We start from the raw sequence: 120,522 nt of genomic DNA, 5'->3' as shown, positions 1-120,522 counted from the left end.
ATTATCTATTAAAACTCATATTAAAATTTTAACTCAGTGCCCTATAATAGTCAAAGCCTGATTTGAGTGTATGGATATTTTTTTAATCACAATTTTGGGTCCACCAACACTAACTCAAAACAAATCAATCATGATCTTTGAAACTAAGTACAGAATGATGGTACATAATTATACCCAAGAACTCAGTCTAGTAGTATGGAACCGATGAAGGACCCCAATTTTAATCAAATAATTATTGCAGATTTCGAAAGCTACTCGCTTTTTGTTTTATTATTTATAATCAATCCAATGTCGGAGTCACTCGTAATAATTGAAATAAATTATTGAGAAATTGAAAACAATACTGCTGTTTGCCACATTACATTATTAATGTATTTATATAAATTGACAGGGCTATATATATATATATATATATATATATGTTTGGATGGCATCATTATTTATTTTTTATTTCCGTTAAAAATTATTCAACCATATATTAATTTATTATATTTTTATGTAAAATATTATTTTATATATTATTATTGCTTATGTATTAGGTATAAATAAAATTATATATATATCCAGTTTTAATAAATTAAATGTTATTTTTATTTTTAAATCATTGAGCCGCATAAGAATATATTATTTGGATATCAAATTTAATATTTAAAACTGGAACATATAATTTTATTAATTCAAATATTTTTTTGTCAGAAATTAACATATACATAATTATCTTAAATTATTCATTAACTAGAAATTCATAATTTTGAACTTTACATAAAAGAGATTATGGTGATAACGATTAAAATTATAGCATAATTTTGTTACTTATTATATTAGTTGTTAGTGGTAAAGGGTTAAAGGGACGTTGAAACCACATTCCACGTTATGCAATACAAAATTTCATTAATCAAATAATTAATAACGTATGTCAATAATGACGAGAAGAATAACAAGTGAGGAAGCCTCTAACTCCATTGGCACATTTGTGCGATAAAATTTAATTCGAAAAGATTTACAAATTAAACCAACATATTATGTACAAGATTTGAGATAAATATCCAATCATTTTTGCCCCTTATCATGAACTTGTCATCCCATATTTGGTAGACGAGTGGACATAATTGAATAACTTTCTTACTCAGGTGTGACTGAGTTGAGTTAAATAGTATTTGATTCAAATTTGTTTTAATTGTCTTAAATTTAAGTTCCAGTTTTTCAAAATAGTAATATCTCAATGAAAAATAATATACTGGAACCTATTAATTTTAAAATATTATTATAAACGTTATAATTTGTATATTTATTAATTATTTCTTATATTCAAAATTTAAAAACTAAATTTTAGTAATATAAATTCAAAATTTTGAAGCTATTGAGGGTATATTGATAGTTTACTTGAATTAGATTGTGAGTTTTAAAACCCAGCGAACCAATTAATGTTGATTTCAAACTCGAGCTTGAGCTAAATACAAACTCAACTTGTTTACACTAATGGAGTTATATACGTTTGAGTAATGTGAGTTATTCATACGTCTTTAATATGAGTTGTCTACTCACTTGTTGTCGCATGACAAGTCATCCGATATTAAATTAATTTATCTTCAAAATCATCTAGAGAAATAACACTTGTATCATTTGTATGGTTTGTTCATAATTTAATATTTGAAATAGGGTCATATTTTTGTATTATTAAATAATTTTTAAGAATAAATTAGAAGGACATTTATAAAAACTAGTGGTCTATATTGAGTGACAAATTAATTACTTGAAAATGACAATTCTGAAAGCTTCTTTTGAAGCAAAATTTTTACGGACGTGTGGCATATGAGAATATGACTCCTCAAGAAATCTTGGCTCATTATTCTCAAAATTCTAATCAGCACCTTAATCTATTGGATAATTGACCAATTATATATACTGACTTTAATTTAGAATTTTGATTTGATTCATCCGTACTCGAATTTGAATTGAATCAGTCAAATTCAATTCAATGATAAGATTAATTTTCATAAAATGAGTCAAATTTGAATTTAAAATTAAATTATTTTTAAACTAAATTTAAACTCAATTCGTTAATCTTAAACTGACATCCAATCCTATCCAACTCAAACAAAAGCCCAACCAATCCAACTCAAATGTCTAAATTTTTTTCTAAATTTAAATAAATTCTATTATTTTCCCAATATCTAAATCCTAATCCTCCAATCGGATGTCGAGAAAGTGCCGGAAAAGTTATGTTGGTAAAGAAAAAATAGTTAAGAAAAAAAAGTAAAGGACCTTTTAGCTTTTCCTACTATTGAAGAGAGTGTGAGACAAATGGAACTAGTGAGGGGTTTACTAGGCATGAGAATAATTTGTAAAATTGAGACATAATATAAGCTTACCTCATCTTCACTTTAGAAAAGTTTTTATCATTATCTTTGCTTATTTCAGAAAATTCCCTCTCCATTCAAAGTGAGATAGGGACCCAATGGTCCCATATCATAAGTGAATACTAACCTTTTATCTTCTTGCCCAAAATAAGCTATCAATCAATTGGTTACCATTCAATTAATCTCTACACTAACGATGCCCAATAATGCATATTTTTGCAACTTCCCATACGACAAAAATTAAAAATTGCTTCTACAAAAAAACAGCTTTTGATAAAAATTAGTCATAAATCTACTGACTCTAATCACGAGAGAAGGAGAATTATTGATATAAAGCACTTTGTTTAGACTTTAACAATGAGTGTTTTTAAATAATGATTAATCAGATTAATTAGGTAAAGTTTGGAATTAAATATCCTAGCTACAAACCTGGTGGTTAGTCCGGTCTAAATTAATCTTTAAATTTTTTCTAATTTTTGGATTGAATTGACTTGAGATTAAATCAGAATAATCTTGTTAGATCAATCCATCTTGTTGACATCCGCACGTTGGAAAGTAAAAAATTTTGTAATTTTTAAGACTTTAATTGATTATTCTGTTTGGCAATAAATATGCATCTTATACCACCATGCTAAAATTATGTTTAGTTGAATATTGTTAAGCAAATTAATTAGTCTGATTGAAACTCTGACTTACTCTTTCACTAGGTCAATGCCCTATTTGAGCGTGATAACATTGTTTTTTATGAGAGTTAGCATGAGTTAGAATTATTTGCAAGCTTCTAACCTAGTATTAAGGACTAGTTGAATATTTTCTGAAGTAAAAGCAGGCACCTTATAACTCGTATATAGGGCTAGAATCTATCCAAGCTGAGTTTGAACTAAAAATCACACTCGTTTTCATAAAACAAATCAAATTCAAATTGGTTTGAATTGATTCTGCAGTAAATTTGTTTTTAAATTGAATTTGAGTTTTAACTAATCAATTTCAAACTAATTATTTTAACTTCAAATTAATCTTAAACTAAGTCCTACTTGGATTCAATCTAGATTGAATCCAAGCCTAATCATTAAGCTATTTTCCCATATTGTAAAAATTCTATTAAAAACCACAGCCACAACTTGAGAAAGAAGTTGTTCAACATAAGCAAACATTCTCTATGGTTTGCAGAATATTGAATTGGTCTCAACTACCAGCCTTTCTTGTACATATAATTGAACAATGCAAGCGCCACATATTTGCTCTTATCCATTTCTTGTTTTCCATGAACGACAAAGCTTTGATCTCTATTAGTAAGTACATACTAATTCTATAACTATTATATTAGATAAATTAAAAGTATAATTTTAATATGTTATTATCAATTTTTGAACTTATTCTCTCTTTGTTATCTAAGAGTTATTATTTTTATCACTCAAATTATCTTTAGAGTAATATTTGGTATTTTGAGTTCTTGTTTCTAGTGGGATTGAAATGATCTCTTGAATGATCAATTAGCTAAAATAAGTTATTTGAATGAAATTATATCTTCTCAGTTTCACAAAATCCAAAGCAATGTTTTAGGTTTTGAACCATGCATTGCCCCAACTAAAGGGTTGCTCTGCAGGTTAATCAATTCACTTGACCAAGTAGACTAATACTATCAATACGACATAATTAAAAATTTAATATAGGGTTTACTCATGTTGACATCAACATGATAATTGAATCAATTTAACCCGATATTTGAATCGTGATTTGACATAATTTACTTTATTTAATCTCAACTCAATTCGTTCTTATAATTAAAATGAGTTTTAGTTGGTCGATAGTTAAAACATCGAAATATAATCGTCTCTTCTTTTTTTTGGGATAAAAATTTCATTTAGTGGATAAACCTTGGGAGACTAATCCAATAACCTAACATCATCTTCCACTTCAATATGAAAGTATTAAAAGGCACTAACATGTACACTAAAATCTATTTGTAAGAGTGTAAACTCAAACTCAGTCCTCTAACTTCCTTCTTTTAGATTGAGTGTGACAAACAATATCAAGATTAGGCTTTACTCTTAGCCACTGGAACTACTGCCAGTCTTGAGGACTGTTAGTTGAGCTATAATGAAGCAAGACCAGGACTTGTCAAATTTTGAACCAAGCCTTGTGGCAAAACCTCATTCGAAAACTAACAATTATTTGGAACCATCAATCAAGCGTTGAGGCTAGCCACCAAAACATCAATTTCCAAGTCAAAATCTTATGAAGCACCATATGCTTAGCCATCAAGAATTGAATTCCATGTGTTTGAATTGGTATTTGATTTGTATTCCCACTCATTTACTACATGTGTCATTAATGAGAGTTACGGACTAATATGTTATTGTATAATTAATAATATATTAGAGTTTGTTTTATTACGATTTTTTTTTCTTTTTTAATAATTTTTTGTCTACTTTGATATCATTATCCTTAAGTTTAAACAAAACATTATTCAAACTCAGCTCAAATTTATTCTTATTCACAAAACTATATCCAACCTAAGGCGGTTTAAAATTAGCGTGGTGCTTGATTTGAAATTTATGTCTTGTCAACGTTATTACACTAGTGTTGGTCTGGTTATCAATTGTTTATAGGCCAAAGGACTATTTCCCACCCAAGGTATACTGCATTCTCAAGTTTCCCTTCTTTAACTATGAAAATACCAAATACCCATCTATGAGCAGTTAAATTTAACGGAACTCTAACGCCTTAAAATTTTATCTCTTTTTACCCCTCTAACCCCTAAAAACTAACCATTTCCCCCTAGGCCAAGTTTTAAAAAATAGCATTCCTCCCCTAGGGTTTAGTTTTCAATCCCCGATGGCAAATCCAAAGCCATCGCCGATGATGAAGCCTTCCCAACGCACTACCATGCTCTGACGACCTCTCTTCTCTCTTCTAGAACGTCAATCGACCTAAATCTAGCGAAGGTGATGACCTGAAATATGAAGAGCTTCGTCGGGAGACAAAACTCTTCGTCTTCTCAGATGAAGATGATGACCTCGTCTCCGTTTAGGAAGACCTAAAATTTCAGGTCGTCGTCTTCGCCAGATCTAGGTTGATCGGCATTCTAGAGGAGAGAAGAGAGGTCGTCGGATCATGGTGGTGCATCGAGAAGGCTTCGACGTCGGTGATGGCTCCGGATTTGACGTCAAGGATTGAAAACTAAACCCTAGAGGGGGGGAATACTATTTTTCAAAACTTGGCCTAAGGGGAAATGGTTCGTTTTTAGGGGTTAGGGGGGAAACGAGGATTAAATTTAATTTATTTTTAATATTACAGATAAAATGATGATTTTGCCTTTGAATTTATTTTTTTTAACAGCCCATGGGTAGGTAAATGGGCTTTTCAAAGTTAACGGGTGGTAATGTACACAAAAAGTAAACCTTGGGTGGGAACTAGTCCTTTGGCCTTGTTTATGTAAAAGAAAGCTTCTCTCTGTGTCAGCCTCTTGTTCTTTTTCAATAATTGCAGGTGATTCATCAATTCACTACAATTTAACGCTTTGAACGTAACCAGCCATAGCTATTTGGATAAATAGACCAACCTTGTTACATTTATACCAACAATCAATCTGAACAAATATACATCTGAATTTTTTCCTCACTTCCTGACGTTTGTTGTCAGTTTTTATTCCTCAATTAAAATTAGTTGTTTTGATAATATCAATCGATGTTTTTAGACTCGAATCTAATATTGATCTCGTTAAGAGATCAGTCTAAATCTTGATTGGTCTGACTGATAATAAATTAAATAAATATTATAATAATATTAATTAAATAAATTTAAGTCTTTTAGTATGGTACATATTCCTTGTCATAGAGTTGGTTCGAGTTATAATAATTATAAAATTTTTCACTCTCTAATAGTTAACATAATGGTTTCATCGAATTAACTTAATGTGATTCGTCTTATTTAACTACAAATCTATCTAATTCAATAATTAAAACGATTTTAAAAATAAACTCAAATTGAATTTGAATAAGTTAAGTTCTTGATATAAACAAAACTATAAAACTATGGCAAGATGTATTTTATTAATACATAGTATAATCGCAGATTAATTTACTATTTTCTTAGATATTTTTTATATAAAATTAGTAAATTATGTTATTTGAATATTTCTTTGTCGGTAATTTTTTATGCAAGTTCATTGAGATTTTGATAATGAAATTGAAAATTAATTTACTATTTTCTTAAACAAGGAAATAGAAAACAACACAATTTGATTTTAAAAATTAATAATAATGAATCAAGACTTAAGGAAATATTTTACACTGAGATGGGCCACCGAGGGAAGTGGAAAAGATCTTGGCATTATTGGAGCCTCACATTTGTGATATAAATCCATGAAGTAAAATAAAATATAAACCCAAATGGCAGATCTAAAAGGAAAAAACAAACAACAAAATCCATACAAAATACTCCGAAATAAAAATATTTATAATTGGTGAGGATGGTGGCAACACCGATTGTCAGCCGAAATGAAAATGATCAGTGGATAATGAGAAAAAAAAACCTAGTGGAGCAAAGGTAAGTTTTTAAATTTTAAATGAAGAAAATTATTAATTTTTTAAATTAAGAGGAAATATAATAAAATTTTAGTTTTTTTAACTTTTTTTTACGAAATAGTGTTTTTAGTATTTTTATATCTAACAACAAATTTTAAATTAAAAGATGGATAATTATTTCGGCTTTCAAAAATTAATAAAAGTTACTCTAACAATATACACAACTTTGAGCGGGAATAAGTGTTTTAACTATCATATTAATATCAACATAATTAAAACTTATATTAAAATTTTAATTGGAAACTTTTTAATCAAGTCAAAACCCAAGTTGAATCTAAATATATTATAGGTAGGAAAAGGACTATTTCCCACCAAAGTTTTAGCTAAAATTCAAAATTACACCTACGACAGTTGAAAAACTCAAACTTCCACCTATAACCCAACTTTTGTTAACTTTTTCTATTAGAAGTAAAGATAAAATGTTCATTTTACTGTTTAAATTAAAAATATTTAAAATTTATTACTCTCCCAGGTTTTAAAAACTAACGTTTCACCCTTATCTAAAGTTTTCAAATCTTGAAAAATAACATTTTTATCGCCAAACCTAGGATTTTCATATTTTTGAAACTCAACCACCCCCCATAACTTTCAAAAATAGCAGTTTCACCTACACTCTTCAACTCTAGCTTTTAGCATCCCTTCCGACATCCTCTTTAGCCTCCTCTTTCTCCTAGTGCGACAGTAAATGGTGTGATGAAGAGACAAAAATCTCTTTGTTGCAACAAAAGAAGGAGGGGGTCAGAGACGATGTTGAAAAGTGTGTCAAAAGCTGAAGTTAAAGAATATGGGTGAAACTGCTATTTTTTAAATTGGGTTTATATATAGCTTGTTTTTTATTGGCTTCTACCAACAAATTTAGCACAAATTCAAAATATATTCTAACATACGAAAATATAGATTTGAAATATATTATAATATCTTGTAACAATTCTTCTATCCACATAATATATCCCCAAAAAACATCTCTTCGAAGAAATTTGTTTGAACAACTATGACTAGCAACTAGCTGCATGATCAACAACCAAGGAACAACTCTGATCGATCAAACAAGGGGGATGTTCCAATTCGAGGTAGTGAGAAAACCTTAGTTTAACAGTATACCAATTTTGAATCTTTTACTATGATTTTCCTATTCTATTCCTTGCCAACCAAGAAAAGCTTTTCAACATTCCAATCGGGATATTTTCAATATTGTAAATATTCTATTAGAGTACAAATCAATCCATTGAATCATGTTTGAATTGGGGTCCTTTGCTCATCCTTACTTTGTTGTAACTTTTTTCTCATCAATCCTATTAATATAAATTACTATTGTGACAAAATCAATTACATATACATCTACACATATCAAACTGTCAAGGCCTCCTATTTTTTTTATTAAATATTAAAATTCAAATCCTCTAATTCTATATTTAAGATTTCACATCTTAATCAATTGTTTTTCGTAGTGAGTTATTTAAAGTATATTCTTAGATGATATATCGCAAAATGATGTAGAGTGTGAAAGGTTTCTTACATTTTTCAACTAATCTTGCATAAGATGCCCAGGAATTTTTGTCAATTTAGTCACTGAAAGGCCAAAAAGAAAGCTCAGCTTTCGCTTATTTTCGTGCATGAATGAGCTTTGGATTCTGAATCTTGATAATTATGTATAAATATACGACGAGAGAGATGACTGACAGTTTACCAGAAATTATGTTCTCCAGCATTGGAAATCATAAGCTACCATGTGATCAAAGTTCCAGAGGATCTAAACCATGATTTCAATCCCAACGGGTGGACCCAAAATCACAATTTTTTGGTGCAATTCTCACAGTTAGATATAGATTCTATCTTAATCAGGTTAAGCTCAGACTCAGTTTAGTCTAAATTCAATTATTGTTACAATCATCTTAAAATTGACACATCGTTTGTATCATTATGTTAAAGTTCATTTTATTATGAGTTTTTTATTTTTCTTTAATGATTTTTTGTCTCTTCCATGTCATTATTCTTAAATTCAAATATATCTTTACTTAAACTCAACTCAAATTTATACTTATTCACAAAACTATATCCAACAAGAAGCAATGTAAAATTAGCGTGCTACTGGATTTGAGTTTTCTGTCTTGTCAACGTCATTACACTAGAGCTGGTCTTGTTCCCCGATTGTTTATATAAAAGAAAGCTTCTCTCTATTTCATCCGCTTGCTCTTTTTCAATAATTGCAAGTGATTCATCAATTCATTACAATTTAATGCTTTGAATGTAACCAGTCATAGCTATTTAGATAAATGGACCAACTTTGTTACATTTATACCAGTTATATTTCTTATCAGATGGATTTGGTTCTAGATATAATAATTACAAAATTTTTCACTCTTTAATTGTCAAAATGATAGTTTCATCGAATTGACTTAACGTGATATGTCTTATTTAACCATAAATCTATCTAATCTAATAACTCAAACTGAGTTTAAGAATTGACTCAAATTGAATTTGGAAAAGTTGAATTGTTGATATAAACAAAACTATTAAACTAAGGCAAGTTGTATTTTTATTAATGCATAGTATATTCGCAAATTAATTTACTATTTTCTTAGATATTTTTGATATAAAATTAGTAAATTATGTTATCTGAATATTTCTTCCTTGTCAGTAATTGGTGATGGAAGCGCCAATTGTCGATCAAAACAAAGATAGTTGTCAAATAAGAAAAAAAAATGCTAGTGAAGCAAAAGTAACATTTCATATTTTAAATGAATAAAATTATTAATTTTTTAAATTAAAGAAAAATATGAAAAAAATTAATTTTTTAATATTTTTTACGAAATAATATTTTTACCTTTCAACTAATAATAAATTTTAACAGAAATTGAATGATACGTGATTATTTAAGTTTTCAAAAATTAATAAATATCACTCTAATAATATACCAAACTTGGAGTGAGACCAAATCTTTTAACTATTATATTATAATAAAATTATATATATTTATTTTAAATATACAAATAAATATATATTTTATATATATTATTATATGATTAATTAATTTTAAATTAAAAATAAAATAATATTTAATTATATAATAATATATATAAATATATATTTATATATCTAAAATAAAAATGTATAATGTTTTTTTTTAATTTATATTAAAATTTTAACTGGAAACCGATTTGAATCTTTGGATATTGTTTTTAATCTCAATTTTGGGTCCACCAACCTGACTCAAAACAAATCAATCATGATATTTGACACTAAGTACAGAATGATGGTACATAATTATACCCGAGAACTCAGTCTAGTAGTATGGTACTAATCAAGGACCCCAATTTTAATCAACAATTATTGCAGATTTCGAAAGCTACATGCTTTTTGTTTTTATTATTTATCATCAATCCAATGTAGGAGTCACTCATAATAATTGAAATAAATTATTGAGAAATTGAAAACAATAGTGCTATATATATATATATATATATATATATATATATATATGTATGTTTGGATGACATCATTATATGTTTTTTATTTCTGTGAAAAGTTATTCAATTACATAATAATTTATTATATTTTTATATAAAATATTATTTTATATATTATTATTGCTTATGTATTATGTATAAATAATGTTATGTGTATTCAATTTTAATAAATTAAATATTATTTAAATTTTAAAATCATTGAGTCACACAATAATATATTATTTGAATATCAAATTTAATATTTAAATTCGAGTATTTTTTGTCAAAAATTAACATATATATGATTATCTTAAATTATTCAGTAACTAAAAATATGTAATTTTGAACCTTATATAAAAGAGATTATGATAATAACAATTAAAATTATAGCATAATTTTGTTATTTATTATAATATTACTTGTTAGTGGTAAAGGGTTAAAGGGGACATTGTAACCACATTCCGCATTATGTAATACAAAATTCCATTAATCAAATAATTAATAATTTATGCCAATAATGACAGGAGAAGAATAACAAGTGAGGAATCCTCTAACTCCATTGGCACATTTGTGCGATAAAATTTAATTCGAAAATATCTACAAATTAAAACGACCCCTTATCATGAACTTGTCGTCCCATATTTGGTAGACGAGTGGACATAATTGAATAACTTTCTTACACGGGTGTGGTTGAGTTGAGTTAAATAGTATTTGGTTCGAACTTGTTTTGATTATCTTAAGTTTAAGTTTCAGTTTTTCAAAATAGTAATATCTCAGTGAAAAATAATATACTAGAACCTATTAATTTTAAAATATTATTATAAACGTTATAATTTATATATTTATTAATTATTTTTTATATCCAAAATTTAAAAACAAGATTTTAATGGTATGAATTCAAAATTTTGAAGCTACTAAGGGTATATTGATATTTTACTTGAATCAAATTATGAGCTTTAAAACCCACTGAACCAATTAATATTGATTTCAAACTCAAGCTTAAGCTAAATACAAACAACTCAATTTGTTTACACTAATGGAGTTATATACGTTTGAGCTATGTGAGTTATCCACATGTCTTTAATATGAGTTGTCTACTTACTTGTTGTCGCATGACAAGTCATCCGATGCTAAATTAATTTATCTTCGAAAGCATCTAGAGAAATAACACTTGTATCATTTGTATGGTTTGTTCATAATTTAATATTTGAAATCGGACCATATTTTTGTATTATTAAATAGTTTTTAAGAATAAATTAGAAGGACATCTATGAAAACTAGTGGTCTATATTGAGTGACAAATTAATTACTTGAAAATGACAATTCTGAAAGCTTCTTTTGAAGCAAAATTTTTACGGACGTGTGGCATATGAGAATATGACCCCTCAAGAAATCTTGGGTCATTATTCTCAAAATTCTTATCAGCACCTTAATCTATTCGATAATTTGCCAATTATATATAATGACTTTAATCTAGAGTTTCGATTTGATTCGTTTGTATTCGAATTTGAATTGAACTAGCCAAATTCAATTCAATCAGCAGATTAATTTTTATAAAATGAGTCGAGTTTAAATTTAAAATTAAATTATTTTTAAACCAAATTTAAACTTAATTTGTTAATCTTAAATTGACACTTTTGTTTGAACGGTCCAAATAAATCCAATCCTATTCTAATTATAAGGTGATGTTATCTATTAATCTTTATAATAAAAAAACTGAACTCATATATATCTGAAATTGTAATTAATTTGACAAATTATTTTGAAAATGTTAGCATGGTAGTAAAATGATCAAATTGTTTCAAATAAATAATTATTTTGGCTGTTGACATGCTATTTAGAGATGGCAATAGGATGGGGTCAAATATCTCATTCCATATCCTTGTTCTTGTATTGTCTTCAATACAGAGATGTTAAAGAATCCATATTCCCTACCCCTACCAATTCTCAATAAGGCAATTATCACATAATCACTATTCACCATCTCTTTTTTGCTTTTGACATATGAATCGTCACTCTAGTACTGTTACAACCACTTTTAATATTTTTTTTGTCGATCAAACAACACTTAAAATAGGATTGATGTCGAATGGATGAGGCTCAAACGAAAACCCAACCAATCCAACTCAAATGTCAAAATTTTTTTTCCAAATTTAAATAAATTCTATTATTTTCCCACTATCTAAACCCTAATCCTCCAATTGGATGTCAAGAAAGTGCGGGAAAAGTTATGTTGGTAAAGAAAAAATAGCTAAGAAAAAAAAGTAAAGGACCTTTTAGCTTTTCCTACTATTGAAGAGAGTGTGAGACAAATGGAAACAGTGAGGGGTTTACCAGGCATGAGAATAATTTGTAAAATTGAGACATAATATAAGCTTACCTCATCTTCACTTTAGAAAAGTTTTTATCATTATCTTTGCTTATCCCTCTCCATTAAAAGTGAGATAGGGACCCAATTGTCGCATATCATAAGTGAATAGTAACCTTTTATCTTCTTGCCTAAGATAAGTTATCAATCAATTGGTTACCATTCAATTAATCTCTACACTAACGATGCCTAATAATGCATATTTTTGCAACTTGCCATACGACAAAAATTAAAAAGTGCTTCTACATAAAAGCAGCTTTTGATAAAATAAGTCATAAATCTACTGACCCTAATCACGAGAGAAGGAGAATTATTGATATAAAACACTTTTGTTTAGACTTTAATAATGAGTGTTTTTAAAGACTGATTAATCAGGGTAATTAGGTAAAGTTTGGAATTAAATATCCTAATTACAGACCCAGTGGTTAGTCCTGTCTAAATTAATCTTTAAATCTCTTCAAATCTTTAAATTAAATTGACTCAAGATTGAATTAGAATAATCTTGTTAAATCAATCCATCTTGTTGACATCCGCATGTTGGGGGGTAAAAAATTTTATAATTTTTAAGACTTTAATTGATTAGTCTATTTGGCAATAAATATGCATCTGGTACCACCATGCTAAAATTATGTTTGGTTGAATATTGTTAAGCAAATTAATTAGTTTGATTAAAACTCTGGCTTACTCCTTCAATAGGTCAATGCCCTATTTGAGCATGATAACATTGTTTTTTATATGAGTTAGCATGAGTTAGAATGATTTGCAAGCTTCTAACCTAGTATTAAGGACTAGTTGAATATTTTCTGAAGTAAAAGCAGGCACCTCATAACTCATTTATAGGGCTAGAATCTATCCAAGCCGAGTTTGAATTAAAAATTACACTCGTTTTCATAAAACAAATCAAATTTAAATTGGTTTGAATTGATTCTACAGTAAATTTGTTTTTAAATTGAATTTGAGTCTTAACTAATCAATTTCAAACTAATTATTTTAACTTCAAATTAATCTTAAACTAAGTCCTACTTGGATTCAGTCTAGATTGAATCCAAGCCTAATCATTAAGCTATTTTCCCATATTGTAAAAATTCTATTAAAAACCACAGCCACAACTTGAGAAAGAAGTTGTTCAACATAAGCAAACATTCTCTATGGTTTGCAGAATATTGAATTGGTCTCAACTACCAGCCTTTCTTGTACATATAATTGAACAATGCAAGCCCCACATATTTGCTCTTATCCATTTCTTGTTTTCCATGAATGACAAAGCTTTGATCTCTATTAGTAAGTATATACTAGTTTCATAACTATTGTATTAGGTAAATTAAAAGTTTAATTTTAATATGTTATTATCAAATCTTAAACTTATTCCCTCTTTATTATCTGAGAGTTATTATTTTTGTCACTCAAGCTATCTTTAGAGTAATATTTGGTATTTTGAGTTCTTGTTTCTAGTGAGATTGAAATGATCTCTTGAATGATCAATTAGCTAAAATAAGTTATTCGAATGAAATTATATCTTCTCAGTTCTACAAAATCCAAAGCAATGTTTTAAGTTTTGAACCCTGCATTGCCCCAACTAAAGGGTTGCTCTACAGGGTAATCAATTCACTTGACCAAGTAGACAAATACTATCAATATGACATAATTAAAAATTTAATATAGGGTTTAGTCATGTTGACATTAACATGATAGTTGAATCAATTTGACCCAACATTTGAATTGTGACTTGACACAATTTACCTAATTTAACCTCAGGTCAATTCGATTTTATAACTAAAATAAGTTTTAATTGGTCGATAGTTAAAATATCGAAATACAATCATCTGTTTTATTTTTTTGGGATAAAAAATCTCATTTAGTGGATAAACCTTGGGAGACTAATCCAATAACCTAACATCATCTTCCACTTCAATATGAAAGTATTAAAAGACACTAACATGTACACTAAAATCTATTTGTAAGGGTGTAAAGTCAAACTCAGTCCTCTAACTTCCTTCTTTTAGATTGAGTGAGACAAAAAATACCAAGATTAGGCTTTGTTCTTAGCCACTGGAACTACTGCCAGTCTTGAGGACTGTTAGTTGAGCTATAATGAAGCAAGACCAGGACTTGTCAAATTTTGAACCAAGCTTTGTGGCAAAATCTCATTCGAAAACTAACAATTATTTGGAACCATCAATCAAGCGTTGAGGCTAGCCAACAAAACATCAATTTCCAAGTCAAAATCTTATGAAGCACCATATGCTTAGCCATCAAGAATTCAATTCCATGTGTTTGAATTGGCATTTGATTTGTATTCCCACTCATTTACTACATGTGTCATTAATGAAAGTTACCGACTAATATGTCATTGTATAATTAAATGATCTAATTATTTATAACTTAGTCTGACTTATGTTCAAATTGAATTCAATTATAACAGTTCAACTTAAATTTCTTTCCGATGATATTGTTTATCCAATTAGTAACACTATCCATTCCCATCAATGACACCTAACAACCTTGCAAAGACATCTCTAACTAAACAATTGAACTCGAGTTGACATTTATAAATTTGCACTGAGTTTAAACCAACCCATGTTTGGACTTGTTTGACTCAAATCTAATCCTATCACTCACTAATATAAAATCAATTGGTCATATGATGACACATTAACCTGTTAATACTTATCTGTGAGTAAATGAATTGTTTCTCTGACTCCCAAAACCGAGTGTATCTCTTGAAAGAAATTTTTCGCTTCCCTATCCAAATGGTCTATCATTGTTCTAGGTCTTTCTCGGGAAAACATTTCCTCAACTTACAACCAATCAATTATGAAGATTTCTCAATCATTTAAAACAAATTCGGTTATGAAGATTTCTCAATCATTTAAAACAAATTCGGTATTTTATTACAAAAAAAAATTGCTTGATGATTAAATACTACATGAAAATCTAAAGAAAAAACCAACATTTTTTGGAGTCAGAAATTAGATATGAACAATAGAAAACCCAAAAAGGGCATCTTCAGGTAGACTTCTCACCTGAGTTTAAACATCAAAAAATTCAAATGAACTGCCGAATTCGAATCCTTGACTCTTGGTCTATTTGTTGTATCAATAGCTATTGAATTTGTGAGACTGTGAAAGAACATTGTCAAAATGAACTACAAGCTAAACAGATATATTTTTCACTCACCTTTTGGCAATTTAACAGGGAAGTTCTCTTCGGGTTGTTTTTGCCACAAAAAGTTGGCAGCCTCTATCCACTGTGGATGGACTAAAAACTTGTTCTCCTTCACTGCCCATCGAGACTTTTCGGTTCCAACATCTGTTGAGACCACATGTGTGACTGATGAATCATGTTCTGTCAGGCACTTGGCTCCTAACTGTTCTGCCATCTTCCAAAGATGGTGGCTTTCAGCTGGGAATTTGGTGGGGAACACGCGGCTGAAGACAATTTTACAATCCTTCAATATTTGCTTTCTTACCGTTTTTAAAGCCTGCAACAGTGATGAATGTCAATGGTCTTCCTGAATGCAACGATTTTCATATTAGGATTAGAGTAGAAAAGAGTAATCACTATGATTGAAGAAGTCAGCCTATATCACCAGAACTTTGCACAATAATAAAAGCATATATTTTGGAACTATATAAAGTATGAAGACAGAAAATTATAAACCGCATTCAATAATTTACCATTCTTACCTGCCTCACATCTTTGCCAGCTGCATCATCCCCAGGTTCCTACAAAAAGTTTTCAATCAATAAAGTCAAGCACACAAAGCAGAAGATGCGAATTTAATCAACAAAAAAAAGGAGGAAAAGAGACATACATCAAAGAATATATTGTGGACTCTCTTGAGAACTTTAAGAACTGCTGCAAGTGCCCCATCAGGCTCACTCTCATCACTCTTCAATTGGGAAAGAGATTTGCAGTTGTAGCCAAATTGGTAACAACTCGAAGCAAAGAAATGATATCTTTCCATCAGTATCAAGTTATCCTTATGCTTCACCCATGCCTAAAAAAATGGTTCCAGCACAAAAAGAGTATAAATGTTAAATAAATTACTTCAGAAAAAATTGCATTTTACCAGATGGAATTGAAGTAAAATATCCTCAAGCACATGTTTTCGCCTTTCATATTTATATTAAATGATTAGTTCTCAATTATCCCTGCAAAACCCATAAAAGAGGAAAAACAGGAACCCAGTTTTGCAAGGAAAGAAAAAATAATTGCAATGCCAGTAAATTCCCTATGAAAAAATTGAATGCTTGCTGCAAGCAGCCATAGGCAAGGGAAGGGCCCTTCCCCTTCTCATTCAGAGTTAAGTAGTGAATTTGCACACATGTTTTAAGGTAATGTACTCCCAGCAATTCCCATAGTCCTTAGAAGGCAGAGGAATGCCATTACTTAGGTTTCTGCCAATTATTATATCTGAAAACTGATTTGCACAAACACAATTCCATTTGCATTATTATGATGATTATCTTGATGGAAAAAAAATTTAGCCGATAGAAAATGCACTTACGTTTTCAGTGTCATCAAGGATCAGTACAGCACTCTCTTGCCCTAAAACCACATCAAGACCCTTTTGATGTCTTTGAGTGCCATCATCTCGAGAAATCACCTTGGCACTGAAGTACTCCCCAGTAGGATCAAGTAGCTTAGCCATTTCTAATGCATATGGCCTGTCACCCATTGTGTATATGTACATCTCAAACATTTGACTTGCTTCTTTCAAAAATGTGCGAACAAAGGGTCTCAATTTGGTCATCATATGCATAAAGGTTAACATGAAAAGGCTGCCTTTTGAAACATCTACACATTTCATGATTTTTAAAAACCAAGGAAATAGTGAGAAATGTCAGCAAACTCCCACATTTGGAACAAGATTGTACAGAAGAACATAAATTGAAACAATAATACATGACCAAGCACATTACACATATATCCATAGCAAACAACACACCAAGATGAAATCAAAAGCAAATTTAATAGATAAAAAATCAATGAGAGCCTCTGCTATGGATTCTACTGACATATAGATGATAACAGAGTCTCTTGCTAGCGGAATAAACTTCCAGTCATACTCTTCAAATCATCTTAAGTTTAAAAAAAGTGCCATAATCTTACATTTGCCCACTCTTCTGAGCAACTAATACCAGTCCTAGATTTTCCTCCCACAGTTTTTTACAAGCAATAATAACTGCATTAGTCATCAATAGTAGGAACAGCAGACAATTTAAAATCCGAGGTTTAAACAACTCTTCATCAAATTTCAACAATACACACCAAATGATGTTCCATTAATTGAGTAATCAAATATTATTATACTATTGTTCTATTTTCATTGAGTTTCTTTTGTTGCTGAATCATGCATACTTGGATTATCTTCCAAATTTGTTGCACCCAGACTATACTCATGGCCAATGGGTTTATTCTTTCAGAAAAAAGGTTTAATTCCTATGCAATCATTTTACTTGTGGCCTTCATTTTTTTCTCTAGAACAAAAGTAAGATTATAGTTTATGAAACATGAAAGTAAAATTACAAAATAGCGATACTAAACCAGCATAATTAGAAAAAAAAAGGGGAACCATCAAAAACAAATAGAAAAACATTATAATAATAACCACCAAAGCCAAAACACGTCAAGAGGATAGTAGCACCAACCTTGCAGAGAGTCAGCCTGGCTTTTCAAATAATCCTCATCTGGGGTCAAGTGCGCAAGAAGAATTGAATTAAGTAGTGTGTGATCAAGATCAAGGACTAAGTAAAGCCTTCTATGACGTAACAAATTTTTCACGTCTGCGTTGCGCAGACGAACAATCTCATCATTTCCCAGCCTTAGACCCTGCAAGTACAGTTGTTCTGCACACCTTATCAATCCCCTCAAAAGTGACACAGAACATCTTACATAACTAGCAAAAGTCACGTTCTTATGTCTGGATGAAAGCCCTGAAATTTTAAAAAGAATTTTTTCACATAATATAAGAGAGATTTTGTTAATGTAAAGCTAGTCTTAAACTCTTTGACTCATCACAGGCACATAAAGAATAAAAAATTGAAAAATATAAACACCAAACAGAATTAAGAATTCAAAACTAGTTGATTGTTTCAAAAAACATATACCTTATGTATGTACCCAAATGTTACTCCAGATGCCTCATCCGACCTTTGCCCGCAATAAATACACATTTCTTCAAAAAATCCTGGATGTGTGCATCTGTCCAATTTTGTACTTTCTTCTGCACATCATCATATATTCAAAAAATTTTAATCCAGCCAAAATAGTGTAAGTCTAGATGAATGGAAAATGCAATTTATGCCTGACGTAAGCTCAAGCTAGATCATTCTTTTTCCAAATAAAATTTTCCAGCAGTTCATCAAGTGAGAGTAGTGAAGTGTTAGGTCCAACAACACTGAAAGACATACCAAATTCTTACCTGTTTGCTGCTCTAGAGTTGCATAAGAAGTTGAACCCTGTTCATGTATGCTTTCCAACTTTTCCACCTTGTACCTTTTTATCCTGCAAATCATAAAATGATTTTATGAGAGAAGAATTCATTAAAAAAAAGTACCTGTAATTTTTTGACCAATGAAGCTTATAACTTAAAATGACCTAAAGTATGTAGTATAGCTATCCACATAAAGTCCAATCAAAGGCAAAAAAATGACATGCAGAGATGATTTGACACCAAGTACATCCTCACTTCAATAACATTCCCCAAAACTATAGACTCGGCCATTAAAAATATTCTCTCAACTCTATATCATTAAAGTCAACTTCCAAATGTCCCCCAATGCCAAATGAATTAAGTGTGATATAAATTAAACCAAAAGTAGACAGACATATCACATGTCACAAAACTTTTGGACGCTTGGCAAGAAACAAAAAATATACATGATGAAAATAAAACTCTACTTTCTCAGACAATCAAACAATCAATGTTCAGTGAAGTTAATACTAAACAATAAAATAAAGCATCAAAATTCTGCCATGAAAAGTGAAACAGTGCTTCTCTCACAGTAGTTGGACAGTAATTCTATGCACACAGATAATAAGGATACAATATAAAATTCAAACCAGCAAGTATATCATCTTAAATAAATTTACATAAACAACTCTCATACCAGGCCTATATCATGTTGACCAAAAATTGCAACAATATGAAAACAAGAGAAGGCACTATTATTAATAAACTAAAATCTAAATGTCAAGTGGACCTACTAAAAGCATGAAAACTTTTACTCATGAAGAGCAGGTTACATGATACAAACACCTAAATCTTGTATCTATCTAATATTCAAAACAGTGAAATTCAAAAAGATCAGAGCAATTCCTAACATGCCTCATTCACAGTCCAAAAAGAACAAAACACACACACACACATATATATATACATATATTTATAAATACCTCTTGCCATTGAGGTCATTATCACCCACAGCCTCCTCATTCTCAGCTTCTTCATCTCTGGCTTCCTCATCCTCAGGTTCTGCATCCCCTGCTTCCTCATCTTTATAGTTGTCATCTTCAGCTTCTTCATTTAGTGATGATTCAGCTGAATTAGCTTCCAGCTCTGCATCAAGAAATGCAGCAAAGTCGTCGCTGCTGGATGAATTTACCGGAGAATCAGTCACAAGACTCATCTGATAAGCATTGAAATTAAAACCTTCAATTTAAATGTCCAGATATAAGTTGAACACAAACTGAAGTACAAAGTACAGAACATGAACAAGCAGCTTGATTGACCTTGCAAAAAATAGTAAAAAGAGAAATGTGATCAAATTACTATCAAAAAATAAAACAAATTATAAGCACTACGATTGACATCGATGAAACTTGAAGATGAAGTCATCACAATACCATAGCACAGGGTAGCAATTTCAGAATTCCATTCTAGTAGTTTTGCAATTAAAAGTGTAAGCAATAAGGTCCAAGGTAACAACTGTGAAATCAAATACATTAAAACATGAAACTAAAAAGCACTTTCAAGATGCTCGTTCAAACATAAGCCAAAGAATCCACAATTGCATTTTCACTCTTATAAAAGATATTCATAAAATACAAAACTTGGATACAAATGATTCCTTTCGCTTATCAAAGACAAAAACAATCAGCAAAAATCATACTTGAGAAAACAAAAACTTGTCTAGTATTTCAACTTCAATTGTTTACTTTCCAAGCAACTAAAAATATAATGCCCTAACAGTTATACACTTTTGACACTTTAGCAAAACCAATCCAAATATTCATGTTACAAACACAACACACATTACTCCACCATTCCAACTTCTTAACTCAAAAACTAAAGAACAAGATCAACAGCATTCCATAATAACAACCCACAAATACACTAACCAAAAAATCTCACATAATTATACAGTAACCACTTAGATGTAGATGTTGCTGTAATACGACGGATACTTAGAAAATGGACACCATTCATCCATCATGAATTTCATCCTTACATCTCAATCAATCTTAATCATCAACCAAGCTTACATCTAAATTTCAAATAACGAATCATCTTTTACAAGAAACTTTCCTCGTTTTCAAAAACTCAAACGCCATTCATCATAAACAAAATCAACTAAATCAACAAATCCAGCAACAAGAAAAGCAATTTCAGTTTTAAAAAAAAAAAAAAACCTCAATTTCACCTCCTATTATTGCTAGTTTCCACGCCAATCTCTTTACTAACACAACTATTAAGCAACTTTAACAACAGTCCTTCAATATCTTAGAAAACCTGTTCATTTTCAAAATTTTTGTATACTTTCATGTACTACAAGATTGAACATAACGTATCAAGAAAACTGTAAAAAATGCAGAGTCCAATTCTTCTTTGAAAACGAAAACAAAAAAACAGTTAAACCAAAACTAAACGATAACACAATTACGAGGGCCAGGGCGAAGATGAAAATTTTGAAAGTTAAGAGCCAACGAAAAAAGACTTACCTTGACGGTTTGAATCAAGGAATTCAAAGAGCTAACGTGCGTTAGGGTTTTGAGAAATGAAGTATGGAGATTGAAAAAGAAACGGAGATTGAAAAAGAAACGATGATACACGTACACTTTTTAGCACATAATTCGGTTATACGATGGGGATTCTAATATTTTATTTTTAATTTAAAATTATTAAATTATATATTATTTATATATTTAAATTATATATATAATTATTAAATATATTTAAATTTAAAATAAAATAATATTAAATTATATAATACTTTAATTATATACCAATAAGAATAATTAGCATTTTTTTACACAAGATTTGGTCTAAAAACACTGTTACCTCTGGTTTACATAGATAATATTTTTCTATCCAAATTCAAATTTTGTTAAAAAACCAACATTATAAAAATAAAATAGTTTTACTATTTAATAATTTTGAAAATAAAAAACAATAAATTTTTATTAAATTCAAACATTTTAAATATGATAATTTGATTCTTAAAAAATACAATTGCATTTTATTCAATTCTTTGAAGTCATTTTTTAAACTATTAAGAAGTAATTTGATGTTTTAAAACTTTTCAAAAAGCCTTCAAACTTTTTTGAATTTCAATAACCCCCTCAAAAATTTTATAAAAACCTTTAATATTTTTAAAAATCATAATTTATTTCTCATTATAAGTTATATGACCAAAAAAATACTCTCATTTATAAAAAGAAAGGGAAAATAAATGAGAATAAAATGAAATGAAATGAAGTGAATTTCAATATGATTTAGATATTTAAAATTTTTTAATTTTTATTAATTTAAAATTATATAGTTATTTTAAAAAATAAATTAATAAAAATAAAATAATAATTTCACTTTGTATTATTATTATTTCATTAATTAGGTTTAATTTTGGATCGGAAATTGTTATTTATGTGAACTAGGGGTGAAAAATTTTAAAGCAAAACCTTGAGTGGGAAAATGTAATTCACTCTACTTAAAAAATGTGAACCCGGCCTTTGATAATTATCAAAAGCATTTGTATAGTCGCCCGACAATCATCGTTGTAAAAATTAAGAGAAGAACAAAATGAAACCAAATGGATGTTAGCCGTTGATTCAATATATCAAGGCAAAAAGACTTATTCCCATCTAGGGTGAAAATTCAAATTCATATTTGTTAATTTTTAAAAATTTAAATACCTATAATTCTATTAAAATTTACTATTAAGGTTAAAAGTAAAAATATTATTTAGCTAAAATTATTTTAAAAAAACTAAAAATTTATCATATTTCTTTGCATAAATTTAAAAATTTAGCAATTTTCTCTTACTCAAAATTTAAAAAATAACTATTTCCCCTCTAGGGTTTCATTATTTTCCTTTCATTTTTTGGCAAATATTCTCTGGCCAACCTCTGATACTAGCACACGTTTTAGTCTCACGAAAGAAGATGAATCGTCAACCAACCTGAGGGTGGCAAACAATTTATTGGACGATGTCTATGCAATACACAAATTTATGTGTTGCACAGATTTATGAGTCGAGAGATTTGTGTGGATCAACGGATACATAGATTGACTAGACACAAAGATAGGCACACCAATATCGAAGGTTGGTTGGAGAATGAGTGTCAAAGAAGGTAAAAATTAAATCATATAGGGGAAATGATCACTTTTTAAACTTTGGATATGAAAAAATTATTAGTTTTTAAAACTAAGAGAAAAATGTGATAAATTTATATTTTTTAATAATTTTAGCTAAATAACATTTTTACATTTAATATTAATAAAAAAAATTTATTAGAAATATGAGATTTAAATTTTTGAAAATTAATAAATATAAATTTGAGTTTTCACCAAACCTTGAGTGGGAAAAAGTCTCTAGTCTTTATATCAATCACCAAATTGTAGACAACATATCATTATATTCAGTTTTGTTGGTTGACAAAAATATATATTAAAGAACATATTTCATTGGTTTTGATTTTTCAGTGTCCCTTCCGTTCCAAATTCATTCTTTTAAGTTAAAAATTACTTCTAAGATTAGATTCGATTCAAATTATTTGAGTTTAAATTTATCTTCAAATCGAACAAATAGCATTTTAATCAAATATCTATATAAATTTAAATTGATTTGAATACTTAAGTTTAAATTAAATCCAAAATTAAATTATTTTTAATCAAGTTTGAATCTCAGTTAGTCGTTTTCAAGTCGAGTCTTATCCAAGTTTTACCTAGATGATGAGCCTTAATTATGAGAAGCTAAATAGCAAAACAAAATATATGAATATAATACAACAATATCAATTATATTTCAATTAAGCTTGTTACTGAAAATAATGTCTACAAAGTATATTTACAACAAGAGAAAAATTAAATATGTAAAATAAAAAAATAATTTTCATGTCATATCATATCACACCACGTATGATAAAATACAAGGGCTGGAATTGCTTTCTTATGATCCTTTCTTTGCTTTGTTTGCTTGCCTTATTGTGGGTCTGCACCGTTCTCTAAGGGCTTGATTCCCTTCATTATTTGGCTTATCTCTTTCATTAATGGGCCTAAACCCTTCATTATTGGGCTTCTGCCCCTCTTTGTTGGGCCTTTGTGCCTCTATTTGTCAATCAGTTTGTGGCCCATTCTTGTTTCTTCTCTTATCTGTGTATCATCCTCCACCCAATTATCTCTTGCCATCGATTGTTGATAATTTCAAAAGGCCACAAAGAGCACGAACACTATTTGATCGATGAATGTTAGTGATTATAATAAAATTTCCCAACAATGATTTTATTTTTAAGTTAAAAGAAAATATATTATATTATAGAGGTACCACACAAGTGGTGAAAAAATTACTAACTCGTGCTAGTATTGAGAATTACTAAAGTATTCTCACTTGTCTAAATGTGAGCAACTATCGAGGATAGATTCCGAACAAGGGCACCAGTAGCTACCTTTCTGTGAGAGCAGGAATCCTATACATCACGAAAGGATCGAATCCAAAATTTGCCTTCATGTAGAGATTATTTTAACATTAGCATATACATGTAGTGGTGTACACCAACAAGAGTTCAAAAGGAAATTCCCAAATGCCTCCACTCAAAAAATTTATCTATATATTTTAATTACAATTTTATGCTTTTTTTGTGGGCCATAAACAAAGTTGATTGGCCTAACAACTAAAGACTACAAATGGGCCGTAATATAGGCCCAATAAGAGAGACGAGACATCAACTAAATGGTGTGTGCTTTGTTTTAAAAGTGATTTTAAAGATGATTGGAACTTCTCCTTCATTGTTATCGACGCTCTCTCTGTCTCTCAATACAATCTCTTTTGAATCTATCATTAATTATCTTTTGGCATCTTTATCTTTGTTATTAACAAAGATGTTTTGTCTTTGTTTGTATTTTCGTTGATGACGAAAACACTAAAGAAAAGGGAGTTCAATCATTGGAGGAAGAGAGCGTCAGAGAAATAGAAACATATCTATGAAAAATTGTTAGTTTTCTAAACAAACGAGATAAATGAAATAAAATTTTATTATTTTTAATATATTATTATTTAAATGATACTTTTATCTCTAAAATTAATTGATTCTATTAATTTTAATAGTCAACATGTAAGAGTTCGAAATTTCAATACTTAGTCAATACCAATTTAAGAATTCAACAAACGTTAGGTGGGAATAAATCCTTTGGCCTATTTCAAAATAAATAAATTCATATAACATGAAAATATATTCCTCATGTTGCTCAATTAAGCTTGTTACGGGAAAATATAATGTCTACAAACAAAGTATATTTACAAGAAGAAAAAAATTATATATGTAAAATAAAAAAAATAATTTTCATATTATATCATATCACACAGCATATGATAAAATCCAAGGGCTGGAATTGCTTTCTTATGATGCTTTCTTTGCTTTATTTGCTTGCCTTGTTGTGGGTCTGCGCCATGCTCTAAGGGTTTGATTCCCTTCATTATTGGGCTTTTGCCCTTGTTTGTCGGGCCTTTGAGCTTCTTTTTGTTGACCAATTTGTGGACCGTTACTTGGTTCTTCCCCTAACTTTGCATCGTCCTCCACCCAATCATCCTTCATCATCGACTGTTGGTAATATCGGAAAGCCACAAATAGCACGAACACTGAATGATGGATGCATGTTAGCACATGATTAAAAACAAAGCCACTACTGTTTTAGTTTTTAGCTAAAAGAAAATATATGATCTTATAGAGGTACTACAATGACGACATAAAAAAATAAAATTATTAACTCATAATAAAATGAGAATGACTAAAGTGTCCTCACCTGCCCAAATGCGAGCAACTGTTGAGGATAAGTTCCAAACAAGGGTAAAAACAGCACCGACAGTTGCCTTTTTATGAGAGCATGAATCCCATGCATCACGAAAGCGTCGAATCCAAAATTTACCTTCATATAGAGATTATTTTAATGTTAGCATATAAATGTAATTGTGTGCACCCATAAGAGTTCAAAAGGAAATTCCCAAATACCCCCACTCATAAAATTTATCTATACATTAATTAAAAGTTTACACTTTGTTTGTGGGCCATAAACAATGTTGATTGGCCCAACAACTAAAGGCTATAAATGGGCCCTATTATAGGCCCAATAAGACAAACAAGATATCAACTAAGCGGTATGTTGATCCTTCAAAAAGCGCTTTTATATTATGCAAGTATGCTTGTTTTAAAAAGTGCTTTTTAAAATAATTAAAATATTTTCAATCAAAAAAAATTTAAAAGTTTTTTAGAGTATTTTCTAGAAGTTTCTTTATAAAAATATAAATAAATTTTATCAACCACTTTAAACCATTCTTGTTAAAAAAAATTATGTATTCTTAAAAAAAAAACACATTTAGGGATACAACGGTAAAATAACATCTTTTTTAAAATAATTTAAAAAAAAAAAGAAGGGGACAAGTCCCATCATAAATTGGGACCAAATACAAGAATCCTATATGATTTGATAATAATGCAATAATTATGGGCCCAAAACTTTACAGTTGGGCCCATAATACCAAAGAGCCGTTAGAAGATCGGATGAGTGAGAGACTTGACACGTGCAGATGGACAAAAATGGATGGTGGTGATTGGAGCAGTTATAAGTAGGGATGAAAAAAAGGCACTTACCGAAAGCAGTTATGTGCGTAGAGTAGGAAGAGCAGACTTTCGGGAAAATGAAAACTCCAAAAAAGCCTGTCACATTGAGCACAACCAAATTGTCAAAGGCAAATCATAAGGTTGAAAAGCTCTTTCAGAGAATTTAACGGTGCTTCTGCCTTCTGTCTACTCTGTTTTTTTCCCCTAACAGGCGATCAGTTTTAAATTAAATCGAGTTAATTTAAATTTAAATTTATTTGAATGGATAAAAAAGTGAACTTGATTGATATATTAAAACATTAAGATTCCATACCCGAGAAAGAGATACCCTAAAAGTAAAATTAAACTTACCCAATTTGGCCATTTTCCAGATGGTAATGGAGTTGCCACACCTGGCCAAAACGAAGAGGAGCACTGCCAACTGCCATACTTTCTCTCACAATTTAATTATCCAACATTTGGTGGTTTCTTCATTGTAGTACATAAAGTATTTCTAAAAGAAAAGGGCACAAATGGGAAATTGCATATACCTTCATTGTAGTAGCAGGATCACCAGAAAAAAGTGCTTTGAGCTTAAGAAGAAACTCATTTAAATATGGCAGAAACAGCTCTAATAACCAAATTGCTTCTTCTTCTCCAAGCACATAACTTGAATCATCTTCCATATCTATATACCCTCTACAAAAATTAACCGAAAATTACTAATTAATAAAGTAGTAATTATATGATTAATGACAATTTAATTTTTTATAATTTTTTAAAATTTTACCTGCAAATAATTGATCTGTAGAGGAATATTACAGCAAGATAAACCAAACCCAGATAGGAAATCACAGAAATAAAGCTGAAAAACAAATAAAAATCAGATCTGTTTGGAAACAGAGGTAAGTAAATCCCAGATTGTATAATCATAAACAATAAATATTATAATTTACCTGATATTGAGATCAGTTGTATAGGAAGATGAGACCATTATAAATGTGCCAATCCCAAAAATTAATGCTGATTTTGATACATCTCTCCACATTACTAAATCCACTGAAAATTAATTAAAAAAATAAATATATAAATAAAAAAAAAATATATATATATATAACAACGACAACGACGGTAAAAGATAACGAATGTAATGAACTCCAACGGTGACAAAAAAACAAATAAAAACTTCGGAAAAATCATGCTCTAAGGTTTTAAGGGTGAATGTGATTGGTTTCTGGCCGGATTTTTGGCGAAGACTCTGTTTATACAGATACATTCAGTTTAATTTAATCCTTAAAGAATTGATAATTTACTGGAGCCCCTCAAACTATACTTTACTAATAACCCTATACTTCTAGAGTGAAAGTGAAAAGCCCACCTAAATTCTGCAGTTCGTTATGAGTTTGTGGGAAGTTGTGGCACTCTTCTGCAACTGAACCTGAAGAAGAAGAAACCCGGATGAATACGAATCATACTAGATTTCAGAGAAAATGAGTTGAATTATTGACAAAAATGGCAGAAATTTTACTTGGACTTGGCTTTATGAAATCTGTGTATACTGGAATGGGAGTTGATATGTTGTTGAATTGATTGACCTGAACAACTCTTTCAGGCTTCAATTCTTCAACATTAGTCTCTTTAATGTCTACACTCTCCTTCTCAATCTCAATCTCTTCGTCTTCATCATCAATATTTTCTTCTTCTTCATCTTCTTCAACAGAGTCTTCAATTTCAACATCTGGGAAAGTTTGAGGTGGAGATTTGGAAGTACTCACATTTTTCACCTCACCTGAAATGGCCTTATCTTGACACACTTCCACAACTTGTTCTTCTTCTTCTTCTCCTTTTTCTTCTTTTTCTTCTTTTTCTTCTTCAGATTTCTCAATTGGGAATTTCTCATTTTTGTTTGGCTCGGTTGAGACTTGACCTTTCTCAATTGAAGTGGTGATGATAATGGTGAAGAACCCTTTTGATGGTCAACTCCATTGATGGGTTCAGATTTTGACTTTACAAGCTCAGATCTTGTCTTCTTATTATGAATTGGGGGGCTCCTTTTCTTAACCAAAACAGGACTTTTGCATTCTCCATCATCAACACTGCTCTTCCCTTTGGCAACCTGAATTGGACCCTCAAAGCTTTCAGATTTCCATGTCTTTCTCTTTGTTTGCCCTCTCTTCAGGATGGCCTTTTTACTATCAGCATTTTCATGATCATCAAGATTGTTATTGTTGTTGTTGCTTTCTTCTCCATTGAAGACTTTGATTCCTCCTTTAACTTCATCACTCTTCATTCTGGTTTCCCAAACAGAGCCTGCAGCTACAAATCCTGCTCCACTCTTTGTTCCTGCTAGTCTACTGTTGACATCCATGGCTGTTTCTTTATATGAAAATCTTTGACTTGGATTACAATTCTTCTCTGTTCACTTTGTTGCTTTAGTTAGTGATGAAGAATAATAATGAGTACAAATGGGGACATGGATGATGATGATAATTTGGATAAGAGGCTTTAGGTTGAAGCAATGGAAGTTGGGGAGATGGTGGAAGACATTGGGATCTCTTTCTCTTTGCAAAGAGACTGAGAGGAGAGAGAGAAAAGATTGTTCCTTGTAAGAGAATTCGTGTCTTTGTTGTGTTCTAAAGTATTTTATACCGTATAAATACCACTTCAATATTATATCAAATCAATATATAGACAACCTTCGTATTTTAGAATTAATATTAATGTTCGTACATTTAGATCGGATCTTGACTTGAATTGATTGGTTAAATGGACAATTATATTAGTATGAGATAATTAAAATTTTATAATGAATTGATAAATAAATTAATTAGATAATGTTGAACAATAAATAATTTCAATCTAATAGTGCATGTACCTCTATATCAAATCGATGAAATTATACGATAAAATAATATATATTTATAACGACTATTAATAATAATATATCATTTTATAATTGAGTGATTTTAAATGAAAAATAAAATAGTACACTGTCAATTGTGACACATTATCATTAATATATAAATTAATACTTATTAAAATGCACATAATATGAGTCAAAATTATGTAATATTGCGCGATTATTCTCATCCTTAGAGAAAACGCATACAAACTACATAAAAAATGATTAGTTATACAAACATGTAGCAATTAGGCACATAGTATATTTGTAATACACTAGACATGTTACCTATTCAAAAGACAAACTAGAGCATGCGAAGAGACAAATATTGATAATTCCAAGCATTGTTCAAACATTTTATCTATATCTCTCACTATCATATAATAACATCATTATCTCTGTTATAATAGGATAATGTAATGAACAAAAGTCAATATAAGTTTAGATTCGATGTATTAATATTTATGTTGACACTTGTCATATGACGTCTCTCTTTGTGTACTCAAACTTTATTGGGTTTTGGGTAGAACACCTAATATCATAATAATAACTACAACTTTTGAGTGACACACCAAAATACTTTATCACAAGATTCATCCTATTTATCATTATTTCTTGTATTGAATTACATCTTGCAATCTGTACAGAGTTTTCATATCAACATATACATATTACGTTGTTGCGGTGGATTTACTTTATATAAGAAAAGTGCAAAAGATATAGACAGGAGGTGGTGGGGTTAAATGATTTGGGTATGTTAAGGATGAATGAATTATCTCTTTTCTTTTTATTTATTTATTGTTCTTTTGGTATATGTTCCTTCTCTTTCTCACTTTCTTTTATAATAAAAGTAAAAAAAAAAAAAAAAGAAAGAAAGAAAAATCCTGAAACTGAGAGTGAGATTGGCACTATTTTAAAGGCACCACATGATGCGGCTGGAGATTTGCATTGAAAATTGATTGTTAAAAAAGTCAGCAAACGGGTGTAATTAAAAACTGAAAATTTTCTGAGAGATGTTGGTTGATCCTCCATATAATTTTTTAGCTAAAGATCCTCCTCTAAAACATAAATAGGTTGAATTAGTTTGAGCAGAATGATTCAATCGATTCAATTCTAGATCATTTGTTAAACCATGTGTTGAATTCAACGTATCATTTTACAAAATTTTACAATTATTTGAATCATATCAATTGTAAAGGTTGTTATTAACAAGATCATTCTAATTTTAATCTACTTGTAAACATCTTTATTTTAAAACTTGAACCAGATTAGACTCTCTAATTGAATCGTTTCAATTGGGATAATTCATCTGATTCGACTGTCGGTCAATTTGGTCACACCTCATTTCTAAAATTAACATATTATTTTACAAAAACTTTACAATTATTGAAGTCCCAACAATTGTAAGGGTTGTCGTTGTTGGACCACATACTTGTTTTTACAAGTCATCTAATTAATTAAAATACTTGTTTTTATTTATTGTCTAACAACTATATTTTAACTAGGATTCCCTTCTCTTCTATTCTATTCAATTCAATTCAATTGTTATAGTTGTCTCAATTATTTTACCAATACATTAATTAATTCAGCCACCCAACTTTTGTTATCTATTAATTAATTATTGGGAGAGGCTCCCGACCCGCACGCCTCTCAGTTCAATCTAATGATGCATTCATATGTGGGCTAAGTCTTGACCCAATCAAAAGTTTGATTCATAGGATGATAAATTCAATTGATTGAATATATCAGAGATATTACCGTTACATAATTAAAATTATAAATAAATTTATTTGATAAATATTTCAAACCTAACCATGTTTGTCACTCTACACTTTAGCCCTATGTTCAAGTTTGTTCATCTTTAATTTTGAATAAATGATGTTAATATAAGCTTGATTGTCTAACAAGATTGACTTATCTAATTTAACCTTTGGTTATATGATAGTTATTAATTTATCTATAGAAACTCATATAATTATTTATTTTATCATTAATTTCAATTATATTAAAATAGTTCAGATTTTTTAATTGCAATATTTTAAGATATCAATAAAAACTCTTAAAATTTTATATTGTCATCTTTATATGTCGTAGTTTGATTTTTCTATATTCTATTATTATTTAAATCTTGATTTCTAAATTTTATTTTGGTTCTGCCATCCTAGTGCAATACAAGTTGCAACATGATGTACAAAAATCTCTCTTCTGAAATGCAAATGTATGAGAAAGGTGAGGGGAAATGGGGAGTGTTTGGCTTTGAAGACTTGGTTAAAGAAAAATCCAAATGCAGTACAATCTTTGGGGCAAATGACCCTACAACTTTTTTTCTTTCTTTATTGCCTTTTAAAAATGTGAGTGGATACCAAATCACATGCTGGGCGGGCCCCACTTGGTGACGAATTTGAGTTAATTTTTTTTACCCTTTACAGTCATTCGCCTATACTGATATCTTACAGCTGTTTTACTTCTCACTCATATATATATATATATATATATATATATATATATATATATATATATATACACATATTTTTATTAATTTATTTATATAAATTAATATAATAATATATAATTTAATGATATGATTATTTATTTTTTATTTTAAAACCAGTCACATTTATATGATTTAATGATACTCGCCTAAGAGTGTTACATAAACACCACTTAATTATAGGTTAACGTTGGATCCAACCAAAAACAAGTGGTTAGGTACTTAAGTTGAAATTAAGATATAAAGAGAAACAATCAAGCTAAACCCACTATGACATCTTTTACAAAAACTGTTCAAGGGCTAATACTTAACTATTCATCATTGATTGGAGTAACTTTATATAATCATCATCTTGTTCACTTTCTCCAATACTGACAAAGAACTAGTTGCCTAAACACACATCACAGCAACTAACAAACATTATTTTTTACTTCTGGGTTAGATGGAAATTGGTAGACAACACAAAAAATATGTTAGGCCTATGACCCAAGCCAATGAGGTGAAAAAGGCATCAAAATAGGAGAAATCTAGGACTGTATCTAACATCGCGTAGTGATGTTTTGAATATGCAACAGATATATTAGTGTCGATTCTCCAAAAAAAAAAAAAAAAGAGAGAGGACAGATTTCGATTAAATAAAGAATGGTGTGAAAATCAATTCAAAGTGAAAGCCAAAACATGAGGGGGAAAAAGACTATCTATCTGCCAAAATCTTTCTTTGAAGGTACTTACAATAATGAATCTCTTGATCGGATAATTTACAAGTTGCCTTCCAAATAACAGGATTCCACCGTTTCCGTCTCTGCACGATGAAAAAAGAAAATCATTGAACTATTAAGAGAATTGTGTCTTCAATCAAAGAAGACACGGTTGAGTAAATGGAAAAGGCAACAGGTTAGAGAAAGTCACCTCACAGGAAAACATAGCTCAACCTAAATGTCTGCACCAAATTTTGACATTTTGTATTTACATTTCAAATCTAATCTACTACTGGCTGAATATACATTTCCTCTCCAACATCAATATGTTGGACGATTCTTCATGCTGGAGCATCCATTATTTTCTTTCTCGAGAAGAAAAGGATTGTTTACAATGATGAGAAAATCGGATGAGGTTCGTGTTCTAGGTTGGGTTATGTAACATGCGTTCAGACCCATCATGTGCAACATTCATTTACGACTTCTGACTTTCTGCCGCCAATTTCTTCATTTCCTGCTCAGTTTGCTCACAGTTTTCCTGATGAGCTTTGTTAAACATTCTCACGAAGTTTTGCAGAGTTGAAAGTACTGCAGCAATGTTTGTAAAGGGTGTTATAAAGTTAGATATTCCTAATTTTGGCACAAAAGTTAAAATTCTGTCATTCCGGAAGTTGAAGCATTTCAAGTTATACTGTAAAATATAATATATCAGTAAATGTAAAGTTAAACTCATTCACAAACGAGTGTTATGTGCTACCATCTATATTCTATGCATTTTAATGAAGTCATCAAGCAAAATATCTGAGCATTGAAACTTGGTTAGTTGTATCAATTGTAATTTTCCAAGGGCAAAAATATACACGCAATAAGGTTGAGTTTTGCATATAACCAGCATACCTTGCTCGAAGGGGCAGCGAGATGGATCTTCTCCAAAGTAAATAATCAAAGCATCCACATTTCGACCCTGTAAAACATTGAGCTCACGGTAAAGAGTTGGCGCATGCAGAAAACACTATAAAAACATGAATGCTATTCTTCACAGTAAAAGCTTGCAGCTTACCACTGCAGAATATAGAGAAGCCAAAGTCCTTAATTCAGCCTCAGAGGATTGAAGAAACTCCCTTAATTTCTGAACAACAAGAATGAGCTATAAGTTTTATTAAAATTACAACCAAGAAAGAAAAAAGGGAATACAAATTATTCATATCAAAGCATGTTAAAATTGTCAGATTGCTATTGGCAGAAACTTCATAAAGACATAGCAGAGCCGAGGCAACTATTTTCTGGTACCTTCAAAAGATATTAGCACAGGCATTGCTAAAATGGGTAAGCACTAGATTATCATAGTCTCAAACAATTCACAATATGGAGCACCAGTATGATTTTAAAAGAGCTTAATGAGTAATATATGATATTTTCACTGTTTTATGTCTGCAGTAGCATGTCAGTGAGTTTAATACAAGGACAGGAGCCTTAACCACAACTAATAATAGACAATTCCAATAATTTATTCCAACAATATGAAACACACAAATCTTAAGTGCAGTAATTCTCTGACAAACTAATCAAGCATTGTCTGAACTGGAAACCAAAAAACAGAAAAAGAAAAAAAGACAATGTTGGTTAACATCCTTAAATTACCTTATGAAAATTTATTGATATAGGACCATCATTTTCAGATAATGTCAGTTCCCGAATGACTTTCTCCAATCCTTTGCTTAAGGCTTGCATTTCCTCCGCCAAAAATTTTAATTGTATCTAGATGGAAATGACAAATCAATTAGAAACGACGGCTCTTGTAAATTTGATTTTAGTAAGAACATTATGATTTCAGTTGTGTCCTAACAAAAACAAACAATACAAAATTAAGAAGGATTACCCTTGCTGCAGATTCCAAACTGGGAAGATCTCCTGAGAAATCTAGAAGTTCTGGTAATTTATTAGCAAGCACCTACAAGTTATTAACCAGAATTAAACTTAAAAAAACTGATAATGCTGTAGACAAATCCCGAGGGTGGCACCCAAAAAATTCTTGCATTTATATCCAAAAAGTTGACACATTATAAATTCAGCCTAACAAATAAAGAGTGTTTGAGAGATTACTACTAGAGTTTGGCTACTGATAGTGGTTTCTTAACATGATATCTATAGGAACTGCAAGCCTTGTTTAGTAATGTTCCTAAGGATTGGTTGCTTTCGCACCTTACAAAGATAATGCATGAGAGTTATCTTGTTGTTTCGTGCACGGGTATCAGTGAGTTTAAGAAGGCTATCCAACCGAAATCCAACTGCAGAGCCTGAAGCCAAAAAGAGAAACATATGGTTAGAAAAGATATGCATATTGTGCATATTTTCGGTAGGAAAAAAAAAAACTGCAGATAGTGAAATGAATAAAAATAAAGGCAGGAATGTTGATAAAAAGCTCAAAAGTTAAAATTATAGTGAATTAAATCTCAAGATAACAGCAATCAAAAGCTTTAACTCACCCCTAGCAGTTCCCTGGTTTAAAGCATTTCCTAACGAAAGAATTGTCTGCATGATTCTTCTTAATTTAGCTGAGTTCCTGATCTGATAGGAACATCAAAATTGTAATTAATGATATGTCAACCTAAATCTTTTGACCAGTTCCAGAAATAAGAATCAGAGTGAAATAATAATCTTACCTGTTCTGATGCAGAGTTAACAACATTCAGGCTACTACGAAGGTCAGAAACCTATATAGTAATTTAAAAAAAAAATTTAGTAACAAGCAGAAAACCAGGATACCTAGCAAACAGGTAGATTAACACTTTATCTAACCTGGGTACTAAACTCTATCGTAAATGAGAAAACTCTGAGCTTGGATTCTACTCGTGGAACTTTCATCAACTCTAAGAAGAACTGTCATTAAGATTCAGAAAGCTGATTAAGTCAACCAAGCAGGTTTCAAATAGTTTTCAGAGAACACTGAGCACAGCAGCTGAACTTTTGTATCTGTCAAAAATTAGAAATCAATCTTTGTGCTGGGTATACAGCAGATAACTATAACTAAAAACAAAGGAGCTGACATAATTCAGCCAATCATTCACAGGTTTCTGTAAGGGCAAGAATACATTAGGAGTATACAAATTCAAAAACTATCAAAGTGTAATCATGCTAATTAAACTGATGAATGCGTTTTAAAGGGCATTGTATTAACAAAGACACAAGTTAACAACTTAGAAAAACACTTGCTAAAAGAACACCATAAAAAAGACACTTTTAAAAAAATAACATACAGGAAAAAGTGCAAAATCATGACATAGTGATCTGTTTTGCTTCTTTTTGGGCTTCCATGTCTAAGGTTCCAAGATTGATCTTTCTTCTTTGTTCATATTACTTAGGAAGCGCTTTTGAAGGGGCAAGTGTAAAAGCTTGAGTTGTGGTTGTAAGAGAAAGGGGCTTTGTGCTTGTAAGCAGATATGTGGATGCTAAGGGCTGTTATGTAGCTATTACTGCCCGTTATTTTTTTGCACTCTGTATGGACCTTTGGCCCACTTTACACATGTAAAACTGACTACAAATTATTTGGAAATTGTGTCTCATGTTCTGGGATAGTTGAGATCTTTTTTCCTTCTATATTGACTTTCTTCATTACTTTAAAACTTAGAATTAGTTATTAGTTCTAGTTACAACTTTATATCCTTTTGGGTATTGATTGCCATGTATCCTTATCTCCTAAGAGGGTTTGGGTTCAAGATACAGGATTTGACTGTATTTGATATCTGATGCATCTCCGTCCGTCAATGCCTAAGGGGATCAATGCTATTACATAATAACTGTCAGGACTAAGCATGGTGGCACAACAAAAAGTGAGATAGGAAAATAGGACACGGAGGCACAACACAAAAGCTAGGCAGGAACACAAATCAGGACCACTTTGAAAAAGGCAGACACGTGGCAAATGCAATTGTGGGTAGTTAGAGGAGATAGAATTAAAAAGGAAACCTTAGGCTAAGATGAGGGGGAGAATATTTTCTGAAAAAGGTTTTGAGCACCTTCGGTTGAGTTAGGGAGAGTGCCTGACCTCTCCAAAACCAAGAAATTCATAGAGCGATTTCAGTTTCTTGAATAGTTGGAAGTGTGAATATTATCGTTTTCTTGTTTGTGTATAAGAAAGAGAATTATTATTCTTGTGAACACAACTAACATTCAACATTTATTGCGACTCTTGAAGAAAATCCAAATAATAAGAATTCAAATTTAAATTAAATATAGAATTCTATATATAAGTAGCTTAGCATGAATGTTCCAACAAAAAATTTGGATGCATAAAATGTTGGGCGGGGTAAATGCAGTAAGTTCCAATTTAAATCCCTATCTAACATAACTCCAATCAAGGGCACACAAAAAAAGGGGGGAGGGGGGGGGGGGGGGGGGGGGGGGGGGGGGGGGTGGGGGTGTGGGGGTTGTGTTGTTGGGGAGAGTGAGTGGAAGGGAAAGAGGATATACAAGTAGTAGTTAAATACCAATCAATACCAGATTGCCATTTTGACAAAAGAATAAAGACAACAAATAACAAAGCAAAGATAAATTACAGACCTGCTCACATTTGCCCAACTTCTCCTTTTCTCCAGTGTAGCCCTAAACAGAACACAAAAGCCATTGTAAGTCAAAACTAAGAGAAGATAGACAACAATATTACAATAGTATCTTAAGGTAACTGATTTTAGGCATTATGCTTACTGGATGAAACATAAACAAACAAGTATATAATATAAAAATAATCTGATAATGACTCATTCTACCTTAAGTAGGTCCATCTCATCCTTTGTTGGACAAAACTTTATAAGGTTTTCAACCTGGTCAACATCTAATGCTGATTCTTCTAGATCAAGAACTGAACTCTGCAAATGCTCAAGAAGGTCACATAAAATAACAGATGAGAAAAATATTTTCTATTATATCATGCCTCTCTATATGAGGAAATTTACGAGAATAAGTTGTAAAGTAAAATGCACTGAGATTATGTTTTATATTGAGAAGATGACATGCTTGAAAGATTATAGCCACCAAACAACCATATTTACAAGACCTGGTTTTCCAATTTTTCTGAACCAGAGCAATTTGGTTTGCAAGGAACTTAAATTAATTGTCTAATCCATTTGGATCTATAATTACCCCTAAATAGAACAACTCTACTTGAAATAGCTAAAAAGGAAAGGGTGAAAAACATGTTTTTACCAGAAGGACATGAAGAAATAGATATTCCATGAAATTAAAGTAAGGAAACATTTTCCTATAAAATTTAAGTTGATAAGTAAAATGTCTAACGTATGACCAGATTGAAGATGTAGTGGAAATTTATTATAATATTTTCAGTGAACCACATTTTAACAGGTGATAAGCACTATGAATCATCTTACCATCAAGTCATTCAATGGCACTTTGACCTTTGAGAGCATGATTTCACAATTATTTGCTCGTCTAAGATCAATCTGCAATAAATGACAACATCATACAAGAAGAGGAAAATTAACCACAAATTCAAGTTCATTTAGAATCAAGTTTTCAGAGAACAGGATATAAAAGAGAAGCCAATAAAATAGCAATTCATGTCCTAGGATATAAGAGATGACTTCCTTTCCTTAATAGTTGCATGATCACCCAAATAATGAAATCTATAACATTATGATTTTTTTTTTTTAATTAGAAAAGTTAGGCAATCTAATTTTATGAAAAATCATTATTCTCGGGCTGAAATCGCTCAACACGATGTATAAAAGAGAATCCATACACCAAGATGCCTTGAACCTGATGTTCAAAAAAGTTTGCTTTAGATGATCTCTAAGAAAATATCCTGACAACAAATAGTTCAAGGCAAAAAGCTGAATATTAAAGCAAACAATTTTCGAAAAAAGGAACAAACATAATTATGCATCATATATAAGCTGAGGTTTAATAATATATTACCAGTTGCACTTTATCTGATTTAGGACCTTGTGCACTACGGGTACTTGGTTTTCCATGATTTGGATTTGCAACTGTAGCTGAGAAAAGATTCTCAAGTTCTGACATGTCAATCTCTGGAGCCCTATATCAAGAGGTAAGCAAATATTAATTCATAAGATTTTAGGTATACTAATAGTTTAGTTCATCAAATAAGAAAAGTTTTCTTCAACAAATAGAACACACTTGGAAGCTTCGCCAGACTTTATTGCTTCAGCCCATATACTTCCAGAAACAGCTCTTGTTAACTTCAACCAATGCAAAGGCTTCAATTTCTTTGTTTGTCGATTCCTTAAATCAACAGTACTTGACAATCGACCCTTTGAACTAGCAGGAGAAATTAGCGGTGGTGGAGGAACTGGAGTGTGGGAAGCAGCATGAGTATTTGATGCCCCCTTACCAAAAGGAACGGGTGGAGGAGGAGCAGAGGGGACTAGAGGAGAATTTGAGGACAAAATGGGAGCAGGTGGGGGTGGTGGAGAAACTAGATTTGAAACTATGGAATTAGCAGGCTGTCCAAAGCATGAAAGAGGAGGTGGGGGTGGGGGTAGAGGAGGTCCTACTCCAATGGCAGAGTTCTCCTTTAAAGGTGGCACATGAGGAGGAGGAGGAGGGGATGGGGTTCCAGCTTTAGTGTCTGAAATCTCTTTCAATGGTTGCATGTGAGGAGGTGGTGTGGGTGTAGGTGGGGGTGGGGGTGGGGGTGGGGGTGTGGGTGTGGGTGGAGAAGTTCCAACACCAATGTCTAAATTTTCCTTCAATGGTGTCACAGGAGGAGGTGATGGGGCTAGGGTTGGAGGTGTTACAATTCCAATGTCTGATTTCTCGTTCAAAGGTGGCATGGGAGGAGGAGGTGGGGGTGGAGCAGTTCCAGTTCTAATGTCAGATTTCTCCCTCACAAGTGGCATAGGAGGAGGGGGTGGGGGTGAAAGAGGTCTAGCTCCAATTTCTGATTTTTGCTTCAAAGCTGGTGTGGAAGGAGGTACAGCTGAGGTAGTCAATGATGAAGCAACTGCAAGGGCTAGAGGGGAAGAAGTAGAAATTAAAGTTTTTGGAGTTTTACTAGAGAGTGCAGTTTTAAAAGGTATTGTGAGGGGAAGAGGTGGGGATGAAGGTTTGGAAAGGGTTGATGAAGCACTCGTAACAAGTGAAGGGGAAGTAGTAGTAGACAATGAAGGTGGTGGTGGTGGTGGTCGAGGAAGAGCTTTCAAGGCACTAGAAGTTAAAGAAAGTTGAATTGGAATAGGAGGTGGAGGAGTTGGTGGTGAAGAAGCACTATTGACATCCACAGTTTGAGGTCTAAATGGGACAGCTGTTTCTTGAGCTGGTGTAGTTTCTGGGACACTAATAGATGTTATCATCTCATGAGTGATCTTTACTTCGTCATCATGCTTCAAAGGTTTACTTTTAGAAACCTGGGATTCATCGTGATTTCCTGACACCATTGTTGATGAATCTTGTAATAAAGATTCCGGTGTCTGTTGGGAGAAGACATCATATTGACTAGGTGGTTGAATGGAATTCCCAGAATCTTGGGGTTCTTCCTCCTTATTCTCAATTGTATCTGGAGATATTAGTGGTGAAGACACAGAATGAGACATTGGATCCAAGGATACTGAGCTCTCACTACTATCCTGCGCAATTGTGAGCTTCTTTTTATCTTGAAGTATAGGGCTATCTCCCAAAACTGTGCTTGAATTAGTGTCTGACTTTTCTTGGAGACTATTTGATGTAGTTAAGCGTTGGAGCACATTATATGCAAAATCTTTCGTGTGATCTAACCAATCTACATGGCTAAAGATTTCATGAACTTTGGAAAATGCTTCAACTGGAAGGCCCTCCTCTTCAAAGCAAGAAATATCAAGATTGACAACTGAAGCAGCATTATCCATGTCTGAGAAAAGAATCTTCATACAAAAAGTACAGTTACATTAGAACAAAAGCACCAGCCAATAGTCGTGCCAAACAATTGTGGCTAAGATATGTACCTCTACTCTGAATCCCTTTGGGAATGATTCTTTAGCATCCCATAATATGTCAACTTCATCAAGGTTTAACATCAATATATTTGATCTGATAAATGCTGTGTTAAAAACAACTCGGAACATCAATTGTTCTCGTTCCATGTCATCATTCAAGTTGATACACTCAAGCACAACATCACCTTGTATTGGACAATTAATGCCAAATTTAACCAGTTCACATTCTCCCTGCAACAAATATTAAGGGGTTCCCACAAATCATATATTCTAGTTTTGGGTCAAATAGTAGGAGCAATTTAAAAAAATAAATAATGATAATAATGACGAAAAAATAATAAAGAGATAAAAAAAAGTTTATCCTTAACCAATAAAATATATTATTGCAAAAAAAATCATAAAAAGTAAAATGTCCCAACAAATTTTAGAGACCAAACCTTGTGCACAACTGATCTTGATAAATCTAAGTACCTCTTAGGTCACCAGGCGGCAAGCATAAACAAAAGCAGGCTTAGGTAAACCATAACATGAAAATCAAGACCAGAACGGAAGAGATTTCCAAAACTAAACGAACCCACATGATAATCCTATTTCACAGTTGAATAGAAAAGGTAAGGCTGGATGCTTTCAGTGGCCATTTTAGGAGAATTGTTCCATCGATATAGCCTGTAGAAACATTTGCTTGATGGTAGGCAGTTTTGACTTCAATGAATAACTATGCCATATCAAGTATCCGCACCTTCTCGTACATTAATACTAATAACTTGGTCCTCGTTAAATTTAAAAACAAATCTGAAGGCTTATTATGTTGGAAAAAATGCACAAAAAGACGAGAACAAAAAGTTGAAAGAATAATAAATAAATGATTATGGATTTTTCAAAGGCTGGTATTTAAGATTTATGAGAAGTATACCCAGCAATAAAAAGCATATATGCGGTATGTTCCTATCCAAACATGAAAGTCTTTCCATCGGTATCAAGCATTGAAACTCCACCTCATTTATTCTAGTAATGCATACAAATCAAACTTTAAAGGACAATCATTACATGCGATCTTGCAAATTGTTCATGAGAAGTCCTATCTGAATAAGAATAACTAGAAATGACTATGGATTTATGCCCCTAAAAGACATCCTATAACTGGCTCAATGCATATATCTTTTGATTCTTTAGAATCCTCATATTTTAAACTCAGCTCCCTGAGGCAATTTAAACATTTGGTGCTTTGAGGGTCATTTAATGTCCAAATTCTAATTATTCATCTATATCTTTTCCTATCTATGCGTGTTTATAATGCTCTTTACACACATGACCTTAAACAAAGAATGAGTACTATGGGTGAAGACAAAATCTTCTTCATAGTCAAATGAGATGAGAACTGTTCAAGGAAACAAAACTTGAATTTATGAAAAAAAGGCGTATAGTGTTACCTGCTTATAAGCACGGGGAGTCTTGCTTCTTTTCATTGTTGCATATAAGACTTTGGTACTTCGATCATCAACAAGAAGAGGATCCTGTCCATATACTCGAAATACTGGACAGCAACCACCCTCTCCATCGAAATTGGGAATAAATCTGAGAATGACGCAATCCAGGGTGAGAGCTCTATCCAAAGGAGGCCATTCTGAGTCTATACTCCTCCATGAGATGTACTGCAGATACCTTAGTTGAGAAGGAATTGGATTCACTACTGAGAGCATACGCAAAAGCTCACGAGGAGCCTGTTTATAAATCATGTCTAAAGTCTTCTGTTCTCCACGGTATTGCTTCCTATATATCAAGAGTGCAGCCAACATGAAAGCCAAAACTGGCCAACCACCGCGCTCACAATGCATTATCAGCACATTTTGTTGCCCAAGCGAGAGCCAACTTTCGGTAGATCTCAGAAAATGGTGGATGACCTCCAGTGTGAGCAATGGACAACCCTCATAATGCTGAGGATAGTCCATTATGGTTATATCACACTCAGCAAAGACCTCGGCTATAGGACTTTTGGTCTTTACCTCACGGAAATTGAACATTAAGAACTGGGCATCTGGAAAGTGTTCTCGTAGTTGATCAACAATTCCTGCTACATACCCTTTGTAATTTTCTTCTTCCCAGGCATCATCAGTAAAGCAGCTGTTGAAAACTAAATTTGCACAAAATGATAACTCATTAATCACCGATGTATGTTTCATTTTCAAGTTTCAAATGAAAGAAATCATGTTGGCAATTACCTCTTAATTTAGTTTTTTTTAAAAGTACACAAAAGTTATTTTTATTCTTTCATTATAACATACTATTATACAATATTAAAGAAAATTAATTAGCAAGATATGTAAGTTGACTAGAAATTCAAGAAGGAATGAAATTGCTGGGAATATATTAGGTCTATAAGTATAAAAATTAAAGTTTATATTACATAAAACCAATTGACTTATGTTAAAGTTTAACTTACTACACTTATACACCACTCATTTATATTATTTTTATAAGACGTGAGATTTTAGTCTCTAGCACTCTTCCTCAAGTATAATCACTATAGGTTGCTAGGTTCGTTATTTGATTGGGTGCGTTGTCACTTGGTATTATCCTAGGTTGTTGACCCCGATTACTTTAGGCTGCTAAACCAATCCATTTGGTTTTTGGCTCTAATACTATATTGAAAAATATATTGGACCTATAAGTGTAGAGATTAAAACTTATATTATATAAAATCAATTAGCTTGTGTTAAGGTCTAATTTACCATACTTATACACCATTCATTTATATTATTTTATTAGATACGATACTTTAGTCTTAAAAAAAAAACAGATAAAAAGGATGACAAAAACTAATTTGACCGGCATCAAATAAAATCACAACTTCTACTGACAATGTAAATACTTTTTTCTCTCTCTTAAAACTGAAAGTTCATAAAATACATTCCCTTCAGTTTGCATGTACAAGGAACACAACATTTCAATCACCTTGTGATTTCCTTTTAGCAATAACCAACTGATATTCACTACTAAAAAGAAAAAACTAGCATTAGTGAGAGAAGAAATAATGATAAGGTAACATCTTGTTGTTATAAGTATTTTTTTATGATTTTAATAACTAACTGTTTATAATCTTGTTAAAACCAAATAAATTTATTAATTTAACAAGATAAAAATGCTTATTAAAAATATATTTTCTATCATTAAAAAATTTTAATAATGAAAAAAATTCTTTCATTGAACATCCTTATAGTAGTATTAATAGAAGAAATTTTCTCCTTGTTAATACTTTTTTATTTTTGTAGTGATTGACTAACATGTCTTTTAAGTCCTGCAAGTTTTAATTGTATTAATCTAATCACTTAAAATCTCATTCTAGGTGTATCAATATCACAGCAATACATGCTGAAATTCGACAAAGTTACATTTCCATGCATTCACTAACTTTGGTCACTCTCAGTATCTTGTTGCATGATCAGAAAACTGTTCTCTGTTCCAGCCACATTTTACACTTTTTTTTCAATTAACTATTCAAAATTCTGTTTCTTAAAATAGTCCCAAAAGAACATGCCTTTTTTCATGATTTCTACGAAATTAAATAGAATTCACAAATCCAATCACTTCAAGTAATTTCAACTAATTGGAGTTCTTTAATCTCCCTTCTCCACCAATTTCAAAAACCGAAATTCGAAAATCGAAATTAGAGTATGTTCAACCAATTTGCAAATAAAAGACAAAAAACCTTTTATCCATTACAAATCACCGCAAAGTCTTCATTTGCCAGCACAGAATACTCAACATCCAATTCAACAACTCTAACATCAGATTAATTTCTTTTTTATAAAACAATAATGCCAGTTCAAACAAAGCGTAATGCCATAAAATTAATATTGAATGATATTCAAATGAAAACCGAACACTGTTTCGTTAATTTCACAAAGTCAATAAAGCCGCATTCACCAAACGCAGCACAAATAATCAAATAAAAATTCAAAAAAAAAAAAAATGAAGAAAAAGAACAAACCGTAAATTCGCTCGGAGATCTCTAGCAGTCCATCAGGTGGTTTCCGATAGAAGAGCCGTCGAAGCAACGCCATTTCACGGCTTGTAACTTCTCAAAGCTTCATAAATTGTTCAAACAAGGCACCTGGCGAGGAAGCGCTTTTAGTTTCGAGACGCTGAAGCAGAAGCAAATTTAGAAAGAGGAAAAAAATGAAATTCTGGTGAGTTTGTTGAGTAAGGGCGTGTTTGTTGGTTGTGAAAGAAACAGATTATTTTTTTGAAAGCTGCTCTGATTCATCAGAAATCTGTTGAAGGAGCTGAGAGAAATTATTAGCTGCTAGTGTACCGACTTTCAGTGGCGATGTTGCTGACGTGGATACCTTAGTGGATGACACGTAGTGCTGAACTTGATTCAGGTTAGTTAAAGTTGAGGAAATATAGACCACCTCTCTAATCTTTTCGAAAGGGGAAGATACCCATTCCCACCCAAGGTTATATGTACTATTTCTTCCTCCAGCCAAGTTTGAAAAACCTAAAATTCCACCTATAAACCATTATCGTTAGTACAATCTGTTAGTATAAAGGGCATTTAAGTAAATTTAGTTGTCGTGATTTAAGCGTTATTTGCGTTGAAAATATTCATTTACCGCAAAATAATAAATGCTGTCGGGTGAAAATTGGGAAGATCTAAAACATATATTTTTATTATACTTTTTATGGGGAAATTAATAAAAATAGGTTTGAAATTACGTGCATAAATTTTTTCAGCAAAATTTTAATAATTTTATCTTTTTAAGTAAATTATAATTTTTATTTTAACAACACCTTTCACCTTATCTCTTCATATTCGATGTAGGTTTTTATTAGAAAATCTTCTTTTTGAATATACAGATTAATTTTAGATTAATTTTTATGTAATTATTGATATTTACAGATCGAAAACAGATTAATAATTTCTGATGTAAAAATTGATATTTACGTATCTTTACGAAATAATGAATATAACTATACAGAGTACGTGTGAAAGAGAAAAGGTAAACACGAATGTGAAAGGATGCATGTTTTTTTGAAAGAGTGCGAAAATTTGCCAAAGAATGCATGTTTTTCAAAAGGATGCAAAAGGGTATGTGCGGATGTGAAATGGTGTGAAAGGGTATGCACAGGTGAGAAGGGTGCATAAAAATACAAATAGATATATAAAAATACATATAAGTGCGTATAATATATATGATTACATGATATAATATATTATATATATAAAAATATATTATAGTATATATATATATATATATATATATATATATATATATATATATATATATATATATAAAGAGGGGCATATAAGAATGCAAAAGGGTGCGTGTGCACCCGTATACATTCTCATGCACCCGCTCACATTCACACTCATCCGTATGTATTTTTATGCATTTTTTCACACCCACATGTATCCTTTCACATCTGCACATGCCCATATACACTCTATGTAATTATATTCATCATTTTGTTATAATTTATAAATACCAATTTTTACATAAAAAATTAATCTGTTTTCAATCCATAAATATTAATAATTACACAAAAATTAATCTGTGTACTCATTCATAGTTTGCCAAAAAAAAGTCTATACGGAAAATTTCGTGTCTACTTTAATTAATTTCTCATTTTTCTGCATCTTTATCAGTCCTTCCAGCTTTCACTCCCCATTTCTCAACCACCACTCACTCACTTTCTCTCGCTCCATTGAACCTTGCCCATCCATCACCACCCTTTTTTTCATCTTCTTCAATGCCCAGATTTTTTTCCTTCACTCTAAAAACAACCTAGCCAGAAACTTTCATTTTCATTTTCGTCTTCGTTTTATTTTCCATCATGAAGAGGGAACACAACCAGCTTGACCCATCTACCAATTCGGCTCCGGACTCAGAGAAAGCGAAGATGTAGGAGGATGACGTGGAGGCGGCGGCTGCGGATGGAGGGATGGATGAGTTGTTGGCGGTTTTGGTTACAACGTTAAGACTTCAGACATGGCGGAAGTTGCTCAGAGACTTGAACAACTTGAAGGATTTGTGCAGTGGTGTTCACGTTTTAATGGCGCACGCTTAAGCCGTTCAGCGAAACAACCTTGCCATCGCTGAAGCCTTCGTCAAGAATATTCGGTTGCTTTATTCTGGTTTGAAGTTTTTGGAATTTGGTTTACTTGAATGGTGGGGTTTACTGGGAGTATAGTTTTGGATTTCTGGAATTCATATACTGGATTTTTGGAATTTTGTTTTAGCACGAATGGTTGGAATTTGAGGATTTCTGGATTTCTGTCCACTGGAATGAATTTCTGTATTAACCATAGCATTAAGTCTGCATAATTTTATGTTGGCCTGCTTGAGATTTTACTGGAATTCATTTCATCTCCAGGTCTGGTTCTGCAATTTGATAGATTTCCAGATCTGAAGGAATTCTGAGATTTCACGTTGGAATTTGTTTGATTAACAGATTTGATTCTGTCCAACTTTTGTTATATAGTATTATATGAATCCATCAAACAGGTTACATAGCTGCAAAATTAACAGATTCATCAAAACTGGAATCCATCAAAATTAGTAGATTCATCAAGCCTAAAATTCAATTCAGTTAGATGAACAGATCACATTAATGTCTTATGATTTGAGCAGTTATTTGGTATAATATGGAGTAAATTGATAATTTAAATTTAATTACATATTTAACACATAATTTATAATTTAGATTGAAGGGTATTGTTGTCAATATACTTGAAAAGGGTATAACCGTCATTTCAGTCTTAGATTGACGGAAGTTATTAACAGAATTGCATGATGGGTGGGACTTTAGGTTTTTCAAACTTAACAGGTGAGAAATATTACGTCAAAGCTTGGGTGGGAAATGTTTTTTGGCCTTCTCAAAATAATTACCTAGACCGTAGCTATTGTTTTTTTTTTCAAAATTATCCCATAATTATTCAAAAATTATTTGTAGTCCTCACTACCCCAACAGTCACTCTATTAATATTCCGGTAAGGGCAATATTATTTGTATTCAATTTTGAGTATTTAATTGAGATCTAAATAATCTATTATTCTATAATTAGATGTTACTTCATTTTTAATTTAAAATTACTTAATTATATGATGATATGTTTTGAGAACTCAAAATTAGATACACATAGTTTATTGTTTTGTTATTTTATAAGGTTTGATTCAATTTAAGCTATATGAACTTAAATTTAAATTCAGATTGAATGAATTGAATTTGAAGTAAGAATTATATTCATTTTTGTAAATAAATCGAGATTTGAATATCAAATTCAAATCAAATTTAAAATTAAATTGTTTTTAGTCAATTTTGAACATTAGTTTGAACACCGAAAAATTGTGGATTCAAATGTAGATATGTACTTATAATGTTCATAAGGAATCATACTTTGTCCACTTTCGCCTATGTAATGAAGGCTTGATTTTTCTTTGCCTCACTTTTCCCTTCTATGGGATATAGAAGACATCAGGGCCATTTGTACTGATCAAGTCCAACCTCTAGCAATATAAAAGACAACCACCCATTGAAGAACATATTAACGCATGTCCAATTAGTAGTAGGGCAACATGACTAGGTAGCTATTGATTTGCCAAAAAAAAAAACATAAAAATACGATTAGGTAGCAGTCGAAGCGCTTTAATGAATAACTACTCAATTTAAACATAAAGGACACTATGTGTTGACAACTCTCTACCTCATCCGTGAGCCATCTATTCTCCTTGCACAACTTATTCCACCTGCCAATTTTTCGATAAGACCCGTACAAATAAGTTGATGCCTAATTCTTATCATTCTTTTCCTCAAACCATTTTAAAAATGTGACCATGTCATATAGTTCGTCTCTCTTTATTGATGGTTGATTGACTTCCATGGCCACCTCTACCTCAAAGGGTTGATATATGAACTGAGGAGTGACGAACCCTTCTTAACCATCCTTCCCTGGGATGAAGGTGTCGCAAGTTATGTTTTTGTTTGTTCCAAGAGTTATTTGCTCTAATCTAGAGTCATATTTATGTTAATTTGATGCATGCAAAAAATCATACTCTTAACTCTAGAGCCGAATGCAAGTGGCTAAAAATCAACTTCTTGGCTAGCATATTTAAACATTTATATAATAACATTGTTTAACATCTAAACACTTAAACATAGTTGCTTTCTATCGAGCAACAATTTGTGAGGTCATCTCTTCTCTAATAATTTGTGTAAGTCATAATATTGCATTCAAGCAAAAATAATTAAATATCAAACTATTATTCATTTAAATCATAATTACATTCAATGAGAAACAATTCAATATTGAATTATTATACCTATAATGTAAGTTATTATCACATTTATAGAGAAACAATTAATGTAAGTTAATTATGCCCATAATGTAAGTCATAATAATTGCATTCAAAGAGAAACAATTAAACATTAAACTATTGTGCACATAAATCTTAAACTTCATATTTTTTTATATAAACTGAAAATAGAAAAACATACATTGATCCATCGTATTTTGAAATACACTGAACATAAAGAGAATTCATGAAGAATTTAGAGGATGTTCTTTTACTTGAACATTTAACTTAATAATGAATAAAGAGAACTTAAATTTTTTATTTTATTTGTAAGTTGCTACTATTAGTATGTTGTGTGTAGTAGTGTGTCATTTTGTAAGTGCAGGGATTAGAGAGAGGATTAACTCCTATTTATAGAGTTAATTGTAATTTTTTATAAAAAGTCACATCTTTTCATTATAAACAATCACTTTTTTTTTTTTAATAATAAAGAATCATTTCTTTTTATTATAAAGGGTATATCTTTTCATCATAAAAAAGTTACATATTTATTTTAGCTAATAAAATTTTGGTATTCAAAATCTTAGTAAACATTAATTATTTTATCAAATAAGTACTAAAAAACTTCAAAATTTTCACAAGATAAAACCACATGTGTTGCCATGATGGAGTCACATACAAATTTTCTAGTGAATGCTATAAGCATAACCATATAGGTCACTACAAAACTTATATAGAAATGTCCATATCAACAAAATCACTATTATCTCCCTTATTAATAGACGAAGCTTTTGGGGCCAATGATGATGATTCCAATGGGCTACAACTTCTATTCAATAGCAACGCAAAAATAAATCCATAAAAATAAAAACATGTCTTTTAATTATTTGATGCAAGCTTAGGAGAGGGTTATTGATGAATTTCTAATTATGTGAAATCATGTTATTATTAAAATTATAGAAGTTATTGAAACTTATTTGATTGAAAAAAATTGAAATAAAGTTGATGGGAGGAAGACAAGGTTGAAGTAGCAAGTGGTTTTGGAGCTTCGAATAAATGTGAATCCACCAGTCTTCTTATTTTCTATTCTATCATTTTAATCTTCACTAAATCTAGAATTATTACCCTCACATTTGAACTTAGAGGTTGTTTGGTTGAGCGTATACAAAGATTACTCCAGTACATTATATTGTTTGATTTGTTAAGTAATAAAAGATTTCAGTAATTTTTAATAATTAATAGTGATTTGACAGTTAATATATAAGAAGTTATTTGTTTATCATCTCTACCTTAAATATTAAAAAAATTACTAAAGTAATCTTGATTTTGTTATAATTTTATCTTTATTAATTAATTTATTAAGATAAAAGCACCATCGATTTTAATTAATATAACAAATAACATGAAAAATAGTTTAAAATAATTATACTCAATGATATTTTAGTAAAATAATATCTTAGTATTTTTTTATTACATCCAATCAAACAACTTATTTTTATTAAATATAGTAATAATTCATATTCGACAATCTTTTAGATAATCTATCTTTATGATAATATTTTATTTTTCGTAATAAAAGAAAACCAGAACCAAATGCACCCTTAATTTCTTAATTTCCGCTCTTATAAGCATTACTACACTATGAAATTTATATAGAAATGTACATACCAACAAAATCACTATCATCTCCCTTATTATCTGATGAAGCTTTTGGTGCCAATTATGGTGATTCCAACGCGCTGCAACTTCTATTTAATGACAATCCACAAAGAAGCTTATTTCCCTGGTAACTACTCTCTTTAAAAGTTGCAAATTATAAAATCCTTTTAGGTTGCATATTTATTTATTCTATTTTGCAATAACACATTGTGAATAATTGAGGAGACATTAACCCGACTAAGAAATTAGTGGTTTTCTTCAAGGTCAGAAAATTATAATTTCTTTTGTAAATGACCTGTTCTGCCATAAGTTTTATCCAAGTAGCTTGCTAGACATAGAAAAATTAGGTCATGTTCATATCACTGTAGGAAATAGTTGATTTCTCTCCAAGTCAATAGTTACTAGAATTGGACCTTACATAAATTCTTAAGTAGCTAGCTTGACTTGGAAAATTAGGTTATGTTCCGTTTTGGGAATGTGTTCAAATTGTTGAAGTAGACAACTAGATATAATCATCGTTGACCATATACTTCTATTTCTTGACAGTTCGGTATTTTTATATCTTAAATGATAATGCTATAAGAACTAAAAATCTAAAATTTGCTATTCATGAATCTGTTTGTATAGATTTAATAAACTTTTGAATTTTGTATAGGTTTTTGGACTGCATTTGAATGGTCCAATAAATTTATTTTATCACTTGACTTTACAATGATGTATTCAAATATGAAAAGTTGACATAAATACATATAACATTACAATACAATTTAACGATAAAATAATATGAGATGATCAATAATAAAGTAGTAGCAAGAGAGCATCCATATCTTCACAAGATAAAACCATGTCTGTCGCCAATATGGATTCACATACAAAATTCCAGCAAATGCTATAAGCATAACTACGTAGGTCACCACGAAACTTATATAGAAAATGCTCATATCAACAAAATCACTATCATCTCCCTTATTAATTGATGAAGCTTTTGGTGTCAATGATGGTGATTCCAATGGGTTGCAACTTTTATTCAATGGTAATCCACAAAGAAATTTATTTCCTTCATAGCTACTCTCTTCAAAGGTTGCAAATTGTCCAATCCTTTCTAGTGTTTTGCCTAATAAATTATTGTATGCCACACTAAATACAAACAGAGTGTTTATCTCTACTAATTCGAAAGGGAAATTCCCATTCAAATTGTTGTAAGAAAGATCTAAACTCTCAATCTGTTTGAGGTTTGATAATGTTTTTGGGATTGATCCTGTCAAATTATTATGAGAAAAATTAAGAGTATAAATCCTTGAAAGGTTTCCAATTTGACGAGAAATTTCACCGAATAATTTATTACATGAAAGATCAATTCCAGACATAAATGTGAGCATTTTTGCTTTGTAATTGTAGGATTTATTTTTTGTAGTGAACTGTATCGACTCTTCAGTTCCCATTATCATATCTACAAACATAAGATTCAATTCATAAATTAAACTTTCATCATTCTCATTTTCTTCATAGAGGGCAACAAAATTTAGGCAAGAAGGGATTTACCAAAGAGATTGTTTTGAGAAAAATCTAGCAAGCGTATTTCTCTCAAATTGCATAACTGAGTAGGTAATTTACCTTTAAGATTGTTATTACTTAAGATCAAGTAACGTAAGGACAAAAGTTTCCCAATCCAACTTGGAATGTTCCCTTCAATGTAGTTATAACTTAGATCTATAAGACCTCCAAGGAAGAACTATTAATGTAGAGAGCATCTTTTAATTGTCCCCTTAATCTATTTCTTGACAAATGAACTTGTCTAATATTAGAACGGTTAAGACAAGGCGGTAAACTTCCAGATATATTGTTCTTTGAAAGATCCAAAATTTTTATGTTTTGACACTGACAAAGTTCCTTTGGAAGTGAACCTTCAAGTTGATTATTATACATCACTATATCAACTAAATATGATAGATTTCCAAACCATCTTGGGATCTTACCTGAGAGATTGTTATCATTAAGATACAACATTTCTAAAAAAAGCCATTTAACAAACTTTTTGGAATCTTTTTGCCATTTTGACAAAAGAATAAAGACAACAAGAAACAAAGTAAAGATAAATTGATAGACCTGCTCACATTTTCCCAACTTTTCCTTTTCTCCAATGTAGCCGTAAACAAAACACAAACCCATTGTTAAGTCAAAACTAAAAGAAGATAGACAACAATATTACAATAATATCGTGAGGTAACTAGTTTTAGGCATTAAGTTTACTAGATGAAATATAAACAAACAACAAGTATATAATATAAAAATAACCTGATAACAACTCATTCTACCTTAAGTAGGTCCATATCATCATTTGTTGGACAAAACTTTATAAGGTTTTCAACCTGGTCAACATCTAATGCTGATTCTTCTAGATCAAAAATTGAACTCTATAAATGTTGAAGAAGGTCACATAAATTAATAGATGAAAAAATATTTTCTATTATATCATGTCTCAATATGAGAAAATTTACGAGAATAAGTTGTAAAGTAAAATGCACTGAGATTATGTTTTATATTGAGAAGATGACATGCTAGAATGATTTTTTTTTATTTCCTTTGTCTTTTGTGGGTCAAGGATGATGACACAGGGATATGTGGTTAAGATTATAACCATCAGACAACCATATCAACTAGAACTTGGTTTCCAATTTTTCTAAACCAAAGCAATTTGGTTTGCAGGGAACTTAATTTAACCATCCAATCCATCTGGATCTAGCATTACCCCTAAATAGAATAACACTATTTGAAATAGCTAAAAAGCAAAGGATGAAAAACATGTTTTTACTAGAAGGACTTAAAGAAATAGATATTCCATAATTAAAGTAAGGAAACATTTACCTAAAATGCTTAAGTTGATAAGTAAAATGTCTAACAGAAGTATGTAAGCTTTGACATGCCTCTTCCTGTGTGCCACACTTGGTTAACTTGGCTCAAATACAATGCAAATAACAGCTTTGGTTAAACTTATAGGTAAAAGCCCAATGGTAGTGTTTAAACTCTGACAAGATATTCATGCACAAGTATAGCCTATTGAAAACATGGTTGTTCATAGTTAAGTGTCATGGTCTTAGAATAAGACTGGTTAAATTGGGCTATGACTATATTGAAGTTGCAGTGTAGTGGAAATTTATTACAATATTTTCAATGAACCACATGGTAACAGGTGATAAGCACTATGAATGATCTTACCATCAAGTCATTCAATGGCACTCTGACTTTTGAGAGCATGATTTCACAATTATTTGCTCGCCGAAGATCAACTACAAGAAATGACAACATTATGCAAGAAGAGGAAAATTAACCACAAATTCAAGTTCATTTAGAATCAAGTTTTTAGAGAACAACATATAAAAGAGAAGCCAATAAAATAGCAATTCTTGTCCTAGGATATAAGAGATGACTTGCTTTCCTTAGTAGTTGCATGATCACCCAAATAATGAAATCTATAATATTATGACTTTTTTTGTAATTAGAAAATTTTGGCAACCTAATTTTATGAAAAATCAATTTTCTTAAGCTGAAACTGCTCAACATAATGTATAAAAGAGAATCCATACACTAAGATGCCTTGAACATGATGTTCAAAAAAGTTTGCTTTAGATGATCTCTAGGAAAATATCCTGACAACAAATATTTCAAGGCAAAAAGTTGAATATTAAAGCAGACAATTTCCAAAAAAAGAAACAAACTTAATTATGCATCATATATAAGTTGAGGTTTAAAAATAATTACTAGTTGCACTTTATCTGATTTAGGACCTTGTGCACTATAGGTACTTGGTTTCCCATGATTTGAATTTGCAACTGCAGCTGAGAAAAGATTCTCGAGTTCTGACATGTCAATCTTTGGAGCCTTAGATCAAGAGGTAAGCAAATGTTAATTCATAAGATTTTAGGTATAGTAATAGTTTAGTTCATCAAATAAGAAAAGTTTTCTTTAGCAAATAGCACACACTTGGAAGTTTCAGCAGACTTTATTGCTTCAGCCCATATACTTCCAAAAACAACTCATGTTAACTTCAACCAGTGCAAAAGTTTCAATCTCTTCATTTGTTGTGCGTGACAATCGACCCTTTGAACTAGCAAGAGAAATTGAAGGTGGTGGAGAAACTGAAGTGTAGGATGTAAGATGAGCCTTTGATGCCCCCTTACCAAAAGGAATGGGTGGAGGAACAGGAGCAGAAGGGACTGGAGGAGAATTTGAGGACAAAATAGGAGCAGATGGGGGTGGTCGAGGAACTGGATTTGAAACTGTGGAATTAGCAGGCTGTCTGGAGCATTAAAGAGGAGGTGGGGGTTGGGGTGGAGGATGTCCAACTCTAATGGCAGAGTTCTCCTTTAAAGGCAGTACAAGAAGAGGAGGAGGAGGGGGGTTCCAACTTCAGTGTTTGATTTATCCTTCATTGGTAGCATAGAAGGAGGTGGTGTGGGTAAGGGTGAGGGTAGAGCAGTTCTAGCACCAATGTTTAAATTTTCCTTCAATGGCAGCATAGGAGGAGTTGATGGGGCTGGGGTTGGAGGTGTTACTATTCTAATGTTTGATTTTTCATTCAAAGGTGGCATGGGAGGAAGAGGTAAGGGTGAAGCAGTTCCAATTCCGATGTCAAATTTCTCCCTCACAAGTGGCACAAGAGAGGGGGTGGGGGTGAAGGAGGTCAAGTTCCAATTTATGATTTCTCCTTTAAAGCTACGGTGGGAGGAGGTGTAGATGAGGTAGTCAATGATGAAGCAACTGCAGGGGCTAGAGGGGAAGAAGTAGAAATTAAAGTTTTTGGAGTTCTACTAGAGAATATAGTTTTTAGAGGTGTGTTAGAGGAGGAGGAGGTGGTGGGGATGAAGGTTTTTGAAGGATTGATTAAACACTCACAACAGGTGAAGGGGAAGTAGTAGTATACAATGAAAGTGGCTGTGGTGGTGATAGAGGAAAAGCTTGGCACTAGAAGTTGAAGAAGGTTGAATTGGAATAAGAGGTGGAGGAGTTTGTGGTGAAGAAACACTGTTGACATCCACAGTTTGAGGTTTAAATGGGACAATCAGCTCTTGAGCTGGTGTTGTGCCTAGGACACTAACAGATGTTATCATCTCATGAGTGACCTTTACTTCATCATCATGCTTCAAAGGTTTACTTTTAGAAACCTGGGATCCATCATGATGTCTTAACACCATTGTTGATGAATCTTGCAAAAAAGATTCTGGTGTCTATTGGAAGAAATCATATTGACCAGGTGGTTGAATGGAATTCCCAAAATCTTGGGGTTCTTCCTCTTTATTCTCATTTGTAAATTGAAGATATTAGTAGTGAGGACACAAAATGGGACATTGAATCCAAGAATACTGAGCTCTCAGTGTTATACTCTGCAATTGTGTGCTTCTTTTAATCTTCAAGTACAGAGCTATCTCCCAAAACTGTGCTTGAATCAGTTTCTGACTTTTCTTGGAGACTATTTGATGCAGTTAAGCGCTGAAGCACATTCTATGCAAAATCTTTCGTGTGATCTAACCAATCTACATGGCTAAAGATTTCATGAACTCTAGAAAATGCTTCAACTGGAAGGCCCTTCTCTTCAAAGCAAGAAATATCTAGATTGACAATTGAAGCAGCATCATCCATGTCTAAGAAAAGAATCTTCATAAAAAAAGTACACTTACAATAGAACAAAAGCACCAATCAATAGTTATGCCAAACAAATGTGGCTAAGATATGAACCTCTGCTCTGAATCCCTTTAGGAATAATTCTTTAGCATCCCACAATATTCATGATTGGGTCAAATATTAGGAGCAATTTAAATAATAATAATAATAATAATAATAATAATGATGATGAGGATGATGAAAATATAATATAGAGAGAGAAAAAAAAGTTTGTCCTTAACCAAAAAAATATATTATTGCAAAAAAAATCATAAAAAGTAAAATGTCCCAGCAAATTTTAGAGACCTAACCTTTGCACAACTGGTCTTGATAAACCTATCTAGTACCTCTTAGGTCACCAAGCAGCACGCATAAACAAAAGCAGGCTTAGGTAAACCATCAACATGAAATCAAGACTAATACAGAAGAGATTTCCAAAACTAAACTAACCCACAAGACAATCCTATTTCACAGTCGAACAGAAAAGGTAAGGCTGGATCCTTTCAGTGGCCATTTTAGGAGAATAGTTCCATCAATATAGCCTGTAGAAACATTTGCTTGATGGTAGACAGTTTTGACTTCAATGAATAAGTATGCCATATCAAGTACCCACACCTTCTCTTACATTAATACTAACAACTTGGTCCTCGTTAAATTTAACAACAAATCTGAAGTATTATTTTGTTGGAGAAAATGTACAAAAAGACAAGAATAAAAAGTTGAAAGAAAAATAAATAAATGATTATGGATTTTTTTAAGGCAGGTATGTAAGATTTATGAGGAGTATACCCAATAACAAAAAGCATACGGGGTATGTGTTAGGGCTCGAGTATACATGAAGAAGAAAAGAAGAGGCAGGAAGGCAAAACTGAAGATACAAGCTGAGGAACTAACAGACAGTAACGTTAATAATGGCACTGGAGAGCTCAATGTGGGAGCAAAAGGCTGTAATTCTAAATCTGATGCTAGCAGTGCCGATGATAACTCTGGTGGGCAGTCCACAGGAGCTCCAGATGGCAGCATTCCAGTAGCAGTTAAAGCAGCAGACATGCAGCAAAAGTATGGGGATGTGCTGGGAAAAGAAGGCGCTCTGGAGATGTTAGAAGCTGAGCTGGCACGCGAGGATTGGTGGAGCTACAGCAAGGAGTCAAATATTAAGGACCTGGTGAGAGAGGAAGGGGGTTAAGGAAAAAGAGAGGAAAGAATAGGGGAGAGAACCAGCCTCTCGAAAGCTGGAGTGTATTTGGTCTGTTGCCCGATTACTTGCTTTCATTAAATCTTTTGTGTTGTTTTGCTTTGTTTGCCATTGAGTTATGTTATTGTAAGAGTGTTAACTGAAATCTGAACCTCATAGTTGGCATTTATCTGTAATGTGATACAATGGGAATGCAGTACTTGTTTGATTACGTGCGTAACAAATTCATTGCGATAGAAATAATCTTTACTTTCATGCCTCTGTTTCTCATTACACTATTACATTGAGGAAGAAATCAACAGAACTCTCAGGACACTTGCCTAACTTACAAGAAACCAGGCCTGCAAGGCCACCTCAGAGGGAGAAGTTCACTGGATCGCCCTGTTCGTTCCTCAGGTACCTAACAGTATGTTCCTATCTAGTAATGCATACATATCATTTATTCTAGTAATGCATACAAATCAAAATCTAAAGGACAAACATTGAAACATGAAAGTCTTTCCATCGGTATCAAACATTGAAACTCCACCTCATTTATTCTAGTAATGCATACAAATCAAACTCTAAAGGGCAATCATTACATGCACTCCTGCAAATTGTTCATGAGAAGTCCAATCTGAATAAGAATAACTAGAAATGACTATGCATTTATGCCCTTTAAAGACATCCTACAACTGGCTCAATGCTTATACGTTTAGATTCTTTAGAATCCTCATATTTTAAACTCACCTCCCTGAGGCAATTTAAACGTTCGGTGCTTTGAGGGTCATTTAATGTCCAGATTCTAATTATTCATCTATATCTTTTCCTATCCATGCGTGTTTATAATGCTCTTTACACACAGGACCTTAAACTAGGAATGAGTAATATTAGTCAAGACAAAATCGTTTTCATAGTCTAATGAGATGAGAACTCTTCAAGGAAACGAAACTTGAATTTATAAAAAGAAGGGTGTATAGAGTTACCTGCTTATAAGCCCAGGGAGTTTCGCTTCCTTTCATTGTTGCATATAAGACTTTGGTACTTCGATCATCAACATGAAAAGGATCCTGCCCATATATTTGAAATATTGGACTGCAACCACCCTCTCCATCAAAATTAGGAATAAATCTAAGAGTGACCCAATCCAAGGTGAGAGCTCTATCCAAAGGAGGCCATTCTGAGTTTATACTCCTCCATGAGATGTACTGCAAATACCACAGTTAAGAAGGAATTGGATTCACTGCTGAGAGCATATGCAAAAGCTCACGATTCTAAAGTCTTCGTTCTCCACAGTACTGCTTCCTATAAATCAAGAGTGCAGCCATCATGAAAGCCAAAACTGGCCAACTACCGTGCTCACAATGCATTATCAACACATTTTGCCGCACAAGTGAGAGCAAACTTTAGGTAGATCTCAGAAAATGGTGGATGATCTCCAGTGTGAGCAATGGCCAACCCTCATAATGCTGGGAGTAGTCCATTATGGTTATATCACAGTCAGCAAAGACCTCAGTGATAAGACTTTTGGTCTTTTCTTCACGGAAATTGAACATTAAGAACTGAGCATCTGGAAAGTGTTCTCATAGTTGATAAACTATTCCTGCTACATACCCTTTGTAATTTTCTTCTTCCTGGGCATTATCAGTAAAGCAGCTGTTGATAACTAAATTTGCACAAAATGATAACTCATTAATCACCAATGTACATTTCATTTTCAAGTTTCAAATGAAAGAAATCATGTTGGCAATTATCTCTTAATTTAGGTTTTTTTTTTTTTTAAGTACACATAAAAGTTATTATTATTCTTTCATTATAACAGACTATTATACAATATCAAAGAAGATTAATCAGCAAGATACGTAAGTAGACTAGAAATTCTTGAATGAATTAAGAAAAATCAGATAAAAAGGATGACAAAGCCTAATCTGACCAGCTCCAAATAAAATCACAACTTCTACTAACATTATAAATACATTTTTCTCTCTCTCAAAACTGAAATTTCATAAACTACATTCCCTTCATTTTGCATGTACAAGAACACAACATTTTGACCACCCATGTGATTTCTTTTTAACAATAACCAACTGATATTGACTATTATGTCTTTTAAGTTCTGGAAGTTTTAATTGTATTAATCTAATCGCTTGAAATCTCTTTCTAGGTGTATCAATATCACAGCAACACATACTGAAATTCGACAAAGTTACATTTCCATGCATTCAACAACTTTTGTCATTCTCAGTATCTTATTGTATGATCAGAAAACTGTTCTCTGTTCCAGCCACATTTTACACTTTTTTTTTTTTCAATTAACTATTCAAAATTCTGTTTCTTAAAATAATCCCAAAAGAACATGCTTTGTCTCTTTATTTCTACGAAATTAAATAGAATTCACAAATCCAATCACTTCAAGTAAATTCAACTAATTGGACTTCTTTAATCTCCCTTCTCCACTAATTTCAAAAACCGAAATTCAAAAATCGAAATTAGACTATGATCAACCAATTGCAAATAAAAGACCAAAAACTTTTTATCCATTACAAATCACCGCAAAGTCTTCATTTGCCAGCACATGATACTCAACATCCAATTCAACAACTCTAACATCAGATTAATTTCTTCTTTATAAAACAATAATGCCAATTCATACAGAACGTAATGCGATGAAATTAATATTGAACGATATTCAGATGAAAACCAAACACTGTTTCCTTAGTTTCACAAAGTCAATAAAGCCGCATTTTGCGCCAAAAAAAATCAGCTCAAAAGATTTCACACACGCATACAGGGAAAAAAAAAAAAAACTATAATCTAACATCTTCAACCCATTTCGATTTCAATAATAATTTAGATAAACAATCACAATTCACCAAACGCAGCACAAATAATCAAATAAAAATTTTAAAAAAATGAAATGAACAAAAAGAACAAACCGTAAATTCGCTCAGAGATCTCTAGTAGACCATCAGGAGGTTTCCGGTAGAAGAGCCGTCGAAGCAACGCCATCTCACGGCTCGTAACCTCTCAAAGCTCCATAAATTGTTCAAACAAGGCACCTGGCGAGGAAGCGCCTTTAGTTTCGAGACGCTGAAGCAAAAGCAAAATTAGAAAGAAGAGAAAAAATGAAATTCTGGTGAGTTTGTTATGTAAGGGCGTGTTTGTTTGTTGAGAGAGAAACAAATTAGTTTTTGGAAAACCGATGATTCATCAGAGATCTGTTGGAGGAGCTGAGAGAAATTATTAGCTGCTAGTGTCCAATTTGGGATGTTCCCTTTTATGTGACCATATCTAAGACCGAGGTACAAATTAGAAAACATATTTTAAATGACCTTACGATAAATAAAGTTGTTCGATATCTGAAGGGCAAACTCAAAGATAGTAAGCTTTCGAAGATATTGTACTCTTAATCTTAAAGGTCCAAAATTTCAACATTTCATATTGGGAATTGATTCTCATAAATTATTATATGAAGTCCAAACCATCTTCGGAACTGGTGGACTCGAAAATTATTGAGAACATCTCTCAATCAAGTAGTCCAAAACAAGACAAAACTTACAGGTTACCCCCCACAGTTACAGAGTAGGGTTTAATACTCCTACTTCCACATAGTCACATAAAATCCCCACAGAAAATGGGGATTTTAACTTGGAGACGCTGAATCCAAGTGGGTCGGAGCAAAAGAAAGCTGGGACGGGTCAAGGAAGGGTCCGAGTGGTGATGGTTCGGAGTTTTGGGATTGTGGGTTGGATCCTGAGCTGAGTTTTAGGATGACTTTTCGGAGAATTGTGAGTGCGCTTACTTTGTTAAGATTTTTCTTTTTTTTTTTGGCTTTTTATGGGTTTTTATGAGTTTTATTGAAGATCAATTTTGCATGTTACTAAGAGTGAAGTCCCCGTATGATAACAGTAAATAACATTATGGTTTGAGTCCTCCATGAACATAACATTGGTTTTTATTTATTATTAATTTATTTTTGAATGAGCCTTTTGTATCTGTTCATGTGTATTTGTTAGTTTCACGGCTTCAATTGAGGGGAATTGCTATGTTGCCGGGAGTAAAATTGCAGTATAGTTACTGGAAGTAATGATTTTGGTAGTCCATAATGTCTTTACGAATGTGCAATTAAAGTGATAATGAAATTCAGATCATAGATGATATCTGTTATTAGTTGGTGATTTCAGCTCAAAGACTGGCGTCAAATTTTCAATGGCAAATGCATGGCTTGTTTTAGGTTATAGCTGTGGTTAGCTTGGTTTTGTGTTGAACTTTGAAACTTACATATAATAATATGTATGGCTTACAGGGTGCTGGTCTTGAAAATCTTGGTAATACTTGTTTTCTCAATTCAATGTTTCAGTGTCTGACATATGCAGAGCGTTTAGCGGCATAATTGCAGAGTGGCAAGCATCAAAATTCTTGGGAGTGGATTTCTCATCTGCTCAGTTCTTTCCTGCTTTTTACTTCCATGAACACAATAAAAAACTATGTAAGCATGCATATTTCTACATCAATTCTGTGTCTAGGTAAACTTTTATTTGATATGATTGGGTTATAGTTGTTTCAATCTGTTCTACTCACTATAAATTTGGATCATTGCCGTGTCGTATATTTGATTGGTATTAAGTTATGGAAGTAGCCTAAGAAAATCTAAGGTTTATAGAGCTCGTGTTAAAATATATAAGCATGGAGATGAAACCTTTTCTTAATCCCTTGTTATGTTTTTGAAATTTTCATGTGAGCTATTGTGTTAAAATATATAAGCATGTGAACTATTGAATTTAAAATGACTTAGGCATGTGTCCTTTCTAGCACACGAGTATTTGAAAACGAAGAGATGATGATGGAAGCCTAATTACTAAAGCTTATGTTTGCAGGCCCAAAAAGAAGATAACGGAAGACAGCCCGAGGGAGATTGCAGCCGAAGAAAATAGGGGCAGAGAGCTTGAGGGCAGTTTGGGAAACTCATCCTAGTCATTCAGAGTTGTATGAGGCAGGCAGTAAAATAATGCTACAAGGGAATCGTTCAATCAAGGAATAAATTCAGCATAATGGGAAGGAAGCAGGGAGAATATTCTTGAATCTATCGGTATAGATTTAATAAACTATAGAATTTTGTATATGTTTCTAAACTGCATTTATATGGTTCAACAAATTTATTATATAACTTGACTTTAAAACCTTATATTGAAATATAAAAAGTTGACATACGTACATATTACAATACAATTCAACGACAAAAAAATGTGAGATGATCAATAACAAAGTAGTAGCAAGAGAGCGTCCACATCTCCACAAGATAAAACCATGTCTGTCGCCAATATGGATTCACATACAAAATTGTCGCGAATGCTATAAGCACAACTATATAGGTCACCACGAAACTTATATAGAAAATGTCTATATCAACAAAATCACTATCATCTCCCTTAATAATTGATGAAGCTTTTGGTGCCAACGATGGTGATTCCAATGGGTAGCAACTTTTATTCAATGGCAATCCACAAAGAAATTTATTTCCTTCATAGCTACTCTCTTCAAAGGTTGCAAATTGTCCAATCCTTGCAGGTGTTTGGCCTGATAAATTATTGTATGCCACACTAAATACAGACAAAGTGTTTATCTCTACTAGTTCAGAAGGGATATTCCCATTCAAATTGTTGTAAGAAAGATCTAAACTCTCAATCTGTTTGAGGTTTGAAAATGTTTTTGGAATTGATCCTGTCAAATTATTATGAGAAAGATTAAGAGTATGAATCCTTGTAAGGTTTCCAATTTGATGAGGAATTTCACCAAATAATTTATTGCATGAAAAATTAATTCCAGACATAAATGTGAGCATTTTTGCTTTGTAAGAATAGGATCTACTTTTAGTAGTGAACTGTATCGACTCTTTAGTTCCCCTTATCATAACATTTAAGAACTCACCCACATGGGTTTTTGGATATTCATAAATTAAACTTTCATCATTCTCATTTCCTTCATAGAGGACATTAAAATTTAGGCAAGAAGGAATTTTACTATAAAAATTGTTCTGAGAAAGATCCATCAAGCGTAATTTTCCCAAATTGCATAATTGAGTAGGTAATTCACCTTCAAGATTATTGTTACTTAAGATAAAGTAACTTAAGGACGAAAGTTTCCCAATCCAACTAGGAATTTTCCCTTGTAAGTGGTTATGGCTAAGATCTAAGACCTCCAAGGTTGAACTATTAATGTAGAGAGCATCTTTTAATTGTCCCCTTAATCTATTTCTCGACAGATGAACTTGTCTGATATTTGAAAAGCTAAGACAGGGCAGTAAACTTCCAAATATATTATTCTCTGAAAGATCCAAAATTTCAAGATATTGACATTGACAAAGTTCCTTTGGAAGTAGACCTTTAAGTTGATTATTAAACATCACTATATCAATTAAATATAATAGATTTCCAAACCATCTTGGAATCTTACCTGAAAGATTGTTATCATTGAGATGTAACACTCGTAAAGTAGAGCAATTTAACAAACTTTCTGGAATCTTTCCTCTAAAATGGTTGCCATCCAATTGTAAACATTGTAAGTCTGTCAAGCCAAAATTATTAGAGAAGATTTGGCCTTGCAAATTGTTGTTTGAAAGAATAAGTTCTCTTAGTAAGGAGCAACTTATGACTAACTGTTCAGGTATTCCACCAGACAAGTTATTGTTTGATATGTCTAAACTTAGCAAGGAGCTCATATTACCAAGAGAAGATGGAATGTTACCATTGAAATCATTTCCAGACATGTTTAACAACATTAGCCCTGGTAGTTTTGCACCAATATTCATCGGAATTTGACCATGGAAGAAATTTAAGGAGATATCTAGTATTGATAAATTCATATGAGATTGAAATGATAGCCGGAAACTCCCTGAAAGAGAATTATTAACTAGTCTAAGTGATTTCAATTGGGTATTGTTGTACAATAGCCAATACGGAAATTCTCCAGTCAAGTTAATGTGAGAGAGATCAACATATTGTAAGTTATGTTGATGGTAAAGAAATTTTGGAAAAGGGCCAACACTTCCATAACCAAATAAATTGATGGAATTTAATTGGAATTTTGGGGTCATGGAATATGACATGGTTTCAGTATAAACTTGGTTATTTTCACTCTTGAAATCTTTGAGGTTTGAAAGGTTAAAAAATGAATTGAGTGAAATTGAGATTTGAAAGAGATTATCCGAAATGTGGAGGACTTCAATGGATTCTAGGTTATCAAGAGGAGATGAGGAGACGTTTCCAATAATTTGATTGGAAGATATATCTAATTGTCGAAGTGATGTCAAATTTGCAAGACATGGAGGTAAGACACCCCTTAAATCATTATAGCCAATATCCAACTCTTCCAAATCCATCAGCTCACACAAGCCTGTAATGAAACATGTCTTTTATTTATGAAGAATCTAATGTGAATAGAATGTAGGGTAACAGTCTCCAAGCTTAAAATTAAAAACCATTTTATGTATATTAACACTTGTAATTTCTTTATATTCTCATAGGTCATTGTAGTTATAATTAATTTTGACTTGGGGAGGAGAAAGAATATGAGCAAAATACTAAGCTTGGTCGGCCAACGTGCCACTAAGTCCACAGTTAGACAATGATAATGTTTGAAGAGAAGTTCCCAGTCTAAAGATTTTAGAAAGGCTTGTATTGAGAGTAGTATATTCCATGTCCAAACTTTTCAAATTTTTTAGATTAAGGGGACCTACAATATTGACAGGAATTTTCGTGAACTTCATTACACATATAATTAGGTTGAATATAGAGCACATTGTAATTAATATTTTATTTACCTTGAACTTGTGGGATGCCATTAAACTCACACTGTTTCAATGACAAAACTTTCAGTGAAGTGAAAGGTGCAACAAATCGTAGAAAGCTTCTGGGGAGCTTAGAATAATCCAAGTACAATTCTTCCAGGCTGGTCAAATTCTGCAACTCTGTTGTAACAGAGCAACATATTTAAAATGACTCTAGGTTATATATATATGGAAATTGATCTAAATAGCACGTCACACAATCATTTATATACCTTCAATTTCTGAGAAGCCGTTAAACTCACAATAGCTCATTGACAAATATTTTAGTGAAGGACAAATTTTAACAATATTTGGAAAATTGATATGGAGCTTATTATTATCCAAGTTCAATACTTCCAAGCTGTCAGTCACATTGTGCAACTCTGTTAAAATAACACTAGGTAAGTAATTGAAAAATTGTCAGAAATTTTGTTTTAGCATCAGAACTTTAACTTATTTCTTACCTCGAGTAATCTTTATTTGAGTAGCATTATTATATGAAAGGTTAAGCGTCTTTAAGGAGGAGAATGACATCAATGTTGATAGGAAAAGGGCAGTTGCATTAATGGTTTCCATGCCATATAGATAAAGGATACTCAAGTTCTTCAAGCCTCCATAATCTAAGCGTTAAAAAACTAAATTTATAATCAACAATCTTCAATGCGATATATACCAAGAAATGAAACAAAAATCATTATTTACCTTTGAAGTTTACAAATTGGTCAATCTTATTCCCACTCATGTCCAATTCCTCTAAGTTTTTCAAGGAATATAATCCTAGTGATAAATGAAACAGAATTGATTAAAATTGAATCATATGAATATGAGGAATTCTATCATACTTACCTTCAACATCAACAGTTCCATTCAATCCAATTTCATTCAGATGCAAAGATTTTAATGAAAAGAGATCACTCGAAGATGATAATATTCTACTTTTGAAGTTGTTACGACTTAAATCCAGAATCTCCAAATTACTCAAACCTAAAAATAGTCAAACAATTTCACAAGATTAAGCTTGTTTCATATATTTAATTTAAAATGTCTAATTATATCATAAATTCAACAAAACAAAAAAGAAAAAAAATAGTTGAAATTATGGATTACCTTGAATATTAATGCTCCCATTCAAATGATTCTTATCTAGATACAATTTTTTCAACGAGGAGAGACCGACTAGAGATGATAAAATGCTATTATTGAATTTGTTTCCAGTTAAATATAGTTCCTCCAAGTTTCTCAGCTTTGATAGCCTCTCAAAACCTGCAACTACTCAAACATTTTCAAGCCAATAAATTGCTTCATGTATATAATCATCTAATGTATCACAAAATTATTCACAGAATATATGTGAGGACCTTTCTCAATATTTTTATTAAATGCTTACAAATAATATAAATCTACGAAGGAGAAATTTTTGAGGAATTAGTAGATTTTGTTAAAATCATATGATACTAGGTAGATGCAAAGAAATTAATAGAAAAATAAATGTGATGCTAAATAAAAAAATATTAAAGTTCAAAGGAGGAAGACAATTGACCTTCGTTCTCAATACAACCGTTTATATTGTTGTTATCTAAATACAGTATTTGTAGTTGTTGGAAAAGAGAAAACAAAGATGCATTTAGATATCGGGGCTCTTCCAGATCCGAATAACTTTCTCCAGAAAGAGTGAGTTTGGTGACTCTGCCAGTGATGTTGCACTCAACCGCTTCCCATTTACAACAGTTTGAATTCTCCACCCAGTTGTAAAGCTTGTGATATTTGTAGTCAGAATTATAATAGTTGAAAAAAGGTTTAAGTTGAAGAAGGGCAGTTCTCTCTTCATCCCAACACCCCTCAACCAAACAAACCAATTTCATCACTAACAACACCAAAAACCACTTACAACCCATGTCTGATCAGAATAATAAACTATATGATGAAGTTGTGACTCACAACACACTACCTTCACTCTATTTATAATACAATGAGGCCCCCACTTCTCTTGCAATTCTAGGTCTTTTACCTTAATATAATTTTTTTTAATTGAATATCAGCAATTTTTCAGTAACCCAATTGAAATTTGTACTTTGCTCAACTCAGTCTACAAGCAATGAAATATGCATTTAATATCATCTGGTAAAATAAAACAATTAAAATGAAGGAAATTTATAAATGAATAATATTTATATAGACCCAAAAAAACTGTTGAATTTTCACATAAATTTGTGAAAATTTGTTTGTATAATTAATTTGTATACGTAATATTACTTTTTAATATATTCTTAATAATTATAATTTATAATTACTTTGTTGTTTAATCTAAAAATACCTAACATGTTGTGGACGTCAAGTTTAAATTTACTGAATATTGTGAATATAACCATATTTTTCAAGTTAATGTAATTGATTGGCAACCACAAAGATTTATTTACAATTAAATTAATTTTTTTTAATTGAAACAGCCAACCCTAGCGAATTTATAGAAACATGTAATGATGATATAAATCTTCATTTGGAGTTCTTTCACCATACAGATTAATTAGCAACAATTTTCTAGATGTGACACTGTAAATTTAGAAATATTAATCTTATTTGTACGAAGTACTTTCTGTGAAAGTATTTTTACTAATATAATCTTTTCTCACCAATTATTAAAAAATAATAATTAAAAAAAATCTACAGAACAGCTTAATTACTAATTAGTAACTTAGATGGAAAATCATGAACTCATCAATTTGATAACATTGAACAATGTAATTACTAAGACTGAAGAAGTCATCCAATGCAAGTATATCTTGAACGTTTTTCTTTATGAATCTTTCATCCTAAAATAAAATCTGCTCAAGGTTTTTTGGGGTTTTATTAAAACTTTAATTTTTCTTCTGCTGTTTATATTATTTTTTAACATTTCTATAATTTATTTCTAACAATTTTCATTAAAATAACATTTTTCTAAAATATTCAAATCGATTTAGATTATATCGGATTTATTTCGTGTAAACTCTAATACTATCCAATTTAATTTTGAGTCATATTAGGTTGATCCAAAATAAATTTTGTATAGGAAAAACTTAATCTGAACCTTATTTTTGTTATGTTGGGTTAATAGATCTGATTAAAAATTGTCAGCTCTATCACTTAGGTAAATGTGAACTCTTTTATTTTTCAAGTTAATGTAAATTGGTTACTTGTATTGATTAAAGGTATTTTATGAATGTTTTCAATAGTAAATCATGAAAACAAATTGAACTTTTTTTATTTATTGGAAGTTTGAACATTTTCAATGCACGTTTTGTCTTTGTTTTTTTTTTAAAGACTTTTGAGCCAATGTGAATGCACCAATTGTCTCTTTTTCTCATTCAAATTATGTACTCCAATTACATTGACTATTGACTTAAAAGTTAGAACACTATCAACTTTTTTTAACAGTGTTGTGAACATAACTTAATTTTCCAAGTCAAGTCACTTACTTGAGAATTCATGGAAGCTAGGCATTACAGTTACATTGGTTATTGATATAAAGGATTACCAAATTTTTCTTAGGGGGCGTTTGGTTTGGGTAATATTTGATTACTAAAATAGAAAGATTACTTTGAAAATAGATTACTTAGAAGATTACTGGGTATAAATGATTACTATGTTTGATAAAATTTGATAGGTATAAATAATTATTGTGTTTGGTTAAAGGTAATAAAAGATTACTAGTAAATTATTTTATTTAAATGCCCTTGAATATAATTATTTTAAAATATTTTTTATATTATTTTTCATATTAATTAAAAATAAATTTATTTTTATCTCAAAAAATTAATAAATAATAATTTTTCTATAATAAACTCAAGATTACCCCAGTAATCTTTAAATACCTAAGGTAAAGGTGGTAATCAGATTACCACCTATATTACCTGTCACGTCAGCATTGATAATAGAAGATTACTGTAATCTTTTATTACTGACAAACCAAACAAGGGAATAAAAGATAGATTACCAAGGGAATAAAAGATAGATTACCAAGGTAATCTATCTTACCGCCAACCAAACGCACCCTTAACGTGTTCTTAAATTACTGGCAAAAACATGACCTATAATGAACCTGATTTCTTCACGTTGATGGAATTAATCATGAATATTTGAAATTTAAACTTTTTTATTTCTAAAAATTAAGTGAAATACTCATTATTTCACTTAATATTTAACATCCAACCCTAACTAATTTGTAGAAACATGTAATGATTTCATATGATCTTAGTTATATTGATTAAAGTTATATATTTTTTTAATTTCTTCAATTAATTTAGAGTCTAAATTAATATCTCATTTTCATAAAATAAATTGAACTTTTATGTTTATTAGAAATTTGTATATTTTCTATGCATATTTTGTCGTTGTTTTTTATTAGACTTTGAGTCAATGTGAATGCAAAAATTGCCCCTTTTTCTCGTCCTTGTTGCTTTAAATTGGAGTTGGCACATTTTCTAGGCGTGATATTCTTTCCAAGCCCATTTTCTCTTTTCATTATCTTGTGAAAAAATTATTATATAAATCTTACATTTGGAGTTTGTTCACCATACAGATTAATAAGCCACAGTGATTCTAGATGTGACACTGTAAATTTAAAAATATTAATCTTATTAAACAAAAATCAATTACAATATATTATTCAATTGAAGAAATTACATATTTTGTTCAAAGTATTTTCTAAGAGTTGCAAATTTATCATTTCGTGTTGATTGTATTATCTGTTAAAATCCAGAATTTCAAAAGGCTCCAGCGTATTAATAATCATTGACCAAGACTTGTATGTTTGGAAGAATGTTAAGGATGCCTATCACTTTAATATAATCAATATAATGTTTTTTCACCAACTATTTAAAAAATAAAAATATTTTTATTAGTAATAATAATAATAATAAAAGAAACTATGGGGACAATGTGGAAGTTTGTAAAAAAAAAAAAAAAAAACCATATTGCATCTTATATATATAGAATTTCAAAATTAGTGTTCTTCCACCATCTTATTTTCCAAGTAAAAAGATTATTTAATTTAATAAACTATATAAGTAAGACATATTTCATTGATAATCAAGTATCATCTCTTCAAAGCAAGTAACATATAAATTATAGAATCTTTTTTCATCCATTTTATTTTGTATTATCAATTTTATTTTAAAAAATCATTTGAAAAAACTTTACAGAATGCTTTCTTTTTTATGTTATATAAATTATATGATGCAATTACTAATTAAAAACTTATTGTTGATTTGAATAATTAGATATGAATATCATTTCAAATAAATATTTATAAATAATGTTATGTATACACATGTTTGTCATATAATTTGAGTATATAAATGATGTGTCATCATATGGTTAGGTGTTATTTTATCTATAATTAAAAATCATTTAATCATATGATGATATATCATCAATGTACCCAAATTATATACCAAAAATATATATATTAATTTTATTAAATATTTAATAAGCTTATAAGATTTATAAAACTTATATATATATATATATATATATATATATATATATATATATATATATATATATATATATATATATAAATAAAAGCTCAAAAAAACCAAAATGATTTACAGCAAAGCAATATTTTTTTATTACTAACAGGTGAAAAATAAAAAAACTGAAATGATGGAAATTTATAAAGGAGTCATACTATGCGTGTAAATGAAAAAAATAGTCAATTCCTAAGAAATTGTTTTCATAATTAATTTGTATATTCACAATTACTTTTTTATAAATATAAGTCAATTTCTTTACTAATGAATCAAGAATTTAAATCCTACTTATTGATTATCATTTATAATTAATTTGATGTCTAATTTAGAAATATCAAACACAATTTTGGATGTAGCTACCCACCTTTTTCATATATGTTGACTTAGGCAACCATCAACTTTTTTTAATCTAGAGTGTTGTATGTGGTATCCTTATTTTCCAAATTAATGTAATTGGTTGTCAACTACATAGGTTATAATTTTCCAAGTCACCCAATTGAAAAGTATTGATATTTGGCTAATCTCTCAGTCTCCATGCATTAAAGGGAAATTAATTAAAATAACTTTATTTTATTGGAGTTAAACGATATTAATAAATACTTTATAGATTATACAGATACAATAAAAAAAATACGCTTTGTTGAAAATTGTGATCACACCTATTGGATTTTTTTGGCCTAATGACGAGAAAATCTTCTCATTTTATGACCAAAATCATCATTACACTTAACTAATTAATCAATAAATTAAAAAAAAAAATCATCATCTAACAACCAACTTTACTAAGAAAAAATCTTTTGATATTCTAATTAAAGGGAATACCCATGAAAAATCTATCATTTTTGGGTAGAATAAACAATTTCTACACATAAATTATATCTTAGTATAATTAATAAGCAATTTTAATCAATTAACAACCACCTTTCTTGTTAATTTATATCCCATTTTAATTGAATTTCAAATTAAAAAAATGTTTGAGAGGCTAGATTTCTTAAGGTCAGAGATGAGGGTAAAATAGGTATTAAATTGGGATCTTGGCTATATTTGTATTAACCATAAAATGTTGGCTAATATAATTTAGCCCAATGAAATTAGATTATTTTAATCAATTTTCATACATTTAATATCATTTGGTAAAAAATAAAACAACTAATAAATGAATAATGTTCTTCATGCAAACAAAAAAAAAAAATGTGTAGAAAATTTCAAATCAATTTATAAGAAATTGTTTGTATAATCAATTTGTATATATAATATCACTTTTTAATAAATATGACTTAATTTCATTACTAATGAATAAGCAATTTAAAACTTACTACTTAATTATCTAATTTATAATTAATTTTTTTTATCTAATTTAAGAAAACCAAATACATTTTGGATGTCAAGTTCAATATGACTCAAGCCATCTTGTCCATCTATGTTGACTTAGGCAACTATCATTTTTTTTTTATAGAGTGTTATAAACGTTACTTTATTTTCCAAATTGATATAATTGATTGACAACTATGCATATTATTTAAGATTAATTTATTTTATATATATTTATTATGAAAACATCTCTTAGGTACTTCACAATAATATTTAAGACCCAACTCTGGTTAATTTATAAAGGCATATAATGATTTTATAAGATCAGTTGTAATATTTATATTAATTTCTTCGTATAATAATTTTGTAGGATCTTAGTTGCAATATTTTATATTAATCTATTCAATTAATTTAGAGTCTAAATTAGTGTATTATTTTCATAAAAACAACTTGAACACTTTATTATTTATTGGAAGTTTGTATATTTTTTATACATGATATTTATAAATATCTAAAATTTAAACAATTAACGATTGCATTATGAGTTCAAATTTGGAATTCCAAAAGGCTCCACCGTCTTAACAACCATTGACCAAAACTTATGTATTTGGAAGAACCTTGTAAGGATGTCCATCTCTTTAATTTACTCAATATAATCTTTTTTTTAGCAATTATTGAAAATAATAATAATAATAATTTCCTTCATGATAAAAATAATAGTAATTAAAGAAACTATAGGAACATTGTGTAAATTTGTGAAAAAAGAAATAGCATATTGCATCTTCTAAATATAATTTGAAATTAATGTTCCACCATCTTATTTTCCAAGTATCATCTCTTCAAAAGCAAATAATCCACCCATATAAATTACATAATCATTTTCAGCCATTTATTTTTTATTATCAATTAAAAAAAATGTTTTGAAAATTGATACAAGATGCTTCCCTAATTTTATTAGATATTTAAAATTATATTATTTTTGGAATCAAAGTTTGAATTAGTGCTATATTTTATGAGCATGTTTGTAATTAGCAACTGTGTTATAAAAACTTTCAATCAATTAGCCTAAAATTGTAATTAATAATTAATAACTTATTATTGATTTAAATAATTAGACGAAGAATTATAAGCTCATCAGTTTGATAAAATTAAACAACACGGTTATACCTCCTTCAATAATTTGTATTTGTCAATTTCAATGTGAGTAAATTTTCAAACCTTTACATGAGTTAAACTTTAAAGTTTAAACTTTGAATTATTATTTTAGCCAAAAGACATATTCCCATCCAAAGTTTATTGTAAACCTAAATTGACACTCACTAAATATTGAAAACTCAAACGCTCATATATTAAATATTGAAAGTAACTAAATTTCTAAACCTTTAAACATTGAATTATTATTTCCAATAGTTATTTTCTAAACTTTTTCTTATCTCATGGCTCAAAATTTCAAGTTTATTGAATTCAACTGTTTTATTTATGAATTGCCAAAAAATAGAAAAGCAAGATAAAAACTGAAAGTTGATTGTAAAATGCTTTTACGATCATTCTATAGTTGAATCAATAATATTCGCATTAATTCCTGAGAAATTGTTTACGTAATTGATTTGTATATGTAAAGTTACTTTTTAATAAATATGTCTCAATTTCTTTATTATTGAATAAACAATTTAAATCTTACTACTTAAATATTATAATTTATAATTAATTTGCTTTCTAATTTAAAAATGTTAAATATATTTTGGATGTAGCTGTCCACTTTTTCATATATGTTGACTTAGGCAACTACAACTATTTTTTTTTAGAGTGTCGTAAACTGTGATCTTACTTTCTAAGTTAATCTAATTGGCTGACAAGTATATATGATATAATTTTCCAAGTCACCCAATTGGAAAGTATTAATACTTCTCTCAATCTCCATACATTTAAGCTAAATTAATTAAAATAATTTAATTTTACTAGTATTAAACGATATTAGTCAACATTTTATAAAATTTACGGATATAATAAAAAAATACATTTTTTTAAAAATGCGCAACTCTAAAATAAGTGATAATCTATAACTAATTGTTATAAACAATGACTAGACATGATCACACCTATCAGAATAAATAATATTAGTTAACATTCTATGGATTATACAAATATAGTAAAAAAAAATATGTTTTGTTTAAAATGTGCAACTCTAAGCATGACAAACAATGACTAGACACGAACACATCTACTAGATTATTTAGGCCCAATAGTGAGAAAATCGTCTCATTTTTATGACCAAAATCATCATTTCACTCAACCAATTAATTACTAAAATAACAAAAAAATTCATCTAACAACCAATTTTTATTAGAAAAAATCTTTCAATATACTAATAAAAGGAAATACCGGCATGAAATCTATCATTTTTCAACAAAATAAATAGTATCTAGACACAAATTATATCCTAGTACAACTAATAAGCACCTCTCTTGTTAATTGAAATCATGTTTTAATTGAATTTTAAATGAAAAAATGTTTGAGAGACTAGTATTTTTAAAGTTAGAGATAAGAATAAAATAAGTATTAACTTGAGATTTGGACTATATCTATGTAATTCATAGAGTGTCGATTAATATCGTTTCACCCCAATAAAATTATGTTATTAAAATTAATTTCTCTACATTTAATATTATTTGGAAAAAAATAAAAGTATTATGCATGCAAACAAAAAATATGTAGAAATTTTCACATCAATTTATAAGAAATTGTTTGTATAATTAATTTATATATGTAATATCAATTTTTAATAAATGTGATTCAATTTCATTACTAAAGAATAAACAATTTAAAACTTACTACTTAATTATTATAATTTACAATTAATTTGTTGCATAATTTAAGAATATCAAACACAGTTTGGATTTTAAATTCCAATTTACTCGAGCTGTTAATCTATTAATATATGTTGACTTAGACTACTATCAACTTTTTCTTTTTCTAAAAGTGTTATTAACGTTACTTTATTTTTCAAGTTGATATAATTGATTGATAACTAGATATGTTATTTAAAATTAATTTATTTTATATTGTTTTATAGAAACATCTCTTAGGTATGTTTTGTCTATGTTTTAAAGACTTTTGAGTCAATCTAAATATTTAAAGTTTCTAAATATGCATGATATTTATAAATATCTAAAATTAAACTATTTTCTTTATAAAATTATGTGAAATGTATACTCTTAATCAACAATCATCACCTAGACTTGTGAGAGACTGATGCATTGTGTTAAAATTTGAAATTCCAAAACGCTCCACCATTTTAACAACCATTGACTAGGATTTGTGTGTTTGAAAGAATCTTATAAGGGGGACACAACTTTAAAAAATAAAAATATTTTCCTTTAATATAATGATAATAAAAGAAAATAAAGGGACAATATGTAAGCTTGTTTGAAAAAAAAAATCTGTATTGCATCTTGAAAATGGAATTTGAAAATTAATGTTCGGCCACCTTATTTTCCAAATAAAAAGATTACCTTAATATAATAAACTATATTTAAGACATATTTCATTGACAATAAAAAATCATCTCTTCGATAGCAAGTAACATATCCACCCATATAAATTATAGAACATTTTTTCATCCATTTTAGTTTGTATTATCAATTTTATTTAAAAAGAAAAATTATTTGAAGAAACAAGATAGGATGCTTCCTTATGTTATATGATATTTAAAATTATATTACGTATGTAACTCATTATTAGTTTGAATATTTAGATGGAAAATTATGAGCTCATCAATTTGATAATATAAACAACACGGCTAGCTTGACTTCCTTAAGTAACCTGTCATTCTCAAATTTCTAAACTGTTATAGAAGTTAGATGTTAAACTTTGAATTATTATTTAGAAAAAAGAAGAAGAAGAAGTTGATTGTACAATGTTTTTTGGTTCGCTTTATTGGAGAATCAATAACAAACACATTTGACACGACAATGCAATACTGAACATTATCTACTTGGGAATTTATGTAATTTGGGCATTCCAATTATATTGACTATTGACTTAGAAGGCAATCAACTTTTTCTTCTAGTGTTATTAACATAAGCTATATTTCCAAATCAAGCCTGCTTTCTCGGAACAAACTGATGAAAAAGAAAATGACTAAAAATTCAGAAATATTTCCGGTTGATGATGCGACAAATTCTGGAGTGGTAGCCATTTGATTATTCAAAGAAAATGTCATTTGATGAAGTTTACAATATTCATTGTTTCAATTCCTAAAGGAAGCTCACATTTTAAAAATAAAATATGTTGTCGAACTCATGCTATTTTCATTCATTGTTCCTTTGCAAGGAGAAGGATTACTATGTGTAGGAAGTCTCTTACGATGATGATTGGGTGCTGTCTAAGGTTGCGGGTAAGCTATGATATTTCAATACTCATTTCTGGCAAATCCAACATAAACTTACTGTAAAATCACTCATTTTTAATGGCTTTTATTTATTTCCGATAACAAATAAATTGACTACCATAGTTGTTGTTCTGGATGAGATTAAAACATTTTTAATCTTATTTAAAAATATTAATCTTATTAAAAATAAATCAATAACAGTATATTGTTAAATTGAAGACAAAGTATTTTCTAATTTATCAATAACTGTATATTGTTACAAATTTATCATTTCGTGGATAAATCAGAGTCTCTCTACAGTAGCTGCAAATCAGAGTCTCTCCCGTCATCAGAGGGTCAAGATAAGTTGCTCCCTTTTCTTCTGTGATGTGATTAGATGTGGGGATGAGATTGATTTTTAATAAATGTCGCCACGTCCTTGGTTCTTGGTTCTTGGTTTTGAGTCTCAACGATTTTCAAAAATCCATGTTACATCTTCTAAACAGAATATTTCCTTAATGATGTTATAAAAAATTTAAAATTATATTATATTATGATGTAATTACTAATTAGAAACTTATTATTGATTTGAATAAATAGATAGAGATTTATGAGCTCATCAATTTGATAAAACTGAACAACACGGCTAGCTTGATTTTCAGCAGTAATCTGTCAATATCAAAGTTACTAAAATTCTAAACCTTTGTGGGAGTTAGACTTTAAACTTTGAATTATTACTTTCGATGGGTATTTTCTAACCTTTTCTTTTTCTCATTACACAAAATTATAAGTATATTCACTTGATATTGATTACAACAGACTTATTTATGAATTGCCACATAAGCTAAATTTTAAAAGGTTATTTTTTGCTATTATATAAACAAATAAATTATGTGTATTTTTTTCTTAATACATAAATTGGTACATATTTGTTATGTGTCATAAATGTTGATCACTCTTAGTTGCATTAAATGTGTAGTCTAATTAATATTTATTCATAAAATTTCAGTTTAAAAATATATTTGAGGGAGAATAGAAATATTGAAGCTAAAAGACGAGCGAGAAGAAGGTTACTTTGATAACACAGTCGGGTCCTCTTGGTGCTGACACATGTTTCAATAAAAGATTGAATGCCTAATTGTCCTATTTGTAACGGAAAAAATTGCACAAAATGGCAGTTGTATGAGAACAGAGCACTTGTTGGTGGTTTGCCAAACAAAACATTAATGATAAGTTTCATTATCATACTCTAGCTCGTACTGATTCAGAAGAGAAAACGTTAACCTGACTTATCCTTCATCGTGGATGTATCTCAGACATAGTTAAATTATTTATTGTACAGTTCATTCCACTCGAATTGTCTACAGCATTCATCCGTTCAATGGAAAATGCAGGCTGTTCTGGCATCGACAATTTCACATCTCCACTCGTTAACATAGAAATACCAACCGGCATGGTAGGTTTGTCCATTGGATTGTGTTCAACACAAAGCAAAGCCAAGTTAATGTATTTCAAAACTTGGTCTTGACAATATGAAACAGATAGTTTTAAGGCTGCATCTTCGTTCCACAATTGTCATGGCTGTGTCACTCAAAACCATTAAAGTCTATCTATTGAGATGCATAAATGATAAATGTGAACCAGTTAATAGTATGAACTTACATATCCAACGAGGTTGAGGGGTTGATTGTTATAAAAAAATATTGTTGTTGCTCTTGTGACCACTTATAATCTCTAAAACTAGAACACCCGAATTGAATACATCAGATTTCTCTAAGAAAATGCCATTTATGGCACACTCCGAAGCCATATAACCGCTAGGTAGATTTCATTCACATGAGTATAAGCAATTAATATGTAATTGAATAAATTATCAAGCTTTTACTAGGGTGGATTTGAAGTTGAGCTCGAGTTTGACCCAACTCGAGCTCAACTTAGCTTGAAAGAGTTTAGCTTGACTAGCTTTGCTTGAACCGGTTCAAACTCAAGCTTGGCTGCGATACCAAGTTAAGCTCGGTTCGCTAGTATAGCAAAGTCAAAATTTAGCTTCTCCAGGCTTGTGAGTTTGGTCAAATATATCCAAAGCTTAAGCTTGACAATACAAAATCCTTTAAGCTCTAGCTTTTATTTTGATCTCAATCTAATCGAGTTGGCAATTGAACTCAAGCCAGTTCGGTTCGAATCTACTTCTAGACTCTGTTCTTATTAATTTAGTTTATATGATAATCATAATTACTCACCATGTACCAATAATTCTATTCGTATTTGCATCTAATCTTGTCGTGGCAAAAATCTTTATCATACTGAAATCAGAAATTTGAGGATTCATATTTTTGTCAATTAATATATTGTTTGCTTTCAAGTATCATGAATTATTTCTAGTCTTGAGTACTTATGCAAATAAAGCAGTCCATGAACTATTTCTTTAATGATGTTAAAACATTTGTTCCAATCTAACAACATCCTTTTCGATTCATCTGTTAGAAAAAAAAGACAGGTTTCAAAACGTGTTAACTTAATAATAAGCAAAGAAGTTTAAATATGAAGAAACCTAGCATATATATACACGTGTATATATATGTAGTCAGAGACATCAGCAAATATACCAAAAAAATATATGTCCAAGCTTTTATTTGGTAGGTTTTCGTGGATCAAAATTTTCTCTTTCCCTTGGATGCAGAGACCCAATAGCCGCACTAGATTGGTGTGTTATAATTTAGCTACTATTATAAGTTCATTCTTGAATTCTACTACTCCTTGTTTGGATCTTCCAGACAGCCTCTTTACTGTTACCTCTTATCCATCAGACATGTCGAAAATATATTAGATCTATAAGTGTGAAGATTAAAATCAATATTACATAAAATAAATTGACTAAAAATCAGTTAGCTTGTATTAAAGTTCAGTTCTTCGCACTTACTATTACCTATTGTCAATTAGGCAACATACCCTAAAGTAATGATTAATGAGACTTAATTTATTAATATTTTAGAAAAAAAATCTGAGATTGAACTATCAAATTATCCTATTAAAAGAACCAAACTTTTTGATCTTTTTATAGAAGAGATAAACTTTTCAATATTTTCTTTTGAAGGTGTCAAACAAACACAATTAAGATTTATTTTGTTTTGAAAACAAGTTAATTAGTTTGGTACTTTCAATTGAAAATAATGAATATTTAGTCATTTCAATCAGAAAATCTAAATGTTTAGTCTTTTTCAATAAAAAATTTTGGAAATTCGATCATTTCAATTAACAAAAATAAACAAAGTCATATACCATTAATAAAAAAAATTATGATAGTTTGATCGTTATAAAGTTGTTATCCTGATAATATTATATTGGAAACAGTTATTGTAATTTTTGTTTTACAAATTTACCTTGTAAACATGTTCAAAAGCACCCTCTCCAAGTTTATTTTGAGATAAAAAGTTACTTGTAGCAAACTTGCTATTGTTAAAAGCACAATTATATAGGTCACCCCAAAACTTATATAGAAAATGTTCATGTAAACAAAATACTATCATCTTCTTTATTACCTGACAAAACTTTGATGCCAATGATGGTGGTTCCAACATGTTGAAACTTCTGTTCAATGGTAATCCACAAAGAACAGGATTTCCTTTATAACTACTCTCTTCAAATATTGCAAATTGTGTAATCATTTTAGGTGTTTTACTAGATAAATTATTATATGTCACACTGAAGAAAGCCAAATTAGTATATACCTCTACTAGCTTAGGAGGAATTTTTCCACTTAGATTGTTATGGGAAAGATCCAAGGACTCAATTTCTTTGAGATTTAAAATTGTCATTAGGATTGATTCTATCAAATTATTATAAGAAAGTTAAGAATATGAATCTCAGAAAGATTTCCTATTGTATTAATAATCTCCTTCAAATTATTGTACTGTGTATACAACTATCTTAATGAGGGAAGTCTAGCTAGAGCTGATAAGATGATATTATTGAATTTGTTCCCATTTAAGTCTAGTATCACCAAGTTTCTCAACTTTGATAGCCTTTCAAAACTTGCAAATACTCAAAACACTTTCATTATCATATTATTTATTTTCTCTTGTACCCCATCATTATCATAAATATCAAAAGTTTAAGCTATTTTGTTTCTAAAATTTTGTGAAATACTCTTAATCAACAACCATTACCTAACTTACCAAAATAATAATAATAATAATAATAATAATAATAACCATTACCTAGATTTGTGAGAGACTATTTGCATTATAATGGAAATTTATCTCTTATTATCACAAAAAAAAAAAAAAAGGTTTTCAACGAGAAAACATTAAGGAGGGGATAAATATCTTGTCCTTATAAATTCTCTTTTTATTATTTTAATGAATAATTATTTATACTCTTATTAAAACTAAATAAATACAAACTTTTAATGATGAATTTTTAAATTTCTTACTAAAAAAATTAAAAGCTCGTTTTATTGTTAAGACTAAGAGTATGTATAATTCAATTTAAATTATAAAACGAGATTGAACTGTTCGAAATGTATAGTTTGAGTTTGATTGGAGTTATAAAACGGTTCAGTTTAAATTGAAAAATTTTGAAAGAACTTTATAAAAAAATGAAATTGAATTTGTGAGAAAAACATAAAAATCTTAAAATAGTTTATAAATATAAAAATAGAACACTTGATTCTTAACACGATTACCCTTTACAGGCCACACCCAGGGCCATTAAGTTTCTAGTTAGGGTCTATGTCCACGGGCTCAAGTATTTGAAAGCGACAAAGTTTATAATAAATGGATCCAACGAAGACAAAATAGGCCAATAAAACGCTAGAAATCTTTAAAATATAATAGTGGCTCCTTAAAAAGTTTTAGGGAGTTACCTCAAAATTCTGGAAACGATATGCATCTCATTTAGTAATTAAACCGAAAAGGAAAAAAATAGAGTCAAAAAGCAAATATTACTATCTCTCCTTCTCCACATCACTGCGTAGCCATAGCCTACCGTCGACCTTTTCATCTTGAACTCTCCGACGACACTGTTGTTGTTTCTTGCCAGAAAAGGAACATAGCTCTATTACCGCCATTCTAGTTTCAGTCATCATCTCAGGGGGAGTAGCTCTGTCTCCAACATCTCAGGCGTCATTCTTGTTTATCAGTAGTTCTTCTTCCTGATTTGTTCTTCTTTCTCATAGTTGTGCCCTCAAAAAATTTGGCTGCATTGTTATTTTTTCCGGATGGAAAGTGGACTCAAACATTGAATTTATTTTCAATGTTGTGAATTCCTCATTTCTATTCAACTAAAGTAGTAAGCATCTTTCTCATAGTTGTGAATTCCGCATGGCAAAATTTTTCCTGTTCATTACGTTTTGATAACTAAAAATTCTTTAATCTATTTTTTAGCCCATATTATGGATGGTTGAATCACCATAGACATGCCTCAAGTTTTCACTCTACCTGGTCCTTTGTATTGAGCTAACATTATCTTCTGTTCGTTTTTAGAATTATGGTTGAATGTGATATTTTAACTATAATGTATGACTTGCACACTTTCATCTGATCCCTACATCATTGGATTAGGATAATGAATGTGTGAAAATTTAAATGAACTTTTCAATCCGGAAAATAAGTAAAAGATACCAACCCTCATAGTTCTGCACAATATCTTTATTATCCGGTAATATAACTTTAGCATAGTGAGCTTGCTATATGGTGGTGGATGAGCATGCATAATTTATAACAGGATTTTGTATAGTTTTTAGGTTTGTGATCAATCTTTTGTTTGTATGTTAAAATCATTGTTTAGTCCGTTTCTTTGTAATATACTTGTGAATATGAACACATATACCCCTTGCATGTTAAAATATATTTTGATCTCAATCAACCATCTCATGTTTGTCATCTTATTAAGGCACCTTGAGAGTGGTATCATTGGTTATATTCCTTTTTACTCTACTTTGGGTTTGTCAACAATTGGTCTAACCCTTCACTGTTCATTTGTTGTACCTCCACATCAATTGTGATTTTATTTGTTTATGTGGATGATTTGATTGTTATTGGCTCTAATGCATCGATTGTTACAAATTGTGTCTCTACCTTATGTTTTGTCTTTGCTTGTTGAGATTTGGGTACCCTTGGTTTCTTCCTTGGTATGGAGGTTGTTTGCCAGTCCACCACTATGCATCTATCTCAATGATGATAAATGGTGGATTTGCTTTGTCGATTCTAGCTTGACTCTTGTGCTCTTTGTGCCGCCCTTTTTGTTAATTTTAAGGCATCATCGTCTACTAGTGATGATTTATTCCCATACACTACACATGGTTGGTGTCCTACAGTATCTTACTCTTACTCAGCCTGATATTACCCTCGCTATCAATCAAGTAGCTTAGAGACTATTTGCAGCTATTCACAAAGACATGTGTATTCAAGCATATTTTCTGGTATATTAAAGGCTTTCTGTTTTATAGCCTTATCTTTCATCATGACTCTAGTCCTCACGTCATGGCCTACTCTGATGCTCATTGGGCTGCTGATGTTTCCACATGCTACTCCATCACTAGTGGTTGTGTTTTTCTTGGATGCAACCTTGTTTGTTGAAATACTAAGAAACAGACTGTTGTGTCTCGTTCTAGTGCCAAGTCTAAGTATCATGACCTTGCATATGTGATTGTTGATGTTTAGTGGTTTTGTTATCTTTTACAAAAGCTTGGTATTCCACTGCATTCATCGCCACTTCTATTGTGTGACAGTCAGTCTGCTCTGCACATGGCTACCAATCTCATGTGTCATGCGCGCACTAGGTATATTGATATTGATCTGCATTTCATTCATGAGTTGGTTGCTCATGGGGTTATTCAACTCCGACATATTCCTACCATATCTTAGCTTGCCAATATATTTACCAAGGATTGTCTCGTGAACACTTTATCTCCTTGTGTCATCAATTGCAGCTCCGTGAGCTGCTGCTGTAATTATAGGAGAGTGTTAAATAAAATATTTATTTTATTATTTTTATGTGTATGTTAGTCTTACTAATTTACTAGGTTTAGGAATCCTCATATGTTCAGATTCCTGTTCATACTAGGATTCAAATTCATATTCATATTCAAACTGTCTTATAATATTATTATTTGTATTTCATTTAATCAATAATATTTATTTAGTTTTACAACCCCAATTCGAAAATTTTCAAGATGCACCAACATGGCTGGTGTTCCATAAGATTCAGAAGGTTTCTTTCTACTAACATTATTCGAATTGGGGTTGTACTAACATTATAAATACATTTTTCTCTCTCTCAAAACTGAAATTTCATAAACTACATTCCCTTCATTTTGCATGTACAAGAACACAACATTTTGACCACCCATGTGATTTCTTTTTAACAATAACCAACTGATATTGACTATTATGTCTTTTAAGTTCTGGAAGTTTTAATTGTATTAATCTAATCGCTTGAAATCTCTTTCTAGGTGTATCAATATCACAGCAACACATACTGAAATTCGACAAAGTTACATTTCCATGCATTCAACAACTTTTGTCATTCTCAGTATCTTATTGTATGATCAGAAAACTGTTCTCTGTTCCAGCCACATTTTACACTTTTTTTTTTTTCAATTAACTATTCAAAATTCTGTTTCTTAAAATAATCCCAAAAGAACATGCTTTGTCTCTTTATTTCTACGAAATTAAATAGAATTCACAAATCCAATCACTTCAAGTAAATTCAACTAATTGGACTTCTTTAATCTCCCTTCTCCACTAATTTCAAAAACCGAAATTCAAAAATCGAAATTAGACTATGATCAACCAATTGCAAATAAAAGACCAAAAACTTTTTATCCATTACAAATCACCGCAAAGTCTTCATTTGCCAGCACATGATACTCAACATCCAATTCAACAACTCTAACATCAGATTAATTTCTTCTTTATAAAACAATAATGCCAATTCATACAGAACGTAATGCGATGAAATTAATATTGAACGATATTCAGATGAAAACCAAACACTGTTTCCTTAGTTTCACAAAGTCAATAAAGCCGCATTTTGCGCCAAAAAAAATCAGCTCAAAAGATTTCACACACGCATACAGGGAAAAAAAAAAAAACTATAATCTAACATCTTCAACCCATTTCGATTTCAATAATAATTTAGATAAACAATCACAATTCACCAAACGCAGCACAAATAATCAAATAAAAATTTTAAAAAAATGAAATGAACAAAAAGAACAAACCGTAAATTCGCTCAGAGATCTCTAGTAGACCATCAGGAGGTTTCCGGTAGAAGAGCCGTCGAAGCAACGCCATCTCACGGCTCGTAACCTCTCAAAGCTCCATAAATTGTTCAAACAAGGCACCTGGCGAGGAAGCGCCTTTAGTTTCGAGACGCTGAAGCAAAAGCAAAATTAGAAAGAAGAGAAAAAATGAAATTCTGGTGAGTTTGTTATGTAAGGGCGTGTTTGTTTGTTGAGAGAGAAACAAATTAGTTTTTGGAAAACCGATGATTCATCAGAGATCTGTTGGAGGAGCTGAGAGAAATTATTAGCTGCTAGTGTCCAATTTGGGATGTTCCCTTTTATGTGACCATATCTAAGACCGAGGTACAAATTAGAAAACATATTTTAAATGACCTTACGATAAATAAAGTTGTTCGATATCTGAAGGGCAAACTCAAAGATAGTAAGCTTTCGAAGATATTGTACTCTTAATCTTAAAGGTCCAAAATTTCAACATTTCATATTGGGAATTGATTCTCATAAATTATTATATGAAGTCCAAACCATCTTCGGAACTGGTGGACTCGAAAATTATTGAGAACATCTCTCAATCAAGTAGTCCAAAACAAGACAAAACTTACAGGTTACCCCCCACAGTTACAGAGTAGGGTTTAATACTCCTACTTCCACATAGTCACATAAAATCCCCACAGAAAATGGGGATTTTAACTTGGAGACGCTGAATCCAAGTGGGTCGGAGCAAAAGAAAGCTGGGACGGGTCAAGGAAGGGTCCGAGTGGTGATGGTTCGGAGTTTTGGGATTGTGGGTTGGATCCTGAGCTGAGTTTTAGGATGACTTTTCGGAGAATTGTGAGTGCGCTTACTTTGTTAAGATTTTTCTTTTTTTTTTTGGCTTTTTATGGGTTTTTATGAGTTTTATTGAAGATCAATTTTGCATGTTACTAAGAGTGAAGTCCCCGTATGATAACAGTAAATAACATTATGGTTTGAGTCCTCCATGAACATAACATTGGTTTTTATTTATTATTAATTTATTTTTGAATGAGCCTTTTGTATCTGTTCATGTGTATTTGTTAGTTTCACGGCTTCAATTGAGGGGAATTGCTATGTTGCCGGGAGTAAAATTGCAGTATAGTTACTGGAAGTAATGATTTTGGTAGTCCATAATGTCTTTACGAATGTGCAATTAAAGTGATAATGAAATTCAGATCATAGATGATATCTGTTATTAGTTGGTGATTTCAGCTCAAAGACTGGCGTCAAATTTTCAATGGCAAATGCATGGCTTGTTTTAGGTTATAGCTGTGGTTAGCTTGGTTTTGTGTTGAACTTTGAAACTTACATATAATAATATGTATGGCTTACAGGGTGCTGGTCTTGAAAATCTTGGTAATACTTGTTTTCTCAATTCAATGTTTCAGTGTCTGACATATGCAGAGCGTTTAGCGGCATAATTGCAGAGTGGCAAGCATCAAAATTCTTGGGAGTGGATTTCTCATCTGCTCAGTTCTTTCCTGCTTTTTACTTCCATGAACACAATAAAAAACTATGTAAGCATGCATATTTCTACATCAATTCTGTGTCTAGGTAAACTTTTATTTGATATGATTGGGTTATAGTTGTTTCAATCTGTTCTACTCACTATAAATTTGGATCATTGCCGTGTCGTATATTTGATTGGTATTAAGTTATGGAAGTAGCCTAAGAAAATCTAAGGTTTATAGAGCTCGTGTTAAAATATATAAGCATGGAGATGAAACCTTTTCTTAATCCCTTGTTATGTTTTTGAAATTTTCATGTGAGCTATTGTGTTAAAATATATAAGCATGTGAACTATTGAATTTAAAATGACTTAGGCATGTGTCCTTTCTAGCACACGAGTATTTGAAAACGAAGAGATGATGATGGAAGCCTAATTACTAAAGCTTATGTTTGCAGGCCCAAAAAGAAGATAACGGAAGACAGCCCGAGGGAGATTGCAGCCGAAGAAAATAGGGGCAGAGAGCTTGAGGGCAGTTTGGGAAACTCATCCTAGTCATTCAGAGTTGTATGAGGCAGGCAGTAAAATAATGCTACAAGGGAATCGTTCAATCAAGGAATAAATTCAGCATAATGGGAAGGAAGCAGGGAGAATATTCTTGAATCTATCGGTATAGATTTAATAAACTATAGAATTTTGTATATGTTTCTAAACTGCATTTATATGGTTCAACAAATTTATTATATAACTTGACTTTAAAACCTTATATTGAAATATAAAAAGTTGACATACGTACATATTACAATACAATTCAACGACAAAAAAATGTGAGATGATCAATAACAAAGTAGTAGCAAGAGAGCGTCCACATCTCCACAAGATAAAACCATGTCTGTCGCCAATATGGATTCACATACAAAATTGTCGCGAATGCTATAAGCACAACTATATAGGTCACCACGAAACTTATATAGAAAATGTCTATATCAACAAAATCACTATCATCTCCCTTAATAATTGATGAAGCTTTTGGTGCCAACGATGGTGATTCCAATGGGTAGCAACTTTTATTCAATGGCAATCCACAAAGAAATTTATTTCCTTCATAGCTACTCTCTTCAAAGGTTGCAAATTGTCCAATCCTTGCAGGTGTTTGGCCTGATAAATTATTGTATGCCACACTAAATACAGACAAAGTGTTTATCTCTACTAGTTCAGAAGGGATATTCCCATTCAAATTGTTGTAAGAAAGATCTAAACTCTCAATCTGTTTGAGGTTTGAAAATGTTTTTGGAATTGATCCTGTCAAATTATTATGAGAAAGATTAAGAGTATGAATCCTTGTAAGGTTTCCAATTTGATGAGGAATTTCACCAAATAATTTATTGCATGAAAAATTAATTCCAGACATAAATGTGAGCATTTTTGCTTTGTAAGAATAGGATCTACTTTTAGTAGTGAACTGTATCGACTCTTTAGTTCCCCTTATCATAACATTTAAGAACTCACCCACATGGGTTTTTGGATATTCATAAATTAAACTTTCATCATTCTCATTTCCTTCATAGAGGACATTAAAATTTAGGCAAGAAGGAATTTTACTATAAAAATTGTTCTGAGAAAGATCCATCAAGCGTAATTTTCCCAAATTGCATAATTGAGTAGGTAATTCACCTTCAAGATTATTGTTACTTAAGATAAAGTAACTTAAGGACGAAAGTTTCCCAATCCAACTAGGAATTTTCCCTTGTAAGTGGTTATGGCTAAGATCTAAGACCTCCAAGGTTGAACTATTAATGTAGAGAGCATCTTTTAATTGTCCCCTTAATCTATTTCTCGACAGATGAACTTGTCTGATATTTGAAAAGCTAAGACAGGGCAGTAAACTTCCAAATATATTATTCTCTGAAAGATCCAAAATTTCAAGATATTGACATTGACAAAGTTCCTTTGGAAGTAGACCTTTAAGTTGATTATTAAACATCACTATATCAATTAAATATAATAGATTTCCAAACCATCTTGGAATCTTACCTGAAAGATTGTTATCATTGAGATGTAACACTCGTAAAGTAGAGCAATTTAACAAACTTTCTGGAATCTTTCCTCTAAAATGGTTGCCATCCAATTGTAAACATTGTAAGTCTGTCAAGCCAAAATTATTAGAGAAGATTTGGCCTTGCAAATTGTTGTTTGAAAGAATAAGTTCTCTTAGTAAGGAGCAACTTATGACTAACTGTTCAGGTATTCCACCAGACAAGTTATTGTTTGATATGTCTAAACTTAGCAAGGAGCTCATATTACCAAGAGAAGATGGAATGTTACCATTGAAATCATTTCCAGACATGTTTAACAACATTAGCCCTGGTAGTTTTGCACCAATATTCATCGGAATTTGACCATGGAAGAAATTTAAGGAGATATCTAGTATTGATAAATTCATATGAGATTGAAATGATAGCCGGAAACTCCCTGAAAGAGAATTATTAACTAGTCTAAGTGATTTCAATTGGGTATTGTTGTACAATAGCCAATACGGAAATTCTCCAGTCAAGTTAATGTGAGAGAGATCAACATATTGTAAGTTATGTTGATGGTAAAGAAATTTTGGAAAAGGGCCAACACTTCCATAACCAAATAAATTGATGGAATTTAATTGGAATTTTGGGGTCATGGAATATGACATGGTTTCAGTATAAACTTGGTTATTTTCACTCTTGAAATCTTTGAGGTTTGAAAGGTTAAAAAATGAATTGAGTGAAATTGAGATTTGAAAGAGATTATCCGAAATGTGGAGGACTTCAATGGATTCTAGGTTATCAAGAGGAGATGAGGAGACGTTTCCAATAATTTGATTGGAAGATATATCTAATTGTCGAAGTGATGTCAAATTTGCAAGACATGGAGGTAAGACACCCCTTAAATCATTATAGCCAATATCCAACTCTTCCAAATCCATCAGCTCACACAAGCCTGTAATGAAACATGTCTTTTATTTATGAAGAATCTAATGTGAATAGAATGTAGGGTAACAGTCTCCAAGCTTAAAATTAAAAACCATTTTATGTATATTAACACTTGTAATTTCTTTATATTCTCATAGGTCATTGTAGTTATAATTAATTTTGACTTGGGGAGGAGAAAGAATATGAGCAAAATACTAAGCTTGGTCGGCCAACGTGCCACTAAGTCCACAGTTAGACAATGATAATGTTTGAAGAGAAGTTCCCAGTCTAAAGATTTTAGAAAGGCTTGTATTGAGAGTAGTATATTCCATGTCCAAACTTTTCAAATTTTTTAGATTAAGGGGACCTACAATATTGACAGGAATTTTCGTGAACTTCATTACACATATAATTAGGTTGAATATAGAGCACATTGTAATTAATATTTTATTTACCTTGAACTTGTGGGATGCCATTAAACTCACACTGTTTCAATGACAAAACTTTCAGTGAAGTGAAAGGTGCAACAAATCGTAGAAAGCTTCTGGGGAGCTTAGAATAATCCAAGTACAATTCTTCCAGGCTGGTCAAATTCTGCAACTCTGTTGTAACAGAGCAACATATTTAAAATGACTCTAGGTTATATATATATGGAAATTGATCTAAATAGCACGTCACACAATCATTTATATACCTTCAATTTCTGAGAAGCCGTTAAACTCACAATAGCTCATTGACAAATATTTTAGTGAAGGACAAATTTTAACAATATTTGGAAAATTGATATGGAGCTTATTATTATCCAAGTTCAATACTTCCAAGCTGTCAGTCACATTGTGCAACTCTGTTAAAATAACACTAGGTAAGTAATTGAAAAATTGTCAGAAATTTTGTTTTAGCATCAGAACTTTAACTTATTTCTTACCTCGAGTAATCTTTATTTGAGTAGCATTATTATATGAAAGGTTAAGCGTCTTTAAGGAGGAGAATGACATCAATGTTGATAGGAAAAGGGCAGTTGCATTAATGGTTTCCATGCCATATAGATAAAGGATACTCAAGTTCTTCAAGCCTCCATAATCTAAGCGTTAAAAAACTAAATTTATAATCAACAATCTTCAATGCGATATATACCAAGAAATGAAACAAAAATCATTATTTACCTTTGAAGTTTACAAATTGGTCAATCTTATTCCCACTCATGTCCAATTCCTCTAAGTTTTTCAAGGAATATAATCCTAGTGATAAATGAAACAGAATTGATTAAAATTGAATCATATGAATATGAGGAATTCTATCATACTTACCTTCAACATCAACAGTTCCATTCAATCCAATTTCATTCAGATGCAAAGATTTTAATGAAAAGAGATCACTCGAAGATGATAATATTCTACTTTTGAAGTTGTTACGACTTAAATCCAGAATCTCCAAATTACTCAAACCTAAAAATAGTCAAACAATTTCACAAGATTAAGCTTGTTTCATATATTTAATTTAAAATGTCTAATTATATCATAAATTCAACAAAACAAAAAAGAAAAAAAATAGTTGAAATTATGGATTACCTTGAATATTAATGCTCCCATTCAAATGATTCTTATCTAGATACAATTTTTTCAACGAGGAGAGACCGACTAGAGATGATAAAATGCTATTATTGAATTTGTTTCCAGTTAAATATAGTTCCTCCAAGTTTCTCAGCTTTGATAGCCTCTCAAAACCTGCAACTACTCAAACATTTTCAAGCCAATAAATTGCTTCATGTATATAATCATCTAATGTATCACAAAATTATTCACAGAATATATGTGAGGACCTTTCTCAATATTTTTATTAAATGCTTACAAATAATATAAATCTACGAAGGAGAAATTTTTGAGGAATTAGTAGATTTTGTTAAAATCATATGATACTAGGTAGATGCAAAGAAATTAATAGAAAAATAAATGTGATGCTAAATAAAAAAATATTAAAGTTCAAAGGAGGAAGACAATTGACCTTCGTTCTCAATACAACCGTTTATATTGTTGTTATCTAAATACAGTATTTGTAGTTGTTGGAAAAGAGAAAACAAAGATGCATTTAGATATCGGGGCTCTTCCAGATCCGAATAACTTTCTCCAGAAAGAGTGAGTTTGGTGACTCTGCCAGTGATGTTGCACTCAACCGCTTCCCATTTACAACAGTTTGAATTCTCCACCCAGTTGTAAAGCTTGTGATATTTGTAGTCAGAATTATAATAGTTGAAAAAAGGTTTAAGTTGAAGAAGGGCAGTTCTCTCTTCATCCCAACACCCCTCAACCAAACAAACCAATTTCATCACTAACAACACCAAAAACCACTTACAACCCATGTCTGATCAGAATAATAAACTATATGATGAAGTTGTGACTCACAACACACTACCTTCACTCTATTTATAATACAATGAGGCCCCCACTTCTCTTGCAATTCTAGGTCTTTTACCTTAATATAATTTTTTTTAATTGAATATCAGCAATTTTTCAGTAACCCAATTGAAATTTGTACTTTGCTCAACTCAGTCTACAAGCAATGAAATATGCATTTAATATCATCTGGTAAAATAAAACAATTAAAATGAAGGAAATTTATAAATGAATAATATTTATATAGACCCAAAAAAACTGTTGAATTTTCACATAAATTTGTGAAAATTTGTTTGTATAATTAATTTGTATACGTAATATTACTTTTTAATATATTCTTAATAATTATAATTTATAATTACTTTGTTGTTTAATCTAAAAATACCTAACATGTTGTGGACGTCAAGTTTAAATTTACTGAATATTGTGAATATAACCATATTTTTCAAGTTAATGTAATTGATTGGCAACCACAAAGATTTATTTACAATTAAATTAATTTTTTTTAATTGAAACAGCCAACCCTAGCGAATTTATAGAAACATGTAATGATGATATAAATCTTCATTTGGAGTTCTTTCACCATACAGATTAATTAGCAACAATTTTCTAGATGTGACACTGTAAATTTAGAAATATTAATCTTATTTGTACGAAGTACTTTCTGTGAAAGTATTTTTACTAATATAATCTTTTCTCACCAATTATTAAAAAATAATAATTAAAAAAAATCTACAGAACAGCTTAATTACTAATTAGTAACTTAGATGGAAAATCATGAACTCATCAATTTGATAACATTGAACAATGTAATTACTAAGACTGAAGAAGTCATCCAATGCAAGTATATCTTGAACGTTTTTCTTTATGAATCTTTCATCCTAAAATAAAATCTGCTCAAGGTTTTTTGGGGTTTTATTAAAACTTTAATTTTTCTTCTGCTGTTTATATTATTTTTTAACATTTCTATAATTTATTTCTAACAATTTTCATTAAAATAACATTTTTCTAAAATATTCAAATCGATTTAGATTATATCGGATTTATTTCGTGTAAACTCTAATACTATCCAATTTAATTTTGAGTCATATTAGGTTGATCCAAAATAAATTTTGTATAGGAAAAACTTAATCTGAACCTTATTTTTGTTATGTTGGGTTAATAGATCTGATTAAAAATTGTCAGCTCTATCACTTAGGTAAATGTGAACTCTTTTATTTTTCAAGTTAATGTAAATTGGTTACTTGTATTGATTAAAGGTATTTTATGAATGTTTTCAATAGTAAATCATGAAAACAAATTGAACTTTTTTTATTTATTGGAAGTTTGAACATTTTCAATGCACGTTTTGTCTTTGTTTTTTTTTTAAAGACTTTTGAGCCAATGTGAATGCACCAATTGTCTCTTTTTCTCATTCAAATTATGTACTCCAATTACATTGACTATTGACTTAAAAGTTAGAACACTATCAACTTTTTTTAACAGTGTTGTGAACATAACTTAATTTTCCAAGTCAAGTCACTTACTTGAGAATTCATGGAAGCTAGGCATTACAGTTACATTGGTTATTGATATAAAGGATTACCAAATTTTTCTTAGGGGGCGTTTGGTTTGGGTAATATTTGATTACTAAAATAGAAAGATTACTTTGAAAATAGATTACTTAGAAGATTACTGGGTATAAATGATTACTATGTTTGATAAAATTTGATAGGTATAAATAATTATTGTGTTTGGTTAAAGGTAATAAAAGATTACTAGTAAATTATTTTATTTAAATGCCCTTGAATATAATTATTTTAAAATATTTTTTATATTATTTTTCATATTAATTAAAAATAAATTTATTTTTATCTCAAAAAATTAATAAATAATAATTTTTCTATAATAAACTCAAGATTACCCCAGTAATCTTTAAATACCTAAGGTAAAGGTGGTAATCAGATTACCACCTATATTACCTGTCACGTCAGCATTGATAATAGAAGATTACTGTAATCTTTTATTACTGACAAACCAAACAAGGGAATAAAAGATAGATTACCAAGGGAATAAAAGATAGATTACCAAGGTAATCTATCTTACCGCCAACCAAACGCACCCTTAACGTGTTCTTAAATTACTGGCAAAAACATGACCTATAATGAACCTGATTTCTTCACGTTGATGGAATTAATCATGAATATTTGAAATTTAAACTTTTTTATTTCTAAAAATTAAGTGAAATACTCATTATTTCACTTAATATTTAACATCCAACCCTAACTAATTTGTAGAAACATGTAATGATTTCATATGATCTTAGTTATATTGATTAAAGTTATATATTTTTTTAATTTCTTCAATTAATTTAGAGTCTAAATTAATATCTCATTTTCATAAAATAAATTGAACTTTTATGTTTATTAGAAATTTGTATATTTTCTATGCATATTTTGTCGTTGTTTTTTATTAGACTTTGAGTCAATGTGAATGCAAAAATTGCCCCTTTTTCTCGTCCTTGTTGCTTTAAATTGGAGTTGGCACATTTTCTAGGCGTGATATTCTTTCCAAGCCCATTTTCTCTTTTCATTATCTTGTGAAAAAATTATTATATAAATCTTACATTTGGAGTTTGTTCACCATACAGATTAATAAGCCACAGTGATTCTAGATGTGACACTGTAAATTTAAAAATATTAATCTTATTAAACAAAAATCAATTACAATATATTATTCAATTGAAGAAATTACATATTTTGTTCAAAGTATTTTCTAAGAGTTGCAAATTTATCATTTCGTGTTGATTGTATTATCTGTTAAAATCCAGAATTTCAAAAGGCTCCAGCGTATTAATAATCATTGACCAAGACTTGTATGTTTGGAAGAATGTTAAGGATGCCTATCACTTTAATATAATCAATATAATGTTTTTTCACCAACTATTTAAAAAATAAAAATATTTTTATTAGTAATAATAATAATAATAAAAGAAACTATGGGGACAATGTGGAAGTTTGTAAAAAAAAAAAAAAAAAACCATATTGCATCTTATATATATAGAATTTCAAAATTAGTGTTCTTCCACCATCTTATTTTCCAAGTAAAAAGATTATTTAATTTAATAAACTATATAAGTAAGACATATTTCATTGATAATCAAGTATCATCTCTTCAAAGCAAGTAACATATAAATTATAGAATCTTTTTTCATCCATTTTATTTTGTATTATCAATTTTATTTTAAAAAATCATTTGAAAAAACTTTACAGAATGCTTTCTTTTTTATGTTATATAAATTATATGATGCAATTACTAATTAAAAACTTATTGTTGATTTGAATAATTAGATATGAATATCATTTCAAATAAATATTTATAAATAATGTTATGTATACACATGTTTGTCATATAATTTGAGTATATAAATGATGTGTCATCATATGGTTAGGTGTTATTTTATCTATAATTAAAAATCATTTAATCATATGATGATATATCATCAATGTACCCAAATTATATACCAAAAATATATATATTAATTTTATTAAATATTTAATAAGCTTATAAGATTTATAAAACTTATATATATATATATATATAATATATATATATATATATATATATATATATATAAATAAAAGCTCAAAAAAACCAAAATGATTTACAGCAAAGCAATATTTTTTTATTACTAACAGGTGAAAAATAAAAAAACTGAAATGATGGAAATTTATAAAGGAGTCATACTATGCGTGTAAATGAAAAAAATAGTCAATTCCTAAGAAATTGTTTTCATAATTAATTTGTATATTCACAATTACTTTTTTATAAATATAAGTCAATTTCTTTACTAATGAATCAAGAATTTAAATCCTACTTATTGATTATCATTTATAATTAATTTGATGTCTAATTTAGAAATATCAAACACAATTTTGGATGTAGCTACCCACCTTTTTCATATATGTTGACTTAGGCAACCATCAACTTTTTTTAATCTAGAGTGTTGTATGTGGTATCCTTATTTTCCAAATTAATGTAATTGGTTGTCAACTACATAGGTTATAATTTTCCAAGTCACCCAATTGAAAAGTATTGATATTTGGCTAATCTCTCAGTCTCCATGCATTAAAGGGAAATTAATTAAAATAACTTTATTTTATTGGAGTTAAACGATATTAATAAATACTTTATAGATTATACAGATACAATAAAAAAAATACGCTTTGTTGAAAATTGTGATCACACCTATTGGATTTTTTTGGCCTAATGACGAGAAAATCTTCTCATTTTATGACCAAAATCATCATTACACTTAACTAATTAATCAATAAATTAAAAAAAAAAATCATCATCTAACAACCAACTTTACTAAGAAAAAATCTTTTGATATTCTAATTAAAGGGAATACCCATGAAAAATCTATCATTTTTGGGTAGAATAAACAATTTCTACACATAAATTATATCTTAGTATAATTAATAAGCAATTTTAATCAATTAACAACCACCTTTCTTGTTAATTTATATCCCATTTTAATTGAATTTCAAATTAAAAAAATGTTTGAGAGGCTAGATTTCTTAAGGTCAGAGATGAGGGTAAAATAGGTATTAAATTGGGATCTTGGCTATATTTGTATTAACCATAAAATGTTGGCTAATATAATTTAGCCCAATGAAATTAGATTATTTTAATCAATTTTCATACATTTAATATCATTTGGTAAAAAATAAAACAACTAATAAATGAATAATGTTCTTCATGCAAACAAAAAAAAAAAATGTGTAGAAAATTTCAAATCAATTTATAAGAAATTGTTTGTATAATCAATTTGTATATATAATATCACTTTTTAATAAATATGACTTAATTTCATTACTAATGAATAAGCAATTTAAAACTTACTACTTAATTATCTAATTTATAATTAATTTTTTTTATCTAATTTAAGAAAACCAAATACATTTTGGATGTCAAGTTCAATATGACTCAAGCCATCTTGTCCATCTATGTTGACTTAGGCAACTATCATTTTTTTTTTATAGAGTGTTATAAACGTTACTTTATTTTCCAAATTGATATAATTGATTGACAACTATGCATATTATTTAAGATTAATTTATTTTATATATATTTATTATGAAAACATCTCTTAGGTACTTCACAATAATATTTAAGACCCAACTCTGGTTAATTTATAAAGGCATATAATGATTTTATAAGATCAGTTGTAATATTTATATTAATTTCTTCGTATAATAATTTTGTAGGATCTTAGTTGCAATATTTTATATTAATCTATTCAATTAATTTAGAGTCTAAATTAGTGTATTATTTTCATAAAAACAACTTGAACACTTTATTATTTATTGGAAGTTTGTATATTTTTTATACATGATATTTATAAATATCTAAAATTTAAACAATTAACGATTGCATTATGAGTTCAAATTTGGAATTCCAAAAGGCTCCACCGTCTTAACAACCATTGACCAAAACTTATGTATTTGGAAGAACCTTGTAAGGATGTCCATCTCTTTAATTTACTCAATATAATCTTTTTTTTAGCAATTATTGAAAATAATAATAATAATAATTTCCTTCATGATAAAAATAATAGTAATTAAAGAAACTATAGGAACATTGTGTAAATTTGTGAAAAAAGAAATAGCATATTGCATCTTCTAAATATAATTTGAAATTAATGTTCCACCATCTTATTTTCCAAGTATCATCTCTTCAAAAGCAAATAATCCACCCATATAAATTACATAATCATTTTCAGCCATTTATTTTTTATTATCAATTAAAAAAAATGTTTTGAAAATTGATACAAGATGCTTCCCTAATTTTATTAGATATTTAAAATTATATTATTTTTGGAATCAAAGTTTGAATTAGTGCTATATTTTATGAGCATGTTTGTAATTAGCAACTGTGTTATAAAAACTTTCAATCAATTAGCCTAAAATTGTAATTAATAATTAATAACTTATTATTGATTTAAATAATTAGACGAAGAATTATAAGCTCATCAGTTTGATAAAATTAAACAACACGGTTATACCTCCTTCAATAATTTGTATTTGTCAATTTCAATGTGAGTAAATTTTCAAACCTTTACATGAGTTAAACTTTAAAGTTTAAACTTTGAATTATTATTTTAGCCAAAAGACATATTCCCATCCAAAGTTTATTGTAAACCTAAATTGACACTCACTAAATATTGAAAACTCAAACGCTCATATATTAAATATTGAAAGTAACTAAATTTCTAAACCTTTAAACATTGAATTATTATTTCCAATAGTTATTTTCTAAACTTTTTCTTATCTCATGGCTCAAAATTTCAAGTTTATTGAATTCAACTGTTTTATTTATGAATTGCCAAAAAATAGAAAAGCAAGATAAAAACTGAAAGTTGATTGTAAAATGCTTTTACGATCATTCTATAGTTGAATCAATAATATTCGCATTAATTCCTGAGAAATTGTTTACGTAATTGATTTGTATATGTAAAGTTACTTTTTAATAAATATGTCTCAATTTCTTTATTATTGAATAAACAATTTAAATCTTACTACTTAAATATTATAATTTATAATTAATTTGCTTTCTAATTTAAAAATGTTAAATATATTTTGGATGTAGCTGTCCACTTTTTCATATATGTTGACTTAGGCAACTACAACTATTTTTTTTTAGAGTGTCGTAAACTGTGATCTTACTTTCTAAGTTAATCTAATTGGCTGACAAGTATATATGATATAATTTTCCAAGTCACCCAATTGGAAAGTATTAATACTTCTCTCAATCTCCATACATTTAAGCTAAATTAATTAAAATAATTTAATTTTACTAGTATTAAACGATATTAGTCAACATTTTATAAAATTTACGGATATAATAAAAAAATACATTTTTTTAAAAATGCGCAACTCTAAAATAAGTGATAATCTATAACTAATTGTTATAAACAATGACTAGACATGATCACACCTATCAGAATAAATAATATTAGTTAACATTCTATGGATTATACAAATATAGTAAAAAAAAATATGTTTTGTTTAAAATGTGCAACTCTAAGCATGACAAACAATGACTAGACACGAACACATCTACTAGATTATTTAGGCCCAATAGTGAGAAAATCGTCTCATTTTTATGACCAAAATCATCATTTCACTCAACCAATTAATTACTAAAATAACAAAAAAATTCATCTAACAACCAATTTTTATTAGAAAAAATCTTTCAATATACTAATAAAAGGAAATACCGGCATGAAATCTATCATTTTTCAACAAAATAAATAGTATCTAGACACAAATTATATCCTAGTACAACTAATAAGCACCTCTCTTGTTAATTGAAATCATGTTTTAATTGAATTTTAAATGAAAAAATGTTTGAGAGACTAGTATTTTTAAAGTTAGAGATAAGAATAAAATAAGTATTAACTTGAGATTTGGACTATATCTATGTAATTCATAGAGTGTCGATTAATATCGTTTCACCCCAATAAAATTATGTTATTAAAATTAATTTCTCTACATTTAATATTATTTGGAAAAAAATAAAAGTATTATGCATGCAAACAAAAAATATGTAGAAATTTTCACATCAATTTATAAGAAATTGTTTGTATAATTAATTTATATATGTAATATCAATTTTTAATAAATGTGATTCAATTTCATTACTAAAGAATAAACAATTTAAAACTTACTACTTAATTATTATAATTTACAATTAATTTGTTGCATAATTTAAGAATATCAAACACAGTTTGGATTTTAAATTCCAATTTACTCGAGCTGTTAATCTATTAATATATGTTGACTTAGACTACTATCAACTTTTTCTTTTTCTAAAAGTGTTATTAACGTTACTTTATTTTTCAAGTTGATATAATTGATTGATAACTAGATATGTTATTTAAAATTAATTTATTTTATATTGTTTTATAGAAACATCTCTTAGGTATGTTTTGTCTATGTTTTAAAGACTTTTGAGTCAATCTAAATATTTAAAGTTTCTAAATATGCATGATATTTATAAATATCTAAAATTAAACTATTTTCTTTATAAAATTATGTGAAATGTATACTCTTAATCAACAATCATCACCTAGACTTGTGAGAGACTGATGCATTGTGTTAAAATTTGAAATTCCAAAACGCTCCACCATTTTAACAACCATTGACTAGGATTTGTGTGTTTGAAAGAATCTTATAAGGGGGACACAACTTTAAAAAATAAAAATATTTTCCTTTAATATAATGATAATAAAAGAAAATAAAGGGACAATATGTAAGCTTGTTTGAAAAAAAAAATCTGTATTGCATCTTGAAAATGGAATTTGAAAATTAATGTTCGGCCACCTTATTTTCCAAATAAAAAGATTACCTTAATATAATAAACTATATTTAAGACATATTTCATTGACAATAAAAAATCATCTCTTCGATAGCAAGTAACATATCCACCCATATAAATTATAGAACATTTTTTCATCCATTTTAGTTTGTATTATCAATTTTATTTAAAAAGAAAAATTATTTGAAGAAACAAGATAGGATGCTTCCTTATGTTATATGATATTTAAAATTATATTACGTATGTAACTCATTATTAGTTTGAATATTTAGATGGAAAATTATGAGCTCATCAATTTGATAATATAAACAACACGGCTAGCTTGACTTCCTTAAGTAACCTGTCATTCTCAAATTTCTAAACTGTTATAGAAGTTAGATGTTAAACTTTGAATTATTATTTAGAAAAAAGAAGAAGAAGAAGTTGATTGTACAATGTTTTTTGGTTCGCTTTATTGGAGAATCAATAACAAACACATTTGACACGACAATGCAATACTGAACATTATCTACTTGGGAATTTATGTAATTTGGGCATTCCAATTATATTGACTATTGACTTAGAAGGCAATCAACTTTTTCTTCTAGTGTTATTAACATAAGCTATATTTCCAAATCAAGCCTGCTTTCTCGGAACAAACTGATGAAAAAGAAAATGACTAAAAATTCAGAAATATTTCCGGTTGATGATGCGACAAATTCTGGAGTGGTAGCCATTTGATTATTCAAAGAAAATGTCATTTGATGAAGTTTACAATATTCATTGTTTCAATTCCTAAAGGAAGCTCACATTTTAAAAAAAAAATATGTTGTCGAACTCATGCTATTTTCATTCATTGTTCCTTTGCAAGGAGAAGGATTACTATGTGTAGGAAGTCTCTTACGATGATGATTGGGTGCTGTCTAAGGTTGCGGGTAAGCTATGATATTTCAATACTCATTTCTGGCAAATCCAACATAAACTTACTGTAAAATCACTCATTTTTAATGGCTTTTATTTATTTCCGATAACAAATAAATTGACTACCATAGTTGTTGTTCTGGATGAGATTAAAACATTTTTAATCTTATTTAAAAATATTAATCTTATTAAAAATAAATCAATAACAGTATATTGTTAAATTGAAGACAAAGTATTTTCTAATTTATCAATAACTGTATATTGTTACAAATTTATCATTTCGTGGATAAATCAGAGTCTCTCTACAGTAGCTGCAAATCAGAGTCTCTCCCGTCATCAGAGGGTCAAGATAAGTTGCTCCCTTTTCTTCTGTGATGTGATTAGATGTGGGGATGAGATTTTTTTAATAAATGTCGCCACGTCCTTGGTTCTTGGTTCTTGGTTTTGAGTCTCAACGATTTTCAAAAATCCATGTTACATCTTCTAAACAGAATATTTCCTTAATGATGTTATAAAAAATTTAAAATTATATTATATTATGATGTAATTACTAATTAGAAACTTATTATTGATTTGAATAAATAGATAGAGATTTATGAGCTCATCAATTTGATAAAACTGAACAACACGGCTAGCTTGATTTTCAGCAGTAATCTGTCAATATCAAAGTTACTAAAATTCTAAACCTTTGTGGGAGTTAGACTTTAAACTTTGAATTATTACTTTCGATGGGTATTTTTACTAACCTTTTCTTTTTCTCATTACACAAAATTATAAGTATATTCACTTGATATTGATTACAACAGACTTATTTATGAATTGCCACATAAGCTAAATTTTAAAAGGTTATTTTTTGCTATTATATAAACAAATAAATTATGTGTATTTTTTTCTAATACATAAATTGGTACATATTTGTTATGTGTCATAAATGTTGATCACTCTTAGTTGCATTAAAATGTGTAGTCTAATTAATATTTATTCATAAAATTTCAGTTTAAAAATATATTTGAGGGAGAATAGAAATATTGAAGCTAAAAGACGAGCGAGAAGAAGGTTACTTTGATAACACAGTCGGGTCCTCTTGGTGCTGACACATGTTTCAATAAAAGATTGAATGCCTAATTGTCCTATTTGTAACGGAAAAAATTGCACAAAATGGCAGTTGTATGAGAACAGAGCACTTGTTGGTGGTTTGCCAAACAAAACATTAATGATAAGTTTCATTATCATACTCTAGCTCGTACTGATTCAGAAGAGAAAACGTTAACCTGACTTATCCTTCATCGTGGATGTATCTCAGACATAGTAATAAATTATTTATTGTACAGTTCATTCCACTCGAATTGTCTACAGCATTCATCCGTTCAATGGAAAATGCAGGCTGTTCTGGCATCGACAATTTCACATCTCCACTCGTTAACATAGAAATACCATTAAGGCATGGTAGGTTTGTCCATTAATTGTGTTCAACACAAAGCAAAGCCAAGTTAATGTATTTCAAAACTTGGTCTTGACAATATGAAACAGATAGTTTTAAGGCTGCATCTTCGTTCCACAATTGTCATGGCTGTGTCACTCAAAACCATAAAGTCTATCTAATTCAATTTAAATTATAAAACGTTGAACTGTTCGAATATAGTTTGAGTTTATTGGAGTATAAAACGGTTCAGTTTAAATTGAAAAATTTTGAAAGAACTTTATAAAAAAATATTGAAATTGCTCTTGTGACCACTTAAAAATCTTAAAACTGTTTATAAATATAAAATTGAACACTTGATTCTTAACACGATTACCCTTTATGGCACACTCCGAAGCCATATAACCGCTAGGTAGATTCATTCACATGAGTATAAGCAATTAATATGTAATTGAATAAATTATCAAGCTTTTACTAGGTGGATTTGAAGTTGAGCTCGAGTTTGACCCAACTCGAGCTCAACTTAGCTTGAAAGAGTTTAGCTTGACTAGCTTTGCTTGAACCGGTCAAACTCAAGCTTGGCTGCGATACCAAGTTAAGCTCGGTTCGCTAGTATAGCAAAGTCAAAATTTAGCTTCTCCAGGCTTGTGAGTTTGGTCAAATATATCCAAAGCTTAAGCTTGACAATACAAAATCCTTTAAGCTCTAGCTTTTATTTTGATCTCAATCTAATCGAGTTGGCAATTGAACTCAAGCCAGTTCGTTCGAATCTACTTCTAGACTCTGTTCTTATTAATTTAGTTTATATGATAATCATAATTACTCACCATGTACCAATAATTCTATTCGTATTGCATCTAATCTTGTCGTGGCAAAAATCTTTATCATACTGAAATCAGAAATTTGAGGATTCATATTTTTTAGCCCATATTATGGATGGTTGAATCACCATAGACATGCCTCAAGTTTTCACTCTACCTGGTCCTTATGTATTGAGCTAACATTATCTTCTGTTCGTTTTTAGAATTATGGTTGAATGTGATATTTTAACTATAATGTATGACTTGCACACTTTCATCTGATCCCTACATCATTGGATTAGGATAATGAATGTGTGAAAATTTAAATGAACTTTTCAATCCGGAAAATAAGTAAAAGATACCAACCCTCATAGTTCTGCACAATATCTTTATTATCCGGTAATATAACTTTAGCATAGTGAGCTTGCTATATGGTGGTGGATGAGCATGCATAATTTATAACAGGATTTTGTATAGTTTTTAGGTTTGTGATCAATCTTTTGTTTGTATGTTAAAATCATTGTTTAGTCCGTTTCTTTGTAATATACTTGTGAATATGAACACATATACCCCTTGCATGTTAAAATATATTTTGATCTCAATCAACCATCTCATGTTTGTCATCTTATTAAGGCACCTTGAGAGTGGTATCATTGGTTATATTCCTTTTTACTCTACTTTGGGTTTGTCAACAATTGGTCTAACCCTTCACTGTTCATTTGTTGTACCTCCACATCAATTGTGATTTTATTTGTTTATGTGGATGATTTGATTGTTATTGGCTCTAATGCATCGATTGTTACAAATTGTGTCTCTACCTTATGTTTTGTCTTTGCTTGTTGAGATTTGGGTACCCTTGGTTTCTTCCTTGGTATGGAGGTTGTTTGCCAGTCCACCACTATGCATCTATCTCAATGATGATAAATGGTGGATTTGCTTTGTCGATTCTAGCTTGACTCTTGTGCTCTTTGTGCCGCCCTTTTTGTTAATTTTAAGGCATCATCGTCTACTAGTGATGATTTATTCCCATACACTACACATGGTTGGTGTCCTACAGTATCTTACTCTTACTCAGCCTGATATTACCCTCGCTATCAATCAAGTAGCTTAGAGACTATTTGCAGCTATTCACAAAGACATGTGTATTCAAGCATATTTTCTGGTATATTAAAGGCTTTCTGTTTTATAGCCTTATCTTTCATCATGACTCTAGTCCTCACGTCATGGCCTACTCTGATGCTCATTGGGCTGCTGATGTTTCCACATGCTACTCCATCACTAGTGGTTGTGTTTTTCTTGGATGCAACCTTGTTTGTTGAAATACTAAGAAACAGACTGTTGTGTCTCGTTCTAGTGCCAAGTCTAAGTATCATGACCTTGCATATGTGATTGTTGATGTTTAGTGGTTTTGTTATCTTTTACAAAAGCTTGGTATTCCACTGCATTCATCGCCACTTCTATTGTGTGACAGTCAGTCTGCTCTGCACATGGCTACCAATCTCATGTGTCATGCGCGCACTAGGTATATTGATATTGATCTGCATTTCATTCATGAGTTGGTTGCTCATGGGGTTATTCAACTCCGACATATTCCTACCATATCTTAGCTTGCCAATATATTTACCAAGGATTGTCTCGTGAACACTTTATCTCCTTGTGTCATCAATTGCAGCTCCGTGAGCTGCTGCTGTAATTATAGGAGAGTGTTAAATAAAATATTTATTTTATTATTTTTATGTGTATGTTAGTCTTACTAATTTACTAGGTTTAGGAATCCTCATATGTTCAGATTCCTGTTCATACTAGGATTCAAATTCATATTCATATTCAAACTGTCTTATAATATTATTATTTGTATTTCATTTAATCAATAATATTTATTTAGTTTTACAACCCCAATTCGAAAATTTTCAAGATGCACCAACATGGCTGGTGTTCCATAAGATTCAGAAGGTTTCTTTCTCTGTATTTTTCCAGGCTAAAGAGATACATCCAAAGTTTAATGATGAGTTTTGTGCTTTCTCAAGTATTATCGCATGGTTAATTTTTCATTTGACTGGGATTGCCAACCTAGCAAAACCTACAGATTGTATATAAATATAGTGTAATTTTGATATTTGTTCTTAATGAAAAGGTGAGGTATTATTTAGTTTTAAATTCCTGTTTTTTTTTGCCTAATTGGTTTCATCTTGGTTTCTCAAGTTGGTATTAGAGGCATCCAATTGGCATCAATGGCCAGTTTTTCATCGAATCCATTGGAAAATGGTGGCAAATATAGTTTGAGCTTCACCTACAAGGTGTTGCATGGAGACAACTTTTCTATCTCAACTTTACAAGCTGTTAGCCCTAAGCTCAATGAAAAGGATTATATATGTTGAAGAGCGTAGGTTTTGTTCACAGTCGGAGCTCATGAGTTAAAATACCATTTAACATGGTTAGTAGTGAGTCTTTCACCTTTTATTACAGTAAAACAAATTGTGAATAATAGTAGTATGAAGTAACAAAATCCAAATTATTTTGTTCGGTAAAAATATGAGCTGGTTGATTGTGTTGAATTTAGAGAGAATGTTTAATCATGTTGAATCAGCCAGTGAAATTTGTTGTGATTTACAAGAGTTTTTTATGGCTGAGTCTAAAGTCAGAGTCATAAATTTGAAAAACTGTATATAAAATATGAAGAAATGTAGTTTGAGCATTTATTAATTCTTTCGTGGAATCAAAGATATAGCAGATTTCTTTATTACTAGTGGTCAACATATGTCTGAAAAGGAACTAATAACCTTAATTCTTGATGGAGTTGTCGTGAGTTTGATTCAACCATTGTGCGCATTACTTTAAAAAAAAAAAAAAAAGGCAGAAATTGTCAAATAATTTCGTATTCATGCATGATATTTTAATCGTTCTCTCTCTCTTACAATCTTCATCCTCAAATCCAGTTTCATGATGCTAAGATGAGATACTCTATTATGGTTTTGATTTTGGGTTTTACAACTCATAACTTGCTGAGTCTCGCAAGGAGTGATTGTGACAAATTACCATTTCACTATTTAATTAATTTTATTTTAGTATTTTTAAGTGATATGAGATATTTATACATATTCAATATCTTTTTATTTAACTAATTTTATCTTATAAGATTAAAAGATTTTAAATTAAAGATAAAATAAACAATTAGATTACAAACCAACATTGACTTATTATGAAATTGGGTATGTCATGATCTCATGATGAGATAGCAGTAATGTTCAAGCTTTCAACAATGACTTGCAAGCGCCTTTGAAGGAGTCAACAATTGACAATTAATATAGTAATTTGCAAGTTCAATAAGTAACATTTAAGATTAATTAAGTTCAATAAGTAACTTGCAAGTTGTTTCATTTAAGATTATAAATTTGTCAGGATTATTCATATCTGGGGAATAGACTATGACTTGAACATTTGATAATATAACAAATTGGTACTAAACAATAAAATTTGTAGAAAATTGGTGTGAGCTTTGCCGGGTCAACCATTGAGTGAACTTGCTCTGGCATTTTCTCCAAAGTCTACTTACCAGAATATGATTCTAAGTTTCTCACTAAATAAGCTCACCAAAATATGAATCAAAGTTCGTTAATGGCTCCAAAAAAAGTTATCCTTGCGGTGTTCTTTGTTTTCTTCACTTTGAAATTGTACTCTGCAAAATCACAAATTTCGGTTAAAGCTGGTTACTGGTACTCAGGCAGCGGGTTCCCGAGTTTGGGCATAAATTCTGCTCTCTATACTCACCTTCATTGTGCATTTGCTCAGGTAAATTCAACCTCTTATGAACTCTCTTTATCAGAGTCTGATGAGAAACTGTTCCCCAACTTCACAGACACTGTGAAACAGAAAAACCCATCAGTCTTCACTCTTCTATCAATTGGGGGTGCAAATGCCAACTATTCAACATTTTCTGCAATGGTGAGTGATTCATCTTTCAGGAAATCTTTCATTGATTCTTCAATTAGAACCGCCAGGCTTTATGGTTTCCATGGCTTGGACTTTTGTTGGGTATATGCAAACTCTAGCTCTGATATGTATAACATGGGAGTTCTCTTTCAAGAGTGGCGAGCTGCTATCAACTTAGAGGCATTAAACTCTAGCTATGCACAACTTCTATTGACTGCAGCTTTTCTTTTAAAACCAGGTTTAGATTCAGGAAGGTTCCCTCTAGAAGCGATGGAACGGTACTTGGATTGGGCTAATATTTTGGCTTATGACTACTACACCCCTCAGTGGTATAATTTTACTGCTGCTCAGGCTGCTCTGTATGATCCAAGTAGTAATGTTAATACTGATTATGGTATTAGGGCTTGGATTAGCAGAGGATTTTCTGCTGATAAGATGGTTTTGGGTTTGCCTTTCTATGGTTATGCGTGGACGCTTGCAAACCCCATGGAAAACGGTATTGGTGCGCCAGCAACAGGGCCAGCCATTAGAGAAAGTGGAGCCACAAACTATAAGGAAATCAGGAATTTTGCTGAGACATATGGGGCTAATGTTACGTACAACGCAACCTATGTTGTGAATTACTGCACAGTTGGAGCAACTTGGATTGGTTTTGATGATGTTGAGGTTGTCAAAACTAAGGTTGCTTATGCCAAGGAGAAGAAGTTACTAGGCTACAGCGTGTGGGAGGTCGGTTATGATGATAACTGGATACTTTCTCAAGCTGCAGGTAAGAGATCAAAGCTTAATTCACTATGAGATCTATTTGATTATTTCTATGCACATAGTATTCTTAAAACCAAATCAACATGCTCAAGTATAAAGAACAAAATTGGTTTATATTATCATTAGTACCAGGGCTGACACATGAGACAAAACTATGATTTAGCTCTTCATAAGGTGCCAAATCTGGTCCAGGTAATGATTGTTGGCCGGGGGTTGAGCCGGTTGAATTGCATAGAACCCTGGTTCAACCATCTGGTCAAACTAATTTGATCGTCATACTAATATCACCAGTCCCACTGATTCTTTGACCGGTCTGGATCTAAAAATATTGTTATATAGGTCACAAGACAGGGAACACCAATAATATTAATAGAGCAAGTAGACCAGGTGTACTGACATACGCCAAATTTTGCACTGGCCTGTATAAGATTTAACTGATTTACAATGATTTGGATTAAGATCTTTCATGAGAACTCTAGTTAATATAGGGAAACATTTTTCAGCTCAAGAGAGTAATAAGAATGGAGGAAAAAAGTGGCGGCTATTGGCAACTGTTTTGTCTACAACTGCCGCTGCTATTCTGCTTCTAGGCTGTTTCTTGATATATTACTTCTGGCAAAGAGAGCTCAAATCAGAAGGATCAAAGAAGAAATTAAATGACCCATCTGCAACTGGGGATTTTAACAGAAATGCTCATAATCTGATAACTTATAGTTTTCATGAAATTGAAGCGGCTACAGGCAGATTTTCATTTGAAAATAAGCTGGGTGAAGGTGGATATGGTCCTGTTTACAAGGTAATTACCTTTCTATTAATTAAACCATTTATTCTGTTGCAATTTGGTCTCCCTGATTGATTGGGAACACAATTTCTTTTGGGCCAGGCTTTGCTGCCAAATGGACAGGAAGTTGCAGTGAAGAAGCTTTCGAAAACATCCACACAAGGATATGAGGAGTTCAGGAATGAGGTTATGCTTACAGCGAAGCTCCAACATGTAAATCTTGTAAGACTTTTGGGATTTTGTACTGACAGACAAGAACAAATGTTGATCTATGAGTACATGCCAAATAAAAGCTTGGACTATTACCTTTTTGGTACTGTAAATTCTTTGCTGTATTTTTTGTACATACATTTTCATGTTTTTCTCTGATTGTTGACAACTTAATTTGATGCAGATCCCATTAGAAGGTCTATTTTGGATTGGAGAAAACGTGTTCAAATCATTGAAGGGATTATTCAGGGACTTTTATATCTGCAGGAATACTCAAGGTTTACTATCATTCACAGAGACTTGAAAACCAGTAATGTTTTATTAGATGAAGATATGAAGCCGAAAATATCAGATTTTGGTATGGCCAGAATATTTGCAAAAGATGAATTTGAAGCAAACACTGGAAGAGTTGTTGGGACATAGTAAGTACATGTATTTCCTCTTATGGTATGATAAGTCTATATATTTCCTCTTATGGCACATATATCTCATGTACTCAGAGCTTGTATTGTCCAATGCAGTGGGTATATTCCTCCTGAATATGTTAAAAGAGGCATATACTCTACGAAATTGGATGTGTACAGTTTTGGGGTTCTACTTCTACAAATAATTAGTGGAAACAAGGTTTCTGCTCTCTACGGTCCTGAAGAAAACTTAAGCCTGCTAGACCATGTAAGTTTCTTCTTAACAATTAGTGAGGACGGTAGTTAATTAGTTCAAAATTTGGCATTTGAATTAACTGATAATTGGTGTTTGACAATTGATTTTAGGCTTATAATCTCTGGAAAGAAGAAAAAGGCATGGAGTTTATGGATCTATCTTTAGATGATACAAATTCCTCGTGTAATTTAATAAAGTGTTTGCAAATAGCTCTATTGTGTGTCCAGGAAGATCCAAATGATAGACCATCTATGTTGGAAGTTTCCTCTATGATTAAAAATGAAACCTTAAATATAATGACTCCGAAGAAGCCGGCTTTCTCTAAACAAGCTGATGAAGATAGAGAAACTATAGTGACATTCAATGACGTAACCATTTCAGAAGCTGTAGGTAGATGATAGGATGCAGGGTCTTGCTGCCGGCTCAGTGAGCGCTACTCCTCTGTAAGTGGGTAGGGGTGCAGAGGGCAACACTCTTAGCTGGTAAGCTGTTTGGGTTTAACCTACAAAGAGTTGTTTTGGAATTTCTGAATCTTAGTAGGGTTTGTATTTGGGATAAGAATCTTTGTATTATATGAGTATTATAATAATTTATTAGCAGATATGGGACAGGAAGTAATATTGAGTCTTTGATGTAGTCCTATTTTGAATAAACCAGGATAAATGGCCGATGCTTTCTCTTTACTGTCCTAATTCTTTCATATTGCAGCAATTGTGATGACAAATGATTAGTTTGGCCTTGGTATCTGTTCATAAACACGGTTTAATTTAATCAAGTAACAGAACAGATGGGCAGGCTTGACTCAATTACAAAATGCCATATCAACATGTAGAGGTATCAAATTTTATATATATCAACATTTTGGCTATTAATTCTTCTCTCTTCACTTATGTAACAACCCATCTCCATATCATAACTCTAGGAGTAATTTACTAAGATGATGTGTCACGTATGTAATAAAGATTCTCATATATGTGATTAAAGGAAAACAATTTTATTGAAAAAACATATATAAAATATTTTAATGAATGCAAGCCCACATACTTTGGAGTAGTTCGACAACATATTTTTTCTTACAATGTGAGCTTTCTTTAAGACCTGAAATATACATATATATATATATATATATATATATATATATATATATATATATACCTAGATTATTGTAATATTCAATTGTTGTGACCCCCGGTGTCTTTCAGCCAAGCATGTTCCCAGTGGTGGACTCAGGACTTTTGGTTTTTTGTCTTTTTTTGCCAGGGGGTGCGGGGAGGGGGGCGTTATGTAGGGGTGGATATGAACCAAATTAAATTCGAATATCTTTTAACCCGAGTTTAAAAAATAGTTCAGATTGAGTTTCACTCGATTTCATCAAACCAATATTAAAGGTGACTTGAGTTTGATTTGAACAAAAAATGATTAGATAATATTCAATTTGAGTTTGATTCAAATTTATAGTTCAAATCGGTGGTTTTAATGTATAGGTCATTGCCAAAATAATATCGTTTTACCCAAATAATAACAAACCACCCATTTGAGCCATGAATTCTAGCCAAACCAAGTCATTAATTCAAACCACCGATTCAAGCTATAAATTTGAACTTGACCAAACTACGAATTTGAATCACCAATCCAAGCCAAAAATTTGAATTGAACTTGAGTTGAACACTTTCTAACTTAAGTTTAGCTTGATTTTAAAAATAAATCAAATCTTTCTATACAAACTCAGATTAAATGAATTCATACCAAACTGAACAGAGTCGAGCTAGCTTTCAAGACGAAGCTGGCTCGGTTTGGATCCAACCCTATCACCATGGTTCTGCTATTGTTTATCAATCAAGTAGTGAAAACTTAAAAAATAAAAAAGTGCTATTCTTTGAGTAAAGGAAATAATATAAAAGAAATATAAAGAGAGACAAAAAAAAAAAAAATTGGGATCTAACAATCGACTTAAATCCAATATGATCAAAAGTGTTTATATTAGTCACAATCCATAAAAATATTCCACACAAATTTAGAGTTCAATCACAATTCTAATACAATTAAAATACATAAAAGTTTACAAAAATATTGATTAAATTTACTAGATAAGTTGTCGATCTTCAAGTTTTATAACTATGAATCTAATCGTTAAATCAAAATTTACTAGATATGTAGGGGTGGGTATGAACAAAATCAAATCAAATCCAAACATCTTTTGATTCGAGTTTGATTTGAATAAAAAATAGTTCGGATTGAGTTCCACTCGATTTTGTTGAACCAATATTAACGGTGGCTCAAGTTCAATTTGTATAAAAAATGATTAGATAATATTCAATTTGAGTTTGATTCGAATTTATGACTCGAATCACTAGTTTGAATTTATGACTCATTGACAAAATGACATTGTTTTACCTAAATAATAACAAACTGAGTCATTAATTCAAATCATCGATTCAAGCTATGAATTTGAACTTAACCAAACCATGAATTTGAATCACCAATTCAAGTCATAAATTCGAATTGAACACCTTCTAACTCATGTTTAACTCAATTTAAAAACAAGTCAAATCTTTCTATACAAATTCAAATTAAATGAATTCATACCAAATTGAACTAAGTCAAGCTAGTTTTCAAGAGTACGCTGACTCGGTTTGGATTCAACCATATCTCTATGGTTCTAGTATTGTTTATCAATTAATTAGTGAAAACTTAAAAAATTAAAAGGTACCAATCTTTGAGTAAAAGAAATAATATAAAAGAATATAAAAAGAGATACGTAAAAAATTATGGGATCTAACGATCGACTTAAATCCAGTATAATCAAAAGTGTTTATATTAGTCACAATCCACAAAAATATTCCACAAATTTAGAGTTCAATCACAATTTTAATATAAGTAAAATGCATATTGATTGAATTTATCATATAAGTTGTCGATTTTCAAGTTTTGTAGCTCTAAATCCAATCGTTATATCAAAAGTTAATCCTTTAGATTAAAGATCCATATACCATGCTATATATGGATTAAAACATTATATTTAAAGATTTGAATATTTGAATATCAATTATTTTAGTTTAACACCATTTTTCCGATTTTTAAGTTTTATAACTTCAAATCCAATCCTTAAGCCAAAATTTAATCCTCTAGATTAAGGATCTACACACCTCGCTATGTACTAATCAAAACATCATGTTAGAATAGTATATTTAAATATTTGAATATTTGAAAAGACTAAAAAACTTGTTTTTGGAAATGAAATAGTTAGGTATGATTTCAAAAATCAAGTTGAAGATTTGGAGGAAGAAATCCTATTTCTAAAATTAGTTTTATTGATTTCAGTTGACATGTACTTTAGTTTTTTCGTACAAATGTGATGTTTGGGTGATACTCTAATTCAATTTTACACTAAGTTTATAGTTTTATTTTACATTAAGACAAGTATCTCTCTTAACTGTAATTTTAGGCCCATTTGAGAGTGGTCTACCTTCAGACAATGGGTCTACGTAATTTATCTTCTATTCTCCCAAATTAAGGGTGGGTCAAACTAATATTTCTTTTATACTTTCTAATGTGAGAGTTGGTCTGGGCCTACCTTCAAAAGGCTCAGGTCCGCCCTTGATTTCATAGGATCTTGGTTGTATTAATTAAAAGTTTTTTTTTTTTTGGAGAAATTAATAGATTTCATAAAAGAAAAAATATAGTACAAAATACGAGGGCATACCCCAAGTAACGTCAATGCTCAAAACTAAAGTAAACATTAAATGTCATAAACTGATAGCAAAACAAAACCAAAAAAATAAAAAGCTCAAAAGAGGATTAGCTCGGCAAATATCATATAACTCGTAACTCTGACAAGATATCATAGTTGTGCCCCATAGAGATGATCTTGGCATGAACAACATTACAAATGTCCCGAACAATCTCTCTGCGGTGCCTACTAGCTATTAATTTCTTAATTAATTTAGAGTCTAAATTAGTGTATCATTTTCTTGAAAAAAATTGAACTTTTTCATTTATTGGAAATTTCTGCATGTTGCATGAATGTTTTGTCTTTGTTTCAAACACTTTTGAGTCAATGTAGATTTCTAAAGTTTTTATATATGCAGGATATTTATAAATATCTAAAATTTAAACTAATTTTTTTCTAAAATTATATGAAATACTCCTAAATTAATTTAGAGATAGATTTCATTGTGAGTTAAAATATAGAATCCCAAAAGACTCTACCATCTCAACAGCCATTAACCAAGACTTGTGTATTTGGAAGAGTCTTATAAGGATGCACATCTCTTTAATTTACTTAATATAATCTTTTTTCAACAACTATTGAAAATAATAATAATATTTTCTTTCAAAATAATAATAAGGATGCTCGTCTCTTTTTTATTTTTTTAGTAAATAATAGTTTTACTCCTAACCTTAACTAAGATTTTTTACAAAAATTGAGTTATGGATAAGTGTTTGGGCTTTTGAAAATTGGAGGGTGGGACTTTAGGATTTCACTATACCTTATGTGGATACAAGTCTCTTGGCCGATGTGTAAATTTATTAAAAAAGAAATACCATATTGCATCTTCTAAATATAATTTGAAAATGAATGCTCCACCATCTTATTTTCCAAGTGTAATCTCTTCTTAAGCAAATAATCCACCCATATAAGTTATATAACATTTTTCAGCCAATTATTTTTTATTATCAATTTTTATTTTAAAAAATGATTTGAAAATTGATACAAGATGCTTCCTTAATGCTATTAGATATTTAAAATTATATTTTGTTTTTTTTTTTTTTTTGGAATCAAAATTTGAATTAGTGCTATATTTTATGAGCATGTTTGTAATTAGTAACTGTGTTCTAAAAGACTTTCAATCAGTTAGCCTAAAATTGTAATTACAAATTAGTAACTTATTATTGATATAAATAATCAGATAGAGAATTATGATCTCATCAATTTTAAAAAAAATGGACAGCATGGCTTCACCTCTTTCAATAACTTATTTCAATCAGTCTCAAAATAACTAAATTTCCCAACTTTTATAGGAGTTACACTTTAAAGTATAAACTTTGAATTATTATTTCAAATCGTTCGTTAATTTCTAATCTTTTCTTGTCCTCATTGCTCAAAATTTCGAGTTTGTTGACTCGATGTTGATTATAACTATCTTATTTATAAATTTCCGCACATATGCTTTTGAAAGTATATAAATTGAAAACTGTGGAAAAGTTAAAGGATAACATTTTAGTATTGATATACAAGCACTCATAGCTTTCACTATAAATTCACCTCATGAAACTTAAATATTTTTTAGAATTTGAGTCAATAATATTGATAGTATACCTGCTATGGTCTGCCTATAAATTCATCTCATACTTGAGAATATTTATTATCAAATCTAGCTAGTTACCTGAATTATACATAGGGTTATCATTACTACTTTTCTTCTCATTTATACCCTCAATTTTTTTATTCTTATTCTTTTATTTTACAATACCTGTTCACTTCACCTGTAGTATGCAACCACTCTGCCATGAAAATGAACATTCTACCTGTCATCATTAATAAGTTTGTTTTTTTTTAACTTTCCTTAACCTAAGTATGCATCCTATTGGAAAGTTCATATTTTGTAATCTTTATTGCTTTAAAATGGAAGTTGGTACATTTTCTAGGCATGATTTTCTTTCAATTATTATTCTTTCATCTTTTTCCTTTTTCTTTTTTTTAAATCTTGCCAAAAAAATTATTAAATCATACATTTGGAGTTCGTTCACCATACAATTTGATTAGCTAAAGTTATTTTGGAGTTTGTTAAAATATATTAATCTTAGTTCAAAATATTAATCTTATTAAAATAAATCAATTAGAGGACATTGTTGAATTGAAGAACCGTTGCTCAATATAATCTGTTTTCACCAACTATTAAAAAAATAAAAATATTTTCCTTAATAATAATAATAAAAAAATAAACTATAGGGACACTGTGTAAGTTTATGAAGAAAATATCATATTGCACCTTCTAAATAGAATTTGAAAATTGTTTTTTCACAATTTTATTTTCAAAGTAAATATATTACCTTTATTTAATAAACTATATTTAAGACATATTTCATTGATAATCAGGTGATATCTCTTCAAATACAAGTAATCCAACCATATCAATTATATAAACATTTTTAATCCATTTTATTTTAGAAAATAATTGAAATAAATAAGAGGATACTTCCTTATTGATGTTATTAGACATATAAAGTTATCTTATGTTAATACTAATCAGTAACATATTATTGATTCAAATAATTAGATGGAGAACTATAAGCTAATCAATTTGATAAAATTGAACAACAAGGCTTGACCTCCTCCTATAATATGTCTTTGTCGACCTCAAATTTTAAAACCTTTATAGGGGCTAGACCTTAAACTTTGAATTGTTATTTTCAATAGCTATTTTCTAATCTTTTGTTTTTCTCATTGCTCAAAATTTTAAGTTTATTGACTCCATATTGAATCAAACTATCTTATTTATAAATTGCCACAAAAAATAAAAGAAATTATGCTTATCATATGAGCATACATTTAAGGAATGCAATAAAAAACACACCCTTGTTGACTAAATAACCTTGCTAAAAAGTTGACTGCATCATTTAAATTAAGAAAAATTATTGAAAAGACAAACAAATCTCTCAAGCTAAATAACATTATATCTCCAAAATTTTATTAAATAATTTACTTTTTCTCTCATTTTAGAATTACTTCATTAGATGTTATAACATCAGTTTGTATTTATAAATTTGTATAATTTATTTGTATATATAATAATACTAGTGAATATAAAATGTGAAGGAAAACTTAATGAAAAGAACATGAGCTTCAATTCACGCCTTTTATGTCCTGTCAAGCACAACTAAGGACTCTTTTATAATACTATAATGAATACTAAACCTATAATGAATACTAAAATATTTAAAAGAGTTCGACTATATAAACCTATAATGAACACTAAAATATTAGTTGGGGTTTATGATAGCTTTATTATGATACCAAGATGAAGCCTTCGTGGCTTATTTTCCTCCAAGTACATCTTTAATATAAAGCAAACTAAAGAATTTTTGAAGTTGCTTGCAATTACAACCTCGGTTCCTGTGCCTGCTTCCATGGCATTCTTCTCAGCTTTCACAACTCCTATGGTGAATGAGGGAGTGTCTAGCCTCTCAAAAGCTAGGAAATTCATGGAGCAATTTCGGTTTCTCAAATAATTGCAAGTGTGAGTATTATTGTTCTCTTATTTGTGCATAGGAAAGAGAATTGTTATTCTTGTAAAAACAACTAACATGCAACATTTATTGCAAACTATCATCTCTGTTTTTGTTTGTCAATTACTTGGTTTAAGACGGTTGAGAATTGGAACGATGTTGGGTTCCTAACAATGACCAGTGATACTACACATACCAAAAGTAACCTCAAATTTCCCATCACAAGCGATATGTAATCCTATGTGGTGGTGACATGAAACTAAATGGGTGAGGTGGTGAATAATATGGCAATGCCAAATAGGATCACACATCATTTGGGATGTGAATTTTAGGATATTATTTGGGGTTTATATAATTACTCAAGTTGATACTAACTATTTAAGAAAATCCAAATAATAAGAAGTCAAATTTAAATTAAATATAGAAATTTATACACAAAGAGTTAAGCATGAATGTTCCAACAAAAAATTTGGATGCATAAAAGGTTGAGCAGTGTAAATGCAATAAGTTCCAATTTAAATCTCTATCTAACATAACTCCAAATCAGATGAGAAAATATTCAAGAAGGTCAATGCTTTATAAGTTGTAAATGTTCAAAAAGGTCACATAAAATAACAGATGAGAAAATATTTTCTATTATATCATGTCTCTGTATAAGAAAATTTAGGAGAATAAGTTGTAAAGTAAAATGCACTGAAATTATGTTTTATATTGAGAAGACGACATGCTAGAATGATTTTTTTTCTCTCCATTGTCTCTTAAGGGTCAAGGATGATGACACAAGGATATGTGGTTAAGATTATAGCCATCAGACAACCATATCAAAAAGACCTGGGTTTCCAACATTTCTAAACCAAAGCAATTTGGTTTGCAGGGAACTTAATTTAATCATCCAATCCATCTAGATCTAGTATTACCCCTAAATAGAACAACTGTATTTGAAATAGCTAAAAAGGACAGGGCAAAAGACATGTTTTTACTAGGACATGAAGAAATAGATATTTCATAATTAAAGTAAGGAAACATTTACCAAAAAGCCTTAAGCTGATAAGTAAAATGTCTAACAGAAGTATGTAAGCTTTGACATGCCCCTTCCTGTGTGCCACACTTGGTTAACTTGGCTCTAATATAATGCAAATAACAGCTTGACATAAAAAGATTAAACTTATAGGTGAAGGCCCAATGGTAGTGTTTAAACTCTGACAGGATATTCATGCACAAGTATAGCCTATTGAAAACATGGTTGTTCATAGTTAAGCGTCATGGTCTTGGAATAAGGCTTGTTAAATTGGGCTATGACTATATTGAAGTTGCAGTATAGTGAAAATTTATTATAATATTTTCAGTGAACCACATGGTAACAGGTGATGGAAATTTAAAATAATATTTTCAGTGAACCACATGGTAACAGGTGATAAGCACTATGAATCATCTTACCATCAAGTCATTCAATGGCACTTTGACCTTTGACAACATGATTTCACACTTATTTGCTCATGGAAGATCAATCTAAAAGAAATAACAACATTATTCAAGAAGAGGAAAATTAACCACAAATTCAAGTTCATTTAGAATTAAATTTTTGGAGAACAAGATATAAAAGAGAAGCCAATAAAATAGCAATTCATGTCTTAGGATATAAGAGATGACTTGCTTTCCTTAATAGTTGCATGATCACCCAAATAATGAAATCTATAATATTATTACTTTTTTTGTAATTAGAAAATTTATGCAATCTAATTTTATGAAAAATCATTATTCTTGGGCTGAAACTGCTCAACATGATATATAAAAGAGAATTCATACACTAAGATGCCTTGAACATGATGTTCAAAAAAGTTTGCTTTAGATGATCTCTAAGAAAATATCTTGACAGCAAATATTTCAAGGCAAAAAGTTGAATATTAAAGCAGACAACTTCCAAAAAAAGAAACAAACTTAATTATGTATCATATATAAGCTGAGGTTTAAAAATAATTACCAGTTGTACTTTATCTAATTTAGGACCTCGTGCACTATAGGTACTTTGTTTTCCACAATTTGGATTTGCAATTGCAGCTGAAAAAAGATACTCAAGTTCTGACATGTCAATCTGAGCCTTAGATCAAGAGGTAAGCAACTATTAAGTCATAAAATTTTAGGTATAGTAATAGTTTAGTTCATCAAATAAGAAAAGTTTTCTTTAGCAAATAAAACACACTTGGAAGTTTCACCAGACTTTATTGCTTCAGTCCATATACTTCCAAAAACAACTCTTGTTAACTTCAACCAATGCAAAGGTTTCAATTTCTTCGTTTGTTAATTCCTTGAATTGACAGTACATCACAATCAACCCTTTGAACTAGCAGGAGAAATCAGCAGTGGTGGAGGAACTGAAGTGTGGGAAGCAAGATAAATCTTTGATGCCCCCTTACCAAAAGGAACGGGTGGAGGGGGAGCAGAGTGGATTGGAGGAGAATCTGAGGACAAAATGGCAGCAGGTGGGGGTGGTGGGGGAATTTGATTTGAAACCAAGGAATTAGTATGCTGTCCGGAGCATTAAAGAGAAGGTGGGGGCGGGGATGGAGGATGTCCAACTCTAATGGCAGAGTTCTCCTTTAAAGGCGGCACAAGAAGAGGAGGAGGGGGAGGGGCTGGGGTTCCAACTTCAGTGTCTGATTTATCCTTCATTGGTAGCATAGGAGGAGGTGGTGTGGGTAACGGTGAGGGTGGAGAAGTTCTAGCACCAATATTTAAATTTTCCTTCAATGGCGGCATCCAGATATTCAAAATATTGGACTGCAACCACCCTCTCCATCAAAATTAGGAATAAATCCGGGAATGATGCAATCCAGGGTGAGAGCTCTATCCAAAGGAGGTCATTCTGAGTCTATACTCCTCCATGAGATGTACGATACCTCAGTTGAGAAGGAATTGGATTCACTGCAGAAAGCATATGCAAAAGCTCACGAGGAGCCTGTTTATAAATCATGTCTAAAGTCTTCTTCCATGGTACTGCTATAAATCAAGAGTGCAACCAGCATGAAAGCCAAAACTGGCCAACCACCGCACTCACAATGCATCATCAGCACATTTTGCTGCCCAAGTGAGAGCCAACTTTTGGTAGATCTCAGAAAATGGTGGATGACCTCCAGTGTGAGCAATGGCCACCCCTCATAATGCTGAGGGTAGTCCATTATGGTTATATCACACTCAGCAAAGACCTCGGCTATAAGACTTTTGGTCTTTTCTTCACAGAAATTGAGCATTAGGAACTGAGCATCTGGAAAGTGTTCTCATAGTTGATAAACTATTCCTGCTACATACCCTTTGTAATTTTCTTCTTCCCAGGCATTACCAGTAAAGCAGCTTTTGAAAACTAAATTTGCACAAAATGATAACTCATTAATTTCCAATGTACATTTCATTTGCAAGTTTCAAATGAAAGAAATCATGTTGGCAATTATCTCTTAATTTAGTTTTTTTTTTTTAGTACACATAAAAGTTATCATTATTCTTTCATTATAACAGACTATTATACAATATCAAAGAAGATTAATCAGCAAGATACGTAAGTAGACTAGAACTCATGAATGAATTAAAAAAAAAAGGGATAAAAAGGATGGCAAAGCCTAATCTGACCAGCTCCAATTAAAATCACAACTTCTACCGACAATATAAATACTTTTTTCTCTCTCAAAACTGAAAGTTCATAAACTACATTCCCTTCATTTTGCATGTACAAGGAACACAACATTTTGACCACCCATGTGATTTCTTTTTAACTATAACCAACCGATATTAACTA

The 120,522-nt window shown here is 30.4% G+C and overlaps 9 protein-coding genes across 11 annotated transcripts; 2 read left to right on the top strand and 7 right to left on the bottom strand.

The window, feature by feature from the left end:
* Positions 1-15,739: 15,739 nt before the first annotated feature.
* LOC123201171 (RNA polymerase II C-terminal domain phosphatase-like 4) lies at positions 15,740-21,836 on the bottom strand. Of its 3 annotated transcripts, none has more exons than XM_044616641.1 (9): positions 21,710-21,836; positions 20,165-20,397; positions 19,191-19,273; positions 18,877-18,992; positions 18,418-18,598; positions 17,274-17,563; positions 16,578-16,763; positions 16,441-16,488; positions 15,740-16,244 (listed from the first exon to the last, which is right to left on the bottom strand). In XM_044616641.1, exons 2-9 carry the CDS (start codon positions 20,395-20,397, stop codon positions 15,933-15,935), a joined length of 1,449 nt encoding a protein of 482 aa, XP_044472576.1. In that variant the 5' UTR covers positions 21,710-21,836; the 3' UTR covers positions 15,740-15,932. The 3 variants fall into 3 exon arrangements, with proteins under 3 accessions (XP_044472576.1, XP_044472575.1, XP_044472578.1); XM_044616640.1 differs by having other exon boundaries at positions 20,165-20,420; positions 21,710-21,821; XM_044616643.1 differs by lacking the exon at positions 21,710-21,836 and having other exon boundaries at positions 16,450-16,488; positions 20,165-20,420.
* A 3,581-nt stretch (positions 21,837-25,417) lies between these two features.
* On the bottom strand, positions 25,418-29,427 carry LOC123200062 (reticulon-like protein B21). Its single transcript, XM_044615160.1, is given in 10 exon segments — positions 25,418-25,842; positions 26,007-26,129; positions 26,852-26,917; positions 27,173-27,242; positions 27,352-27,499; positions 27,591-27,665; positions 27,757-27,859; positions 28,179-28,238; positions 28,329-28,773; positions 28,776-29,427. Coding segments are annotated over 10 exon segments (1,722 nt in total). The 5' UTR covers positions 29,169-29,427; the 3' UTR covers positions 25,418-25,603.
* A 3,370-nt stretch (positions 29,428-32,797) lies between these two features.
* LOC123200281 (formin-like protein 13) lies at positions 32,798-60,890 on the bottom strand. The gene is made up of 18 exons (XM_044615423.1): positions 60,558-60,890; positions 42,268-42,968; positions 40,847-41,068; positions 39,045-40,765; positions 38,823-38,943; positions 38,276-38,347; positions 37,658-37,756; positions 37,452-37,493; positions 35,691-35,771; positions 35,555-35,605; positions 35,378-35,459; positions 35,094-35,188; positions 34,771-34,842; positions 34,533-34,649; positions 33,952-34,020; positions 33,789-33,855; positions 33,103-33,479; positions 32,798-32,995 (listed from the first exon to the last, which is right to left on the bottom strand). The coding sequence occupies exons 1-17, from the start codon at positions 60,628-60,630 to the stop codon at positions 33,367-33,369; spliced, it is 3,798 nt and encodes a 1,265-aa protein (XP_044471358.1). The 5' UTR covers positions 60,631-60,890; the 3' UTR covers positions 32,798-32,995; positions 33,103-33,366.
* Positions 60,891-62,851: 1,961 nt separating this feature from the next.
* On the bottom strand, positions 62,852-64,999 carry LOC123200280 (receptor-like protein 1). The gene has a single exon (XM_044615422.1). It carries the CDS (start codon positions 64,997-64,999, stop codon positions 62,852-62,854), a length of 2,148 nt encoding a protein of 715 aa, XP_044471357.1.
* Positions 65,000-65,671: 672 nt separating this feature from the next.
* Positions 65,672-67,341, bottom strand: LOC123200279 (receptor-like protein 9b). Its single transcript, XM_044615421.1, has 5 exons — positions 66,987-67,341; positions 66,293-66,430; positions 66,149-66,223; positions 65,911-66,066; positions 65,672-65,829 (listed from the first exon to the last, which is right to left on the bottom strand). Exons 1-5 carry the CDS (start codon positions 67,339-67,341, stop codon positions 65,672-65,674), a joined length of 882 nt encoding a protein of 293 aa, XP_044471356.1.
* Positions 67,342-87,154: 19,813 nt separating this feature from the next.
* LOC123200278 (receptor-like protein 1) lies at positions 87,155-89,302 on the bottom strand. The gene has a single exon (XM_044615420.1). The coding sequence runs from the start codon at positions 89,300-89,302 to the stop codon at positions 87,155-87,157; it is 2,148 nt and encodes a 715-aa protein (XP_044471355.1).
* A 672-nt stretch (positions 89,303-89,974) lies between these two features.
* On the bottom strand, positions 89,975-91,644 carry LOC123200277 (receptor-like protein 9b). The gene is made up of 5 exons (XM_044615419.1): positions 91,290-91,644; positions 90,596-90,733; positions 90,452-90,526; positions 90,214-90,369; positions 89,975-90,132 (listed from the first exon to the last, which is right to left on the bottom strand). Exons 1-5 carry the CDS (start codon positions 91,642-91,644, stop codon positions 89,975-89,977), a joined length of 882 nt encoding a protein of 293 aa, XP_044471354.1.
* A 15,130-nt stretch (positions 91,645-106,774) lies between these two features.
* Positions 106,775-108,710, top strand: LOC123200276 (class V chitinase-like). The gene is made up of 2 exons (XM_044615417.1): positions 106,775-107,858; positions 108,358-108,710. The coding sequence occupies exons 1-2, from the start codon at positions 106,775-106,777 to the stop codon at positions 108,708-108,710; spliced, it is 1,437 nt and encodes a 478-aa protein (XP_044471352.1).
* A 75-nt stretch (positions 108,711-108,785) lies between these two features.
* LOC123200454 (cysteine-rich receptor-like protein kinase 10) lies at positions 108,786-109,615 on the top strand. Its single transcript, XM_044615653.1, has 3 exons — positions 108,786-108,948; positions 109,030-109,267; positions 109,367-109,615. The coding sequence occupies exons 1-3, from the start codon at positions 108,825-108,827 to the stop codon at positions 109,554-109,556; spliced, it is 552 nt and encodes a 183-aa protein (XP_044471588.1). The 5' UTR covers positions 108,786-108,824; the 3' UTR covers positions 109,557-109,615.
* The last annotated feature ends 10,907 nt before the right edge of the window (positions 109,616-120,522 follow it).

This window comes from Mangifera indica, chromosome 17, assembly GCF_011075055.1.
Source record: "Mangifera indica cultivar Alphonso chromosome 17, CATAS_Mindica_2.1, whole genome shotgun sequence".
Lineage (NCBI taxonomy): Eukaryota > Viridiplantae > Streptophyta > Magnoliopsida > Sapindales > Anacardiaceae > Mangifera > Mangifera indica.
This window is presented reverse-complemented; position numbering and strand designations above follow the sequence as displayed.

Coding starts and splice junctions, on each gene's coding strand:
- LOC123201171 (XM_044616641.1), bottom strand. CDS start 20,397: ATGAGTCTTGTGACTGATTCTCCGGTAAATTCATCCAGCAGCGACGAC. Junction 16,489..16,577: donor TCCACAATATATTCTTTGAT/GTATGTCTCTTT, acceptor AACTTTTTGTAG/GAACCTGGGGATGATGCAGC. Junction 16,245..16,440: donor ATGTGAGGCAGGTAAGAATG/GTAAATTATTGA, acceptor TCACTGTTGCAG/GCTTTAAAAACGGTAAGAAA.
- LOC123200281 (XM_044615423.1), bottom strand. CDS start 60,630: ATGGCGTTGCTTCGACGGCTCTTCTACCGGAAACCTCCTGATGGTCTA. Junction 38,348..38,822: donor AATCAGATAAAGTGCAACTG/GTAATATATTAT, acceptor CATTTATTGCAG/ATTGATCTTAGACGAGCAAA. Junction 35,772..37,451: donor AGTTGGGCAAATGTGAGCAG/GTCTGTAATTTA, acceptor TCTTAATGACAG/TTCTTCTTAGAGTTGATGAA.
- LOC123200280 (XM_044615422.1), bottom strand. CDS start 64,999: ATGGATTTGGAAGAGTTGGATATTGGCTATAATGATTTAAGGGGTGTC.
- LOC123200279 (XM_044615421.1), bottom strand. CDS start 67,341: ATGGGTTGTAAGTGGTTTTTGGTGTTGTTAGTGATGAAATTGGTTTGT. Junction 66,224..66,292: donor TGGAACTGTTGATGTTGAAG/GTAAGTATGATA, acceptor ATTTATCACTAG/GATTATATTCCTTGAAAAAC. Junction 66,067..66,148: donor CCAATTTGTAAACTTCAAAG/GTAAATAATGAT, acceptor TTTAACGCTTAG/ATTATGGAGGCTTGAAGAAC.
- LOC123200278 (XM_044615420.1), bottom strand. CDS start 89,302: ATGGATTTGGAAGAGTTGGATATTGGCTATAATGATTTAAGGGGTGTC.
- LOC123200277 (XM_044615419.1), bottom strand. CDS start 91,644: ATGGGTTGTAAGTGGTTTTTGGTGTTGTTAGTGATGAAATTGGTTTGT. Junction 90,734..91,289: donor CGGTTGTATTGAGAACGAAG/GTCAATTGTCTT, acceptor GACTATTTTTAG/GTTTGAGTAATTTGGAGATT. Junction 90,527..90,595: donor TGGAACTGTTGATGTTGAAG/GTAAGTATGATA, acceptor ATTTATCACTAG/GATTATATTCCTTGAAAAAC.
- LOC123200276 (XM_044615417.1), top strand. CDS start 106,775: ATGGCTCCAAAAAAAGTTATCCTTGCGGTGTTCTTTGTTTTCTTCACT. Junction 107,859..108,357: donor GATACTTTCTCAAGCTGCAG/GTAAGAGATCAA, acceptor AACATTTTTCAG/CTCAAGAGAGTAATAAGAAT.
- LOC123200454 (XM_044615653.1), top strand. CDS start 108,825: ATGCTTACAGCGAAGCTCCAACATGTAAATCTTGTAAGACTTTTGGGA. Junction 108,949..109,029: donor CTTGGACTATTACCTTTTTG/GTACTGTAAATT, acceptor AATTTGATGCAG/ATCCCATTAGAAGGTCTATT. Junction 109,268..109,366: donor GGAAGAGTTGTTGGGACATA/GTAAGTACATGT, acceptor TGTCCAATGCAG/TGGGTATATTCCTCCTGAAT.